Genomic DNA, 144,179 nt, shown 5'->3' with positions numbered 1-144,179 from the left:
TAAGCCCCGGGGTCACAATTTCAGCAAAAATATGACTTTTGGCAATTCACTCAAAAATGGTGCCAAAAGCTTGAAAATGCTCCCCTGAAAGCTTTGGTGATGGAAACAGAAGGCTTCTTATCACAGGACAAGAAATCAGCCCTCAAAAACTTAAGCGGCAGAAAATATTTTTTTGAAATAATCCCTAAGCCCCGGGGTCACAATTTCAGCAAAAATCTGGCTTTTGGCAATTCACTCAAAAATGGTGCCAACCGGTTGCAAATGCTCCGCTGAAACCTGTGGCGATGGAAACAGAAGGCTTTTTATCACAGGACAAGAAATCAGCCCTCAAAAACTTAAGCGGCAGAAAATATTTTTTTGAAAAAATCCCTAAGCCCCGGGGTCACAATTTCAGCAAAAATCTGACTTTTGGCAATTCACTCAAAAATGGTGCCAACCGGTTGCAAATGCTCCGCTGAAACCTGTGGCGATGGAAACAGAAGGCTTTTTATCACAGGACAAGAAATCAGCCCTCAAAAACTTAAGCGGCAGAAAATATTTTTTTGAAATAATCCCTAAGCCCCGGGGTCACAATTTCAGCAAAAATCTGACTTTTGGCAGTTCACTCAAAAATGGTGCCAACCGGTTGCCAATGCTCCCCTGAAAGCTGTGGCGATGGAAACAGAAGGCTTTTTATCACAGGACAAGAAATCAGCCCTCAAAAACTTAACCGGCAGAAAATATTTTTTTGAAAAAATCCCTAAGCCCCGGGGTCACAATTTCAGCAAAAATCTGACTTTTGGCAATTCACTCAAAAATGGTGCCAAAAGCTTGAAAATGCTCCGCTGAAAGCTTTTGCGATGGAAACAGAAGGCTTTTTATCACAGGACAAGAAATCAGCCCTCAAAAACTTAAGCGGCAGAAAATATTTTTTTGAAAAAATCCCTAAGCCCCGGGGTCACAATTTCAGCAAAAATCTGACTTTTGGCAATTCACTCAAAAATGGTGCCAAAAGCTTGAAAATACTCCGCTTAAAGCTTTTGCGATGGAAACAGAAGGCTTTTTATCACAGGACAAGAAATCAGCCCTCAAAAACTTAACCGGCAGGAAATATTTTTTTGAAAAAATCCCTAAGCCCCGGGGTCACAATTTCAGCAAAAATCTGGCTTTTGGCAATTCACTCAAAAATGGTGCCAACCGGTTGCAAATGCTCCGCTGAAACCTGTGGCGATGGAAACAGAAGGCTTTTTATCACAGGACAAGAAATCATCCCTCAAAAACTTAAGCGGCAGAAAATATTTTTTTGAAAAAATCCCTAAGCCCCGGGGTCACAATTTCAGCAAAAATCTGACTTTTGGCAATTCACTCAAAAATGGTGCCAACCGGTTGCAAATGCTCCGCTGAAACCTGTGGCGATGGAAACAGAAGGCTTTTTATCACAGGACAAGAAATCAGCCCTCAAAAACTTAACCGGCAGAAAATATTTTTTTGAAAAAATCCCTAAGCCCCGGGGTCACAATTTCAGCAAAAATCTGACTTTTGGCAGTTCACTCAAAAATGCTGCCAAAAGCTTGAAAATGCTCCGCTGAAAGCTTTTGCTATGGAACCAGAAGGCTTTTTATCACAGGAAAAGAAATCAGCCCTCAAAAACTTAACCGGCAGAAAATATTTTTTTGAAAAAATCCCTAAGCCCCGGGGTCACAATTTCAGCAAAAATCTGACTTTTGGCAATTCACTCAAAAATGGTGCCAACCGGTTGCAAATGCTCCGCTGAAACCTGTGGCGATGGAAACAGAAGGCTTTTTATCACAGGACAAGAAATCAGCCCTCAAAAACTTAACCGGCAGGAAATATTTTTTTGAAAAAATCCCTAAGCCCCGGGGTCACAATTTCAGCAAAAATCTGACTTTTGGCAGTTCACTCAAAAATGGTGCCAACCGGTTGCAAATGCTCCGCTGAAACCTGTGGCGATGGAAACAGAAGGCTTTTTATCACAGGACAAGAAATCAGCCCTCAAAAACTTAATCGGCAGAAAATATTTTTTTGAAAAAATCCCTAAGCCCCGGGGTCACAATTTCAGCAAAAATGTGACTTTTGGCAATTCACTCAAAAATGGTGCGAAAAGCTTGAAAATGCTCCCCTGAAAGGTTTGGCACTCGAAACAGAAGGCTTTTTATCACTGGACAAGAAATCAGCCCTCAAAAACTTAACCGGCAGAAAATATTTTTTTGAAAAAATCCCTAAGCCCCGGGGTCACAATTTCAGCAAAAATATGACTTTTGGCAGTTCACTCAAAAATGGTGCCAACTGGTTGCAAATGCTCCGCTGAAAGCTTTTGCGATGGAACCAGAAGGCTTTTTATCACAGGACAAGATATCATCCCTCAAAAACTTAACCGGCAGAAAATATTTTTTTGAAAAAATCCCTAAGCCCCGGGGTCACAATTTCAGCAAAAATATGACTTTTGGCAATTCACTCAAAAATGGTGCCAAAAGCTTGAAAATGCTCCCCTGAAAGCTTTGGTGATGGAAACAGAAGGCTTCTTATCACAGGACAAGAAATCAGCCCTCAAAAACTTAAGCGGCAGAAAATATTTTTTTGAAATAATCCCTAAGCCCCGGGGTCACAATTTCAGCAAAAATCTGGCTTTTGGCAATTCACTCAAAAATGGTGCCAACCGGTTGCAAATGCTCCGCTGAAACCTGTGGCGATGGAAACAGAAGGCTTTTTATCACAGGACAAGAAATCAGCCCTCAAAAACTTAAGCGGCAGAAAATATTTTTTTGAAAAAATCCCTAAGCCCCGGGGTCACAATTTCAGCAAAAATCTGACTTTTGGCAATTCACTCAAAAATGGTGCCAACCGGTTGCAAATGCTCCGCTGAAACCTGTGGCGATGGAAACAGAAGGCTTTTTATCACAGGACAAGAAATCAGCCCTCAAAAACTTAAGCGGCAGAAAATATTTTTTTGAAATAATCCCTAAGCCCCGGGGTCACAATTTCAGCAAAAATCTGACTTTTGGCAGTTCACTCAAAAATGGTGCCAACCGGTTGCCAATGCTCCCCTGAAAGCTGTGGCGATGGAAACAGAAGGCTTTTTATCACAGGACAAGAAATCAGCCCTCAAAAACTTAACCGGCAGAAAATATTTTTTTGAAAAAATCCCTAAGCACCGGGGTCACAATTTCAGCAAAAATCTGACTTTTGGCAGTTCACTCAAAAATGCTGCCAAAAGCTTGAAAATGCTCCCCTGAAAGGTTTGGCACTCGAAACAGAAGGCTTTTTATCACTGGACAAGAAATCAGCCCTCAAAAACTTAACCGGCAGAAAATATTTTTTTGAAAAAATCCCTAAGCCCCGGGGTCACAATTTCAGCAAAAATATGACTTTTGGCAGTTCACTCAAAAATGGTGCCAACTGGTTGCAAATGCTCCGCTGAAAGCTTTTGCGATGGAACCAGAAGGCTTTTTATCACAGGACAAGATATCATCCCTCAAAAACTTAACCGGCAGAAAATATTTTTTTGAAAAAATCCCTAAGCCCCGGGGTCACAATTTCAGCAAAAATATGACTTTTGGCAATTCACTCAAAAATGGTGCCAAAAGCTTGAAAATGCTCCCCTGAAAGCTTTGGTGATGGAAACAGAAGGCTTCTTATCACAGGACAAGAAATCAGCCCTCAAAAACTTAAGCGGCAGAAAATATTTTTTTGAAATAATCCCTAAGCCCCGGGGTCACAATTTCAGCAAAAATCTGGCTTTTGGCAATTCACTCAAAAATGGTGCCAACCGGTTGCAAATGCTCCGCTGAAACCTGTGGCGATGGAAACAGAAGGCTTTTTATCACAGGACAAGAAATCAGCCCTCAAAAACTTAAGCGGCAGAAAATATTTTTTTGAAAAAATCCCTAAGCCCCGGGGTCACAATTTCAGCAAAAATCTGACTTTTGGCAATTCACTCAAAAATGGTGCCAACCGGTTGCAAATGCTCCGCTGAAACCTGTGGCGATGGAAACAGAAGGCTTTTTATCACAGGACAAGAAATCAGCCCTCAAAAACTTAAGCGGCAGAAAATATTTTTTTGAAATAATCCCTAAGCCCCGGGGTCACAATTTCAGCAAAAATCTGACTTTTGGCAGTTCACTCAAAAATGGTGCCAACCGGTTGCCAATGCTCCCCTGAAAGCTGTGGCGATGGAAACAGAAGGCTTTTTATCACAGGACAAGAAATCAGCCCTCAAAAACTTAACCGGCAGAAAATATTTTTTTGAAAAAATCCCTAAGCACCGGGGTCACAATTTCAGCAAAAATCTGACTTTTGGCAGTTCACTCAAAAATGCTGCCAAAAGCTTGAAAATGCTCCGCTGAAAGCTTTTGCTATGGAACCAGAAGGCTTTTTATCACAGGACAAGAAATCAGCCCTCAAAAACTTAACCGGCAGAAAATATTTTTTTGAAAAAATCCCTAAGCCCCGGGGTCACAATTTCAGCAAAAATCTGACTTTTGGCAATTCACTCAAAAATGGTGCCAACCGGTTGCAAATGCTCCGCTGAAACCTGTGGCGATGGAAACAGAAGGCTTTTTATCACAGGACAAGAAATCAGCCCTCAAAAACTTAACTGGCAGTAAATATTTTTTTGAAAAAATCCCTAAGCCCCGGGGTCACAATTTCAGCAAAAATCTGACTTTTGGCAGTTCACTCAAAAATGGTGCCAAAAGCTTGAAAATGCTCCCCTGAAAGCTTTGGTGATGGAAACAGAAGGCTTTTTATCACAGGACAAGAAATCAGCCCTCAAAAACTTAACCGGCAGAAAATATTTTTTTGAAAAAATCCCTAAGCCCCGGGGTCACAATTTCAGCAAAAATCTGACTTTTGGCAGTTCACTCAAAAATGGTGCCAACCTGTTGCAAATGCTCCGCTGAAACCTGTGGCGATGGAAACAGAAGGCTTTTTATCACAGGACAAGAAATCAGCCCTCAAAAACTTAAGCGGCAGAAAATATTTTTTTGAAAAAATCCCTAAGCCCCGGGGTCACAATTTCAGCAAAAATGTGACTTTTGGCAATTCACTCAAAAATGGTGCGAAAAGCTTGAAAATGCTCCCCTGAAAGGTTTGGCACTCGAAACAGAAGGCTTTTTATCACTGGACAAGAAATCAGCCCTCAAAAACTTAACCGGCAGAAAATATTTTTTTGAAAAAATCCCTAAGCCCCGGGGTCACAATTTCAGCAAAAATATGACTTTTGGCAGTTCACTCAAAAATGGTGCCAACTGGTTGCAAATGCTCCGCTGAAAGCTTTTGCGATGGAACCAGAAGGCTTTTTATCACAGGACAAGATATCATCCCTCAAAAACTTAACCGGCAGAAAATATTTTTTTGAAAAAATCCCTAAGCCCCGGGGTCACAATTTCAGCAAAAATATGACTTTTGGCAATTCACTCAAAAATGGTGCCAAAAGCTTGAAAATGCTCCCCTGAAAGCTTTGGTGATGGAAACAGAAGGCTTCTTATCACAGGACAAGAAATCAGCCCTCAAAAACTTAAGCGGCAGAAAATATTTTTTTGAAATAATCCCTAAGCCCCGGGGTCACAATTTCAGCAAAAATCTGGCTTTTGGCAATTCACTCAAAAATGGTGCCAACCGGTTGCAAATGCTCCGCTGAAACCTGTGGCGATGGAAACAGAAGGCTTTTTATCACAGGACAAGAAATCAGCCCTCAAAAACTTAAGCGGCAGAAAATATTTTTTTGAAAAAATCCCTAAGCCCCGGGGTCACAATTTCAGCAAAAATCTGACTTTTGGCAATTCACTCAAAAATGGTGCCAACCGGTTGCAAATGCTCCGCTGAAACCTGTGGCGATGGAAACAGAAGGCTTTTTATCACAGGACAAGAAATCAGCCCTCAAAAACTTAAGCGGCAGAAAATATTTTTTTGAAATAATCCCTAAGCCCCGGGGTCACAATTTCAGCAAAAATCTGACTTTTGGCAGTTCACTCAAAAATGGTGCCAACCGGTTGCCAATGCTCCCCTGAAAGCTGTGGCGATGGAAACAGAAGGCTTTTTATCACAGGACAAGAAATCAGCCCTCAAAAACTTAACCGGCAGAAAATATTTTTTTGAAAAAATCCCTAAGCCCCGGGGTCACAATTTCAGCAAAAATCTGACTTTTGGCAATTCACTCAAAAATGGTGCCAAAAGCTTGAAAATGCTCCGCTGAAAGCTTTTGCGATGGAAACAGAAGGCTTTTTATCACAGGACAAGAAATCAGCCCTCAAAAACTTAAGCGGCAGAAAATATTTTTTTGAAAAAATCCCTAAGCCCCGGGGTCACAATTTCAGCAAAAATCTGACTTTTGGCAATTCACTCAAAAATGGTGCCAAAAGCTTGAAAATACTCCGCTTAAAGCTTTTGCGATGGAAACAGAAGGCTTTTTATCACAGGACAAGAAATCAGCCCTCAAAAACTTAACCGGCAGGAAATATTTTTTTGAAAAAATCCCTAAGCCCCGGGGTCACAATTTCAGCAAAAATCTGGCTTTTGGCAATTCACTCAAAAATGGTGCCAACCGGTTGCAAATGCTCCGCTGAAACCTGTGGCGATGGAAACAGAAGGCTTTTTATCACAGGACAAGAAATCAGCCCTCAACAACTTAACCGGCAGAAAATATTTTTTTGAAAAAATCCCTAAGCCCCGGGGTCACAATTTCAGCAAAAATCTGACTTTTGGCAGTTCACTCAAAAATGCTGCCAAAAGCTTGAAAATGCTCCGCTGAAAGCTTTTGCTATGGAACCAGAAGGCTTTTTATCACAGGAAAAGAAATCAGCCCTCAAAAACTTAACCGGCAGAAAATATTTTTTTGAAAAAATCCCTAAGCCCCGGGGTCACAATTTCAGCAAAAATCTGACTTTTGGCAATTCACTCAAAAATGGTGCCAACCGGTTGCAAATGCTCCGCTGAAACCTGTGGCGATGGAAACAGAAGGCTTTTTATCACAGGACAAGAAATCAGCCCTCAAAAACTTAACCGGCAGGAAATATTTTTTTGAAAAAATCCCTAAGCCCCGGGGTCACAATTTCAGCAAAAATCTGACTTTTGGCAGTTCACTCAAAAATGGTGCCAACCGGTTGCAAATGCTCCGCTGAAACCTGTGGCGATGGAAACAGAAGGCTTTTTATCACAGGACAAGAAATCAGCCCTCAAAAACTTAACCGGCAGAAAATATTTTTTTGAAAAAATCCCTAAGCCCCGGGGTCACAATTTCAGCAAAAATATGACTTTTGGCAATTCACTCAAAAATGGTGCGAAAAGCTTGAAAATGCTCCCCTGAAAGGTTTGGCACTTGAAACAGAAGGCTTTTTATCACAGGACAAGAAATCAGCCCTCAAAAACTTAACCGGCAGAAAATATTTTTTTGAAAAAATCACTAAGCCCCGGGGTCACAATTTCAGCAAAAATATGACTTTTGGCAGTTCACTCAAAAATGGTGCCAACTGGTTGCAAATGCTCCGCTGAAAGCTTTTGCGATGGAACCAGAAGGCTTTTTATCACAGGACAAGATATCATCCCTCAAAAACTTAACCGGCAGAAAATATTTTTTTGAAAAAATCCCTAAGCCCCGGGGTCACAATTTCAGCAAAAATCTGACTTTTGGCAATTCACTCAAAAATGGTGCCAACCGGTTGCAAATGCTCCGCTGAAACCTGTGACGATGGAAACAGAAGGCTTTTTATCACAGGACAAGAAATCAGCCCTCAAAAACTTAACCGGCAGAAAATATTTTTTTGAAAAAATCCCTAAGCCCCGGGGTCACAATTTCAGCAAAAATCTGACTTTTGGCAATTCACTCAAAAATGGTGCCAACCGGTTGCAAATGCTCCCCTGAAAGCTTTGGCGATGGAAACAGAAGGCCTTTTATCACAGGACTAGAAATCAGCCCTCAAAAACTTAACCGGCAGAAAATAATTTTTTCAAAAAATCACAAAGCCCCGGGGTCACAATTTCAGCAAAAATCTGACTTTTGGCAATCCACTCAAAAATGGTGCCAACCGGTTGCAAATGTTCCCCTGAAAGCTTTGGCGATAGAAACAGAAGGCTTTTTATCACAGGACAAGAAATCAGCCCTCAAAAAACTTAACCGGCAGAAAATATTTTTTTGAAAAAATCCCTAAGCCCCGGGGTCACAATTTCAGCAAAAATCTGACTTTTGGCAATTCACTCAAAAATGGTGCCAAAAGCTTGAAAATACTCCGCTTAAAGCTTTTGCGATGGAAACAGAAGGCTTTTTATCACAGGACAAGAAATCAGCCCTCAAAAACTTAACCGGCAGGAAATATTTTTTTGAAAAAATCCCTAAGCCCCGGGGTCACAATTTCAGCAAAAATCTGGCTTTTGGCAATTCACTCAAAAATGGTGCCAACCGGTTGCAAATGCTCCGCTGAAACCTGTGGCGATGGAAACAGAAGGCTTTTTATCACAGGACAAGAAATCAGCCCTCAAAAACTTAAGCGGCAGAAAATATTTTTTTGAAAAAATCCCTAAGCCCCGGGGTCACAATTTCAGCAAAAATCTGACTTTTGGCAATTCACTCAAAAATGGTGCCAAAAGCTTGAAAATACTCCGCTTAAAGCTTTTGCGATGGAAACAGAAGGCTTTTTATCACAGGACAAGAAATCAGCCCTCAAAAACTTAACCGGCAGAAAATATTTTTTTGAAAAAATCCCTAAGCCCCGGGGTCACAATTTCAGCAAAAATCTGACTTTTGGCAGTTCACTCAAAAATGCTGCCAAAAGCTTGAAAATGCTCCGCTGAAAGCTTTTGCTATGGAACCAGAAGGCTTTTTATCACAGGAAAAGAAATCAGCCCTCAAAAACTTAACCGGCAGAAAATATTTTTTTGAAAAAATCCCTAAGCCCCGGGGTCACAATTTCAGCAAAAATCTGACTTTTGGCAATTCACTCAAAAATGGTGCCAACCGGTTGCAAATGCTCCGCTGAAACCTGTGGCGATGGAAACAGAAGGCTTTTTATCACAGGACAAGAAATCAGCCCTCAAAAACTTAACCGGCAGGAAATATTTTTTTGAAAAAATCCCTAAGCCCCGGGGTCACAATTTCAGCAAAAATCTGACTTTTGGCAATTCACTCAAAAATGGTGCCAACCGGTTGCAAATGCTCCGCTGAAACCTGTGGCGATGGAAACAGAAGGCTTTTTATCACAGGACAAGAAATCAGCCCTCAAAAACTTAACCGGCAGGAAATATTTTTTTGAAAAAATCCCTAAGCCCCGGGGTCACAATTTCAGCAAAAATCTGACTTTTGGCAGTTCACTCAAAAATGCTGCCAACCGGTTGCAAATGCTCCGCTGAAACCTGTGGCGATGGAAACAGAAGGCTTTTTATCACAGGACAAGAAATCAGCCCTCAAAAACTTAACCGGCAGAAAATATTTTTTTGAAAAAATCCCTAAGCCCCGGGGTCACAATTTCAGCAAAAATATGACTTTTGGCAATTCACTCAAAAATGGTGCGAAAAGCTTGAAAATGCTCCCCTGAAAGGTTTGGCACTCGAAACAGAAGGCTTTTTATCACAGGACAAGAAATCAGCCCTCAAAAACTTAACCGGCAGAAAATATTTTTTTGAAAAAATCACTAAGCCCCGGGGTCACAATTTCAGCAAAAATATGACTTTTGGCAGTTCACTCAAAAATGGTGCCAACTGGTTGCAAATGCTCCGCTGAAAGCTTTTGCGATGGAACCAGAAGGCTTTTTATCACAGGACAAGATATCATCCCTCAAAAACTTAACCGGCAGAAAATATTTTTTTGAAAAAATCCCTAAGCCCCGGGGTCACAATTTCAGCAAAAATCTGACTTTTGGCAATTCACTCAAAAATGGTGCCAACCTGTTGCAAATGCTCCGCTGAAACCTGTGACGATGGAAACAGAAGGCTTTTTATCACAGGACAAGAAATCAGCCCTCAAAAACTTAACCGGCAGAAAATATTTTTTTGAAAAAATCCCTAAGCCCCGGGGTCACAATTTCAGCAAAAATCTGACTTTTGGCAATTCACTCAAAAATGGTGCCAAAAGCTTGAAAATGCTCCGCTGAAAGCTTTTGTGATGGAAACAGAAGGCTTTTTATCACAGGACAAGAAATCAGCCCTCAAAAACTTAACCGGCAGGAAATATTTTTTTGAAAAAATCCCTAAGCCCCGGGGTCACAATTTCAGCAAAAATCTGGCTTTTGGCAATTCACTCAAAAATGGTGCCAACCGGTTGCAAATGCTCCGCTGAAACCTGTGGCGATGGAAACAGAAGGCTTTTTATCACAGGACAAGAAATCAGCCCTCAAAAACTTAAGCGGCAGAAAATATTTTTTTGAAAAAATCCCTAAGCCCCGGGGTCACAATTTCAGCAAAAATCTGACTTTTGGCAATTCACTCAAAAATGGTGCCAACCGGTTGCAAATGCTCCGCTGAAACCTGTGGCGATGGAAACAGAAGGCTTTTTATCACAGGACAAGAAATCAGCCCTCAAAAACTTAACCGGCAGAAAATATTTTTTTGAAAAAATCCCTAAGACCCGGGGTCACAATTTCAGCAAAAATCTGACTTTTGGCAGTTCACTCAAAAATGCTGCCAAAAGCTTGAAAATGCTCCGCTGAAAGCTTTTGCTATGGAACCAGAAGGCTTTTTATCACAGGACAAGAAATCAGCCCTCAAAAACTTAACCGGCAGAAAATATTTTTTTGAAAAAATCCCTAAGCCCCGGGGTCACAATTTCAGCAAAAATCTGACTTTTGGCAATGCACTCAAAAATGGTGCCAACCGGTTGCAAATGCTCCGCTGAAACCTGTGGCGATGGAAACAGAAGGCTTTTTATCACAGGACAAGAAATCAGCCCTCAAAAACTTAACCGGCAGGAAATATTTTTTTGAAAAAATCCCTAAGCCCCGGGGTCACAATTTCAGCAAAAATCTGACTTTTGGCAGTTCACTCAAAAATGGTGCCAAAAGCTTGAAAATGCTCCCCTGAAAGCTTTGGTGATGGAAACAGAAGGCTTTTTATCACAGGACAAGAAATCAGCCCTCAAAAACTTAACCGGCAGAAAATATTTTTTTGAAAAAATCCCTAAGCCCCGGGGTCACAAAATCAGCAAAAATCTGACTTTTGGCAGTTCACTCAAAAATGGTGCCAACCTGTTGCAAATGCTCCGCTGAAACCTGTGGCGATGGAAACAGAAGGCTTTTTATCACAGGACAAGAAATCAGCCCTCAAAAACTTAAGCGGCAGAAAATATTTTTTTGAAAAAATCCCTAAGCCCCGGGGTCACAATTTCAGCAAAAATGTGACTTTTGGCAATTCACTCAAAAATGGTGCGAAAAGCTTGAAAATGCTCCCCTGAAAGTTTGGCACTCGAAACAGAAGGCTTTTTATCACTGGACAAGAAATCAGCCCTCAAAAACTTAACCGGCAGAAAATATTTTTTTGAAAAAATCCCTAAGCCCCGGGGTCACAATTTCAGCAAAAATATGACTTTTGGCAGTTCACTCAAAAATGGTGCCAACTGGTTGCAAATGCTCCGCTGAAAGCTTTTGCGATGGAACCAGAAGGCTTTTTATCACAGGACAAGATATCATCCCTCAAAAACTTAACCGGCAGAAAATATTTTTTTGAAAAAATCCCTAAGCCCCGGGGTCACAATTTCAGCAAAAATATGACTTTTGGCAATTCACTCAAAAATGGTGCCAAAAGCTTGAAAATGCTCCCCTGAAAGCTTTGGTGATGGAAACAGAAGGCTTCTTATCACAGGACAAGAAATCAGCCCTCAAAAACTTAAGCGGCAGAAAATATTTTTTTGAAATAATCCCTAAGCCCCGGGGTCACAATTTCAGCAAAAATCTGGCTTTTGGCAATTCACTCAAAAATGGTGCCAACCGGTTGCAAATGCTCCGCTGAAACCTGTGGCGATGGAAACAGAAGGCTTTTTATCACAGGACAAGAAATCAGCCCTCAAAAACTTAAGCGGCAGAAAATATTTTTTTGAAAAAATCCCTAAGCCCCGGGGTCACAATTTCAGCAAAAATCTGACTTTTGGCAATTCACTCAAAAATGGTGCCAACCGGTTGCAAATGCTCCGCTGAAACCTGTGGCGATGGAAACAGAAGGCTTTTTATCACAGGACAAGAAATCAGCCCTCAAAAACTTAAGCGGCAGAAAATATTTTTTTGAAATAATCCCTAAGCCCCGGGGTCACAATTTCAGCAAAAATCTGACTTTTGGCAGTTCACTCAAAAATGGTGCCAACCGGTTGCCAATGCTCCCCTGAAAGCTGTGGCGATGGAAACAGAAGGCTTTTTATCACAGGACAAGAAATCAGCCCTCAAAAACTTAACCGGCAGAAAATATTTTTTTGAAAAAATCCCTAAGCACCGGGGTCACAATTTCAGCAAAAATCTGACTTTTGGCAGTTCACTCAAAAATGCTGCCAAAAGCTTGAAAATGCTCCGCTGAAAGCTTTTGCTATGGAACCAGAAGGCTTTTTATCACAGGACAAGAAATCAGCCCTCAAAAACTTAACCGGCAGAAAATATTTTTTTGAAAAAATCCCTAAGCCCCGGGGTCACAATTTCAGCAAAAATCTGACTTTTGGCAATTCACTCAAAAATGGTGCCAACCGGTTGCAAATGCTCCGCTGAAACCTGTGGCGATGGAAACAGAAGGCTTTTTATCACAGGACAAGAAATCAGCCCTCAAAAACTTAACTGGCAGTAAATATTTTTTTGAAAAAATCCCTAAGCCCCGGGGTCACAATTTCAGCAAAAATCTGACTTTTGGCAGTTCACTCAAAAATGGTGCCAAAAGCTTGAAAATGCTCCCCTGAAAGCTTTGGTGATGGAAACAGAAGGCTTTTTATCACAGGACAAGAAATCAGCCCTCAAAAACTTAACCGGCAGAAAATATTTTTTTGAAAAAATCCCTAAGCCCCGGGGTCACAATTTCAGCAAAAATCTGACTTTTGGCAGTTCACTCAAAAATGGTGCCAACCTGTTGCAAATGCTCCGCTGAAACCTGTGGCGATGGAAACAGAAGGCTTTTTATCACAGGACAAGAAATCAGCCCTCAAAAACTTAAGCGGCAGAAAATATTTTTTTGAAAAAATCCCTAAGCCCCGGGGTCACAATTTCAGCAAAAATGTGACTTTTGGCAATTCACTCAAAAATGGTGCGAAAAGCTTGAAAATGCTCCCCTGAAAGGTTTGGCACTCGAAACAGAAGGCTTTTTATCACTGGACAAGAAATCAGCCCTCAAAAACTTAACCGGCAGAAAATATTTTTTTGAAAAAATCCCTAAGCCCCGGGGTCACAATTTCAGCAAAAATATGACTTTTGGCAGTTCACTCAAAAATGGTGCCAACTGGTTGCAAATGCTCCGCTGAAAGCTTTTGCGATGGAACCAGAAGGCTTTTTATCACAGGACAAGATATCATCCCTCAAAAACTTAACCGGCAGAAAATATTTTTTTGAAAAAATCCCTAAGCCCCGGGGTCACAATTTCAGCAAAAATATGACTTTTGGCAATTCACTCAAAAATGGTGCCAAAAGCTTGAAAATGCTCCCCTGAAAGCTTTGGTGATGGAAACAGAAGGCTTCTTATCACAGGACAAGAAATCAGCCCTCAAAAACTTAAGCGGCAGAAAATATTTTTTTGAAATAATCCCTAAGCCCCGGGGTCACAATTTCAGCAAAAATCTGGCTTTTGGCAATTCACTCAAAAATGGTGCCAACCGGTTGCAAATGCTCCGCTGAAACCTGTGGCGATGGAAACAGAAGGCTTTTTATCACAGGACAAGAAATCAGCCCTCAAAAACTTAAGCGGCAGAAAATATTTTTTTGAAAAAATCCCTAAGCCCCGGGGTCACAATTTCAGCAAAAATCTGACTTTTGGCAATTCACTCAAAAATGGTGCCAACCGGTTGCAAATGCTCCGCTGAAACCTGTGGCGATGGAAACAGAAGGCTTTTTATCACAGGACAAGAAATCAGCCCTCAAAAACTTAAGCGGCAGAAAATATTTTTTTCAAATAATCCCTAAGCCCCGGGGTCACAATTTCAGCAAAAATCTGACTTTTGGCAGTTCACTCAGAAATGGTGCCAACCGGTTGCCAATGCTCCCCTGAAAGCTGTGGCGATGGAAACAGAAGGCTTTTTATCACAGGACAAGAAATCAGCCCTCAAAAACTTAACCGGCAGAAAATATTTTTTTGAAAAAATCCCTAAGCACCGGGGTCACAATTTCAGCAAAAATCTGACTTTTGGCAGTTCACTCAAAAATGCTGCCAAAAGCTTGAAAATGCTCCGCTGAAAGCTTTTGCTATGGAACCAGAAGGCTTTTTATCACAGGACAAGAAATCAGCCCTCAAAAACTTAACCGGCAGAAAATATTTTTTTGAAAAAATCCCTAAGCCCCGGGGTCACAATTTCAGCAAAAATCTGACTTTTGGCAATTCACTCAAAAATGGTGCCAACCGGTTGCAAATGCTCCGCTGAAACCTGTGGCGATGGAAACAGAAGGCTTTTTATCACAGGACAAGAAATCAGCCCTCAAAAACTTAACTGGCAGTAAATATTTTTTTGAAAAAATCCCTAAGCCCCGGGGTCACAATTTCAGCAAAAATCTGACTTTTGGCAGTTCACTCAAAAATGGTGCCAACCGGTTGCAAATGCTCCCCTGAAAGCTGTGGCCATGGAAACAGAAGGCTTTTTATCACAGGACAAGAAATCAGCCCTCAAAAACTTAACCGGCAGAAAATATTTTTTTGAAAAAATCCCTAAGCCCCGGGGTCACAATTTCAGCAAATATTTGACTTTTGGCAATTCACTTAAAAATGGTGCCAACCGGTTCCAAATGCTCCCCTGAAAGTTTGGCGATGGAAACAGAAGGCTTTTTATCACAGGACAAGAAATCAGCCCTCAAAAACTTAAGCGGCAGAAAATATTTTTTTGAAAAAATCCCTAAGCCCCGGGGTCACAATTTCAGCAAAAATCTGACTTTTGGCAATTCACTCAAAAATGGTGCCAACCGGTTGCAAATGCTCCGCTGAAACCTGTGGCGATGGAAACAGAAGGCTTTTTATCACAGGACAAGAAATCAGCCCTCAAAAACTTAAGCGGCAGAAAATATTTTTTTGAAATAATCCCTAAGCCCCGGGGTCACAATTTCAGCAAAAATCTGACTTTTGGCAGTTCACTCAAAAATGGTGCCAACCGGTTGCCAATGCTCCCCTGAAAGCTGTGGCGATGGAAACAGAAGGCTTTTTATCACAGGACAAGAAATCAGCCCTCAAAAACTTAACCGGCAGAAAATATTTTTTTGAAAAAATCCCTAAGCACCGGGGTCACAATTTCAGCAAAAATCTGACTTTTGGCAGTTCACTCAAAAATGCTGCCAAAAGCTTGAAAATGCTCCGCTGAAAGCTTTTGCTATGGAACCAGAAGGCTTTTTATCACAGGACAAGAAATCAGCCCTCAAAAACTTAACCGGCAGAAAATATTTTTTTGAAAAAATCCCTAAGCCCCGGGGTCACAATTTCAGCAAAAATCTGACTTTTGGCAATTCACTCAAAAATGGTGCCAACCGGTTGCAAATGCTCCGCTGAAACCTGTGGCGATGGAAACAGAAGGCTTTTTATCACAGGACAAGAAATCAGCCCTCAAAAACTTAACTGGCAGTAAATATTTTTTTGAAAAAATCCCTAAGCCCCGGGGTCACAATTTCAGCAAAAATCTGACTTTTGGCAGTTCACTCAAAAATGGTGCCAACCGGTTGCAAATGCTCCCCTGAAAGCTGTGGCCATGGAAACAGAAGGCTTTTTATCACAGGACAAGAAATCAGCCCTCAAAAACTTAACCGGCAGAAAATATTTTTTTGAAAAAATCCCTAAGCCCCGGGGTCACAATTTCAGCAAAAATCTGACTTTTGGCAGTTCACTCAAAAATGGTGCCAACCGGTTGCAAATGCTCCGCTGAAATCTGTGGCGATGGAAACAGAAGGCTTTTTATCACAGGACAACAAATCAGCCCTCAAAAACTAAACCGGCAGAAAATATTTTTTTGAAAAAACCCATAAACCCCGGGGTCACAATTTCAGCAAAAATCTGACTTTTGGCAGTTCACTCAAAAATGGTGCCAACCGGTTGCAAATGCTCCCCTGAAAGCTTTGGTGATGGAAACAGAAGGCTTTTTATCACAGGACAAGAAATCAGCCCTCAAAAACTTAACCGGCAGAAAATATTTTTTTGAAAAAATCCCTAAGCCCCGGGGTCACAATTTCAGCAAAAATCTGACTTTTGGCAGTTCACTCAAAAATGGTGCCAACCGGTTGCAAAGGCTCCCCTGAAAGCTGTGGCGATGGAAACAGAAGGCTTTTTATCACAGGACAAGAAATCAGCCCTCAAAAACTTAACCGGCAGAAAATATTTTTTTCAAAAAATCCCTAAGCCCCGGGGTCACAATTTCAGCAAAATTCTGACTTTTGGCAGTTCACTCAAAAATGGTGCCAAAAGCTTGAAAATGCTCCCCTGAAAGGTTTGGCACTCGAAACAGAAGGCTTTTTATCACAGGACAAGAAATCAGCCCTCAAAAACTTAACCGGCAGAAAATATTTTTTTGAAAAAATCCCTAAGCCCCGGGGTCACAATTTCAGCAAAAATCTGACTTTTGGCAGTTCACTCAAAAATGGTGCCAACCGGTTGCAAATGATCCCCTGAAAGCTTTGGCAATGGAAACAGAAGGCTTTTTATCACAGGACAAGAAATCAGCCCTCAAAAACTTAACCGGCAGAAAATATTTTTTTGAAAAAATCCCTAAGCCCCGGGGTCACAATTAGAGCAAAAAACTGACTTTTGGCAAGGCACTCAAAAATGGTGCCAAAAGCTTGAAAATGCTCCGCTGAAAGCTTTGGCGATGGAAACAGAAGGCTTTTTATCACAGGACAAGAAATCAGCCCTCAAAAACTTAACCGGCAGAAAATATTTTTTTGAAAAAATCCCTAAGCCCCGGCGTCACAATTTCAGCAAAAATCTGACTTTTGGCACTTCACTCAAAAATGGTGCCAAAAGCTTGAAAATGCTCCCCTGAAAGGTTTGGCACTCGAAACAGAAGGCTTTTTATCACAGGACAAGAAATCAGCCCTCAAAAACTTAACCGGCAGAAAATATTTTTTTGAAAAAATCCCTAAGCCCCGGGGTCACAATTTCAGCAAAAATCTGACTTTTGGCAGTTCACTCAAAAATGGTGCCAAAAGCTTGAAAATGCTCCCCTGAAAGGTTTGGCGATGGAAACAGAAGGCTTTTTATCACAGGACAAGAAATCAGCCCTCAAAAACTTAACCGGCAGAAAATATTTTTTTGAAAAAATCCCTAAGCCCCAGGGTCACAATTTCAGCAAAAATCTGACTTTTGGCAGTTCACTCAAAAATGGTGCCAAAAGCTTGAAAATGCTCCCCTGAAAGGTTTGGCACTCGAAACAGAAGGCTTTTTATCACAGGACAAGAAATCAGCCCTCAAAAACTTAACCGGCAGAAAATATTTTTTTGAAAAAATCCCTAAGCCCCGGGGTCACAATTTCAGCAAAAATCTGACTTTTGGCAGTTCACTCAAAAATGGTGCCAACCGGTTGCAAATGCTCCGCTGAAACCTGTGGCGATGGAAACAGAAGGCTTTTTATCACAGGACAAGAAATCAGCCCTCAAAAACTTAACCGGCAGAAAATATTTTTTTGAAAAAATCCCTAAGCCCAGGGGTCACAATTTCAGCAAAAATCTGACTTTTGGCAGTTCACTCAAAAATGGTGCCAACCGGTTGCAAATGCTCCCCTGAAAGCTGTGCCGATGGATACAGAAGGCTTTTTATCACAGGACAAGAAATCAGCCCTCAAAAACTTAACCGGCAGAAAATATTTTTTTGAAAAAATCCCTAAGCCCCGGGGTCACAATTTCAGCAAAAATCTGACTTTTGGCAATTCACTCAAAAATGGTGCCAACCGGTTGCAAATGCTCCGCTGAAACCTGTGGCGATGGAAACAGAAGGCTTTTTATCACAGGACAAGAAATCAGCCCTCAAAAACTTAACTGGCAGAAAATATTTTTTTGAAAAAATCCCTAAGCCCCGGCCGGGGTCACAATTTCAGCAAAAATCTGACTTTTGGCAGTTCACTCAAAAATGTTGCCAAAAGCTTGAAAATGCTCCCCTGAAAGGTTTGGCACTCGAAACAGAAGGCTTTTTATCACAGGACAAGAAATCAGCCCTCAAAAACTTAACCGGCAGAAAATATTTTTTTGAAAAAATCCCTAAGCCCCGGGGTCACAATTTCAGCAAAAATCTGACTTTTGGCAGTTCACTCAAAAATGGTGCCAACCGGTTGCAAATGCTCCGCTGAAACCTGTGGCGATGGAAACAGAAGGCTTTTTATCACAGGACAAGAAATCAGCCCTCAAAAACTTAACCGGAAGAAAATATTTTTTTGAAAAAATCCCTAAGCCCCGGGGTCACAATTTCAGCAAAAATCTGACTTTTGGCAGTTCACTCAAAAATGGTGCCAAAAGCTTGAAAATGCTCCCCTGAAAGGTTTGGCGATGGAAACAGAAGGCTTTTTATCACAGGACAAGAAATCAGCCCTTAAAAACTTAACCAGCAGAAAATATTTTTTTCAAAAAATCCCTAAGCCCCGGGGTCACAATTTCAGCAAAAATCTGACTTTTGGCAGTTCACTCAAAAATGGTGCCAACCGGTTGCAAATGCTCCCCTGAAAGCTTTGGTGATGGAAACAGAAGGCTTTTTATCACAGGACAAGAAATCAGCCCTCAAAAACTTAACCGGCAGAAAATATTTTTTTGAAAAAATCCCTAAGCCCCGGGGTCACAATTTCAGCAAAAATCTGACTTTTGGCAGTTCACTCAAAAATGGTGCCAACCGGTTGCAAATGCTCCCCTGAAAGCTTTGGTGATGGAAACAGAAGGCTTTTTATCACAGGACAAGAAATCAGCCCTCAAAAACTTAACCGGCAGAAAATATTTTTTTGAAAAAATCCCTAAGCCCCGGGGTCACAATTTCAGCAAAAATCTGACTTTTGGCAGTTCACTCAAAAATGGTGCCAACCGGTTGCAAATGCTCCGCTGAAACCTGTGGCGATGGAAACAGAAGGCTTTTTATCACAGGACAAGAAATCAGCCCTCAAAAACTTAACCGGCAGAAAATATTTTTTTGAAAAAATCCCTAAGCACCGGGGTCACAATTTCAGCAAAAATCTGACTTTTGGCAGTTCACTCAAAAATGGTGCCAAAAGCTTGAAAATGCTCCCCTGAAAGGTTTGGCACTCGAAACAGAAGGCTTTTTATCACAGGACAAGAAATCAGCCCTCAAAAACTTAACCGGCAGAAAATATTTTTTTGAAAATCCCTAAGCCCCGGGGTCACAATTTCAGCAAAAATCTGACTTTTCGCAGTTCACTCAAAAATGGTGCCAACCGGTTGCAAATGCTCCGCTGAAACCTGTGGCGATGGAAACAGAAGGCTTTTTATCACAGGACAAGAAATCAGCCCTCAAAAAATTAACCGGAAGAAAATATTTTTTTGAAAAAATCCCTAAGCCCCGGGGTCACAATTTCAGCAAAAATCTGACTTTTGGCAGTTCACTCAAAAATGGTGCCAAAAGCTTGAAAATGCTCCCCCTGAAAGGTTTGGCGATGGAAACAGAAGGCTTTTTATCACAGGACAAGAAATCAGCCCTTAAAAACTTAACCAGCAGAAAATATTTTTTTCAAAAAATCCCTAAGCCCCGGGGTCACAATTTCAGCAAAAATCTGACTTTTGGCCGTTCACTCAAAAATGGTGCCAACCGGTTGCAAATGCTCCCCTGAAAACTTTGGTGATATAAACAGAAGGCTTTTTATCACAGGACAAGAAATCAGCCCTCAAAAACTTAACCGGCAGAAAATATTTTTTTGAAAAAATCCCTAAGCCCCGGGGTCACAATTTCAGCAAAAATCTGACTTTTGGCAGTTCACTCAAAAATGGTGCCAACCGGTTGCAAATGCTCCGCTGAAACCTGTGGCGATGGAAACAGAAGGCTTTTTATCACAGGACAAGAAATCAGCCCTCAAAAACTTAACCGGCAGAAAATATTTTTTTGAAAAAATCCCTAAGAACCGGGGTCACAATTTCAGCAAAAATCTGACTTTTGGCAGTTCACTCAAAAATGGTGCCAAAAGCTTGAAAATGCTCCCCTGAAAGTTTTGGCACTCGAAACAGAAGGCTTTTTATCACAGGACAAGAAATCAGCCCTTAAAAACTTAACCGGCAGAAAATATTTTTTTGAAAAAATCCCTAAGCCCCGGGGTCACAATTTCAGCAAAAATCTGACTTTTGGCAGTTCACTCAAAAATGGTGCCAACCGGTTGCAAATGCTCCGCTGAAACCTGTGGTGATGGAAACAGAAGGCTTTTTATCACAGGACAAGAAATCAGCCCTCAAAAACTTAACCGGAAGAAAATATTTTTTTGAAAAAATCCCTAAGCCCCGGGGTCACAATTTCAGCAAAAATCTGACTTTTGGCAGTTCACTCAAAAATGGTGCCAACCGGTTGCAAATGCTTCCCTGAAAGCTTTGGTGATGGAAACAGAAGGCTTTTTATCACAGGACAAGAAATCAGCCCTCAAAAACTTAACCGGCAGAAAATATTTTTTTGAAAAAATCCCTAAGCCCCGGGGTCACAATTTCAGCAAAAATCTGACTTTTGGCAGTTCACTCAAAAATGGTGCCAACCGGTTGCAAATGCTCCGCTGAAACCTGTGGCGATGGAAACAGAAGGCTTTTTATCACAGGACAAGAAATCAGCCCTCAAAAACTTAACCGGCAGAAAATATTTTTTTGAAAAAATCCCTAAGCACCGGGGTCACAATTTCAGCAAAAATCTGACTTTTGGCAGTTCACTCAAAAATGGTGCCAAAAGCTTGAAAATGCTCCCCTGAAAGGTTTGGCACTCGAAACAGAAGGCTTTTTATCACAGGACAAGAAATCACCCCTCAAAAACTTAACCGGCCGAAAATATTTTTTTGAAAAAATCCCTAAGCCCCGGGGTTACAATTTCAGCAAAAATCTGACTTTTGGCAGTTCACTCAAAAATGGTGCCAACCGGTTGCAAATGCTCCCCTGAAAGCTTTGGTGATGGAAACAGAAGGCTTTTTATCACAGGACAAGAAATCAGCCCTCAAAAACTTAACCGGCAGAAAATATTTTTTTGAAAAAATCCCTAAGCCCCGGGGTCACAATTTCAGCAAAAATCTGACTTTTGGCAGTTCACTCAAAAATGGTGCCAACCGGTTGCAAATGCTCCGCTGAAACCTGTGGCGATGGAAACAGAAGGCTTTTTATCACAGGACAAGAAATCAGCCCTCAAAAACTTAACCGGCAGAAAATATTTTTTTGAAAAAATCCCTAAGCACCGGGGTCACAATTTCAGCAAAAATCTGACTTTTGGCAGTTCACTCAAAAATGGTGCCAAAAGCTTGAAAATGCTCCCCTGAAAGGTTTGGCACTCGAAACAGAAGGCTTTTTATCACAGGACAAGAAATCAGCCCTCAAAAACTTAACCGGCAGAAAATATATTTTTGAAAATCCCTAAGCCCCGGGGTCACAATTTCAGCAAAAATCTGACTTTTCGCAGTTCACTCAAAAATGGTGCCAACCGGTTGCAAATGCTCCGCTGAAACCTGTGGCGATGGAAACAGAAGGCTTTTTATCACAGGACAAGAAATCAGCCCTCAAAAAATTAACCGGAAGAAAATATTTTTTTGAAAAAATCCCTAAGCCCCGGGGTCACAATTTCAGCAAAAATCTGACTTTTGGCAGTTCACTCAAAAATGGTGCCAAAAGCTTGAAAATGCTCCCCCTGAAAGGTTTGGCGATGGAAACAGAAGGCTTTTTATCACAGGACAAGAAATCAGCCCTTAAAAACTTAACCAGCAGAAAATATTTTTTTCAAAAAATCCCTAAGCCCCGGGGTCACAATTTCAGCAAAAATCTGACTTTTGGCCGTTCACTCAAAAATGGTGCCAACCGGTTGCAAATGCTCCCCTGAAAACTTTGGTGATATAAACAGAAGGCTTTTTATCACAGGACAAGAAATCAGCCCTCAAAAACTTAACCGGCAGAAAATATTTTTTTGAAAAAATCCCTAAGCCCCGGGGTCACAATTTCAGCAAAAATCTGACTTTTGGCAGTTCACTCAAAAATGGTGCCAACCGGTTGCAAATGCTCCGCTGAAACCTGTGGCGATGGAAACAGAAGGCTTTTTATCACAGGACAAGAAATCAGCCCTCAAAAACTTAACCGGCAGAAAATATTTTTTTGAAAAAATCCCTAAGAACCGGGGTCACAATTTCAGCAAAAATCTGACTTTTGGCAGTTCACTCAAAAATGGTGCCAAAAGCTTGAAAATGCTCCCCTGAAAGTTTTGGCACTCGAAACAGAAGGCTTTTTATCACAGGACAAGAAATCAGCCCTTAAAAACTTAACCGGCAGAAAATATTTTTTTGAAAAAATCCCTAAGCCCCGGGGTCACAATTTCAGCAAAAATCTGACTTTTGGCAGTTCACTCAAAAATGGTGCCAACCGGTTGCAAATGCTCCGCTGAAACCTGTGGTGATGGAAACAGAAGGCTTTTTATCACAGGACAAGAAATCAGCCCTCAAAAACTTAACCGGAAGAAAATATTTTTTTGAAAAAATCCCTAAGCCCCGGGGTCACAATTTCAGCAAAAATCTGACTTTTGGCAGTTCACTCAAAAATGGTGCCAACCGGTTGCAAATGCTTCCCTGAAAGCTTTGGTGATGGAAACAGAAGGCTTTTTATCACAGGACAAGAAATCAGCCCTCAAAAACTTAACCGGCAGAAAATATTTTTTTGAAAAAATCCCTAAGCCCCGGGGTCACAATTTCAGCAAAAATCTGACTTTTGGCAGTTCACTCAAAAATGGTGCCAACCGGTTGCAAATGCTCCGCTGAAACCTGTGGCGATGGAAACAGAAGGCTTTTTATCACAGGACAAGAAATCAGCCCTCAAAAACTTAACCGGCAGAAAATATTTTTTTGAAAAAATCCCTAAGCACCGGGGTCACAATTTCAGCAAAAATCTGACTTTTGGCAGTTCACTCAAAAATGGTGCCAAAAGCTTGAAAATGCTCCCCTGAAAGGTTTGGCACTCGAAACAGAAGGCTTTTTATCACAGGACAAGAAATCACCCCTCAAAAACTTAACCGGCCGAAAATATTTTTTTGAAAAAATCCCTAAGCCCCGGGGTCACAATTTCAGCAAAAATCTGACTTTTGGCAGTTCACTCAAAAATGGTGCCAACCGGTTGCAAATGCTCCCCTGAAAGCTTTGGCGATGGAAAGAGAAGGCTTTTTATCACAGGACAAGAAATCAGCCCTCAAAAACTTAACCGGCAGAAAATATTTTTTTGAAAAAATCCCTAAGCCCCGGGGTCACAATTTCAGCAAAAATCTGACTTTTGGCAGTTCACTCAAAAATGGTGCCAACCGGTTGCAAATGCTCCCCTGAAAGCTTTGGTGATGGAAACAGAAGACTTTTTATCACAGGGCAAGAAATCAGCCCTCAAAAACTTAACTGGCAGAAATTATTTTTTTGACGAAATCCCTAAGCCCCAGGGTCACAATTTCAGCAAAAATCTGACTTTTGGCAGTTCACTCAAAAATGGTGCCAACCGGTTGCAAATGCTCCCCTGAAAGCTTTGGTGACGGAAACAGAAGGCTTTTCATCACAGGACAAGAAATCAGCCCTCAAAAACTTAACCGGCAGAAAATATTTTTTTGAAAAAATCCCTAAGCCCCGGGGTCACAATTTCAGCAAAAATCTGACTTTTGGCAGTTCACTCAAAAATGGTGCCAACCGGTTGCAAATGCTCCGCTGAAACCTGTGGTGATGGAAACAGAAGGCTTTTTATCACAGGACAAGAAATCAGCCCTCAAAAACTTAACCGGAAGAAAATATTTTTTTGAAAAAATCCCTAAGCCCCGGGGTCACAATTTCAGCAAAAATCTGACTTTTGGCAGTTCACTCAAAAATGGTGCCAACCGGTTGCAAATGCTTCCCTGAAAGCTTTGGTGATGGAAACAGAAGGCTTTTTATCACAGGACAAGAAATCAGCCCTCAAAAACTTAACCGGCAGAAAATATTTTTTTGAAAAAATCCCTAAGCCCCGGGGTCACAATTTCAGCAAAAATCTGACTTTTGGCAGTTCACTCAAAAATGGTGCCAACCGGTTGCAAATGCTCCGCTGAAACCTGTGGCAATGGAAACAGAAGGCTTTTTATCACAGGACAAGAAATCAGCCCTCAAAAACTTAACCGGCAGAAAATATTTTTTTGAAAAAATCCCTAAGCACCGGGGTCACAATTTCAGCAAAAATCTGACTTTTGGCAGTTCACTCAAAAATGGTGCCAAAAGCTTGAAAATGCTCCCCTGAAAGGTTTGGCACTCGAAACAGAAGGCTTTTTATCACAGGACAAGAAATCACCCCTCAAAAACTTAACCGGCCGAAAATATTTTTTTGAAAAAATCCCTAAGCCCCGGGGTCACAATTTCAGCAAAAATCTGACTTTTGGCAGTTCACTCAAAAATGGTGCCAAAAGCTTGAAAATGCTCCCCTGAAAGCTGTGGCGATGGAAACAGAAGGCTTTTTATCACAGGTCAAGAAATCAGCCCTCAAAAACTTAACCGGCAGAAAATATTTTTTTCAAAAAATCCCTAAGCCCCGGGGTCACAATTTCAGCAAAAATCTGACTTTTGGCAGTTCACTCAAAAATGGTGCCAACCGGTTGCAAATGCTCCCCTGAAAGCTGTGCCGATGGATACAGAAGGCTTTTTATCACAGGACAAGAAATCAGCCCTCAAAAACTTAACCGGCAGAAAATATTTTTTTGAAAAAAATCCCTAAGCCCCGGGGTCACAATTTCAGCAAAAATCTGACTTTTGGCAGTTCACTCAAAAATGGTGCCAACCGGTTGCAAATGCTCCGCTGAAACCTGTGGCGATGGAAACAGAAGGCTTTTTATCACAGGACAAGAAATCAGCCCTCAAAAACTTAACCGGCGGAAAATATTTTTTTGAAAAAATCCCTAAGCCCCGGTGTCACAATTTCAGCAAAAATCTGACTTTTGGCAGTTCACTCAAAAATGGTGCCAAAAGCATGAAAATGCTCCCCTGAAAGGTTTGGCACTCGAAACAGAAGGCTTTTTATCACAGGACAAGAAATCAGCCCTCAAAAACTTAACCGGCAGAAAATATTTTTTTGGAAAAATCCCTAAGCCCCGGGGTCACAATTTCAGCAAAAATCTGACTTTTGGCAGTTGACTCAAAAATGGTGCCAACCGGTTGCAAATGCTCCCCTGAAAGGTTTGGCACTCGAAACAGAAGGCTTTTTATCACAGGACAAGAAATCAGCCCTTCAAAACTTAACCGGCAGAAAATATTTTTTTGAAAAAATCCCTAAGCCCCGGGGTCACAATTTCAGCAAAAATCTGACTTTTGGCAGTTCACTCAAAAATGGTGCCAACCGGTTGCAAATGCTCCGCTGAAACCTGTGGCGATGGAAACAGAAGGCTTTTTATCACAGGACAAGAAATCAGCCCTCAAAAACTTAACCGGCAGAAAATATTTTTTTTGATAAAATCCCTAAGAACCGGGGTCACAATTTCAGCAAAAATCTGACTTTTGGCAGTTCACTCAAAAATGGTGCCAAAAGCTTGAAAATGCTCCCCTGAAAGCTTTGGCGATGGAAACAGAAGGCTTTTTATCACAGGACAAGAAATCAGCCCTCAAAAACTTAACCGGCAGAAAATATTTTTTTGAAAAAATCCCTAAGCCCCGGGGTCACAATTTCAGCAAAAATCTGACTTTTGGCAGTTCACTCAAAAATGGTGCCAAAAGCTTGAAAATGCTCCCCTGAAAGGTTTGGCGATGGAAACAGAAGGCTTTTTATCACAGGACAAGAAATCAGCCCTTAAAAACTTAACCGGCAGAAAATATTTTTTTGAAAAAATCCCTAAGCCCCGGGGTCACAATTTCAGCAAAAATCTGACTTTTGGCAGTTCACTCAAAAATGGTGCCAAAAGCATGAAAATGCTCCCCTGAAAGGTTTGGCACTCGAAACAGAAGGCTTTTTATCACAGGACAAGAAATCAGCCCTCAAAAACTTAACCGGCAGAAAATATTTTTTTGAAAAAATCCCTAAGCCCCGGGGTCACAATTTCAGCAAAAATCTGACTTTTGGCAGTTCACTCAAAAATGGTGCCAACTGGTTGCAAAGGCTCCCCTGAAAGGTTTGGCACTCAAAACAGAAGGCTTTTTATCACAGGACAAGAAATCAGCCCTCAAAAACTTAACCGGCAGAAAATATTTTTTTGAAAAAACCCCTAAGCCCCTGGGTCACTATTTCAGCAAAAATCTGACTTTTGGCAGTTCACTCAAAAATGGTGCCAACCGGTTGCAAATGCTCCGCTGAAACCTGAGGCGATGGAAACAGAAGGCTTTTTATCACAGGACAAGAAATCAGCCCTCAAAAACTTAACCGGCAGAAAATATTTTTTTGAAAAAATCCCTAAGCCCCGGGGTCACAATTTCAGCAAAAATCTGACTTTTGGCAGTTCACTCAAAAATGGTGCCAACCGGTTGCAAATGCTCCGCTGAAACCTGAGGCGATGGAAACAGAAGGCTTTTCATCACAGGACAAGAAATCAGCCCTCAAAAACTTAACCGGCAGAAAATATTTTTTTGAAAAAATCCCTAAGCCCCGGGGTCACAATTTCAGCAAAAATCTGACTTTTGGCAGTTCACTCAAAAATGGTGCCAACCGGTTGCAAATGCTCCGCTGAAACCTGTGGCGATGGAAACAGAAGGCTTTTTATCACAGGACAAGAAATCAGCCCTCAAAAAATTAACCGGAAGAAAATATTTTTTTGAAAAAATCCCTAAGCCCCGGGGTCACAATTTCAGCAAAAATCTGACTTTTGGCAGTTCACTCAAAAATGGTGCCAAAAGCTTGAAAATGCTCCCCTGAAAGGTTTGGCGATGGAAACAGAAGGCTTTTTATCACAGGACAAGAAATCAGCCCTTAAAAACTTAACCAGCAGAAAATATTTTTTTCAAAAAATCCCTAAGCCCCGGGGTCACAATTTCAGCAAAAATCTGACTTTTGGCCGTTCACTCAAAAATGGTGCCAACCGGTTGCAAATGCTCCCCTGAAAGCTTTGGTGATATAAACAGAAGGCTTTTTATCACAGGACAAGAAATCAGCCCTCAAAAACTTAACCGGCAGAAAATATTTTTTTGAAAAAATCCCTAAGCCCCGGGGTCACAATTTCAGCAAAAATCTGACTTTTGGCAGTTCACTCAAAAATGGTGCCAACCGGTTGGAAATGCTCCGCTGAAACCTGTGGCGATGGAAACAGAAGGCTTTTTATCACAGGACAAGAAATCAGCCCTCAAAAACTTAACCGGCAGAAAATATTTTTTTGAAAAAATCCCTAAGAACCGGGGTCACAATTTCAGCAAAAATCTGACTTTTGGCAGTTCACTCAAAAATGGTGCCAAAAGCTTGAAAATGCTCCCCTGAAAGTTTTGGCACTCGAAACAGAAGGCTTTTTATCACAGGACAAGAAATCAGCCCTTAAAAACTTAACCGGCAGAAAATATTTTTTTGAAAAAATCCCTAAGCCCCGGGGTCACAATTTCAGCAAAAATCTGACTTTTGGCAGTTCACTCAAAAATGGTGCCAACCGGTTGCAAATGCTCCCCTGAAAGCTTTGTTGATGGAAACAGAAGGCTTTTTATCACAGGACAAGAAATCAGCCCTCAAAAACTTAACCGGCAGAAAATATTTTTTTGAAAAAATCCCTAAGCCCCGGGGTCACAATTTCAGCAAAAATCTGACTTTTGGCAGTTCACTCAAAAATGGTGCCAACCGGTTGCAAATGCTCCGCTGAAACCTATGGCGATGGAAACAGAAGGCTTTTTATCACAGGACAAGAAATCAGCCCTCAAAAACTTAACCGGCAGAAAATATTTTTTTGAAAAAATCCCTAAGCACCGGGGTCACAATTTCAGCAAAAATCTGACTTTTGGCAGTTCACTCAAAAATGGTGCCAAAAGCTTGAAAATGCTCCCCTGAAAGTTTTGGCACTCGAAACAGAAGGCTTTTTATCACAGGACAAGAAATCAGCCCTTAAAAACTTAACCGGCAGAAAATATTTTTTTGAAAAAATCCCTAAGCCCCAGGGTCACAATTTCAGCAAAAATCTGACTTTTGGCAGTTCACTCAAAAATGGTGCCAACCGGTTGCAAATGCTCCCCTGAAAGCTGTGGCGATGGAAACAGAAGGCTTTTTATCACAGGACAAGAAATCAGCCCTCAAAAACTTAACCGGCAGAAAATATTTTTTTGAAAAAATCCCTAAGCACCGGGGTCACAATTTCAGCAAAAATCTGACTTTTGGCAGTTCACTCAAAAATGGTGCCAAAAGCTTGAAAATGCTCCCCTGAAAGGTTTGGCACTCAAAACAGAAGGCTTTTTATCACAGGACAAGAAATCAGCCCTCAAAAACTTAACCGGCAGAAAATATTTTTTTGAAAAAATCCCGAAGCCCTGGGGTCACAATTTCAGCAAAAATCTGACTTTTGGCTGTTCACTCAAAAATGGTGCCAAAAGCATGAAAATGCTCCCCTGAAAGGTTTGGCACTCGAAACAGAAGGCTTTTTATCACAGGACAAGAAATCAGCCCTCAAAAACTTAACCGGCAGAAAATATTTTTTTGAAAAAATCCCTAAGCCCCGGGGTCACAATTTCAGCAAAAATCTGACTTTTGGCAGTTCACTCAAAAATGGTGCCAACCGGTTGCAAATGCTCCCCTGAAAGCTTTGGCGATGGAAAGAGAAGGCTTTTTATCACAGGACAAGAAATCAGCCCTCAAAAACTTAACCGGCAGAAAATATTTTTTTGAAAAAATCCCTAAGCCCCGGGGTCACAATTTCAGCAAAAATCTGACTTTTGGCAGTTCACTCAAAAATGGTGCCAACCGGTTGCAAATGCTCCGCTGAAACCTATGGCGATGGAAACAGAAGGCTTTTTATCACAGGACAAGAAATCAGCCCTCAAAAACTTAACCGGCAGAAAATATTTTTTTGAAAAAATCCCTAAGCACCGGGGTCACAATTTCAGCAAAAATCTGACTTTTGGCAGTTCACTCAAAAATGGTGCCAAAAGCTTGAAAATGCTCCCCTGAAAGTTTTGGCACTCGAAACAGAAGGCTTTTTATCACAGGACAAGAAATCAGCCCTTAAAAACTTAACCGGCAGAAAATATTTTTTTGAAAAAATCCCTAAGCCCCAGGGTCACAATTTCAGCAAAAATCTGACTTTTGGCAGTTCACTCAAAAATGGTGCCAACCGGTTGCAAATGCTCCCCTGAAAGCTGTGGCGATGGAAACAGAAGGCTTTTTATCACAGGACAAGAAATCAGCCCTCAAAAACTTAACCGGCAGAAAATATTTTTTTGAAAAAATCCCTAAGCACCGGGGTCACAATTTCAGCAAAAATCTGACTTTTGGCAGTTCACTCAAAAATGGTGCCAAAAGCTTGAAAATGCTCCCCTGAAAGGTTTGGCACTCAAAACAGAAGGCTTTTTATCACAGGACAAGAAATCAGCCCTCAAAAACTTAACCGGCAGAAAATATTTTTTTGAAAAAATCCCGAAGCCCTGGGGTCACAATTTCAGCAAAAATCTGACTTTTGGCTGTTCACTCAAAAATGGTGCCAAAAGCATGAAAATGCTCCCCTGAAAGGTTTGGCACTCGAAACAGAAGGCTTTTTATCACAGGACAAGAAATCAGCCCTCAAAAACTTAACCGGCAGAAAATATTTTTTTGAAAAAATCCCTAAGCCCCGGGGTCACAATTTCAGCAAAAATCTGACTTTTGGCAGTTCACTCAAAAATGGTGCCAACCGGTTGCAAATGCTCCCCTGAAAGCTTTGGCGATGGAAAGAGAAGGCTTTTTATCACAGGACAAGAAATCAGCCCTCAAAAACTTAACCGGCAGAAAATATTTTTTTGAAAAAACCCCTAAGCCCCGGGGTCACAATTTCAGCAAAAATCTGACTTTTGGCAGTTCACTCAAAAATGGTGCCAACCGGTTGCAAATGCTCCGCTGAAACCTGAGGCGATGGAAACAGAAGGCTTTTTATCACAGGACAAGAAATCAGCCCTCAAAAACTTAACCGGCAGAAAATATTTTTTTGAAAAAATCCCTAAGCCCCGGGGTCACAATTTCAGCAAAAATCTGACTTTTGGCAGTTCACTCAAAAATGGTGCCAACCGGTTGCAAATGCTCCCCTGAAAGCTTTGTTGATGGAAACAGAAGGCTTTTTATCACAGGACAAGAAATCAGCCCTCAAAAACTTAACCGGCAGAAAATATTTTTTTGAAAAAATCCCTAAGCCCCGGGGTCACAATTTCAGCAAAAATCTGACTTTTGGCAGTTCACTCAAAAATGGTGCCAACCGGTTGCAAATGCTCCGCTGAAACCTATGGCGATGGAAACAGAAGGCTTTTTATCACAGGACAAGAAATCAGCCCTCAAAAACTTAACCGGCAGAAAATATTTTTTTGAAAAAATCCCTAAGCACCGGGGTCACAATTTCAGCAAAAATCTGACTTTTGGCAGTTCACTCAAAAATGGTGCCAAAAGCTTGAAAATGCTCCCCTGAAAGTTTTGGCACTCGAAACAGAAGGCTTTTTATCACAGGACAAGAAATCAGCCCTTAAAAACTTAACCGGCAGAAAATATTTTTTTGAAAAAATCCCTAAGCCCCAGGGTCACAATTTCAGCAAAAATCTGACTTTTGGCAGTTCACTCAAAAATGGTGCCAACCGGTTGCAAATGCTCCGCTGAAACCTGTGGCAATGGAAACAGAAGGCTTTTTATCACAGGACAAGAAATCAGCCCTCAAAAACTTAACCGGCAGAAAATATTTTTTTGAAAAAATCCCTAAGCACTGGGGTCACAATTTCAGCAAAAATCTGACTTTTGGCAGTTCACTCAAAAATGGTGCCAAAAGCTTGAAAATGCTCCCCTGAAAGGTTTGGCACTCGAAACAGAAGGCTTTTTATCACAGGACAAGAAATCACCCCTCAAAAACTTAACCGGCAGAAAATATTTTTTTGAAAAAATCCCTAAGCCCCGGGGTCACAATTTCAGCAAAAATCTGACTTTTGGCAGTTCACTCAAAAATGGTGCCAACCGGTTGCAAATGCTCCCCTGAAAGCTGTGGCGATGGAAACAGAAGGCTTTTTATCACAGGACAAGAAATCAGCCCTCAAAAACTTAACCGGCAGAAAATATTTTTTTGAAAAAATCCCTAAGCCCCGGCCGGGGTCACAATTTCAGCAAAAATCTGACTTTTGGCAGTTCACTCAAAAATGGTGCCAAAAGCTTGAAAATGCTCCCCTGAAAGGTTTGGCACTCGAAACAGAAGGCTTTTTATCACAGGACAAGAAATCAGCCCTCAAAAACTTAACCGGCAGAAAATATTTTTTTGAAAAAATCCCTAAGCCCCGGGGTCACAATTTCAGCAAAAATCTGACTTTTGGCAGTTGACTCAAAAATGGTGCCAACCGGTTGCAAATGCTCCCCTGAAAGGTTTGGCACTCGAAACAGAAGGCTTTTTATCACAGGACAAGAAATCAGCCCTTAAAAACTTAACCGGCAGAAAATATTTTTTTGAAAAAATCCCTAAGCCCCGGGGTCACAATTTCAGCAAAAATCTGACTTTTGGCAGTTCACTCAAAAATGGTGCCAACCGGTTGCAAATGCTCCGCTGAAACCTGTGGCGATGGAAACAGAAGGCTTTTTATCACAGGACAAGAAATCAGCCCTCAAAAACTTAACCGGCAGAAAATATTTTTTTTGATAAAATCCCTAAGAACCGGGGTCACAATTTCAGCAAAAATCTGACTTTTGGCAGTTCACTCAAAAATGGTGTCAAAAGCTTGAAAATGCTCCCCTGAAAGCTTTGGCGATGGAAACAGAAGGCTTTTTATCACAGGACAAGAAATCAGCCCTCAAAAACTTAACCGGCAGAAAATATTTTTTTGAAAAAATCCCTAAGCCCCGGGGTCACAATTTCAGCAAAAATCTCACTTTTGGCAGTTCACTCAAAAATGGTGCCAACCGGTTGCAAATGGTCCCCTGAAAGTTTGGCGATGGAAACAGAAGGTTTTTTATCACAGGACAAGAAATCAGCCCTTAAAAACTTAACCGGCAGAAAATATTTTTTTGAAAAAATCCCTAAGCCCCGGGGTCACAATTTCAGCAAAAATCTGACTTTTGGCAGTTCACTCAAAAATGGTGCCAAAAGCATGAAAATGCTCCCCTGAAAGGTTTGGCACTCGAAACAGAAGGCTTTTTATCACAGGACAAGAAATCAGCCCTCAAAAACTTAACCGGCAGAAAATATTTTTTTGAAAAAATCCCTAAGCCCCGGGGTCACAATTTCAGCAAAAATCTGACTTTTGGCAGTTCACTCAAAAATGGTGCCAACTGGTTGCAAAGGCTCCCCTGAAAGGTTTGGCACTCAAAACAGAAGGCTTTTTATCACAGGACAAGAAATCAGCCCTCAAAAACTTAACCGGCAGAAAATATTTTTTTCAAAAAATCCCTAAGCCCCGGGGTCACAATTTCAGCAAAAATCTGACTTTTGGCAGTTCACTCAAAAATGGTGCCAACCGGTTGCAAATGCTCCGCTGAAACCTGAGGCGATGGAAACAGAAGGCTTTTCATCACAGGACAAGAAATCAGCCCTCAAAAACTTAACCGGCAGAAGATATTTTTTTGAAAAAATCCCTAAGCCCCGGGGTCACAATTTCAGCAAAAATCTGACTTTTGGCAGTTCACTCAAAAATGGTGCCAACCGGTTGCAAATGCTCCGCTGAAACCTGTGGCGATGGAAACAGAAGGCTTTTTATCACAGGACAAGAAATCAGCCCTCAAAAAATTAACCGGAAGAAAATATTTTTTTGAAAAAATCCCTAAGCCCCGGGGTCACAATTTCAGCAAAAATCTGACTTTTGGCAGTTCACTCAAAAATGGTGCCAAAAGCTTGAAAATGCTCCCCTGAAAGGTTTGGCGATGGAAACAGAAGGCTTTTTATCACAGGACAAGAAATCAGCCCTTAAAAACTTAACCAGCAGAAAATATTTTTTTCAAAAAATCCCTAAGCCCCGGGGTCACAATTTCAGCAAAAATCTGACTTTTGGCCGTTCACTCAAAAATGGTGCCAAAAGCTTGAAAATGCTCCCCTGAAAGCTTTGGTGATATAAACAGAAGGCTTTTTATCACAGGACAAGAAATCAGCCCTCAAAAACTTAACCGGCAGAAAATATTTTTTTGAAAAAATCCCTAAGCCCCGGGGTCACAATTTCAGCAAAAATCTGACTTTTGGCAGTTCACTCAAAAATGGTGCCAACCGGTTGCAAATGCTCCGCTGAAACCTGTGGCGATGGAAACAGAAGGCTTTTTATCACAGGACAAGAAATCAGCCCTCAAAAACTTAACCGGAAGAAAATATTTTTTTGAAAAAATCCCTAAGCCCCGGGGTCACAATTTCAGCAAAAATCTGACTTTTGGCAGTTCACTCAAAAATGGTGCCAACCGGTTGCAAATGCTCCCCTGAAAGCTTTGTTGATGGAAACAGAAGGCTTTTTATCACAGGACAAGAAATCAGCCCTCAAAAACTTAACCGGCAGAAAATATTTTTTTGAAAAAATCCCTAAGCCCCGGGGTCACAATTTCAGCAAAAATCTGACTTTTGGCAGTTCACTCAAAAATGGTGCCAACCGGTTGCAAATGCTCCGCTGAAACCTATGGCGATGGAAACAGAAGGCTTTTTATCACAGGACAAGAAATCAGCCCTCAAAAACTTAACCGGCAGAAAATATTTTTTTGAAAAAATCCCTAAGCACCGGGGTCACAATTTCAGCAAAAATCTGACTTTTGGCAGTTCACTCAAAAATGGTGCCAAAAGCTTGAAAATGCTCCCCTGAAAGTTTTGGCACTCGAAACAGAAGGCTTTTTATCACAGGACAAGAAATCAGCCCTTAAAAACTTAACCGGCAGAAAATATTTTTTTGAAAAAATCCCTAAGCCCCAGGGTCACAATTTCAGCAAAAATCTGACTTTTGGCAGTTCACTCAAAAATGGTGCCAACCGGTTGCAAATGCTCCGCTGAAACCTGTGGCAATGGAAACAGAAGGCTTTTTATCACAGGACAAGAAATCAGCCCTCAAAAACTTAACCGGCAGAAAATATTTTTTTGAAAAAATCCCTAAGCACCGGGGTCACAATTTCAGCAAAAATCTGACTTTTGGCAGTTCACTCAAAAATGGTGCCAAAAGCTTGAAAATGCTCCCCTGAAAGGTTTGGCACTCGAAACAGAAGGCTTTTTATCACAGGACAAGAAATCAGCCCTCAAAAACTTAACCGGCAGAAAATATTTTTTTGAAAAAATCCCTAAGCCCCGGGGTCACAATTTCAGCAAAAATCTGACTTTTGGCAGTTGACTCAAAAATGGTGCCAACCGGTTGCAAATGCTCCCCTGAAAGGTTTGGCACTCGAAACAGAAGGCTTTTTATCACAGGACAAGAAATCAGCCCTTAAAAACTTAACCGGCAGAAAATATTTTTTTGAAAAAATCCCTAAGCCCCGGGGTCACAATTTCAGCAAAAATCTGACTTTTGGCAGTTCACTCAAAAATGGTGCCAAAAGCATGAAAATGCTCCCCTGAAAGGTTTGGCACTCGAAACAGAAGGCTTTTTATCACAGGACAAGAAATCAGCCCTCAAAAACTTAACCGGCAGAAAATATTTTTTTGAAAAAATCCCTAAGCCCCGGGGTCACAATTTCAGCAAAAATCTGACTTTTGGCAGTTCACTCAAAAATGGTGCCAACTGGTTGCAAAGGCTCCCCTGAAAGGTTTGGCACTCAAAACAGAAGGCTTTTTATCACAGGACAAGAAATCAGCCCTCAAAAACTTAACCGGCAGAAAATATTTTTTTCAAAAAATCCCTAAGCCCCGGGGTCACAATTTCAGCAAAAATCTGACTTTTGGCAGTTCACTCAAAAATGGTGCCAACCGGTTGCAAATGCTCCCCTGAAAGCTGTGCCGATGGATACAGAAGGCTTTTTATCACAGGACAAGAAATCAGCCCTCAAAAACTTAACCGGCAGAAAATATTTTTTTGAAAAAAATCCCTAAGCCCCGGGGTCACAATTTCAGCAAAAATCTGACTTTTGGCAGTTCACTCAAAAATGGTGCCAACCGGTTGCAAATGCTCCGCTGAAACCTGTGGCGATGGAAACAGAAGGCTTTTTATCACAGGACAAGAAATCAGCCCTCAAAAACTTAACCGGCAGAAAATATTTTTTTGAAAAAATCCCTAAGCCCCGGCCGGGGTCACAATTTCAGCAAAAATCTGACTTTTGGCAGTTCACTCAAAAATGGTTCCAAAAGCTTGAAAATGCTCCCCTGAAAGGTTTGGCACTCGAAACAGAAGGCTTTTTATCACAGGACAAGAAATCAGCCCTCAAAAACTTAACCGGCAGAAAATATTTTTTTGAAAAAATCCCTAAGCCCCGGGGTCACAATTTCAGCAAAAATCTGACTTTTGGCAGTTCACTCAAAAATGGTGCCAACTGGTTGCAAAGGCTCCCCTGAAAGGTTTGGCACTCAAAAAAGAAGGCTTTTTATCACAGGACAAGAAATCAGCCCTCAAAAACTTAACCGGAAGAAAATATTTTTTTGAAAAAATCCCTAAGCCCCGGGGTCACAATTTCAGCAAAAATCTGACTTTTGGCAGTTCATTCAAAAATGGTGCCAACCGGTTGCAAATGCTCCGCTGAAACCTGTGGCGATGGAAACAGAAGGCTTTTTATCACAGGACAAGAAATCAGCCCTCAAAAACTTAACCGGAAGAAAATATTTTTTTTTGAAAAAATCCCTAAGCCCCGGGGTCACAATTTCAGCAAAAATCTGACTTTTGGCAGTTCACTCAAAAATGGTGCCAAAAGCATGAAAATGCTCCCCTGAAAGGTTTGGCACTCGAAACAGAAGGCTTTTTATCACAGGACAAGAAATCAGCCCTCAAAAACTTAACCGGCAGAAAATATTTTTTTGGAAAAATCCCTAAGCCCCGGGGTCACAATTTCAGCAAAAATCTGACTTTTGGCAGTTGACTCAAAAATGGTGCCAACCGGTTGCAAATGCTCCCCTGAAAGGTGTGGCACTCGAAACAGAAGGCTTTTTATCACAGGACAAGAAATCAGCCCTTAAAAACTTAACCGGCAGAAAATATTTTTTTGAAAAAATCCCTAAGCCCCAGGGTCACAATTTCAGCAAAAATCTGACTTTTGGCAGTTCACTCAAAAATGGTGCCAACCGGTTGCAAATGCTCCGCTGAAACCTGTGGCGATGGAAACAGAAGGCTTTTTATCACAGGACAAGAAATCAGCCCTCAAAAACTTAAGCGGCAGAAAATATTTTTTTGAAAAAATCCCTAAGCCCCGGGGTCACAATTTCAGCAAAAATCTGACTTTTGGCAATTCACTCAAAAATGGTGCCAACCGGTTGCAAATGCTCCGCTGAAACCTGTGGCGATGGAAACAGAAGGCTTTTTATCACAGGACAAGAAATCAGCCCTCAAAAACTTAACCGGCAGAAAATATTTTTTTGAAAAAATCCCTAAGCCCCGGGGTCACAATTTCAGCAAAAATCTGACTTTTGGCAGTTCACTCAAAAATGGTGCCAAAAGCTTGAAAATGCTCCCCTGAAAGGTTTGGCGATGGAAACAGAAGGCTTTTTATCACAGGACAAGAAATCAGCCCTTAAAAACTTAACCGGCAGAAAATATTTTTTTGAAAAAATCCCTAAGCCCCGGGGTCACAATTTCAGCAAAAATCTGACTTTTGGCAGTTCACTCAAAAATGGTGCCAACCGGTTGCAAATGCTCCGCTGAAACCTGTGGCGATGGAAACAGAAGGCTTTTTATCACAGGACAAGAAATCAGCCCTCAAAAACTTAACCGGCAGAAAATATTTTTTTGAAAAAATCCCTAAGAACCGGGGTCACAATTTCAGCAAAAATCTGACTTTTGGCAGTTCACTCAAAAATGGTGCCAAAAGCTTGAAAATGCTCCCCTGAAAGCTTTGGCGATGGAAACAGAAGGCTTTTTATCACAGGACAAGAAATCAGCCCTCAAAAACTTAACCGGCAGAAAATATTTTTTTGAAAAAATCCCTAAGCCCCGGGGTCACAATTTCAGCAAAAATCTGACTTTTGGCAGTTCACTCAAAAATGGTGCCAAAAGCTTGAAAATGCTCCCCTGAAAGGTTTGGCGATGGAAACAGAAGGCTTTTTATCACAGGACAAGAAATCAGCCCTTAAAAACTTAACCGGCAGAAAATATTTTTTTGAAAAAATCCCTAAGCCCCGGGGTCACAATTTCAGCAAAAATCTGACTTTTGGCAGTTCACTCAAAAATGGTGCCAACCGGTTGCAAATGCTCCGCTGAAACCTGTGGCGATGGAAACAGAAGGCTTTTTATCACAGGACAAGAAATCAGCCCTCAAAAACTTAACCGGCAGAAAATATTTTTTTGAAAAAATCCCTAAGAACCGGGGTCACAATTTCAGCAAAAATCTGACTTTTGGCAGTTCACTCAAAAATGGTGCCAAAAGCTTGAAAATGCTCCCCTGAAAGTTTTGGCACTCGAAACAGAAGGCTTTTTATCACAGGACAAGAAATCAGCCCTTAAAAACTTAACCGGCAGAAAATATTTTTTTGAAAAAATCCCTAAGCCCCGGGGTCACAATTTCAGCAAAAATCTGACTTTTGGCAATTCACTCAAAAATGGTGCCAAAAGCATGAAAATGCTCCCCTGAAAGCTTTGGTGATGGAAACAGAAGGCTTTTTATCACAGGACAAGAAATCAGCCCTCAAAAACTTAACCGGCAGAAAATATTTTTTTGAAAAAATCCCTAAGCCCCGGGGTCACAATTTCAGCAAAAATCTGACTTTTGGCAGTTCACTCAAAAATGGTGCCAACTGGTTGCAAAGGCTCCCCTGAAAGGTTTGGCACTCAAAACAGAAGGCTTTTTATCACAGGACAAGAAATCAGCCCTCAAAAACTTAACCGGCAGAAAATATTTTTTTGAAAAAACCCCTAAGCCCCGGGGTCACAATTTCAGCAAAAATCTGACTTTTGGCAGTTCACTCAAAAATGGTGCCAACCGGTTGCAAATGCTCCGCTGAAACCTGAGGCGATGGAAACAGAAGGCTTTTTATCACAGGACAAGAAATCAGCCCTCAAAAACTTAACCGGCAGAAAATATTTTTTTGAAAAAATCCCTAAGCCCCGGGGTCACAATTTCAGCAAAAATCTGACTTTTGGCAGTTCACTCAAAAATGGTGCCAACCGGTTGCAAATGCTCCGCTGAAACCTGTGGCGATGGAAACAGAAGGCTTTTTATCACAGGACAAGAAATCAGCCCTCAAAAACTTAACCGGCAGAAAATATTTTTTTGAAAAAATCCCTAAGCCCCGGGGTCACAATTTCAGCAAAAATCTGACTTTTGGCAGTTCACTCAAAAATGGTGCCAAAAGCTTGAAAATGCTCCCCTGAAAGGTTTGGCGATGGAAACAGAAGGCTTTTTATCACAGGACAAGAAATCAGCCCTTAAAAACTTAACCAGCAGAAAATATTTTTTTCAAAAAATCCCTAAGCCCCGGGGTCACAATTTCAGCAAAAATCTGACTTTTGGCCGTTCACTCAAAAATGGTGCCAACCGGTTGCAAATGCTCCCCTGAAAGCTTTGGTGATATAAACAGAAGGCTTTTTATCACAGGACAAGAAATCAGCCCTCAAAAACTTAACCGGCAGAAAATATTTTTTTGAAAAAATCCCTAAGCCCCGGGGTCACAATTTCAGCAAAAATCTGACTTTTGGCAGTTCACTCAAAAATGGTGCCAACCGGTTGCAAATGCTCCGCTGAAACCTGTGGCGATGGAAACAGAAGGCTTTTTATCACAGGACAAGAAATCAGCCCTCAAAAACTTAACCGGCAGAAAATATTTTTTTGAAAAAATCCCTAAGAACCGGGGTCACAATTTCAGCAAAAATCTGACTTTTGGCAGTTCACTCAAAAATGGTGCCAAAAGCTTGAAAATGCTCCCCTGAAAGTTTTGGCAGTCGAAACAGAAGGCTTTTTATCACAGGACAAGAAATCAGCCCTTAAAAACTTAACCGGCAGAAAATATTTTTTTGAAAAAATCCCTAAGCCCCGGGGTCACAATTTCAGCAAAAATCTGACTTTTGGCAGTTCACTCAAAAATGGTGCCAACCGGTTGCAAATGCTCCGCTGAAACCTGTGGTGATGGAAACAGAAGGCTTTTTATCACTGGACAAGAAATCAGCCCTCAAAAACTTAACCGGAAGAAAATATTTTTTTGAAAAAATCCCTAAGCCCCGGGGTCACAATTTCAGCAAAAATCTGACTTTTGGCAGTTCACTCAAAAATGGTGCCAACCGGTTGCAAATGCTCCCCTGAAAGCTTTGGTGATGGAAACAGAAGGCTTTTTATCACAGGACAAGAAATCAGCCCTCAAAAACTTAACCGGCAGAAAATATTTTTTTGAAAAAATCCCTAAGCCCCGGGGTCACAATTTCAGCAAAAATCTGACTTTTGGCAGTTCACTCAAAAATGCTGCCAAAAGCTTGAAAATGCTCCCCTGAAAGGTTTGGCGATGGAAACAGAAGGCTTTTTATCACAGGACAAGAAATCAGCCCTTAAAAACTTAACCGGCAGAAAATATTTTTTTGAAAAAATCCCTAAGCCCCGGGGTCACAATTTCAGCAAAAATCTGACTTTTGGCAGTTCACTCAAAAATGGTGCCAACCGGTTGCAAATGCTCCGCTGAAACCTGTGGCGATGGAAACAGAAGGCTTTTTATCACAGGACAAGAAATCAGCCCTCAAAAACTTAACCGGCAGAAAATATTTTTTTGAAAAAATCCCTAAGAACCGGGGTCACAATTTCAGCAAAAATCTGACTTTTGGCAGTTCACTCAAAAATGGTGCCAAAAGCTTGAAAATGCTCCCCTGAAAGCTTTGGCGATGGAAACAGAAGGCTTTTTATCACAGGACAAGAAATCAGCCCTCAAAAACTTAACCGGCAGAAAATATTTTTTTGAAAAAATCCCTAAGCCCCGGGGTCACAATTTCAGCAAAAATCTGACTTTTGGCAGTTCACTCAAAAATGGTGCCAAAAGCTTGAAAATCCTCCCCTGAAAGGTTTGGCGATGGAAACAGAAGGCTTTTTATCACAGGACAAGAAATCAGCCCTTAAAAACTTAACCGGCAGAAAATATTTTTTTGAAAAAATCCCTAAGCCCCGGGGTCACAATTTCAGCAAAAATCTGACTTTTGGCAGTTCACTCAAAAATGGTGCCAACCGGTTGCAAATGCTCCGCTGAAACCTGTGGCGATGGAAACAGAAGGCTTTTTATCACAGGACAAGAAATCAGCCCTCAAAAACTTAACCGGCAGAAAATATTTTTTTGAAAAAATCCCTAAGAACCGGGGTCACAATTTCAGCAAAAATCTGACTTTTGGCAGTTCACTCAAAAATGGTGCCAAAAGCTTGAAAATGCTCCCCTGAAAGTTTTGGCACTCGAAACAGAAGGCTTTTTATCACAGGACAAGAAATCAGCCCTTAAAAACTTAACCGGCAGAAAATATTTTTTTGAAAAAATCCCTAAGCCCCGGGGTCACAATTTCAGCAAAAATCTGACTTTTGGCAGTTCACTCAAAAATGGTGCCAACCGGTTGCAAATGCTCCGCTGAAACCTGTGGTGATGGAAACAGAAGGCTTTTTATCACTGGACAAGAAATCAGCCCTCAAAAACTTAACCGGAAGAAAATATTTTTTTGAAAAAATCCCTAAGCCCCGGGGTCACAATTTCAGCAAAAATCTGACTTTTGGCAGTTCACTCAAAAATGGTGCCAACCGGTTGCAAATGCTCCCCTGAAAGCTTTGGTGATGGAAACAGAAGGCTTTTTATCACAGGACAAGAAATCAGCCCTCAAAAACTTAACCGGCAGAAAATATTTTTTTGAAAAAATCCCTAAGCCCCGGGGTCACAATTTCAGCAAAAATCTGACTTTTGGCAGTTCACTCAAAAATGGTGCCAACCGGTTGCAAATGCTCCGCTGAAACCTATGGCGATGGAAACAGAAGGCTTTTTATCACAGGACAAGAAATCAGCCCTCAAAAACTTAACCGGCAGAAAATATTTTTTTGAAAAAATCCCTAAGCACCGGGGTCACAATTTCAGCAAAAATCTGACTTTTGGCAGTTCACTCAAAAATGGTGCCAAAAGCTTGAAAATGCTCCCCTGAAAGGTTTGGCGATGGAAACAGAAGGCTTTTTATCACAGGACAAGAAATCAGCCCTTAAAAACTTAACCGGCAGAAAATATTTTTTTGAAAAAATCCCTAAGCCCCGGGGTCACAATTTCAGCAAAAATCTGACTTTTGGCAGTTCACTCAAAAATGGTGCCAAAAGCATGAAAATGCTCCCCTGAAAGGTTTGGCACTCGAAACAGAAGGCTTTTTATCACAGGACAAGAAATCAGCCCTCAAAAACTTAACCGGCAGAAAATATTTTTTTGAAAAAATCCCTAAGCCCCGGGGTCACAATTTCAGCAAAAATCTGACTTTTGGCAGTTCACTCAAAAATGGTGCCAACTGGTTGCAAAGGCTCCCCTGAAAGGTTTGGCACTCAAAACAGAAGGCTTTTTATCACAGGACAAGAAATCAGCCCTCAAAAACTTAACCGGCAGAAAATATTTTTTTGAAAAAACCCCTAAGCCCCGGGGTCACAATTTCAGCAAAAATCTGACTTTTGGCAGTTCACTCAAAAATGGTGCCAACCGGTTGCAAATGCTCCGCTGAAACCTGAGGCGATGGAAACAGAAGGCTTTTTATCACAGGACAAGAAATCAGCCCTCAAAAACTTAACCGGCAGAAAATATTTTTTTGAAAAAATCCCTAAGCCCCGGGGTCACAATTTCAGCAAAAATCTGACTTTTGGCAGTTCACTCAAAAATGGTTCCAACCGGTTGCAAATGCTCCGCTGAAACCTGTGGCGATGGAAAAAGAAGGCTTTTTATCACAGGACAAGAAATCAGCCCTCAAAAAATTAACCGGAAGAAAATATTTTTTTGAAAAAATCCCTAAGCCCCGGGGTCACAATTTCAGCAAAAATCTGACTTTTGGCAGTTCACTCAAAAATGGTGCCAAAAGCTTGAAAATGCTCCCCTGAAAGGTTTGGCGATGGAAACAGAAGGCTTTTTATCACAGGACAAGAAATCAGCCCTTAAAAACTTAACCAGCAGAAAATATTTTTTTCAAAAAATCCCTAAGCCCCGGGGTCACAATTTCAGCAAAAATCTGACTTTTGGCCGTTCACTCAAAAATGGTGCCAACCGGTTGCAAATGCTCCCCTGAAAGCTTTGGTGATATAAACAGAAGGCTTTTTATCACAGGACAAGAAATCAGCCCTCAAAAACTTAACCGGCAGAAAATATTTTTTTGAAAAAATCCCTAAGCCCCGGGGTCACAATTTCAGCAAAAATCTGACTTTTGGCAGTTCACTCAAAAATGGTGCCAACCGGTTGCAAATGCTCCGCTGAAACCTGTGGCGATGGAAACAGAAGGCTTTTTATCACAGGACAAGAAATCAGCCCTCAAAAACTTAACCGGCAGAAAATATTTTTTTGAAAAAATCCCTAAGAACCGGGGTCACAATTTCAGCAAAAATCTGACTTTTGGCAGTTCACTCAAAAATGGTGCCAAAAGCTTGAAAATGCTCCCCTGAAAGTTTTGGCACTCGAAACAGAAGGCTTTTTATCACAGGACAAGAAATCAGCCCTTAAAAACTTAACCGGCAGAAAATATTTTTTTGAAAAAATCCCTAAGCCCCGGGGTCACAATTTCAGCAAAAATCTGACTTTTGGCAGTTCGCTCAAAAATGGTGCCAACCGGTTGCAAATGCTCCGCTGAAACCTGTGGTGATGGAAACAGAAGGCTTTTTATCACTGGACAAGAAATCAGCCCTCAAAAACTTAACCGGAAGAAAATATTTTTTTGAAAAAATCCCTAAGCCCCGGGGTCACAATTTCAGCAAAAATCTGACTTTTGGCAGTTCACTCAAAAATGGTGCCAACCGGTTGCAAATGCTCCCCTGAAAGCTTTGGTGATGGAAACAGAAGGCTTTTTATCACAGGACAAGAAATCAGCCCTCAAAAACTTAACCGGCAGAAAATATTTTTTTGAAAAAATCCCTAAGCCCCGGGGTCACAATTTCAGCAAAAATCTGACTTTTGGCAGTTCACTCAAAAATGGTGCCAACCGGTTGCAAATGCTCCGCTGAAACCTATGGCGATGGAAACAGAAGGCTTTTTATCACAGGACAAGAAATCAGCCCTCAAAAACTTAACCGGCAGAAAATATTTTTTTGAAAAAATCCCTAAGCACCGGGGTCACAATTTCAGCAAAAATCTGACTTTTGGCAGTTCACTCAAAAATGGTGCCAAAAGCTTGAAAATGCTCCCCTGAAAGTTTTGGCACTCGAAACAGCAGGCTTTTTATCACAGGACAAGAAATCAGCCCTTAAAAACTTAACCGGCAGAAAATATTTTTTTGAAAAAATCCCTAAGCCCCGGGGTCACAATTTCAGCAAAAATCTGACTTTTGGCAGTTCACTCAAAAATGGTGCCAAAAGCTTGAAAATGCTCCGCTGAAACCTGTGGCGATGGAAACAGAAGGCTTTTTATCACAGGTCAAGAAATCAGCCCTCAAAAACTTAACCGGCAGAAAATATTTTTTTCAAAAAATCCCTAAGCCCCGGGGTCACAATTTCAGCAAAAATCTGACTTTTGGCAGTTCACTCAAAAATGGTGCCAACCGGTTGCAAATGCTCCCCTGAAAGCTGTGCCGATGGATACAGAAGGCTTTTTATCACAGGACAAGAAATCAGCCCTCAAAAACTTAACCGGCAGAAAATATTTTTTTGAAAAAAATCCCTAAGCCCCGGGGTCACAATTTCAGCAAAAATCTGACTTTTGGCAGTTCACTCAAAAATGGTGCCAACCGGTTGCAAATGCTCCGCTGAAACCTGTGGCGATGGAAACAGAAGGCTTTTTATCACAGGACAAGAAATCAGCCCTCAAAAACTTAACCGGCAGAAAATATTTTTTTGAAAAAATCCCTAAGCCCCGGCCGGGGTCACAATTTCAGCAAAAATCTGACTTTTGGCAGTTCACTCAAAAATGGTGCCAAAAGCTTGAAAATGCTCCCCTGAAAGGTTTGGCACTCGAAACAGAAGGCTTTTTATCACAGGACAAGAAATCAGCCCTCAAAAACTTAACCGGCAGAAAATATTTTTTTGAAAAAATCCCTAAGCCCCGGGGTCACAATTTCAGCAAAAATCTGACTTTTGGCAGTTCACTCAAAAATGGTGCCAACTGGTTGCAAAGGCTCCCCTGAAAGGTTTGGCACTCAAAAAAGAAGGCTTTTTATCACAGGACAAGAAATCAGCCCTCAAAAACTTAACCGGAAGAAAATTTTTTTTTGAAAAAATCCCTAAGCCCCGGGGTCACAATTTCAGCAAAAATCTGACTTTTGGCAGTTCACTCAAAAATGGTGCCAACCGGTTGCAAATGCTCCCCTGAAAGCTTTGGTGATGGAAACAGAAGGCTTTTTATCACAGGACAAGAAATCAGCCCTCAAAAACTTAACCGGCAGAAAATATTTTTTTGAAAAAATCCCTAAGCCCCGGGGTCACAATTTCAGCAAAAATCTGACTTTTGGCAGTTCACTCAAAAATGGTGCCAACCGGTTGCAAATGCTCCGCTGAAACCTGTGGCGATGGAAACAGAAGGCTTTTTATCACAGGACAAGAAATCAGCCCTCAAAAACTTAACCGGAAGAAAATATTTTTTTTGAAAAAATCCTTAAGCCCCGGGGTCACAATTTCAGCAAAAATCTGACTTTTGGCAGTTCACTCAAAAATGGTGCCAAAAGCATGAAAATGCTCCCCTGAAAGGTTTGGCACTCGAAACAGAAGGATTTTTATCACAGGACAAGAAATCAGCCCTCAAAAACTTAACCGGCAGAAAATATTTTTTTGGAAAAATCCCTAAGCCCCGGGGTCACAATTTCAGCAAAAATCTGACTTTTGGCAGTTGACTCAAAAATGGTGCCAACCGGTTGCAAATGCTCCCCTGAAAGGTGTGGCACTCGAAACAGAAGGCTTTTTATCACAGGACAAGAAATCAGCCCTTAAAAACTTAACCGGCAGAAAATATTTTTTTGAAAAAATCCCTAAGCCCCGGGGTCACAATTTCAGCAAAAATCTGACTTTTGGCAGTTCACTCAAAAATGGTGCCAACCGGTTGCAAATGCTCCGCTGAAACCTGTGGCGATGGAAACAGAAGGCTTTTTATCACAGGACAAGAAATCAGCCCTCAAAAACTTAACCAGCAGAAAATATTTTTTTTGATAAAATCCCTAAGAACCGGGGTCACAATTTCAGCAAAAATCTGACTTTTGGCAGTTCACTCAAAAATGGTGCCAAAAGCTTGAAAATGCTCCCCTGAAAGCTTTGGCGATGGAAACAGAAGGCTTTTTATCACAGGACAAGAAATCAGCCCTCAAAAACTTAACCGGCAGAAAATATTTTTTTGAAAAAATCCCTAAGCCCCGGGGTCACAATTTCAGCAAAAATCTGACTTTTGGCAGTTCACTCAAAAATGGTGCCAAAAGCTTGAAAATGCTCCCCTGAAAGGTTTGGCGATGGAAACAGAAGGCTTTTTATCACAGGACAAGAAATCAGCCCTTAAAAACTTAACCGGCAGAAAATATTTTTTTGAAAAAATCCCTAAGCCCCGGGGTCACAATTTCAGGAAAAAATCTGACTTTTGGCAGTTCACTCAAAAATGGTGCCAAAAGCATGAAAATGCTCCCCTGAAAGGTTTGGCACTCGAAACAGAAGGCTTTTTATCACAGGACAAGAAATCAGCCCTCAAAAACTTAACCGGCAGAAAATATTTTTTTGGAAAAATCCCTAAGCCCCGGGGTCACAATTTCAGCAAAAATCTGACTTTTGGCAGTTGACTCAAAAATGGTGCCAACCGGTTGCAAATGCTCCCCTGAAAGGTTTGGCACTCGAAACAGAAGGCTTTTTATCACAGGACAAGAAATCAGCCCTTAAAAACTTAACCGGCAGAAAATATTTTTTTGAAAAAATCCCTAAGCCCCGGGGTCACAATTTCAGCAAAAATCTGACTTTTGGCAGTTCACTCAAAAATGGTGCCAAAAGCATGAAAATGCTCCCCTGAAAGGTTTGGCACTCGAAACAGAAGGCTTTTTATCACAGGACAAGAAATCAGCCCTCAAAAACTTAACCGGCAGAAAATATTTTTTTCAAAAAATCCCTAAGCCCCGGGGTCACAATTTCAGCAAAAATCTGACTTTTGGCAGTTCACTCAAAAATGGTGCCAACCGGTTGCAAATGCTCCCCTGAAAGCTGTGGCGATGGAAACAGAAGGCTTTTTATCACAGGACAAGAAATCAGCCCTCAAAAACTTAACCGGCAGAAAATATTTTTTTGAAAAAATCCCTAAGCCCCGGGGTCACAATTTCAGCAAAAATCTGACTTTTGGCAGTTCACTCAAAAATGGTGCCAAAAGCTTGAAAATGCTCCCCTGAAAGGTTTGGCGATGGAAACAGAAAGCTTTTTATTACAGGACAAGAAATCAGCCCTTAAAAACTTAACCGGCAGAAAATATTTTTTTGAAAAAATCCCTAAGCCCCGGGGTCACAATTTCAGCAAAAATCTGACTTTTGGCAGTTCACTCAAAAATGGTGCCAAAAGCATGAAAATGCTCCCCTGAAAGGTTTGGCACTCGAAACAGAAGGCTTTTTATCACAGGACAAGAAATCAGCCCTCAAAAACTTAACCGGCAGAAAATATTTTTTTGGAAAAATCCCGAAGCCCCGGGGTCACAATTTCAGCAAAAATCTGACTTTTGGCAGTTCACTCAAAAATGTTGCCAACCGGTTGCAAATGCTCCGCTGAAACCTGTGGCGATGGAAACAGAAGGGTTTTTATCACAGGACAAGAAATCAGCCCTCAAAAACTTAACCGGCAGAAAATATTTTTTTGAAAAAATCCCTAAGCACCGGGGTCACAATTTCAGCAAAAATCTGACTTTTGGCAGTTCACTCAAAAATGGTGCCAAAAGCTTGAAAATGCTCCCCTGAAAGGTTTGGCACTCGAAACAGAAGGCTTTTTATCACAGGACAAGAAATCAGCCCTCAAAAACTTAACCGGCAGAAAATATTTTTTTGAAAAAATCCCTAAGCCCCGGGGTCACAATTTCAGCAAAAATCTGACTTTTGGCAGTTCACTCAAAAATGGTGCCAAAAGCTTGAAAATGCTCCCCTGAAAGGTTTGGCGATGGAAACAGAAGGCTTTTTATCACAGGACAAGAAATCAGCCCTTAAAAACTTAACCGGCAGAAAATATTTTTTTGAAAAAATCCCTAAGCCCCGGGGTCACAATTTCAGCAAAAATCTGACTTTTGGCAGTTCACTCAAAAATGGTGCCAACCGGTTGCAAATGCTCCGCTGAAACCTGTGGTGATGGAAACAGAAGGCTTTTTATCACTGGACAAGAAATCAGCCCTCAAAAACTTAACCGGAAGAAAATATTTTTTTGAAAAAATCCCTAAGCCCCGGGGTCACAATTTCAGCAAAAATCTGACTTTTGGCAGTTCACTCAAAAATGGTGCCAACCGGTTGCAAATGCTCCCCTGAAAGCTTTGGTGATGGAAACAGAAGGCTTTTTATCACAGGACAAGAAATCAGCCCTCAAAAACTTAACCGGCAGAAAATATTTTTTTGAAAAAATCCCTAAGCCCCGGGGTCACAATTTCAGCAAAAATCTGACTTTTGGCAGTTCACTCAAAAATGGTGCCAACCGGTTGCAAATGCTCCGCTGAAACCTATGGCGATGGAAACAGAAGGCTTTTTATCACAGGACAAGAAATCAGCCCTCAAAAACTTAACCGGCAGAAAATATTTTTTTGAAAAAATCCCTAAGCACCGGGGTCACAATTTCAGCAAAAATCTGACTTTTGGCAGTTCACTCAAAAATGGTGCCAAAAGCTTGAAAATGCTCCCCTGAAAGTTTTGGCACTCGAAACAGAAGGCTTTTTATCACAGGACAAGAAATCAGCCCTTAAAAACTTAACCGGCAGAAAATATTTTTTTGAAAAAATCCCTAAGCCCCGGGGTCACAATTTCAGCAAAAATCTGACTTTTGGCAGTTCACTCAAAAATGGTGCCAAAAGCTTGAAAATGCTCCGCTGAAACCTGTGGCGATGGAAACAGAAGGCTTTTTATCACAGGTCAAGAAATCAGCCCTCAAAAACTTAACCGGCAGAAAATATTTTTTTCAAAAAATCCCTAAGCCCCGGGGTCACAATTTCAGCAAAAATCTGACTTTTGGCAGTTCACTCAAAAATGGTGCCAACCGGTTGCAAATGCTCCCCTGAAAGCTGTGCCGATGGATACAGAAGGCTTTTTATCACAGGACAAGAAATCAGCCCTCAAAAACTTAACCGGCAGAAAATATTTTTTTGAAAAAAATCCCTAAGCCCCGGGGTCACAATTTCAGCAAAAATCTGACTTTTGGCAGTTCACTCAAAAATGGTGCCAACCGGTTGCAAATGCTCCGCTGAAACCTGTGGCGATGGAAACAGAAGGCTTTTTATCACAGGACAAGAAATCAGCCCTCAAAAACTTAACCGGCAGAAAATATTTTTTTGAAAAAATCCCTAAGCCCCGGCCGGGGTCACAATTTCAGCAAAAATCTGACTTTTGGCAGTTCACTCAAAAATGGTGCCAAAAGCTTGAAAATGCTCCCCTGAAAGGTTTGGCACTCGAAACAGAAGGCTTTTTATCACAGGACAAGAAATCAGCCCTCAAAAACTTAACCGGCAGAAAATATTTTTTTGAAAAAATCCCTAAGCCCCGGGGTCACAATTTCAGCAAAAATCTGACTTTTGGCAGTTCACTCAAAAATGGTGCCAACTGGTTGCAAAGGCTCCCCTGAAAGGTTTGGCACTCAAAAAAGAAGGCTTTTTATCACAGGACAAGAAATCAGCCCTCAAAAACTTAACCGGAAGAAAATTTTTTTTTGAAAAAATCCCTAAGCCCCGGGGTCACAATTTCAGCAAAAATCTGACTTTTGGCAGTTCACTCAAAAATGGTGCCAACCGGTTGCAAATGCTCCCCTGAAAGCTTTGGTGATGGAAACAGAAGGCTTTTTATCACAGGACAAGAAATCAGCCCTCAAAAACTTAACCGGCAGAAAATATTTTTTTGAAAAAATCCCTAAGCCCCGGGGTCACAATTTCAGCAAAAATCTGACTTTTGGCAGTTCACTCAAAAATGGTGCCAACCGGTTGCAAATGCTCCGCTGAAACCTGTGGCGATGGAAACAGAAGGCTTTTTATCACAGGACAAGAAATCAGCCCTCAAAAACTTAACCGGAAGAAAATATTTTTTTTGAAAAAATCCTTAAGCCCCGGGGTCACAATTTCAGCAAAAATCTGACTTTTGGCAGTTCACTCAAAAATGGTGCCAAAAGCATGAAAATGCTCCCCTGAAAGGTTTGGCACTCGAAACAGAAGGATTTTTATCACAGGACAAGAAATCAGCCCTCAAAAACTTAACCGGCAGAAAATATTTTTTTGGAAAAATCCCTAAGCCCCGGGGTCACAATTTCAGCAAAAATCTGACTTTTGGCAGTTGACTCAAAAATGGTGCCAACCGGTTGCAAATGCTCCCCTGAAAGGTGTGGCACTCGAAACAGAAGGCTTTTTATCACAGGACAAGAAATCAGCCCTTAAAAACTTAACCGGCAGAAAATATTTTTTTGAAAAAATCCCTAAGCCCCGGGGTCACAATTTCAGCAAAAATCTGACTTTTGGCAGTTCACTCAAAAATGGTGCCAAAAGCTTGAAAATGCTCCCCTGAAAGTTTTGGCACTCGAAACAGAAGGCTTTTTATCACAGGACAAGAAATCAGCCCTTAAAAACTTAACCGGCAGAAAATATTTTTTTGAAAAAATCCCTAAGCCCCGGGGTCACAATTTCAGCAAAAATCTGACTTTTGGCAGTTCACTCAAAAATGGTGCCAAAAGCTTGAAAATGCTCCGCTGAAACCTGTGGCGATGGAAACAGAAGGCTTTTTATCACAGGTCAAGAAATCAGCCCTCAAAAACTTAACCGGCAGAAAATATTTTTTTCAAAAAATCCCTAAGCCCCGGGGTCACAATTTCAGCAAAAATCTGACTTTTGGCAGTTCACTCAAAAATGGTGCCAACCGGTTGCAAATGCTCCCCAGAAAGCTGTGCCGATGGATACAGAAGGCTTTTTATCACAGGACAAGAAATCAGCCCTCAAAAACTTAACCGGCAGAAAATATTTTTTTGAAAAAAATCCCTAAGCCCCGGGGTCACAATTTCAGCAAAAATCTGACTTTTGGCAGTTCACTCAAAAATGGTGCAAACCGGTTGCAAATGCTCCGCTGAAACCTGTGGCGATGGAAACAGAAGGCTTTTTATCACAGGACAAGAAATCAGCCCTCAAAAACTTAACCGGCAGAAAATATTTTTTTGAAAAAATCCCTAAGCCCCGGCCGGGGTCACAATTTCAGCAAAAATCTGACTTTTGGCAGTTCACTCAAAAATGGTGCCAAAAGCTTGAAAATGCTCCCCTGAAAGGTTTGGCACTCGAAACAGAAGGCTTTTTATCACAGGACAAGAAATCAGCCCTCAAAAACTTAACCGGCAGAAAATATTTTTTTGAAAAAATCCCTAAGCCCCGGGGTCACAATTTCAGCAAAAATCTGACTTTTGGCAGTTCACTCAAAAATGGTGCCAACTGGTTGCAAAGGCTCCCCTGAAAGGTTTGGCTCTCAAAAAAGAAGGCTTTTTATCACAGGACAAGAAATCAGCCCTCAAAAACTTAACCGGAAGAAAATTTTTTTTTGAAAAAATCCCTAAGCCCCGGGGTCACAATTTCAGCAAAAATCTGACTTTTGGCAGTTCACTCAAAAATGGTGCCAACCGGTTGCAAATGCTCCCCTGAAAGCTTTGGTGATGGAAACAGAAGGCTTTTTATCACAGGACAAGAAATCAGCCCTCAAAAACTTAACCGGCAGAAAATATTTTTTTGAAAAAATCCCTAAGCCCCGGGGTCACAATTTCAGCAAAAATCTGACTTTTGGCAGTTCACTCAAAAATGGTGCCAACCGGTTGCAAATGCTCCGCTGAAACCTGTGGCGATGGAAACAGAAGGCTTTTTATCACAGGACAAGAAATCAGCCCTCAAAAACTTAACCGGAAGAAAATATTTTTTTTGAAAAAATCCTTAAGCCCCGGGGTCACAATTTCAGCAAAAATCTGACTTTTGGCAGTTCACTCAAAAATGGTGCCAAAAGCATGAAAATGCTCCCCTGAAAGGTTTGGCACTCGAAACAGAAGGATTTTTATCACAGGACAAGAAATCAGCCCTCAAAAACTTAACCGGCAGAAAATATTTTTTTGGAAAAATCCCTAAGCCCCGGGGTCACAATTTCAGCAAAAATCTGACTTTTGGCAGTTGACTCAAAAATGGTGCCAACCGGTTGCAAATGCTCCCCTGAAAGGTGTGGCACTCGAAACAGAAGGCTTTTTATCACAGGACAAGAAATCAGCCCTTAAAAACTTAACCGGCAGAAAATATTTTTTTGAAAAAATCCCTAAGCCCCGGGGTCACAATTTCAGCAAAAATCTGACTTTTGGCAGTTCACTCAAAAATGGTGCCAACCGGTTGCAAATGCTCCGCTGAAACCTGTGGCGATGGAAACAGAAGGCTTTTTATCACAGGACAAGAAATCAGCCCTCAAAAACTTAACCAGCAGAAAATATTTTTTTTGATAAAATCCCTAAGAACCGGGGTCACAATTTCAGCAAAAATCTGACTTTTGGCAGTTCACTCAAAAATGGTGCCAAAAGCTTGAAAATGCTCCCCTGAAAGCTTTGGCGATGGAAACAGAAGGCTTTTTATCACAGGACAAGAAATCAGCCCTCAAAAACTTAACCGGCAGAAAATATTTTTTTGAAAAAATCCCTAAGCCCCGGGGTCACAATTTCAGCAAAAATCTGACTTTTGGCAGTTCACTCAAAAATGGTGCCAAAAGCTTGAAAATGCTCCCCTGAAAGGTTTGGCGATGGAAACAGAAGGCTTTTTATCACAGGACAAGAAATCAGCCCTTAAAAACTTAACCGGCAGAAAATATTTTTTTGAAAAAATCCCTAAGCCCCGGGGTCACAATTTCAGGAAAAAATCTGACTTTTGGCAGTTCACTCAAAAATGGTGCCAAAAGCATGAAAATGCTCCCCTGAAAGGTTTGGCACTCGAAACAGAAGGATTTTTATCACAGGACAAGAAATCAGCCCTCAAAAACTTAACCGGCAGAAAATATTTTTTTGGAAAAATCCCTAAGCCCCGGGGTCACAATTTCAGCAAAAATCTGACTTTTGGCAGTTGACTCAAAAATGGTGCCAACCGGTTGCAAATGCTCCCCTGAAAGGTTTGGCACTCGAAACAGAAGGCTTTTTATCACAGGACAAGAAATCAGCCCTTAAAAACTTAACCGGCAGAAAATATTTTTTTGAAAAAATCCCTAAGCCCCGGGGTCACAATTTCAGCAAAAATCTGACTTTTGGCAGTTCACTCAAAAATGGTGCCAAAAGCATGAAAATGCTCCCCTGAAAGGTTTGGCACTCGAAACAGAAGGCTTTTTATCACAGGACAAGAAATCAGCCCTCAAAAACTTAACCGGCAGAAAATATTTTTTTCAAAAAATCCCTAAGCCCCGGGGTCACAATTTCAGCAAAAATCTGACTTTTGGCAGTTCACTCAAAAATGGTGCCAACCGGTTGCAAATGCTCCCCTGAAAGCTGTGGCGATGGAAACAGAAGGCTTTTTATCACAGGACAAGAAATCAGCCCTCAAAAACTTAACCGGCAGAAAATATTTTTTTGAAAAAATCCCTAAGCCCCGGGGTCACAATTTCAGCAAAAATCTGACTTTTGGCAGTTCACTCAAAAATGGTGCCAAAAGCTTGAAAATGCTCCCCTGAAAGGTTTGGCGATGGAAACAGAAAGCTTTTTATTACAGGACAAGAAATCAGCCCTTAAAAACTTAACCGGCAGAAAATATTTTTTTGAAAAAATCCCTAAGCCCCGGGGTCACAATTTCAGCAAAAATCTGACTTTTGGCAGTTCACTCAAAAATGGTGCCAAAAGCATGAAAATGCTCCCCTGAAAGGTTTGGCACTCGAAACAGAAGGCTTTTTATCACAGGACAAGAAATCAGCCCTCAAAAACTTAACCGGCAGAAAATATTTTTTTGGAAAAATCCCGAAGCCCCGGGGTCACAATTTCAGCAAAAATCTGACTTTTGGCAGTTCACTCAAAAATGTTGCCAACCGGTTGCAAATGCTCCGCTGAAACCTGTGGCGATGGAAACAGAAGGGTTTTTATCACAGGACAAGAAATCAGCCCTCAAAAACTTAACCGGCAGAAAATATTTTTTTGAAAAAATCCCTAAGCACCGGGGTCACAATTTCAGCAAAAATCTGACTTTTGGCAGTTCACTCAAAAATGGTGCCAAAAGCTTGAAAATGCTCCCCTGAAAGGTTTGGCACTCGAAACAGAAGGCTTTTTATCACAGGACAAGAAATCAGCCCTCAAAAACTTAACCGGCAGAAAATATTTTTTTGAAAAAATCCCTAAGCCCCGGGGTCACAATTTCAGCAAAAATCTGACTTTTGGCAGTTCACTCAAAAATGGTGCCAAAAGCTTGAAAATGCTCCCCTGAAAGGTTTGGCGATGGAAACAGAAGGCTTTTTATCACAGGACAAGAAATCAGCCCTTAAAAACTTAACCGGCAGAAAATATTTTTTTGAAAAAATCCCTAAGCCCCGGGGTCACAATTTCAGCAAAAATCTGACTTTTGGCAGTTCACTCAAAAATGGTGCCAAAAGCATGAAAATGCTCCCCTGAAAGGTTTGGCACTCGAAACAGAAGGCTTTTTATCACAGGACAAGAAATCAGCCCTCAAAAACTTAACCGGCAGAAAATATTTTTTTCAAAAAATCCCTAAGCCCCGGGGTCACAATTTCAGCAAAAATCTGACTTTTGGCAGTTCACTCAAAAATGGTGCCAACCGGTTGCAAATGCTCCCCTGAAAGCTGTGGCGATGGAAACAGAAGGCTTTTTATCACAGGACAAGAAATCAGCCCTCAAAAACTTAACCGGCAGAAAATATTTTTTTGAAAAAATCCCTAAGCCCCGGAGTCACAATTTCAGCAAAAATATGACTTTTGGCAATTCACTCAAAAATGGTGCCAAAAGCATGAAAATGCTCCCCTGAAAGGTTTGGCACTCGAAACAGAAGGCTTTTTATCACAGGACAAGAAATCAGCCCTCAAAAACTTAACCGGCAGAAAATATTTTTTTGGAAAAATCCCTAAGCCCCGGGGTCACAATTTCAACAAAAATCTGACTTTTGGCAGTTCACTCAAAAATGGTGCCAACCGGTTGCAAATGCTCCCCTGAAAGCTGTGGTGATGGAAACAGAAGGCTTTTTATCACAGGACAAGAAATCATCCCTCAAAAACTTAACCGGCAGAAAATATTTTTTTGAAAAAATCCCTAAGCCCCGGGGTCACAATTTCAGCAAAAATCTGACTTTTGCCAGTTCGCTCAAAAATGGTGCCAACTGGTTGCAAATGCTCCCCTGAAAGCTTTGGCGATGGAAACAGAAGGCTTTTTATCACAGGACAAGAAATCAACCCTCAAAAACTTAACCGGAAAAAAATATTTTTTTGAAAAAATCCCTAAGCCCCGGGGTCACAATTTCAGCAAATATCTGAATTTTGGCAATCCACTCAAAAATGGTGCCAACCGGTTGAAAATGCTCCCCTGAAAGCTTTGGCGATAGAAACAGAAGGATTTTTATCACAGGACAAGAAATCAGCCCTCAAAAACTTAACCGGCAGAAAATATTTTTTTGAAAAAATCCCTAAGCCCCGGGGTCACAATTTCAGCAAAAATCTGACTTTTGGCAATTCACTCAAAAATGGTGCCAACCGGTTGCAATTGTTCCCATAAAAGCTTTGGCGATGGAAACAGAAGGCTTTTTATCACAGGACAAGAAATCAGCCCTCAAAAACTTAACCGGCAGAAAATATTTTTTTGAAAAAATCCCTAAGCCCCGGGGTCACAATTTCATCAAAAATATGACTTTTGGCAGTTCACTCAAAAATGGTGCCAACCGGTTGCAAATGCTCCGCTGAAACCTGTGGCGATGGAAACAGAAGGCTTTTTATCACAGGACAAGAAATCAGCCCTCAAAAACTTAACCGGCAGAAAATATTTTTTTTGATAAAATCCCTAAGAACCGGGGTCACAATTTCAGCAAAAATCTGACTTTTGGCAGTTCACTCAAAAATGGTGCCAAAAGCTTGAAAATGCTCCCCTGAAAGTTTTGGCACTCGAAACAGAAGGCTTTTTATCACAGGACAAGAAATCAGCCCTCAAAAACTTAACCGGCAGAAAATATTTTTTTGAAAAAATCCCTAAGCCCCGGGGTCACAATTTCAGCAAAAATCTGACTTTTGGCAGTTCACTCAAAAATGGTGCCAAAAGCTTGAAAATGCTCCCCTGAAAGGTTTGGCGATGGAAACAGAAGGCTTTTTATCACAGGACAAGAAATCAGCCCTTAAAAACTTAACCGGCAGAAAATATTTTTTTGAAAAAATCCCTAAGCCCCGGGGTCACAATTTCAGCAAAAATCTGACTTTTGGCAGTTCACTCAAAAATGGTGCCAAAAGCATGAAAATGCTCCCCTGAAAGGTTTGGCACTCGAAACAGAAGGCTTTTTATCACAGGACAAGAAATCAGCCCTCAAAAACTTAACCGGCAGAAAATATTTTTTTGGAAAAATCCCTAAGCCCCGGGGTCACAATTTCAGCAAAAATCTGACATTTGGCAGTTGACTCAAAAATGGTGCCAACCGGTTGCAAATGCTCCCCTGAAAGGTTTGGCACTCGAAACAGAAGGCTTTTTATCACAGGACAAGAAATCAGCCCTTAAAAACTTAACCGGCAGAAAATATTTTTTTGAAAAAATCCCTAAGCCCCGGGGTCACAATTTCAGCAAAAATCTGACTTTTGGCAGTTCACTCAAAAATGGTGCCAACCGGTTGCAAAGGCTCCCCTGAAAGGTTTGGCACACAACACAGAAGGATTTTTATCAATGGACAAGAAATCAGCCCTCAAAAACTTAACCGGCAGAAAATATTTTTTTGGAAAAATCCCTAAGCCCCGGGGTCACAATTTCAGCAAAAATCTGACTTTTGGCAGTTCACTCAAAAATGGTGCCAACTGGTTGTAAATGCTCCGCTGAAACCTGTGGCGATGGAAACAGAAGGCTTTTTATCACAGAACAAGAAATCAGCCCTCAAAAACTTAACCGGCAGAAAATATTTTTTTGAAAAAATCCCTAAGCCCCGGGGTCACAATTTCAGCAAAAATCTGACTTTTTGCAGTTCACTCAGAAATGCTGCCAATCGGTTGCAAATGCTCCGCTGAAACCTGTGGCGATGGAAACAGAAGGCTTTTTATCACAGGACAAGAAATCAGCCCTCAAAAACTTAAACGGGAGAAAATATTTTTTTGAAAAAATCCCTAAGCCCCGGGGTCACAATTTCAGCAAAAATCTGACTTTTGGCAGTTCACTCAAAAATGGTGCCAACCGGTAGCAAATGCTCCCCTGAAAGCTTTGGCGATAGAAACAGAAGGCTTTTTATCACAGGACAAGAAATCAGCCCTCAAAAACTTAACCGGCAGAAAATATTTTTTTGAAAAAATCCCTAAGCCCCGGGGTCACAATTTCAGCAAAAATCTGACTTTTGGCAGTTCAATCAAAAATGGTGCCAACTGGTTGCAAATGCTCCCCTGAAAGCTTTGGCGATGGAAACAGAAGGCTTTTTATCACAGGACAAGAAATCAGCCCTCAAAAACTTAACCGGCAGAAAATATTTTTTTGAAATAATCCCTAAGCCCCGGGGTCACAATTTCAGCAAAAATCTGACTTTTGGCAGTTCACTCAAAAATGGTGCCAACCGGTTGCAAATGCTCCGCTGAAACCTGTGGCGATGGAAACAGAAGGCTTTTTATCACAGGACAAGAAATCAGCCCTCAAAAACTTAAGCGGCAGAAAATATTTTTTTGAAAAAATCCCTAAGCCCCGGGGTCACAATTTCAGCAAAAATCTGACTTTTGGCAATTCACTCAAAAATGGTGCCAAAAGCTTGAAAATGCTCCCCTGAAAGGTTTGGCACTCGAAACAGAAGGCTTTTTATCACAGGACAAGAAATCAGTACTCAAAAACTTAACGGGCAGAAAATATTTTTTTGAAAAAATCCCTAAGCCCTGGGGTCACAATTTCAGCAAAAATCTGACTTTTGGCAGTTCACTCAAAAATGGTGCCAACCGGTTGCAAATGCTCCCCTGAAAGCTCTAGTGATGGAAACAGAAGGCTTTTTATCACAGGACAAGAAATCAGCCCTCAAAAACTTAACCGGCAGAAAATATTTTTTTGGAAAAATCCCTAAGCCCCGGGGTCACAATTTCAGCAAAAATCTGACTTTTGGCAGTTCACTCAAAAATGGTGCCAACCGGTTGCAAATGCTCCGCTGAAACCTGTGGCGATGGAAACAGAAGGCTTTTTATCACAGAACAAGAAATCAGCCCTCAAAAACTTAACCGGCAGAAAATATTTTTTTGAAAAAATCCCTAAGCCCCGGGGTCACAATTTCAGCAAAAATCTGACTTTTGGCAGTTCACTCAGAAATGCTGCCAATCGGTTGCAAATGCTCCGCTGAAACCTGTGGCGATGGAAACAGAAGCCTTTTTATCACAGGACAAGAAATCAGCCCTCAAAAACTTAAACGGGAGAAAATATTTTTTTGAAAAAATCCCTAAGCCCCGGGGTCACAATTTCAGCAAAAATCTGACTTTTGGCAGTTCACTCAAAAATGGTGCCAACCGGTAGCAAATGCTCCCCTGAAAGCTTTGGCGATAGAAACAGAAGGCTTTTTATCACAGGACAAGAAATCAGCCCTCAAAAACTTAACCGGCAGAAAATATTTTTTTCAAAAAATCACAAAGCCCCGGGGTCACAATTTCAGCAAAAATCTGACTTTTGGCAATCCACTCAAAAATGGTGCCAACCGGTTGCAAATGCTCCCCTGAAAGCTTTGGCGATAGAAACAGGTGGCTTTTTATCACAGGACAAGAAATCAGCCCTCAAAAAACTTAACCGGCAGAAAATATTTTTTTGAAAAAATCCCTAAGCCCCGGGGTCACAATTTCAGCAAAAATCTGACTTTTCGCAGTTCACTCAAAAATGGTGCCAACCGGTTGCAAATGCTCCGCTGAAAGCTTTGGCGATGGAAACAGAAGGCTTTTTATCACAGGACAAGAAATCATCCCTCAAAAACTTAACCGGCAGAAAATATTTTTTTGAAAAAATACCTAAGCCCCGGGGTCACAATTTCAGCAAAAATATGACTTTTGGCAGTTCACTCAAAAATGGTGCCAACTGGTTGCAAATGCTCCCCTGAAAGCTTTGGCGATGGAAACAGAAGGCTTTTTATCACAGGACAAGAAATCAGCCCTCAAAAACTTAACCGGCAGAAAATATTTTTTTGAAAAAATCCCTAAGCCCCGGGGTCACAATTTCAGCAAAAATCTGACTTTTGGCAATTGACTTAAAAATGGTGCCAACCGGTTGCAAATGCTCCCCTGAAAGCTTTGGCGATGGAAACAGAAGGCTTTTTATCAAAGGACAAGAAATCAGCCCTCAAAAACTTAACCGGCAGAAAATATTTTTTTGAAATAATCCCTAAGCCCCGGGGTCACAATTTCAGCAAAAATCTGACTTTTGGCAGTTCACTCAAAAATGGTGCCAACCGGTTGCAAATGCTCCGCTGAAACCTGTGGCGATGGAAACAGAAGGCTTTTTATCACAGGACAAGAAATCAGCCCTCAAAAACTTAAGCGGCAGAAAATATTTTTTTGAAAAAATCCCTAAGCCCCGGGGTCACAATTTCAGCAAAAATCTGACTTTTGGCAATTCACTCAAAAATGGTGCCAACCGATTGCAAATGCTCCCCTGAAAGCTGTGGCGATGGAAAGAGAAGGCTTTTTATCACATGTCAAGAAATCAGTACTCAAAAACTTAACGGGCAGAAAATATTTTTTTGAAAAAATCCCTAAGCCCCGGGGTCACAATTTCAGCAAAAAGATGACTTTTGGCAGTTTACTCAAAAATGGTGCCAACCGGTTGCAAATGCTCCGCTGAAATCTGTGGCGATGGAAACAGAAGGCTTTTTATCACAGGACAAGAAATCAGCCCTCAAAAACTTAACCGGAAGAAAATATTTTTTTGAAAAAATCCCTAAGCCCCGGGGTCACAATTTCAGAAAAAATCTGACTTTTGGCAGTTCACTCAAAAATGGTGCCAACCGGTAGCAAATGCTCCCCTGAAAGCTTTGGCGATAGAAACAGAAGACTTTTTATCACAGGAAAAGAAATCAGCCCTCAAAAACTTAACCGGCAGAAAATATTTTTTTCAAAAAATCACAAAGCCCCGGGGTCACAATTTCAGCAAAAATCTGACTTTTGGCAATCCACTCAAAAATGGTGCCAACCGGTTGCAAATGCTCCCCTGAAAGCTTTGGCGATAGAAACAGGTGGCTTTTTATCACAGGACAAGAAATCAGCCCTCAAAAAACTTAACCGGCAGAAAATATTTTTTTGAAAAAATCCCTAAGCCCCGGGGTCACAATTTCAGCAAAAAGATGACTTTTGGCAGTTCACTCAAAAATGGTGCCAACCGGTTGCAAATGCTCCGCTGAAATCTGTGGCGATGGAAACAGAAGGCTTTTTATCACAGGACAAGAAATCAGCCCTCAAAAACTTAACCGGAAGAAAATATTTTTTTGAAAAAATCCCTAAGCCCCGGGGTCACAATTTCAGAAAAAATCTGACTTTTGGCAGTTCACTCAAAAATGGTGCCAACCGGTAGCAAATGCTCCCCTGAAAGCTTTGGCGATAGAAACAGAAGACTTTTTATCACAGGAAAAGAAATCAGCCCTCAAAAACTTAACCGGCAGAAAATATTTTTTTCAAAAAATCACAAAGCCCCGGGGTCACAATTTCAGCAAAAATCTGACTTTTGGCAATCCACTCAAAAATGGTGCCAACCGGTTGCAAATGCTCCCCTGAAAGCTTTGGCGATAGAAACAGGTGGCTTTTTATCACAGGACAAGAAATCAGCCCTCAAAAAACTTAACCGGCAGAAAATATTTTTTTGAAAAAATCCCTAAGCCCCGGGGTCACAATTTCAGCAAAAATCTGACTTTTCGCAGTTCACTCAAAAATGGTGCCAACCGGTTGCAAATGCTCCGCTGAAAGCTTAGGCGATGGAAACAGAAGGCTTTTTATCACAGGACAAGAAATCATCCCTCAAAAACTTAACCGGCAGAAAATATTTTTTTGAAAAAATACCTAAGCCCCGGGGTCACAATTTCAGCAAAAATATGACTTTTGGCAGTTCACTCAAAAATGGTGCCAACTGGTTGCAAATGCTCCCCTGAAAGCTTTGGCGATGGAAACAGAAGGCTTTTTATCACAGGACAAGAAATCATCCCTCAAAAACTTAACCGGCAGAAAATATTTTCTTGAAATAATCCCTAAGCCCCGGGGTCACAATTTCAGCAAAAATCTGACTTTTGGCAATTCACTCAAAAATGGTGCCAACCGGTTGCAAATGCTCCGCTGAAACCTGTGGTGATGGAAACAGAAGGCTTTTTATCACAGGACAAGAAATCAGCACTCAAAAACTTAACCGGAAGAAAATATTTTTTTGAAAAAATCCCTAAGCCCTGGGGTCACAATTTCAGCAAAAATCTGACTTTTGGCAGTTCACTCAAAAATGGTGCCAACCGGTTGCAAATGCTCCCCTGAAAGCTTTGGTGATGGAAACAGAAGGCTTTTTATCACAGGACAAGAAATCATCCCTCAAAAACTTAACCGGCAGAAAATATTTTCTTGAAATAATCCTTAAGCCCCGGGGTCACAATTTCAGCAAAAATCTGACTTTTGGCAGTTCACTCAAAAATGGTGCCAACCGGTTGCAAATGCTCCGCTGAAACCTGTGGCGATGGAAACAGAAGGCTTTTTATCACAGGACAAGAAATCAGCCTTCAAAAACTTAAGCGGCAGAAAATATTTTTTTGAAAAAAATCCCTAAGCCCCGGGGTCACAATTTCAGCAAAAATCTGACTTTTGGCAATTCACTCAAAAATGGTGCCAACCGGTTGCAAATGCTCCCCTGAAAGCTTTGGCGATGGAAACAGAAGGCTTTTTATCACAGGACAAGAAATCAGCCCTCAAAAACTTAACCGGCAGAAAATATTTTTTTGAAAAAATCCCTAAGCCCCGGGGTCACAATTTCAGCAAAAATCTGACTTTCGGCAATTGACTTAAAAATGGTGCCAACCGGTTGCAAATGCTCCCCTGAAAGCTTTGGCGATGGAAACAGAAGGCTTTTTATCACAGGACAAGAAATCAGCCCTCAAAAACTTAACCGGCAGAAAATATTTTTTTGAAAAAATCCCTAAGCCCCGGGGTCACAATTTCAGCAAAAATCTGACTTTTGGCAGTTCACTCAAAAATGGTGCCAAAAGCTTGAAAATGCTCCCCTGAAAGCTTTGGTGATGGAAACAAAAGGCTTTTTATCACAGGACAAGAAATCAGCCCTCAAAAACTTAACCGGCAGAAAATATTTTTTTGAAATAATCCCTAAGCCCCGGGGTCACAATTTCAGCAAAAATCTGACTTTTGGCAGTTCACTCAAAAATGGTGCCAACCGGTTGCAAATGCTCCGCTGAAACCTGTGGCGATGGAAACAGAAGGCTTTTTATCACAGGACAAGAAATCAGCCCTCAAAAACTTAAGCGGCAGAAAATATTTTTTTGAAAAAATCCCTAAGCCCTGGGGTCACAATTTCAGCAAAAATCTGACTTTTGGCAATTCACTCAAAAATGGTGCCAACCGGTTGCAAATGCTCCCCTGAAAGCTGTGGCGATGGAAACAGAAGGCTTTTATCACAGGTCAAGAAATCAGCACTCAAAAACTTAACCGGCAGAAAATATTTTTTTGAAAAAATCCCTAAGCCCCGGGGTCACAATTTCAGCAAAAAGATGACTTTTGGCAGTTCACTCAAAAATGGTGCCAACCGGTTGCAAATGCTCCCCTGAAATCTGTGGCGATGGAGACAGAAGGCTTTTTATCACAGGACAACAAATCAGCCCTCAAAAACTTAACCGGCAGAAAATATTTTTTTGAAAAAATCCCTAAGCCCCGGGGTCACAATTTCAGCAAAAATATGACTTTTGGCAGTTCACTCAAAAATGGTGCCAACCGGTTGCAAATGCTCCGCTGAAATCTGTGGCGATGGAAACAGAAGGCTTTTTATCACAGGAGAACAAATCAGCCCTCAAAAACTTAACCGGCAGAAAATATTTTTTTGAAAAAACCCCTAAGCCCCGGGGTCACAATTTCAGCAAAAATCTGACTTTTGGCAGTTCACTCAAAAATGGTGCCAACCGGTTGCAAATGCTCCCCTGAAAGCTTTGGTGATGGAAACAGAAGGCTTCTTATCACAGGACAAGAAATCAGCCCTCAAAAACTTAACCGGAAGAAAATATTTTTTTGAAAAAATCCCTAAGCCCCGGGGTCACAATTTCAGCAAAAATATGACTTTTGGCAGTTCACTCAAAAATGGTGCCAACTGGTTGCAAAGGCTCCCCTGAAAGGTTTGGCACTGAAAACAGAAGGATTTTTATCACAGGACAAGAAATCAGCCCTCAAAAACTTAACCGGCAGAAAATATTTTTTCGAAATAATCCCTAAGCCCCGGGGTCACAATTTCAGCAAAAATCTGACTTTTGGCAGTTCACTCAAAAATGGTGCCAACCGGTTGCAAATGCTCCCCTGAAAGTTTGGCGATGGAAACAGAAGGCTTTTTATCACAGGACAAGAAATCAGCTCTCAAAAACTTAACCGGCAGAAAATATTTTTTTGAAAAAATCCCTCAGCCCCGGGGTCACAATTTCAGCAAAAATCTGACTTTTGGCAATACACTCAAAAATGGTGCCAACCGGTTGCAAATGCTCCGCTGAAATCTGTGGCGATGGAAACAGAAGGCTTTTTATCACAGGACAAGAAATCAGCCCTCAAAAACTTAACCGGCAGAAAATATTTTTTTGAAAAAATCCCTAAGCCCCGGGGTCACAATTTCAGCAAAAATCTGACTTTTGGCAGTTCACTCAAAAATGCTGCCAATCGGTTGCAAATGCTCCGCTGAAATCTGTGGCGATGGAAACAGAAGGCTTTTTATCACAGGACAAGAAATCAGCCCTCAAAAACTTAACCGGCAGAAAATATTTTTTTGAAAAAATCCCTAAGCCCCAGGGTCACAATTTCAGCAAAAATATGACTTTTGGCAGTTCACTCAAAAATGGTGCCAACGGGTTGCAAATGCTCCGCTGAAATCTGTGGCGATGGAAACAGAAGGCTTTTTATCACAAGAGAACAAATCAGCCCTCAAAAACTTAACCGGCAGAAAATATTTTTTTGAAAAAACCCCTAAGCCCCGGGGTCACAATTTCAGCAAAAATCTGACTTTTGGCAGTTCACTCAAAAATGGTGCCAACCGGTTGCAAATGCTCCCCTGAAAGCTTTGGTGATGGAAACAGAAGGCTTCTTATCACAGGACAAGAAATCAGCCCTCAAAAACTTAACCGGAAGAAAATATTTTTTTGAAAAAATCCCTAAGCCCCGGGGTCACAATTTCAGCAAAAATATGACTTTTGGCAGTTCACTCAAAAATGGTGCCAACTGGTTGCAAAGGCTCCCCTGAAAGGTTTGGCACTGAAAACAGAAGGATTTTTATCACAGGACAAGAAATCAGCCCTCAAAAACTTAACCGGCAGAAAATATTTTTTCGAAATAATCCCTAAGCCCCGGGGTCACAATTTCAGCAAAAATCTGACTTTTGGCAGTTCACTCAAAAATGGTGCCAACCGGTTGCAAATGCTCCCCTGAAAGTTTGGCGATGGAAACAGAAGGCTTTTTATCACAGGACAAGAAATCAGCTCTCAAAAACTTAACCGGCAGAAAATATTTTTTTGAAAAAATCCCTAAGCCCCGGGGTCACAATTTCAGCAAAAATCTGACTTTTGGCAATACACTCAAAAATGGTGCCAACCGGTTGCAAATGCTCCGCTGAAATCTGTGGCGATGGAAACAGAAGGCTTTTTATCACAGGACAAGAAATCAGCCCTCAAAAACTTAACCGGCAAAAAATATTTTTTTGAAAAAATCCCTAAGCCCCGGGGTCACAATTTCAGCAAAAATCTGACTTTTGGCAGTTCACTCAAAAATGCTGCCAATCGGTTGCAAATGCTCCGCTGAAATCTGTGGCGATGGAAACAGAAGGCTTTTTATCACAGGACAAGAAATCAGCCCTCAAAAACTTAACCGGCAGAAAATATTTTTTTGAAAAAATCCCTAAGCCCCGGGGTCACAATTTCAGCAAAAATATGACTTTTGGCAGTTCACTCAAAAATGGTGCCAACCGGTTGCAAATGCTCCCCTGAAATCTGTGGCGATGGAGACAGAAGGCTTTTTATCACAGGTCAAGAAATCAGTCCTCAAAAACTTAACCCGCAGAAAATATTTTTTTGAAAAAATCCCTAAGCCCCGGGGTCACAATTTCAGCAAAAATATGTCTTTTGGCAGTTCACTCAAAAATGGTGCCAACCGGTTGCAAATGCTCCCCTGAAATCTGTGGCGATGGAGACAGAAGGCTTTTTATCACAGGACAAGAAATCAGCCCTCAAAAACTTAACCGGCAGAAAATATTTTTTTGGAAAAATCCCTAAGCCCCGGGGTCACAATTTCAGCAAAAATCTGACTTTTGGCAGTTCACTCAAAAATGGTGCCAACCGGTTGCAAATGCTCCACTGAAATCTGTGGCGATGGAAACAGAAGGCTTTTTATCACAGGACAAGAAATCAGCCCTCAAAAACTTAACCGGCAGAAAATATTTTTTTGAAAACATCCCTAAGCCCCGGGGTCACAATTTCAGCAAAAATCTGACTTTTGGCAGTTCACTCAAAAATGGTGCCAACCGGTTGCAAATGCTCCCCTGAAAGATTTGGTGATGGAAACAGAAGGCTTTTTATCACAGGACAAGAAATCAGCCCTCAAAAACTTAACCGGCAGAAAATATTTTTTTGAAAAAATCCCTAAGCCCCGGGGTCACAATTTCAGCAAAAATCTGACTTTTGGCAGTTGACTCAAAAATGGTGCCAACCGGTTGCAAATGCTCCGCTGAAACCTGTGGCGATGGAAACAGAAGGCCTTTTATCACAGGACTAGAAATCAGCCCTCAAAAACTTAACCGGCAGAAAATATTTTTTTGAAAAAATCCCTCAAAAACTTAACCGGCAGAAAATATTTTTTTGAAAAAATATTTCAGCAAAAATTTGACTTTTGGCAATTCACTTAAAAATGGTGCCAACCGGTTGCAAATGGTCCCCTGAAAGTTTGGCGATGGAAACAGAAGTCTTTTTATCACAGTTCAAGAAATCAGCCCTCAAAAACTTAACCGGCAGAAAATATTTTTTTGAAAAAATCCCTAAGCCCCGGGGTCACAATTTCAGCAAAAATCTGACTTTTGGCAATTCACTCAAAAATGGTGCCAAAAGCTTGAAAATGCTCCGCTGAAATCTGTGGCGATGGAAACAGAAGGCTTTTTATCACAGGACAAGAAATCAGCCCTCAAAAACGTAACCGGAAGAAAATATTTTTTTGAAAAAATCCCTATGCCCCGGGGCCACAATTTCAGCAAAAATATGACTTTTGGCAGTTCACTCAAAAATGGTGCCAACCGGTTGCAAATGCTCCCCTGAAAGTTTGGTGATGGAAACAGAAGGCTTTTTATCACAGGTCAAGAAATCAGCCCTCAAAAACTTAACCGGCAGAAAATTTTTTTTTTAAAAAATCCCTAAGCCCCGGGGTCACAATTACAGCAAAAATCTGACTTTTGGCAATTCACTCAAAAATGGTGCCAAAAGCTTGAATATGCTCCGCTGAAATCTTTGGCGATGGAAACAGAAGGCTTTTTATCACAGGACAAGAAATCAGCCCTCAAAAACTTAACCGGCAGAAAATATTTTTTTGGAAAAAATCCCTAAGCCCCGGGGTCACAATTTCAGCAAAAATCTGACTTTTGGCAGTTCACTCAAAAATGGTGCCAACCGGTTGCAAATGCTCCACTGAAATCTGTGGCGATGGAAACAGAAGGCTTTTTATCACAGGACAAGAAATCAGCCCTCAAAAACTTAACCGGCAGAAAATATTTTTTTGAAAACATCCCTAAGCCCCGGGGTCACAATTTCAGCAAAAATCTGACTTTTGGCAGTTGACTCAAAAATGGTGCCAACCGGTTGCAAATGCTCCCCTGAAAGCTTTGGTGATGGAAACAGAAGGCTTTTTATCACAGGACAAGAAATCAGCCCTCAAAAACTTAACCGGCAGAAAATATTTTTTTGAAAAAATCCCTAAGCCCCGGGGTCACAATTTCAGCAAAAATCTGACTTTTGGCAGTTGACTCAAAAATGGTGCCAACCGGTTGCAAATGCTCCGCTGAAACCTGTGGCGATGGAAACAGAAGGCCTTTTATCACAGGACTAGAAATCAGCCCTCAAAAACTTAACCGGCAGAAAATATTTTTTTGAAAAAATCCCTCAAAAACTTAACCGGCAGAAAATATTTTTTTGAAAAAATATTTCAGCAAAAATTTGACTTTTGGCAATTCACTTAAAAATGGTGCCAACCGGTTGCAAATGGTCCCCTGAAAGTTTGGCGATGGAAACAGAAGTCTTTTTATCACAGTTCAAGAAATCAGCCCTCAAAAACTTAACCGGCAGAAAATATTTTTTTGAAAAAATCCCTAAGCCCCGGGGTCACAATTTCAGCAAAAATCTGACTTTTGGCAATTCACTCAAAAATGGTGCCAAAAGCTTGAAAATGCTCCGCTGAAATCTGTGGCGATGGAAACAGAAGGCTTTTTATCACAGGACAAGAAATCAGCCCTCAAAAACTTAACCGGCAGAAAATATTTTTTTGGAAAAATCCCTAAGCCCCGGGGTCACAATTTCAGCAAAAATCTGACTTTTGGCAGTTCACTCAAAAATGGTGCCAACCGGTTGCAAATGCTCCACTGAAATCTGTGGCGATGGAAACAGAAGGCTTTTTATCACAGGACAAGAAATCAGCCCTCAAAAACTTAACCGGCAGAAAATATTTTTTTGAAAACATCCCTAAGCCCCGGGGTCACAATTTCAGCAAAAATCTGACTTTTGGCAGTTCACTCAAAAATGGTGCCAACCGGTTGCAAATGCTCCCCTGAAAGCTTTGGCGATGGAAACAGAAGGCTTTTTATCACAGGACAAGAAATCAGCCCTCAAAAACTTAACCGGCAGAAAATATTTTTTTGAAAAAATCCCTAAACCCCGGGGTCAAAATTTCAGCAAAAATCTGACTTTTGGCAATTCACTCAAAAATGGTGCCAAAAGTTTGAAAATGCTCCCCTGAAAGCTTTGGTGATGGAAACAGAAGGCTTTTTATCACAGGACAAGAAATCAGCCCTCAAAAACTTAACCGGCAGAAAATATTTTTTTGAAAACATCCCTAAGCCCCGGGGTCACAATTTCAGCAAAAATCTGACTTTTGGCAGTTCACTCAAAAATGGTGCCAACCGGTTGCAAATGCTCCCCTGAAAGCTTTGGTGATGGAAACAGAAGGCTTTTTATCACAGGACAAGAAATCAGCCCTCAAAAACTTAACCGGCAGAAAATATTTTTTTGAAAAAATCCCTAAGCCCCGGGGTCACAATTTCAGCAAAAATCTGACTTTTGGCAGTTGACTCAAAAATGGTGCCAACCGGTTGCAAATGCTCCGCTGAAACCTGTGGCGATGGAAACAGAAGGCCTTTTATCACAGGACTAGAAATCAGCCCTCAAAAACTTAACCGGCAGAAAATATTTTTTTGAAAAAATCCCTCAAAAACTTAACCGGCAGAAAATATTTTTTTGAAAAAATATTTCAGCAAAAATTTGACTTTTGGCAATTCACTTAAAAATGGTGCCAACCGGTTGCAAATGGTCCCCTGAAAGTTTGGCGATGGAAACAGAAGTCTTTTTATCACAGTTCAAGAAATCAGCCCTCAAAAACTTAACCGGCAGAAAATATTTTTTTGAAAAAATCCCTAAGCCCCGGGGTCACAATTTCAGCAAAAATCTGACTTTTGGCAATTCACTCAAAAATGGTGCCAAAAGCTTGAAAATGCTCCGCTGAAATCTGTGGCGATGGAAACAGAAGGCTTTTTATCACAGGACAAGAAATCAGCCCTCAAAAACTTAACCGGCAGAAAATATTTTTTTGGAAAAATCCCTAAGCCCCGGGGTCACAATTTCAGCAAAAATCTGACTTTTGGCAGTTCACTCAAAAATGGTGCCAACCGGTTGCAAATGCTCCACTGAAATCTGTGGCGATGGAAACAGAAGGCTTTTTATCACAGGACAAGAAATCAGCCCTCAAAAACTTAACCGGCAGAAAATATTTTTTTGAAAACATCCCTAAGCCCCGGGGTCACAATTTCAGCAAAAATCTGACTTTTGGCAGTTCACTCAAAAATGGTGCCAACCGGTTGCAAATGCTCCCCTGAAAGCTTTGGCGATGGAAACAGAAGGCTTTTTATCACAGGACAAGAAATCAGCCCTCAAAAACTTAACCGGCAGAAAATATTTTTTTGAAAAAATCCCTAAACCCCGGGGTCAAAATTTCAGCAAAAATCTGACTTTTGGCAATTCACTCAAAAATGGTGCCAAAAGTTTGAAAATGCTCCCCTGAAAGCTTTGGTGATGGAAACAGAAGGCTTTTTATCACAGGACAAGAAATCAGCCCTCAAAAACTTAACCGGCAGAAAATATTTTTTTGAAAACATCCCTAAGCCCCGGGGTCACAATTTCAGCAAAAATCTGACTTTTGGCAGTTCACTCAAAAATGGTGCCAACCGGTTGCAAATGCTCCCCTGAAAGCTTTGGTGATGGAAACAGAAGGCTTTTTATCACAGGACAAGAAATCAGCCCTCAAAAACTTAACCGGCAGAAAATATTTTTTTGAAAAAATCCCTAAGCCCCGGGGTCACAATTTCAGCAAAAATCTGACTTTTGGCAGTTGACTCAAAAATGGTGCCAACCGGTTGCAAATGCTCCGCTGAAACCTGTGGCGATGGAAACAGAAGGCCTTTTATCACAGGACTAGAAATCAGCCCTCAAAAACTTAACCGGCAGAAAATATTTTTTTGAAAAAATCCCTCAAAAACTTAACCGGCAGAAAATATTTTTTTGAAAAAATATTTCAGCAAAAATTTGACTTTTGGCAATTCACTTAAAAATGGTGCCAACCGGTTGCAAATGGTCCCCTGAAAGTTTGGCGATGGAAACAGAAGTCTTTTTATCACAGTTCAAGAAATCAGCCCTCAAAAACTTAACCGGCAGAAAATATTTTTTTGAAAAAATCCCTAAGCCCCGGGGTCACAATTTCAGCAAAAATCTGACTTTTGGCAATTCACTCAAAAATGGTGCCAAAAGCTTGAAAATGCTCCGCTGAAATCTGTGGCGATGGAAACAGAAGGCTTTTTATCACAGTACAAGAAATCAGCCCTCAAAAACTTAACCGGCAGAAAATATTTTTTTGAAAAAATCCCTAAGCCCCGGGGTCACAATTTCAGCAAAAATATGACTTTTGGCAGTTCACTCAAAAATGGTGCCAACCGGTTGCAAATGCTCCCCTGAAAGTTTGGTGATGGAAACAGAAGGCTTTTTATCACAGGTCAAGAAATCAGCCCTCAAAAACTTAACCGGCAGAAAATATTTTTTTGAAAAAATCCCTAAGCCCCGGGGTCACAATTACAGCAAAAATCTGACTTTTGGCAATTCACTCAAAAATGGTGCCAAAAGCTTGAATATGCTCCGCTGAAATCTTTGGCAATGGAAACAGAAGGCTTTTTATCACAGGACAAGAAATCAGCCCTCAAAAACTTAACCGGCAGAAAATATTTTTTTGGAAAAATCCCTAAGCCCCGGGGTCACAATTTCAGCAAAAATCTGACTTTTGGCAGTTCACTCAAAAATGGTGCCAACCGGTTGCAAATGCTCCACTGAAATCTGTGGCGATGGAAACAGAAGGCCTTTTATCACAGGACTAGAAATCAGCCCTCAAAAACTTAACCGGCAGAAAATATTTTTTTGAAAAAATCCCTAAGCCCCGGGGTCACAATTTCAGCAAAAATCTGACTTTTGGCAGTTGACTCAAAAATGGTGCCAACCGGTTGCAAATGCTCCACTGAAATCTGTGGCGATGGAAACAGAAGGCCTTTTATCACAGGACTAGAAATCAGCCCTCAAAAACTTAACCGGCAGAAAATATTTTTTTGAAAAAATCCCTAAACCCCGGGGTCAAAATTTCAGCAAAAATCTGACTTTTGACAATTCACTCAAAAATGGTGCCAAAAGTTTGAAAATGCTCCCCTGAAAGCTTTGGTGATGGAAACAGAAGGCTTTTTATCACAGGACAAGAAATCAGCCCTCAAAAACTTAACCGGCAGAAAATATTTTTTTGAAAAAATATTTCAGCAAAAATTTGACTTTTGGCAATTCACTTAAAAATGGTGCCAACCGGTTGCAAATGGTCCCCTGAAAGTTTGGCGATGGAAACAGAAGTCTTTTTATCACAGTTCAAGAAATCAGCCCTCAAAAACTTAACCGGCAGAAAATATTTTTTTGAAAAAATCCCTATGCCCCGGGGTCACAATTTCAGCAAAAATCTGACTTTTGGCAATTCACTCAAAAATGGTGCCAAAAGCTTGAAAATGCTCCGCTTCAATCTGTGGCGATGGAAACAGAAGGCTTTTTATCACAGGACAAGAAATCAGCCCTCAAAAACTTATCCGGCAGAAAATATTTTTTTGGAAAAATCCCTATGCCCCGGGGTCACAATTTCAGCAAAAATCTGACTTTTGGCAATTCACTCAAAAATGGTGCCAACCGGTTGCAAATGCTCCCCTGAAAGCTCTAGTGATGGAAACAGAAGGCTTTTTATCACAGTACAAGAAATCAGCCCTCAAAAACTTAACCGGCAGAAAATATTTTTTTGAAAAAATCCCTAAGCCCCGGGGTCAAAATTTCAGGAAAAATCTGACTTTTGGCAATTCACTCAAAAATGGTGCCAAAAGCTTGAAAATGCTCCGCTGAAAGCTTTGGCGATGGAAACAGAAGGCTTTTTATCACAGGACAAGAAATCAGCTCTCAAAAACTTAACCGGCAGAAAATAATTTTTTGAAAAAATCCCTAAGCCCCGGGGTCACAATTTCAGCAAAAATATGACTTTTGGCAATTCACTCAAAAATGGTGCCAAAAGCTTGAAAATGCTCTCCTGAAAGGTTTGCCACTCGAAACAGAAGGCTTTTTATCACAGGACAAGAAATCAGCCCTCAAAAACTTAACCGGCAGAAATTTTTTTTTTGAAAAAATCCCTAAGCCCCGGGGTCACAATTTCAGCAAAAATCTGACTTTTGGCAGTTCACTCAAAAATGGTGCCAACCGGTTGCAAATGCTCCGCTGAAACCTGTGGCGATGGAAACAGATGGCTTTTTATCACAGGACAAGAAATCAGCCCTCAAAAACATAACCGGCAGAAAATATTTTTTTAAAAAAATCCCTAACCCCGGGGTCACAATTTCAGCAAAAATCTGTCTTTTGGCAATTCACTCAAAAATGGTGCCAAACGTTTGAAAATGCTCTCCTGAAAGCTATGGCCATGGAAACAGAAGGCCTTTTATCACAGGACAAGAAATCAGCCCTCAAAAACTTAACCGTAAGAAGATATTTTTTTGAAAAAATCCCTAAGCCCCGGGGTCAAAATTTCAGCAAAAAACTGACTATTGGCAATTCACTCAAAAATGGTGCCAAAAGCTTGGAAATGCTCTCCTGAAAGGTTTGGCACTCGAAACAGAAGGCTTTTTATCACAGGACAAGAAATCAACCCTCAAAAACTTAAGCGGCAAAAATATTTTTTTGAAAAAATCCCTCAAAAACTTAACCGGCAGAAAATATTTTTTTGAAAAAATATTTCAGCAAAAATTTGACTTTTGGCAATTCACTCAAAAATGGTGCCAAAAGCTTGAAAATGCTCCGCTGAAATCTGTGGCGATGGAAACAGAAGGCTTTTTATCACAGTACAAGAAATCAGCCCTCAAAAACTTAACCGGCAGAAAATATTTTTTTGAAAAAATCCCTAAACCCCGGGGTCAAAATTTCAGCAAAAATCTGACTTTTGGCAATTCACTCAAAAATGGTGCCAAAAGTTTGAAAATGCTCCCCTGAAAGCTTTGGTGATGGAAACAGAAGGCTTTTTATCACAGGACAAGAAATCAGCCCTCAAAAACTTAACCGGCAGAAAATATTTTTTTGAAAAAATCCCTAAGCCCCGGGGTCACAATTTCAGCAAAAATCTGACTTTTGGCAGTTCACTCAAAAATGGTGCCAACCGGTTGCAAATGCTCCCCTGAAACCTGTGGCGATGCAAACAGAAGGCCTTTTATCACAGGACTAGAAATCAGCCCTCAAAAACTTAACCGGCAGAAAATATTTTTTTGAAAAAATCCCTAAGCCCCGGGGTCACAATTTCAGCAAAAATCTGACTTTTGGCAGTTCACTCAAAAATGGTGCCAACCGGTTGCAAATGCTCCCCTGAAACCTGTGGCGATGGAAACAGAAGGCCTTTTATCACAGGACTAGAAATCAGCCCTCAAAAACTTAACCGGCAGAAAATATTTTTTTGAAAAAATCCCTAAGCCCCGGGGTCACAATTTCAGCAAAAATCTGACTTTTGGCAGTTGACTCAAAAATGGTGCCAACCGGTTGCAAATGCTCCCCTGAAAGCTTTGGTGATGGAAACAGAAGGCTTTTTATCACAGGACAAGAAATCAGCCCTCAAAAACTTAACCGGCAGAAAATATTTTTTTGAAAAAATCCCTAAACCCCGGGGTCAAAATTTCAGCAAAAATCTGACTTTTGACAATTCACTCAAAAATGGTGCCAAAAGTTTGAAAATGCTCCCCTGAAAGCTTTGGTGATGGAAACAGAAGGCTTTTTATCACAGGACAAGAAATCAGCCCTCAAAAACTTAACCGGCAGAAAATATTTTTTTGAAAAAATCCCTAAGCCCCGGGGTCACAATTTCAGCAAAAATCTGACTTTTGGCAGTTCACTCAAAAATGGTGCCAACCGGTTGCAAATGCTCCCCTGAAACCTGTGGCGATGGAAACAGAAGGCCTTTTATCACAGGACTAGAAATCAGCCCTCAAAAACTTAACCGGCAGAAAATATTTTTTTGAAAAAATCCCTAAGCCCCGGGGTCACAATTTCAGCAAAAATCTGACTTTTGGCAGTTGACTCAAAAATGGTGCCAACCGGTTGCAAATGCTCCCCTGAAAGCTTTGGTGATGGAAACAGAAGGCTTTTTATCACAGGACAAGAAATCAGCCCTCAAAAACTTAACCGGCAGAAAATATTTTTTTGAAAAAATCCCTAAACCCCGGGGTCAAAATTTCAGCAAAAATCTGACTTTTGACAATTCACTCAAAAATGGTGCCAAAAGTTTGAAAATGCTCCCCTGAAAGCTTTGGTGATGGAAACAGAAGGCTTTTTATCACAGGACAAGAAATCAGCCCTCAAAAACTTAACCGGCAGAAAATATTTTTTTGAAAAAATATTTCAGCAAAAATTTGACTTTTGGCAATTCACTTAAAAATGGTGCCAACCGGTTGCAAATGGTCCCCTGAAAGTTTGGCGATGGAAACAGAAGTCTTTTTATCACAGTTCAAGAAATCAGCCCTCAAAAACTTAACCGGCAGAAAATATTTTTTTGAAAAAATCCCTATGCCCCGGGGTCACAATTTCAGCAAAAATCTGACTTTTGGCAATTCACTCAAAAATGGTGCCAAAAGCTTGAAAATGCTCCGCTTCAATCTGTGGCGATGGAAACAGAAGGCTTTTTATCACAGGACAAGAAATCAGCCCTCAAAAACTTAACCGGCAGAAAATATTTTTTTGAAAAAATCCCTAACCCCGGGGTCACAATTTCAGCAAAAATCTGACTTTTGGCAATTCACTCAAAAATGGTGCCAACCGGTTGCAAATGCTCCCCTGAAAGCTTTGGCGATGGAAACAGAAGGCCTTTTATCACAGGACAAGAAATCAGCCCTCAAAAACTTAACCGGCAGAAAATATTTTTTTCAAAAAATACCTAAGCCCCGGGGTCACAATTTCAGCAAAAATCTGACTTTTGGCAGTTCACTCAAAAATGGTGCCAACCGGTTGCAAATGCTCCCCTGAAAGCTTTGGTGATGGAAACAGAAGGCTTTTTATCACAGGACAAGAAATCAGCCCTCAAAAACTTAACCGGCAGAAAATATTTTTTTGAAAAAATCCCTAAGCCCCGGGGTCACAATTTCAGCAAAAATCTGACTTTTGGCAGTTCACTCAAAAATGGTGCCAAAAGCTTGAAAATGCTCCGCTGAAAGCTTTGGCGATGGAAACAGAAGGCTTTTTATCACAGGACAAGAAATCAGCCCTCAAAAACTTAACCGGCAGAAAATATTTTTTTGAAAAAATCCCTATGCCCCGGGGTCACAATTTCAGCAAAAATCTGACTTTTTGCAATTCACTCAAAAATGGTGCCAACCGGTTGCAAATGCTCCCCTGAAAGCTCTAGTGATGGAAACAGAAGGCTTTTTATCACAGTACAAGAAATCAGCCCTCAAAAACTTAACCGGCAGAAAATATTTTTTTGAAAAAATCCCTAACCCCGGGGTCACAATTTCAGCAAAAATCTGACTTTTGGCAGTTCACTCAAAAATGGTGCCAAAAGCTTGAAAATGCTCCCCTGAAAGGTTTGGCGATGGAAACAGAAGGCTTTTTATCACAGGACAAGAAATCAGCCCTCAAAAACTTAACCGGCAGAAAATATTTTTTTGAAAAAATCCCTAAGCCCCGGGGTCACAATTTCAGCAAAAATCTGACTTTTGGCAGTTCACTCAAAAATGGTGCCAACCGGTTGCAAATGCTCCCCTGAAAGCTTTGGTGATGGAAACAGAAGGCTTTTTATCACAGGACAAGAAATCAGCCCTCAAAAACTTAACCGGCAGAAAATATTTTTTTGAAAAAATCCCTAAGCCCCGGGGTCACAATTTCAGCAAAAATCCGACTTTTGGCAATTCACTCAAAAATGGTGCCAAGCGGTTGCCAATGCTCACCTGAATGCTTTGGTGGTGGAAACAGAAGGCTTTTTATCACAGGACTAGAAATCAGCCCTCAAAAACTTAACCGGCAGAAAATAATTTTTTCAAAAAATACCTAAGCCCCGGGGTCACAATTTCAGCAAAAATCTGACTTTTGGCAGTTCACTCAAAAATGGTGCCAACCGGTTGCAAATGCTCCGCTGAAACCTGTGGCGATGGAAACAGAAGACTTTTTATCACAGGACAAGAAATCAGCCCTCAAAAACTTAACCGGCAGAAAATATTTTTTTGAAAAAATCCCTAAGCACCGGGGTCACAATTTCAGCAAAAATCTGACTTTTGGCAGTTCACTCAAAAATGGTGCCAAAAGCTTGAAAATGCTCCCCTGAAAGGTTTGGCACTCGAAACAGAAGGCTTTTTATCACAGGACAAGAAATCAGCCCTCAAAAACTTATCCGGCAGAAAATATTTTTTTGAAAAAATCCCTAAGCCCCGGGGTCACAATTTCAGCAAAAATCTGACTTTTGGCAGTTCACTCAAAAATGGTGCCAACCGGTTGCAAATGCTCCACTGAAATCTGTGGCGATGGAAACAGAAGGCTTTTTATCACAGGACAAGAAATCAGCCCTCAAAAACTTAACCGGCAGAAAATATTTTTTTGAAAAAATCCCTATGCCCCGGGGTCACAATTTCAGCAAAAATCTGACTTTTGGCAATTCACTCAAAAATGGTGCCAACCGGTTGCAAATGCTCCCCTGAAAGCTCTAGTGATGGAAACAGAAGGCTTTTTATCACAGTACAAGAAATCAGCCCTCAAAAACTTAACCGGCAGAAAATATTTTTTTGAAAAAATCCCTAACCCCGGGGTCACAATTTCAGGAAAAATCTGACTTTTGGCAATTCACTCAAAAATGGTGCCAAAAGCTTGAAAATGCTCCGCTTAAAGCTTTTGCGATGGAAACAGAAGGCTTTTTATCACAGGACAAGAAATCAGCCCTCAAAAACTTAACCGGCAGGAAATATTTTTTTGAAAATATCCCTAAGCCCCGGGGTCACAATTTCAGCAATAATCTGACTTTTGGCAATTCACTCAAAAATGGTGCCAAAAGTTTGAAAATGCTCCCCTGAAAGCTTTGGTGATGGAAACAGAAGGCTTTTTATCACAGGACAAGAAATCAGCCCTCAAAAACTTAACCGGCAGAAAATATTTTTTTGAAAAAACCCCTAAGCGCCGGGGTCACAATTTCAGGAAAAATCTGACTTTTGGCAATTCACTCAAAAATGGTGCCAAAAGCTTGAAAATGCTCCGCTGAACGCTTTGGCGATGGAAACAGAAGGCTTTTTATCACAGGACAAGAAATCATCCCTCAAAAACTTAACCGGCAGAAAATATTTTTTTGAAAAAATCCCTAACCCCGGGGTCACAATTTCAGCAAAAATCTGACTTTTGGCAATTCACTCAAAAAAGGTGCCAACCGGTTGCAAATGCTCCCCTGAACGCTTTGGCGATGGAAACAGAAGGCCTTTTATCACAGGACTAGAAATCAGCCCTCAAAAACTTAACCGGCAGAAAATAATTTTTTCAAAAAATCCCTAAGCCCCGGGGTCACAATTTCAGCAAAAATCTGACTTTTGGCAATTCACTCAAAAATGGTGCCAACCGGTTGCAAATGCTCCACTGAAATCTGTGGCGATGGAAACAGAAGGCTTTTTATCACAGGACAAGAAATCAGCCCTCAAAAACTTAACCGGCAGAAAATATTTTTTTGAAAAAATCCCTAAGCCCCGGGATCACAATTTCAGCAAAAATCTGACTTTTGGCAATTCACTCAAAAATGGTGCCAAAAGCTTGAAAATGCTCCGCTGAAAGCTTTGGCGATGGAAACAGAAGGCTTTTTATCACAGGACAAGAAATCAGCTCTCAAAAACTTATCCGGCAGAAATTTTTTTTTGAAAAAATCCCTAAGCCCCGGGGTCACAATTTCAGCAAAAATTTGACTTTTGGCAATTCACTTAAAAATAGTGCCAACCGGTTCCAAATGCTCCCCTGAAAGTTTGGCGATGGAAACAGAAGGCTTTTTATCACAGGTCAAGAAATCAGCCCTCAAAAACTTAACCGGCAGAAAATATTTTTTTGAAAAAATCCCTAACCCCGGGGTCACAATTTCAGCAAAAATCTGACTTTTGGCAATTCACTCAAAAATGGTGCCAACCGGTTGCAAATGCTCCCCTGAAAGCTTTGGCGATGGAAACAGAAGGCCTTTTATCACAGGACTAGAAATCAGCCCTCAAAAACTTAACCGGCAGAAAATAATTTTTTCAAAAAATCCCTAAGCCCCAGGGTCACAATTTCAGCAAAAATCCGACTTTTGGCAATTCACTCAAAAATGGTGCCAAGCGGTTGCCAATGCTCACCTGAATGCTTTGGTGGTGGAAACAGAAGGCTTTTTATCACAGGACAAGAAATCAGCCCTCAAAAACTTAACCGGCAGAAAATATTTTTTTGGAAAAATCCCTATGCCCCGGGGTCACAATTTCAGCAAAAATCTGACTTTTGGCAATTCACTCAAAAATGGTGCCAACCGGTTGCAAATGCTCCCCTGAAAGCTCTAGTGATGGAAACAGAAGGCTTTTTATCACAGTACAAGAAATCAGCCCTCAAAAACTTAACCGGCAGAAAATATTTTTTTGAAAAAATCCCTAACCCCGGGGTCACAATTTCAGCAAAAATCTGACTTTTGGCAATTCACTCAAAAAAGGTGCCAACCGGTTGCAAATGCTCCCCTGAAAGCTTTGGCGATGGAAACAGAAGGCCTTTTATCACAGGACTAGAAATCAGCCCTCAAAAACTTAACCGGCAGAAAATAATTTTTTCAAAAAATCCCTAAGCCCCGGGGTCACAATTTCAGCAAAAATCCGACTTTTGGCAATTCACTCAAAAATGGTGCCAAGCGGTTGTCAATGCTCACCTGAATGCTTTGGTGGTGGAAACAGAAGGCTTTTTATCACAGGACAAGAAATCAGCCCTCAAAAACTTAACCGGCAGAAAATATTTTTTTGGAAAAATCCCTATGCCCCGGGGTCACAATTTCAGCAAAAATCTGACTTTTGGCAATTCACTCAAAAATGGTGCCAACGGGTTGCAAATGCTCCACTGAAATCTGTGGCGATGGAAACAGAAGGCTTTTTATCACAGGACAAGAAATCAGCCCTCAAAAACTTAACCGGCAGAAAATATTTTTTTGAAAAAATCCCTAAGCCCCGGGATCACAATTTCAGCAAAAATCTGACTTTTGGCAATTCACTCAAAAATGGTGCCAAAAGCTTGAAAATGCTCCGCTGAAAGCTTTGGCGATGGAAACAGAAGGCTTTTTATCACAGGACAAGAAATCAGCTCTCAAAAACTTATCCGGCAGAAATTTTTTTTTGAAAAAATCCCTAAGCCCCGGGGTCACAATTTCAGCAAAAATTTGACTTTTGGCAATTCACTTAAAAATAGTGCCAACCGGTTCCAAATGCTCCCCTGAAAGTTTGGCGATGGAAACAGAAGGCTTTTTATCACAGGTCAAGAAATCAGCCCTCAAAAACTTAACCGGCAGAAAATATTTTTTTGAAAAAATCCCTAAGCCCCGGGGTCACAATTTCAGCAAAAATCTGACTTTTGGCAATTCACTCAAAAATGGTGCCAACCGGTTGCAAATGCTCCCCTGAAAGCTTAGGCGATGGAAACAGAAGGCCTTTTATCACAGGACAAGAAATCAGCCCTCAAAAACTTAACAGGCAGAAAATATTTTTTTGGAAAAATCCCTAAGCCCCGGGGTCACAATTTCAGCAAAAATCTGACTTTTGGCAATTCACTCAAAAATGGTGCCAACCGGTTGCAAATGCTCCCCTGAAAGCTCTAGTGATGGAAACAGAAGGCTTTTTATCACAGTACAAGAAATCAGCCCTCAAAAACTTAACCGGCAGAAAATATTTTTTTGAAAAAATCCCTAACCCCGGGGTCACAATTTCAGCAAAAATCTGACTTTTGGCAATTCACTCAAAAATGGTGCCAACCGGTTGCAAATGCTCCCCTGAAAGCTTTGGCGATGGAAACAGAAGGCCTTTTATCACAGGACTAGAAATCAGCCCTCAAAAACTTAACCGGCAGAAAATAATTTTTTCAAAAAATCCCTAAGCCCCAGGGTCACAATTTCAGCAAAAATCCGACTTTTGGCAATTCACTCAAAAATGGTGCCAAGCGGTTGCCAATGCTCACCTGAATGCTTTGGTGGTGGAAACAGAAGGCTTTTTATCACAGGACAAGAAATCAGCCCTCAAAAACTTAACCGGCAGAAAATATTTTTTTGGAAAAATCCCTATGCCCCGGGGTCACAATTTCAGCAAAAATCTGACTTTTGGCAATTCACTCAAAAATGGTGCCAACCGGTTGCAAATGCTCCCCTGAAAGCTCTAGTGATGGAAACAGAAGGCTTTTTATCACAGTACAAGAAATCAGCCCTCAAAAACTTAACCGGCAGAAAATATTTTTTTGAAAAAATCCCTAACCCCGGGGTCACAATTTCAGCAAAAATCTGACTTTTGGCAATTCACTCAAAAAAGGTGCCAACCGGTTGCAAATGCTCCCCTGAAAGCTTTGGCGATGGAAACAGAAGGCCTTTTATCACAGGACTAGAAATCAGCCCTCAAAAACTTAACCGGCAGAAAATAATTTTTTCAAAAAATCCCTAAGCCCCGGGGTCACAATTTCAGCAAAAATCCGACTTTTGGCAATTCACTCAAAAATGGTGCCAAGCGGTTGTCAATGCTCACCTGAATGCTTTGGTGGTGGAAACAGAAGGCTTTTTATCACAGGACAAGAAATCAGCCCTCAAAAACTTAACCGGCAGAAAATATTTTTTTGGAAAAATCCCTATGCCCCGGGGTCACAATTTCAGCAAAAATCTGACTTTTGGCAATTCACTCAAAAATGGTGCCAACGGGTTGCAAATGCTCCACTGAAATCTGTGGCGATGGAAACAGAAGGCTTTTTATCACAGGACAAGAAATCAGCCCTCAAAAACTTAACCGGCAGAAAATATTTTTTTGAAAAAATCCCTAAGCCCCGGGATCACAATTTCAGCAAAAATCTGACTTTTGGCAATTCACTCAAAAATGGTGCCAAAAGCTTGAAAATGCTCCGCTGAAAGCTTTGGCGATGGAAACAGAAGGCTTTTTATCACAGGACAAGAAATCAGCTCTCAAAAACTTATCCGGCAGAAATTTTTTTTTGAAAAAATCCCTAAGCCCCGGGGTCACAATTTCAGCAAAAATTTGACTTTTGGCAATTCACTTAAAAATAGTGCCAACCGGTTCCAAATGCTCCCCTGAAAGTTTGGCGATGGAAACAGAAGGCTTTTTATCACAGGTCAAGAAATCAGCCCTCAAAAACTTAACCGGCAGAAAATATTTTTTTCAAAAAATCCCTAAGCCCCAGGGTCACAATTTCAGCAAAAATCCGACTTTTGGCAATTCACTCAAAAATGGTGCCAAGCGGTTGCCAATGCTCACCTGAATGCTTTGGTGGTGGAAACAGAAGGCTTTTTATCACAGGACAAGAAATCAGCCCTCAAAAACTTAACCGGCAGAAAATATTTTTTTGGAAAAATCCCTATGCCCCGGGGTCACAATTTCAGCAAAAATCTGACTTTTGGCAATTCACTCAAAAATGGTGCCAACCGGTTGCAAATGCTCCCCTGAAAGCTCTAGTGATGGAAACAGAAGGCTTTTTATCACAGTACAAGAAATCAGCCCTCAAAAACTTAACCGGCAGAAAATATTTTTTTGAAAAAATCCCTAACCCCGGGGTCACAATTTCAGCAAAAATCTGACTTTTGGCAATTCACTCAAAAAAGGTGCCAACCGGTTGCAAATGCTCCCCTGAAAGCTTTGGCGATGGAAACAGAAGGCCTTTTATCACAGGACTAGAAATCAGCCCTCAAAAACTTAACCGGCAGAAAATAATTTTTTCAAAAAATCCCTAAGCCCCGGGGTCACAATTTCAGCAAAAATCCGACTTTTGGCAATTCACTCAAAAATGGTGCCAAGCGGTTGTCAATGCTCACCTGAATGCTTTGGTGGTGGAAACAGAAGGCTTTTTATCACAGGACAAGAAATCAGCCCTCAAAAACTTAACCGGCAGAAAATATTTTTTTGGAAAAATCCCTATGCCCCGGGGTCACAATTTCAGCAAAAATCTGACTTTTGGCAATTCACTCAAAAATGGTGCCAACGGGTTGCAAATGCTCCACTGAAATCTGTGGCGATGGAAACAGAAGGCTTTTTATCACAGGACAAGAAATCAGCCCTCAAAAACTTAACCGGCAGAAAATATTTTTTTGAAAAAATCCCTAAGCCCCGGGATCACAATTTCAGCAAAAATCTGACTTTTGGCAATTCACTCAAAAATGGTGCCAAAAGCTTGAAAATGCTCCGCTGAAAGCTTTGGCGATGGAAACAGAAGGCTTTTTATCACAGGACAAGAAATCAGCTCTCAAAAACTTATCCGGCAGAAATTTTTTTTTGAAAAAATCCCTAAGCCCCGGGGTCACAATTTCAGCAAAAATTTGACTTTTGGCAATTCACTTAAAAATAGTGCCAACCGGTTCCAAATGCTCCCCTGAAAGTTTGGCGATGGAAACAGAAGGCTTTTTATCACAGGTCAAGAAATCAGCCCTCAAAAACTTAACCGGCAGAAAATATTTTTTTGAAAAAATCCCTAAGCCCCGGGGTCACAATTTCAGCAAAAATCTGACTTTTGGCAATTCACTCAAAAATGGTGCCAACCGGTTGCAAATGCTCCCCTGAAAGCTCTAGTGATGGAAACAGAAGGCTTTTTATCACAGTACAAGAAATCAGCCCTCAAAAACTTAACCGGCAGAAAATATTTTTTTGAAAAAATCCCTAACCCCGGGGTCACAATTTCAGCAAAAATCTGACTTTTGGCAATTCACTCAAAAATGGTGCCAACCGGTTGCAAATGCTCCCCTGAAAGCTTTGGCTATGGAAACAGAAGGCTTTTTATCTCAGGACAAGAAATCAGCCCTCAAAAACTTAACCGGCAGAAAATATTTTTTTGAAAAAATCCCTAAGCACCGGGGTCACAATTTCAGCAAAAATCTGACTTTTGGCAGTTCACTCAAAAATGGTGCCAAAAGCTTGAAAATGCTCCCCTGAAAGGTTTGGCACTCGAAACAGAAGGCTTTTTATCACAGGACAAGAAATCAGCCCTCAAAAACTTATCCGGCAGAAAATATTTTTTTGAAAAAATCCCTAAGCCCCGGGGTCACAATTTCAGCAAAAATCTGACTTTTGGCAGTTCACTCAAAAATGGTGCCAAAAGCTTGAAAATGCTCCGCTGAAAGCTTTGGCGATGGAAACAGAAGGCTTTTTATCACAGTACAAGAAATCAGCTCTCAAAAACTTATCCGGCAGAAATTATTTTTTTGAAAAAATCCCTAAGCCCCGGGGTCACAATTTCAGCAAAAATCTGACTTTTGGCAATTCACTCAAAAATGGTGCCAACCGGTTGCAAATGCTCCGCTGAAATCTGTGGCGATGGAAACAGAAGGCTTTTTATCACAGGACAAGAAATCAGCCCTCAAAAACTTAACCGGCAGAAAATATTTTTTTGAAAAAATATTTCAGCAAAAATTTGACTTTTGGCAATTCACTTAAAAATGGTGCCAACCGGTTGCAAATGCTCCCCTGAAAGTTTGGCGATGGAAACAGAAGTCTTTTTATCACAGGTCAAGAAATCAGCCCTCAAAAACTTAACCGGCAGAAAATATTTTTTTGAAAAAATCCCTATGCCCCGGGGTCACAATTTCAGCAAAAATCTGACTTTTGGCAATTCACTCAAAAATGGTGCCAAAAGCTTGAAAATGCTCCGCTGAAATCTGTGGCGATGGAAACAGAAGGCTTTTTATCACAGGACAAGAAATCAGCCCTCAAAAACTTAACCGGCAGAAAATATTTTTTTGGAAAAATCCCTATGCCCCGGGGTCACAATTTCAGCAAAAATCTGACTTTTGGCAATTCACACAAAAATGGTGCCAACCGGTTGCAAATGCTCCCCTGAAAGCTCTAGTGATGGAAACAGAAGGCTTTTTATCACAGTACAAGAAATCAGCCCTCAAAAACTTAACCGGCAGAAAATATTTTTTTGAAAAAATCCCTAACCCCGGGGTCACAATTTCAGCAAAAATCCGACTTTTGGCAATTCACTCAAAAATGGTGCCAAGCGGTTGCCAATGCTCACCTGAATGCTTTGGTGATGGAAACAGAAGGCTTTTAACAAAGGACAAGAAATCAGCCCTCAAAAACTTAACCGGCAGAAAATATTTTTTTGAAAAAATCCCTAACCCCGGGGTCACAATTTCAGCAAAAATCTGACTTTTGGCAATTCACTCAAAAATGGTGCCAACCGGTTGCAAATGCTCCCCTGAAAGCTTTGGCGATGGAAACAGAAGGCCTTTTATCACAGGACTAGAAATCAGCCCTCAAAAACTTAACCGGCAGAAAATATTTTTTTGAAAAAATCCCTAAGCCCCGGGGTCACAATTTCAGCAAAAATCCGACTTTTGGCAATTCACTCAAAAATGGTGCCAAGCGGTTGCCAATGCTCACCTGAATGCTTTGGTGGTGGAAACAGAAGGCTTTTTATCACAGGACAAGAAATCAGCCCTCAAAAACTTAACCGGCAGAAAATATTTTTTTGGAAAAATCCCTATGCCCCGGGGTCACAATTTCAGCAAAAATCTGACTTTTGGCAATTCACTCAAAAATGGTGCCAACCGGTTGCAAATGCTCCCCTGAAAGCTCTAGTGATGGAAACAGAAGGCTTTTTATCACAGTACAAGAAATCAGCCCTCAAAAACTTAACCGGCAGAAAATATTTTTTTGAAAAAATCCCTAACCCCGGGGTCACAATTTCAGCAAAAATCTGACTTTTGGCAATTCACTCAAAAATGGTGCCAACCGGTTGCAAATGCTCCGCTGAAATCTGTGGCGATGGAAACAGAAGGCTTTTTATCACAGGACAAGAAATCAGCCCTCAAAAACTTAACCGGCAGAAAATATTTTTTTGAAAAAATATTTCAGCAAAAATTTGACTTTTGGCAATTCACTTAAAAATGGTGCCAACCGGTTGCAAATGCTCCCCTGAAAGTTTGGCGATGGAAACAGAAGTCTTTTTATCACAGGTCAAGAAATCAGCCCTCAAAAACTTAACCGGCAGAAAATATTTTTTTGAAAAAATCCCTATGCCCCGGGGTCACAATTTCAGCAAAAATCTGACTTTTGGCAATTCACTCAAAAATGGTGCCAAAGGCTTGAAAATGCTCCGCTGAAATCTGTGGCGATGGAAACAGAAGGCTTTTTATCACAGGACAAGAAATCAGCCCTCAAAAACTTAACCGGCAGAAAATAATTTTTTGAAAAAATCCCTAAGCCCCGGGGTCACAATTTCAGCAAAAATCTGACTTTTGGCTGTTCACTCAAAAATGGTGCCAACCGGTTGCAAATGCTCCGCTGAAACCTGTGGCGATGGAAACAGAAGGCTTTTTATCACAGGACAAGAAATCAGCCCTCAAAAACTTAACCGGCAGAAAATATTTTTTTGAAAAAATCCCTAAGCACCGGGGTCACAATTTCAGCAAAAATCTGACTTTTGGCAGTTCACTCAAAAATGGTGCCAAAAGCTTGAAAATGCTCCCCTGAAAGGTTTGGCACTCGAAACAGAAGGCTTTTTATCACAGGACAAGAAATCAGCCCTCAAAAACTTATCCGGCAGAAAATATTTTTTTGAAAAAATCCCTAAGCCCCGGGGTCACAATTTCAGCAAAAATCTGACTTTTGGCAGTTCACTCAAAAATGGTGCCAAAAGCTTGAAAATGCTCCGCTGAAAGCTTTGGCGATGGAAACAGAAGGCTTTTTATCACAGTACAAGAAATCAGCTCTCAAAAACTTATCCGGCAGAAAATATTTTTTTGAAAAAATCCCTAAGCCCCGGGGTCACAATTTCAGCAAAAATTTGACTTTTGGCAATTCACTTAAAAATGGTGCCAACCGGTTCCAAATGCTCCCCTGAAAGTTTGGCGATGGAAACAGAAGGCTTTTTATCACAGGTCAAGAAATCAGCCCTCAAAAACTTAACCGGCAGAAAATATTTTTTTGAAAAAATCCCTAAGCCCCGGGGTCACAATTTCAGCAAAAATCTGACTTTTGGCAATTCACTCAAAAATGGTGCCAACCGGTTGCAAATGCTCCGCTGAAATCTGTGGCGATGGAAACAGAAGGCTTTTTATCACAGGACAAGAAATCAGCCCTCAAAAACTTAACCCTTAGAAAATATTTTTTTGAAAAAATATTTCAGCAAAAATTTGACTTTTGGCAATTCACTTAAAAATGGTGCCAACCGGTTGCAAATGCTCCCCTGAAAGTTTGGCGATGGAAACAGAAGTCTTTTTATCACAGGTCAAGAAATCAGCCCTCAAAAACTTAACCGGCAGAAAATATTTTTTTGAAAAAATCCCTATGCCCCGGGGTCACAATTTCAGCAAAAATCTGACTTTTGGCAATTCACTCAAAAATGGTGCCAAAAGCTTGAAAATGCTCCGCTGAAATCTGTGGCGATGGAAACAGAAGGCTTTTTATCACAGGACAAGAAATCAGCCCTCAAAAACTTAACCGGCAGAAAATATTTTTTTGGAAAAATCCCTATGCCCCGGGGTCACAATTTCAGCAAAAATCTGACTTTTGGCAATTCACACAAAAATGGTGCCAACCGGTTGCAAATGCTCCCCTGAAAGCTCTAGTGATGGAAACAGAAGGCTTTTTATCACAGTACAAGAAATCAGCCCTCAAAAACTTAACCGGCAGAAAATATTTTTTTGAAAAAATCCCTAACCCCGGGGTCACAATTTCAGCAAAAATCCGACTTTTGGCAATTCACTCAAAAATGGTGCCAAGCGGTTGCCAATGCTCACCTGAATGCTTTGGTGGTGGAAACAGAAGGCTTTTAACAAAGGACAAGAAATCAGCCCTCAAAAACTTAACCGGCAGAAAATATTTTTTTGAAAAAATCCCTAACCCCGGGGTCACAATTTCAGCAAAAATCTGACTTTTGGCAATTCACTCAAAAATGGTGCCAACTGGTTGCAAATGCTCCCCTGAAAGCTTTGGCGATGGAAACAGAAGGCCTTTTATCACAGGACTAGAAATCAGCCCTCAAAAACTTAACCGGCAGAAAATATTTTTTTGAAAAAATCCCTAAGCCCCGGGGTCACAATTTCAGCAAAAATCCGACTTTTGGCAATTCACTCAAAAATGGTGCCAAGCGGTTGCCAATGCTCACCTGAATGCTTTGGTGGTGGAAACAGAAGGCTTTTTATCACAGGACAAGAAATCAGCCCTCAAAAACTTAACCGGCAGAAAATATTTTTTTGGAAAAATCCCTATGCAATTTCAGCAAAAATCTGACTTTTGGCAATTCACTCAAAAATGGTGCCAACCGGTTGCAAATGCTCCCCTGAAAGCTCTAGTGATGGAAACAGAAGGCTTTTTATCACAGTACAAGAAATCAGCCCTCAAAAACTTAACCGGCAGAAAATATTTTTTTGAAAAAATCCCTAACCCCGGGGTCACAATTTCAGCAAAAATCTGACTTTTGGCAATTCACTCAAAAATGGTGCCAACCGGTTGCAAATGCTCCGCTGAAATCTGTGGCGATGGAAACAGAAGGCTTTTTATCACAGGACAAGATATCAGCCCTCAAAAACTTAACCGGCAGAAAATATTTTTTTGAAAAAACATTTCAGCAAAAATTTGACTTTTGGCAATTCACTTAAAAATGGTGCCAACCGGTTGCAAATGCTCCCCTGAAAGTTTGGCGATGGAAACAGAAGTCTTTTTATCACAGGTCAAGAAATCAGCCCTCAAAAACTTAACCGGCAGAAAATATTTTTTTGAAAAAATCCCTATGCCCCGGGGTCACAATTTCAGCAAAAATCTGACTTTTGGCAATTCACTCAAAAATGGTGCCAAAGGCTTGAAAATGCTCCGCTGAAATCTGTGGCGATGGAAACAGAAGGCTTTTTATCACAGGACAAGAAATCAGCCCTCAAAAACTTAACCGGCAGAAAATAATTTTTTCAAAAAATACCTAAGCCCCGGGGTCACAATTTCAGCAAAAATCTGACTTTTGGCAGTTCACTCAAAAATGGTGCCAACCGGTTGCAAATGCTCCGCTGAAACCTGTGGCGATGGAAACAGAAGGCTTTTTATCACAGGACAAGAAATCAGCCCTCAAAAACTTAACCGGCAGAAAATATTTTTTTGAAAAAATCCCTAAGCACCGGGGTCACAATTTCAGCAAAAATCTGACTTTTGGCAGTTCACTCAAAAATGGTGCCAAAAGCTTGAAAATGCTCCCCTGAAAGGTTTGGCACTCGAAACAGAAGGCTTTTTATCACAGGACAAGAAATCAGCCCTCAAAAACTTATCCGGCAGAAAATATTTTTTTGAAAAAATCCCTAAGCCCCGGGGTCACAATTTCAGCAAAAATCTGACTTTTGGCAATTCACACAAAAATGGTGCCAACCGGTTGCAAATGCTCCCCTGAAAGCTCTAGTGATGGAAACAGAAGGCTTTTTATCACAGTACAAGAAATCAGCCCTCAAAAACTTAACCGGCAGAAAATAATTTTTTCAAAAAATCCCTAAGCCCCGGGGTCACAATTTCAGCAAAAATCCAACTTTTGGCAATTCACTCAAAAATGGTGCCAAGCGGTTGCCAATGCTCACCTGAATGCTTTGGAGGTGGAAACAGAAGGCTTTTTATCAAAGGACAAGAAATCAGCCCTCAAAAACTTAACCGGCAGAAAATATTTTTTTGAAAAAATCCCTAACCCCGGGGTCACAATTTCAGCAAAAATCTGACTTTTGGCAATTCACTCAAAAATGGTGCCAACCGGTTGCAAATGCTCCCCTGAAAGCTTTGGCGATGGAAACAGAAGGCCTTTTATCACAGGACTAGAAATCAGCCCTCAAAAACTTAACCGGCAGAAAATATTTTTTTGAAAAAATCCCTAAGCCCCGGGGTCACAATTTCAGCAAAAATCCGACTTTTGGCAATTCACTCAAAAATGGTGCCAAGCGGTTGCCAATGCTCACCTGAATGCTTTGGTGGTGGAAACAGAAGGCTTTTTATCACAGGACAAGAAATCAGCCCTCAAAAACTTAACCGGCAGAAAATATTTTTTTGGAAAAATCCCTATGCCCCGGGGTCACAATTTCAGCAAAAATCTGACTTTTGGCAATTCACTCAAAAATGGTGCCAACCGGTTGCAAATGCTCCCCTGAAAGCTCTAGTGATGGAAACAGAAGGCTTTTTATCACAGTACAAGAAATCAGCCCTCAAAAACTTAACCGGCAGAAAATATTTTTTTGAAAAAATCCCTAACCCCGGGGTCACAATTTCAGCAAAAATCTGACTTTTGGCAATTCACTCAAAAATGGTGCCAACCGGTTGCAAATGCTCCGCTGAAATCTGTGGCGATGGAAACAGAAGGCTTTTTATCACAGGACAAGAAATCAGCCCTCAAAAACTTAACCGGCAGAAAATATTTTTTTGAAAAAATATTTCAGCAAAAATTTGACTTTTGGCAATTCACTTAAAAATGGTGCCAACCGGTTGCAAATGCTCCCCTGAAAGTTTGGCGATGGAAACAGAAGTCTTTTTATCACAGGTCAAGAAATCAGCCCTCAAAAACTTAACCGGCAGAAAATATTTTTTTGAAAAAATCCCTATGCCCCGGGGTCACAATTTCAGCAAAAATCTGACTTTTGGCAGTTCACTCAAAAATGGTGCCAAAAGCTTGAAAATGCTCCCCTGAAAGGTTTGGCACTCGAAACAGAAGGCTTTTTATCACAGGTCAAGAAATCAGCCCTCAAAAACTTAACCGGCAGAAAATATTTTTTTGAAAAAATCCCTATGCCCCGGGGTCACAATTTCAGCAAAAATCTGACTTTTGGCAGTTCACTCAAAAATGGTGCCAAAAGCTTGAAAATGCTCCCCTGAAAGGTTTGGCGATGGAAACAGAAGTCTTTTTATCACAGGTCAAGAAATCAGCCCTCAAAAACTTAACCGGCAGAAAATATTTTTTTGAAAAAATCCCTATGCCCCGGGGTCACAATTTCAGCAAAAATCTGACTTTTGGCAGTTCACTCAAAAATGGTGCCAAAAGCTTGAAAATGCTCCCCTGAAAGGTTTGGCACTCGAAACAGAAGGCTTTTTATCACAGTACAAGAAATCAGCCCTCAAAAACTTAACCGGCAGAAAATATTTTTTTGAAAAAATCCCTAACCCCGGGGTCACAATTTCAGCAAAAATCTGACTTTTGGCAATTCACTCAAAAATGGTGCCAACCGGTTGCAAATGCTCCGCTGAAATCTGTGGCGATGGAAACAGAAGGCTTTTTATCACAGGACAAGAAATCAGCCCTCAAAAACTTAACCGGCAGAAAATATTTTTTTGAAAAAATATTTCAGCAAAAATCTGACTTTTGGCAATTCACTCAAAAATGGTGCCAAAGGCTTGAAAATGCTCCGCTGAAATCTGTGGCGATGGAAACAGAAGGCTTTTTATCACAGGACAAGAAATCAGCCCTCAAAAACTTAACCGGCAGAAAATAATTTTTTCAAAAAATACCTAAGCCCCGGGGTCACAATTTCAGCAAAAATCTGACTTTTGGCAGTTCACTCAAAAATGGTGCCAACCGGTTGCAAATGCTCCGCTGAAACCTGTGGCGATGGAAACAGAAGGCTTTTTATCACAGGACAAGAAATCAGCCCTCAAAAACTTAACCGGCAGAAAATATTTTTTTGAAAAAATCCCTAAGCACCGGGGTCACAATTTCAGCAAAAATCTGACTTTTGGCAGTTCACTCAAAAATGGTGCCAAAAGCTTGAAAATGCTCCCCTGAAAGGTTTGGCACTCGAAACAGAAGGCTTTTTATCACAGGACAAGAAATCAGCCCTCAAAAACTTATCCGGCAGAAAATATTTTTTTGAAAAAATCCCTAAGCCCCGGGGTCACAATTTCAGCAAAAATCTGACTTTTGGCAATTCACACAAAAATGGTGCCAACCGGTTGCAAATGCTCCCCTGAAAGCTCTAGTGATGGAAACAGAAGGCTTTTTATCACAGTACAAGAAATCAGCCCTCAAAAACTTAACCGGCAGAAAATAATTTTTTCAAAAAATCCCTAAGCCCCGGGGTCACAATTTCAGCAAAAATCCAACTTTTGGCAATTCACTCAAAAATGGTGCCAAGCGGTTGCCAATGCTCACCTGAATGCTTTGGAGGTGGAAACAGAAGGCTTTTTATCAAAGGACAAGAAATCAGCCCTCAAAAACTTAACCGGCAGAAAATATTTTTTTGAAAAAATCCCTAACCCCGGGGTCACAATTTCAGCAAAAATCTGACTTTTGGCAATTCACTCAAAAATGGTGCCAACCGGTTGCAAATGCTCCCCTGAAAGCTTTGGCGATGGAAACAGAAGGCCTTTTATCACAGGACTAGAAATCAGCCCTCAAAAACTTAACCGGCAGAAAATATTTTTTTGAAAAAATCCCTAAGCCCCGGGGTCACAATTTCAGCAAAAATCCGACTTTTGGCAATTCACTCAAAAATGGTGCCAAGCGGTTGCCAATGCTCACCTGAATGCTTTGGTGGTGGAAACAGAAGGCTTTTTATCACAGGACAAGAAATCAGCCCTCAAAAACTTAACCGGCAGAAAATATTTTTTTGGAAAAATCCCTATGCCCCGGGGTCACAATTTCAGCAAAAATCTGACTTTTGGCAATTCACTCAAAAATGGTGCCAACCGGTTGCAAATGCTCCCCTGAAAGCTCTAGTGATGGAAACAGAAGGCTTTTTATCACAGTACAAGAAATCAGCCCTCAAAAACTTAACCGGCAGAAAATATTTTTTTGAAAAAATCCCTAACCCCGGGGTCACAATTTCAGCAAAAATCTGACTTTTGGCAATTCACTCAAAAATGGTGCCAACCGGTTGCAAATGCTCCGCTGAAATCTGTGGCGATGGAAACAGAAGGCTTTTTATCACAGGACAAGAAATCAGCCCTCAAAAACTTAACCGGCAGAAAATATTTTTTTGAAAAATATTTCAGCAAAAATTTGACTTTTGGCAATTCACTTAAAAATGGTGCCAACCGGTTGCAAATGCTCCCCTGAAAGTTTGGCGATGGAAACAGAAGTCTTTTTATCACAGGTCAAGAAATCAGCCCTCAAAAACTTAACCGGCAGAAAATATTTTTTTGAAAAAATCCCTATGCCCCGGGGTCACAATTTCAGCAAAAATCTGACTTTTGGCAGTTCACTCAAAAATGGTGCCAAAAGCTTGAAAATGCTCCCCTGAAAGGTTTGGCACTCGAAACAGAAGGCTTTTTATCACAGGACAAGAAATCAGCCCTCAAAAACTTATCCGGCAGAAAATATTTTTTTGAAAAAATCCCTAAGCCCCGGGGTCACAATTTCAGCAAAAATCTGACTTTTGGCAATTCACACAAAAATGGTGCCAACCGGTTGCAAATGCTCCCCTGAAAGCTCTAGTGATGGAAACAGAAGGCTTTTTATCACAGTACAAGAAATCAGCCCTCAAAAACTTAACCGGCAGAAAATAATTTTTTCAAAAAATCCCTAAGCCCCGGGGTCACAATTTCAGCAAAAATCCAACTTTTGGCAATTCACTCAAAAATGGTGCCAAGCGGTTGCCAATGCTCACCTGAATGCTTTGGAGGTGGAAACAGAAGGCTTTTTATCAAAGGACAAGAAATCATCCCTCAAAAACTTAACCGGCAGAAAATATTTTTTTGAAAAAATCCCTAACCCCGGGGTCACAATTTCAGCAAAAATCTGACTTTTGGCAATTCACTCAAAAATGGTGCCAACCGGTTGCAAATGCTCCCCTGAAAGCTTTGGCGATGGAAACAGAAGGCCTTTTATCACAGGACTAGAAATCAGCCCTCAAAAACTTAACCGGCAGAAAATATTTTTTTGAAAAAATCCCTAAGCCCCGGGGTCACAATTTCAGCAAAAATCCGACTTTTGGCAATTCACTCAAAAATGGTGCCAAGCGGTTGCCAATGCTCACCTGAATGCTTTGGTGGTGGAAACAGAAGGCTTTTTATCACAGGACAAGAAATCAGCCCTCAAAAACTTAACCGGCAGAAAATATTTTTTTGGAAAAATCCCTATGCCCCGGGGTCACAATTTCAGCAAAAATCTGACTTTTGGCAATTCACTCAAAAATGGTGCCAACCGGTTGCAAATGCTCCCCTGAAAGCTCTAGTGATGGAAACAGAAGGCTTTTTATCACAGTACAAGAAATCAGCCCTCAAAAACTTAACCGGCAGAAAATATTTTTTTGAAAAAATCCCTAACCCCGGGGTCACAATTTCAGCAAAAATCTGACTTTTGGCAATTCACTCAAAAATGGTGCCAACCGGTTGCAAATGCTCCGCTGAAATCTGTGGCGATGGAAACAGAAGGCTTTTTATCACAGGACAAGAAATCAGCCCTCAAAAACTTAACCGGCAGAAAATATTTTTTTGAAAAAATATTTCAGCAAAAATTTGACTTTTGGCAATTCACTTAAAAATGGTGCCAACCGGTTGCAAATGCTCCCCTGAAAGTTTGGCGATGGAAACAGAAGTCTTTTTATCACAGGTCAAGAAATCAGCCCTCAAAAACTTAACCGGCAGAAAATATTTTTTTGAAAAAATCCCTATGCCCCGGGGTCACAATTTCAGCAAAAATCTGACTTTTGGCAATTCACTCAAAAATGGTGCCAAAAGCTTGAAAATGCTCCGCTGAAATCTGTGGCGATGGAAACAGAAGGCTTTTTATCACAGGACAAGAAATCAGCCTTCAAAACTTAACCGGCAGAAAATATTTTTTTGGAAAAATCCCTATGCCCCGGGGTCACAATTTCAGCAAAAATCTGACTTTTGGCAATTCACACAAAAATGGTGCCAACCGGTTGCAAATGCTCCCCTGAAAGCTCTAGTGATGGAAACAGAAGCTTTTTATCACAGTACAAGAAATCAGCCCTCAAAAACTTAACCGGCAGAAAATAATTTTTTCAAAAAATCCCTAAGCCCCGGGGTCACAATTTCAGCAAAAATCCGACTTTTGGCAATTCACTCAAAAATGGTGCCAAGCGGTTGCCAATGCTCACCTGAATGCTTTGGTGGTGGAAACAGAAGGCTTTTTATCAAAGGACAAGAAATCAGCCCTCAAAAACTTAACCGGCAGAAAATATTTTTTTGAAAAAATCCCTAACCCCGGGGTCACAATTTCAGCAAAAATCTGACTTTTGGCAATTCACTCAAAAATGGTGCCAACCGGTTGCAAATGCTCCCCTGAAAGCTTTGGCGATGGAAACAGAAGGCCTTTTATCACAGGACTAGAAATCAGCCCTCAAAAACTTAACCGGCAGAAAATATTTTTTTGAAAAAATCCCTAAGCCCCGGGGTCACAATTTCAGCAAAAATCCGACTTTTGGCAATTCACTCAAAAATGGTGCCAAGCGGTTGCCAATGCTCACCTGAATGCTTTGGTGGTGGAAACAGAAGGCTTTTTATCACAGGACAAGAAATCAGCCCTCAAAAACTTAACCGGCAGAAAATATTTTTTTGGAAAAATCCCTATGCCCCGGGGTCACAATTTCAGCAAAAATCTGACTTTTGGCAATTCACTCAAAAATGGTGCCAACCGGTTGCAAATGCTCCCCTGAAAGCTCTAGTGATGGAAACAGAAGGCTTTTTATCACAGTACAAGAAATCAGCCCTCAAAAACTTAACCGGCAGAAAATATTTTTTTGAAAAAATCCCTAACCCCGGGGTCACAATTTCAGCAAAAATCTGACTTTTGGCAATTCACTCAAAAATGGTGCCAACCGGTTGCAAATGCTCCCCTGAAAGCTTTGGTGATGGAAACAGAAGGCTTTTTATCACAGGACTAGAAATCAGCCCTCAAAAACTTAACCGGCAGAAAATAATTTTTTGAAAAAATCCCTAAGCCCCGGGGTCACAATTTCAGCAAAAATCTGACTTTTGGCAGTTCACTCAAAAATGGTGCCAACCGGTTGCAAATGCTCCCCTGAAAGCTTTGGCGATGGAAACAGAAGGCCTTTTATCACAGGACAAGAAATCAGCCCTCAAAAACTTAACCGGCAGAAAATATTTTTTTGAAAAAATCCCTAAGCCCCGGGGTCACAATTTCAGCAAAAATCTGACTTTTGGCAATTCACTCAAAAATGGTGCCAACCGGTTGCAAATGCTCCCCTGAAAGCTCTAGTGATGGAAAGAGAAGGCTTTTTATCACAGTACAAGAAATCAGCCCTCAAAAACTTAACCGGCAGAAAATATTTTTTTGAAAAAATCCCTAAGCCCCGGGGTCACAATTTCAGCAAAAATCTGACTTTTGGCAATTCACTCAAAAATGGTGCCAACCGGTTGCAAATGCTCCCCTGAAAGCTTTGGCGATGGAAACAGAAGGCCTTTTATCACAGGACTAGAAATCAGCCCTCAAAAACTTAACCGGCAGAAAATAATTTTTTCAAAAAATCCCTAAGCCCCGGGGTCACAATTTCAGCAAAAATCTGACTTTTGGCAGTTCACTCAAAAATGGTGCCAACCGGTTGCAAATGCTCCCCTGAAAGCTTTGGTGATGGAAACAGAAGGCTTTTTATCACAGGACAAGAAATCAGCCCTCAAAAACTTAACCGGCAGAAAATAATTTTTTGAAAAAATCCCTAAGCCCCGGGGTCACAATTTCAGCAAAAATCTGACTTTTGGCAGTTCACTCAAAAATGGTGCCAACCGGTTGCAAATGCTCCCCTGAAAGCTTTGGCGATGGAAACAGAAGGCCTTTTATCACAGGACAAGAAATCAGCCCTCAAAAACTTAACCGGCAGAAAATATTTTTTTGAAAAAATCCCTAAGCCCCGGGGTCACAATTTCAGCAAAAATCTGACTTTTGGCAATTCACTCAAAAATGGTGCCAACCGGTTGCAAATGCTCCCCTGAAAGCTCTAGTGATGGAAACAGAAGGCTTTTTATCACAGTACAAGAAATCAGCCCTCAAAAACTTAACCGGCAGAAAATATTTTTTTGAAAAAATCCCTAAGCCCCGGGGTCACAATTTCAGCAAAAATCTGACTTTTGGCAATTCACTCAAAAATGGTGCCAACCGGTTGCAAATGCTCCCCTGAAAGCTTTGGCGATGGAAACAGAAGGCCTTTTATCACAGGACTAGAAATCAGCCCTCAAAAACTTAACCGGCAGAAAATAATTTTTTCAAAAAATCCCTAAGCCCCGGGGTCACAATTTCAGCAAAAATCCGACTTTTGCCAATTCACTCAAAAATGGTGCCAAGCGGTTGCCAATGCTCACCTGAATGCTCTGGTGATGGAAACAGAAGGCTTTTTATCACAGTACAAGAAATCAGCCCTCAAAAACTTAACCGGCAGAAAATAATTTTTTGAAAAAATCCCTAAGCCCCGGGGTCACAATTTCAGCAAAAATCTGACTTTTGGCAGTTCACTCAAAAATGGTGCCAACCGGTTGCAAATGCTCCGCTGAAACCTGTGGCGATGGAAACAGAAGGCTTTTTATCGCAGGACAAGAAATCAGCCCTCAAAAACTTAACCGGCAGAAAATATTTTTTTGAAAAAATGCCTAACCCCGGGGTCACAATTTCAGCAAAAATCTGACTTTTGGCAATTCACTCAAAAATGGTGCCAAGCGGTTGCCAATGCTCACCTGAATGCTTTGGTGGTGGAAACAGAAGGCTTTTTATCACAGGACAAGAAATCAGCCCTCAAAAACTTAACCGGCAGAAAATATTTTTTTGGAAAAATCCCTATGCCCCGGGGTCACAATTTCAGCAAAAATCTGACTTTTGGCAATTCACTCAAAAATGGTGCCAACCCGTTGGAAATGCTCCCCTGAAAGCTTTGGCGATGGAAACAGAAGGCCTTTTATCACAGGACTAGAAATCAGCCCTCAAAAACTTAACCGGCAGAAAATAATTTTTTCAAAAAATCCCTAAGCCCCGGGGTCACAATTTCAGCAAAAATCTGACTTTTGGCAGTTCACTCAAAAATGGTGCCAACCGGTTGCAAATGCTCCCCTGAAAGCTTTGGCGATGGAAACAGAAGGCCTTTTATCACAGGACTAGAAATCAGCCCTCAAAAACTTAACCGGCAGAAAATAATTTTTTTGAAAAAATCCCTAAGCCCCGGGGTCACAATTTCAGCAAAAATCCGACTTTTGGCAATTCACTCAAAAATGGTGCCAAGCGGTTGCCAATGCTCACCTGAATGCTTTGGTGGTGGAAACAGAAGGCTTTTTATCACAGGACAAGAAATCAGCCCTCAAAAACTTAACCGGCAGAAAATAATTTTTTGAAAAAATCCCTAAGCCCCGGGGTCACAATTTCAGCAAAAATCTGACTTTTGGCAGTTCACTCAAAAATGGTGCCAACCGGTTGCAAATGCTCCCCTGAAAGCTTTGGTGATGGAAACAGAAGGCTTTTTATCACAGGACAAGAAATCAGCCCTCAAAAACTTAACCGGCAGAAAATAATTTTTTGAAAAAATCCCTAAGCCCCGGGGTCACAATTTCAGCAAAAATCTGACTTTTGGCAGTTCACTCAAAAATGGTGCCAACCGGTTGCAAATGCTCCACTGAAATCTGTGGCGATGGAAACAGAAGGCTTTTTATCACAGGACAAGAAATCAGCCCTCAAAAACTTAACCGGCAGAAAATATTTTTTTGAAAAAATCCCTAAGCACCGGGGTCACAATTTCAGCAAAAATCTGACTTTTGGCAGTTCACTCAAAAATGGTGCCAAAAGCTTGAAAATGCTCCCCTGAAAGGTTTGGCACTCGAAACAGAAGGCTTTTTATCACAGGACAAGAAATCAGCCCTCAAAAACTTATCCGGCAGAAAATATTTTTTTGAAAAAATCCCTAAGCCCCGGGGTCACAATTTCAGCAAAAATCTGACTTTTGGCAGTTCACTCAAAAATGGTGCCAACCGGTTGCAAATGCTCCACTGAAATCTGTGGCGATGGAAACAGAAGGCTTTTTATCACAGGACAAGAAATCAGCCCTCAAAAACTTAACCGGCAGAAAATAATTTTTTGAAAAAATCCCTAAGCCCCGGGGTCACAATTTCAGCAATAATCTGACTTTTGGCAATTCACTCAAAAATGGTGCCAAAAGTTTGAAAATGCTCCCCTGAAAGCTTTGGTGATGGAAACAGAAGGCTTTTTATCACAGGACAAGAAATCAGCCCTCAAAAACTTAACCGGCAGAAAATATTTTTTTGAAAAAATCCCTAAGCCCCGGGGTCACAATTTCAGGAAAAATCTGACTTTTGGCAATTCACTCAAAAATGGTGCCAAAAGCTTGAAAATGCTCCGCTGAAACCTGTGGCGATGGAAACAGAAGGCTTTTTATCACAGGACAAGAAATCAGCCCTCAAAAACTTAACCGGCAGAAAATATTTTTTTGAAAAAATCCCTAAGCACCGGGGTCACAATTTCAGCAAAAATCCGACTTTTGGCAATTCAATCAAAAATGGTGCCAAGCGGTTGCCAATGCTCACCTGAATGCTTTGGTGGTGGAAACAGAAGGCTTTTTATCACAGGACAAGAAATCAGCCCTCAAAAACTTAACCGGCAGAAAATATTTTTTTGGAAAAATCCCTATGCCCCGGGGTCACAATTTCAGCAAAAATCTGACTTTTGGCAATTCACTCAAAAATGGTGCCAACCGGTTGCAAATGCTCCCCTGAAAGCTCTAGTGATGGAAACAGAAGGCTTTTTATCACAGGAAAAGAAATCAGCCCTCAAAAACTTAACCGGCAGAAAATATTTTTTTGAAAAAATCCCTAACCCCGGGGTCACAATTTCAGCAAAAATCTGACTTTTGGCAGTTCACTCAAAAATGGTGCCAAAAGCTTGAAAATGCTCCGCTGAAACCTGTGGCGATGGAAACAGAAGGCTTTTTATCACAGGACAAGAAATCAGCCCTCAAAAACTTAACCGGCAGAAAATATTTTTTTGAAAAAATCCCTAAGCCCCGGGGTCACAATTTCAGCAAAAATCTGACTTTTGGCAGTTCACTCAAAAATGGTGCCAAAAGCTTGAAAATGCTCCCCTGAAAGGTTTGGCACTCGAAACAGAAGGCTTTTTATCACAGGACAAGAAATCAGCCCTCAAAAACTTAACCAGCAGAAAATATTTTTTTGGAAAAATCCCTATGCCCCGGGGTCACAATTTCAGCAAAAATCTGACTTTTGGCAATTCACTCAAAATTGGTGCCAACCGGTTGCAAATGCTCCCCTGAAAGCTTTGGCGATGGAAACAGAAGGCCTTTTATCACAGGACTAGAAATCAGCCCTCAAAAACTTAACCGGCAGAAAATAATTTTTTCAAAAAATCCCTAAGCCCCGGGGTCACAATTTCAGCAAAAATCCGACTTTTGGCAATTCACTCAAAAATGGTGCCAAGCGGTTGCCAATGCTCACCTGAATGCTTTGGTGGTGGAAACAGAAGGCTTTTTATCACAGTACAAGAAATCAGCCCTCAAAAACTTAACCGGCAGAAAATATTTTTTTGAAAAAATCCCTAACCCCGGGGTCACAATTTCAGCAAAAATCTGACTTTTGGCAATTCACTCAAAAATGGTGCCAACCGGTTGCAAATGCTCCGCTGAAACCTGTGACGATGGAAACAGAAGGCTTTTTATCACAGGACAAGAAATCAGCCCTCAAAAACTTAACCGGCAGAAAATATTTTTTTGAAAAAATCCCTAAGCACCGGGGTCACAATTTCAGCAAAAATCTGACTTTTGGCAGTTCACTCAAAAATGGTGCCAAAAGCTTGAAAATGCTCCCCTGAAAGGTTTGGCACTCGAAACAGAAGGCTTTTTATCACAGGACAAGAAATCAGCCCTCAAAAACTTATCCGGCAGAAAATATTTTTTTGAAAAAATCCCTAAGCCCCGGGGTCACAATTTCAGCAAAAATCTGACTTTTGGCAGTTCACTCAAAAATGGTGCCAAAAGTTTGAAAATGCTCCCCTGAAAGCTTTGGCGATGGAAACAGAAGGCCTTTTATCACAGGACTAGAAATCAGCCCTCAAAAACTTAACCGGCAGAAAATAATTTTTTGAAAAAATCCCTAAGCCCCGGGGTCACAATTTCAGCAATAATCTGACTTTTGGCAATTCACTCAAAAATGGTGCCAAAAGTTTGAAAATGCTCCCCTGAAAGCTTTGGTGATGGAAACAGAAGGCTTTTTATCACAGGACAAGAAATCAGCCCTCAAAAACTTAACCGGCAGAAAATATTTTTTTGAAAAAATCCCTAAGCCCCGGGGTCACAATTTCAGGAAAAATCTGACTTTTGGCAATTCACTCAAAAATGGTGCCAAAAGCTTGAAAATGCTCCGCTGAAACCTGTGGCGATGGAAACAGAAGGCTTTTTATCACAGGACAAGAAATCAGCTCTCAAAAACTTATCCGGCAGAAAATATTTTTTTGAAAAAATCCCTAAGCCCCGGGGTCACAATTTCAGCAAAAATCTGACTTTTGGCAATTCACTCAAAAATGGTGCCAACCGGTTGCAAATGCTCCCCTGAAAGCTTTGGCGATGGAAACAGAAGGCCTTTTATCACAGGACTAGAAATCAGCCCTCAAAAACTTAACCGGCAGAAAATAATTTTTTCAAAAAATCCCTAAGCCCCGGGGTCACAATTTCAGCAAAAATCCGACTTTTGGCAATTCAATCAAAAATGGTGCCAAGCGGTTGCCAATGCTCACCTGAATGCTTTGGTGGTGGAAACAGAAGGCTTTTTATCACAGGACAAGAAATCAGCCCTCAAAAACTTAACCGGCAGAAAATATTTTTTTGGAAAAATCCCTATGCCCCGGGGTCACAATTTCAGCAAAAATCTGACTTTTGGCAATTCACTCAAAAATGGTGCCAACCGGTTGCAAATGCTCCCCTGAAAGCTCTAGTGATGGAAACAGAAGGCTTTTTATCACAGTACAAGAAATCAGCCCTCAAAAACTTAACCGGCAGAAAATATTTTTTTGAAAAAATCCCTAACCCCGGGGTCACAATTTCAGCAAAAATCTGACTTTTGGCAGTTCACTCAAAAATGGTGCCAAAAGCTTGAAAATGCTCCGCTGAAACCTGTGGCGATGGAAACAGAAGGCTTTTTATCACAGGACAAGAAATCAGCCCTCAAAAACTTAACCGGCAGAAAATATTTTTTTGAAAAAATCCCTAAGCACCGGGGTCACAATTTCAGCAAAAATCTGACTTTTGGCAGTTCACTCAAAAATGGTGCCAAAAGCTTGAAAATGCTCCCCTGAAAGGTTTGGCACTCGAAACAGAAGGCTTTTTATCACAGGACAAGAAATCAGCCCTCAAAAACTTAACCAGCAGAAAATATTTTTTTGGAAAAATCCCTATGCCCCGGGGTCACAATTTCAGCAAAAATCTGACTTTTGGCAATTCACTCAAAATTGGTGCCAACCGGTTGCAAATGCTCCCCTGAAAGCTTTGGCGATGGAAACAGAAGGCCTTTTATCACAGGACTAGAAATCAGCCCTCAAAAACTTAACCGGCAGAAAATAATTTTTTCAAAAAATCCCTAAGCCCCGGGGTCACAATTTCAGCAAAAATCCGACTTTTGGCAATTCACTCAAAAATGGTGCCAAGCGGTTGCCAATGCTCACCTGAATGCTTTGGTGGTGGAAACAGAAGGCTTTTTATCACAGTACAAGAAATCAGCCCTCAAAAACTTAACCGGCAGAAAATATTTTTTTGAAAAAATCCCTAACCCCGGGGTCACAATTTCAGCAAAAATCTGACTTTTGGCAATTCACTCAAAAATGGTGCCAACCGGTTGCAAATGCTCCGCTGAAACCTGTGGCGATGGAAACAGAAGGCTTTTTATCACAGGACAAGAAATCAGCCCTCAAAAACTTAACCGGCAGAAAATATTCTTTTGAAAAAATCCCTAAGCACCGGGGTCACAATTTCAGCAAAAATCTGACTTTTGGCAGTTCACTCAAAAATGGTGCCAAAAGCTTGAAAATGCTCCCCTGAAAGGTTTGGCACTCGAAACAGAAGGCTTTTTATCACAGGACAAGAAATCAGCCCTCAAAAACTTATCCGGCAGAAAATATTTTTTTGAAAAAATCCCTAAGCCCCGGGGTCACAATTTCAGCAAAAATCTGACTTTTGGCAGTTCACTCAAAAATGGTGCCAACCGGTTGCAAATGCTCCACTGAAATCTGTGGCGATGGAAACAGAAGGCTTTTTATCACAGGACAAGAAATCAGCCCTCAAAAACTTAACCGGCAGAAAATAATTTTTTGAAAAAATCCCTAAGCCCCGGGGTCACAATTTCAGCAATAATCTGACTTTTGGCAATTCACTCAAAAATGGTGCCAAAAGTTTGAAAATGCTCCCCTGAAAGCTTTGGTGATGGAAACAGAAGGCTTTTTATCACAGGACAAGAAATCAGCCCTCAAAAACTTAACCGGCAGAAAATATTTTTTTGAAAAAATCCCTAAGCCCCGGGGTCACAATTTCAGGAAAAATCTGACTTTTGGCAATTCACTCAAAAATGGTGCCAAAAGCTTGAAAATGCTCCGCTGAAACCTGTGGCGATGGAAACAGAAGGCTTTTTATCACAGGACAAGAAATCAGCTCTCAAAAACTTATCCGGCAGAAAATATTTTTTTGAAAAAATCCCTAAGCCCCGGGGTCACAATTTCAGCAAAAATCTGACTTTTGGCAATTCACTCAAAAATGGTGCCAACCGGTTGCAAATGCTCCCCTGAAAGCTTTGGCGATGGAAACAGAAGGCCTTTTATCACAGGACTAGAAATCAGCCCACAAAAACTTAACCGGCAGAAAATAATTTTTTCAAAAAATCCCTAAGCCCCGGGGTCACAATTTCAGCAAAAATCCGACTTTTGGCAATTCAATCAAAAATGGTGCCAAGCGGTTGCCAATGCTCACCTGAATGCTTTGGTGGTGGAAACAGAAGGCTTTTTATCACAGGACAAGAAATCAGCCCTCAAAAACTTAACCGGCAGAAAATATTTTTTTGGAAAAATCCCTATGCCCCGGGGTCACAATTTCAGCAAAAATCTGACTTTTGGCAATTCACTCAAAAATGGTGCCAACCGGTTGCAAATGCTCCCCTGAAAGCTCTAGTGATGGAAACAGAAGGCTTTTTATCACAGTACAAGAAATCAGCCCTCAAAAACTTAACCGGCAGAAAATATTTTTTTGAAAAAATCCCTAACCCCGGGGTCACAATTTCAGCAAAAATCTGACTTTTGGCAGTTCACTCAAAAATGGTGCCAACCGGTTGCAAATGCTCCCCTGAAACCTGTGGCGATGGAAACAGAAGGCTTTTTATCACAGGACAAGAAATCAGCCCTCAAAAACTTAACCGGCAGAAAATATTTTTTTGAAAAAATCCCTAAGCACCAGGGTCACAATTTCAGCAAAAATCTGACTTTTGGCAGTTCACTCAAAAATGGTGCCAAAAGCTTGAAAATGCTCCCCTGAAAGGTTTGGCACTCGAAACAGAAGGCTTTTTATCACAGGACAAGAAATCAGCCCTCAAAAACTTAACCAGCAGAAAATATTTTTTTGGAAAAATCCCTATGCCCCGGGGTCACAATTTCAGCAAAAATCTGACTTTTGGCAATTCACTCAAAATTGGTGCCAACCGGTTGCAAATGCTCCCCTGAAAGCTTTGGCGATGGAAACAGAAGGCCTTTTATCACAGGACTAGAAATCAGCCCTCAAAAACTTAACCGGCAGAAAATAATTTTTTCAATAAATCCCTAAGCCCCGGGGTCACAATTTCAGCAAAAATCCGACTTTTGGCAATTCACTCAAAAATGGTGCCAAGCGGTTGCCAATGCTCACCTGAATGCTTTGGTGGTGGAAACAGAAGGCTTTTTATCACAGTACAAGAAATCAGCCCTCAAAAACTTAACCGGCAGAAAATATTTTTTTGAAAAAATCCCTAACCCCGGGGTCACAATTTCAGCAAAAATCTGACTTTTGGCAATTCACTCAAAAATGGTGCCAACCGGTTGCAAATGCTCCGCTGAAACCTGTGGCGATGGAAACAGAAGGCTTTTTATCACAGGACAAGAAATCAGCCCTCAAAAACTTAACCGGCAGAAAATATTTTTTTGAAAAAATCCCTAAGCACCGGGGTCACAATTTCAGCAAAAATCTGACTTTTGGCAGTTCACTCAAAAATGGTGCCAAAAGCTTGAAAATGCTCCCCTGAAAGGTTTGGCACTCGAAACAGAAGGCTTTTTATCACAGGACAAGAAATCAGCCCTCAAAAACTTATCCGGCAGAAAATATTTTTTTGAAAAAATCCCTAAGCCCCGGGGTCACAATTTCAGCAAAAATCTGACTTTTGGCAGTTCACTCAAAAATGGTGCCATCCGGTTGCAAATGCTCCGCTGAAAGCTCTAGTGATGGAAACAGAAGGCTTTTTATCACAGTACAAGAAATCAGCCCTCAAAAACTTAACCGGCAGAAAATATTTTTTTGAAAAAATCCCTAAGCCCCGGGGTCACAATTTCAGCAATAATCTGACTTTTGGCAATTCACTCAAAAATGGTGCCAACCGGTTGCAAATGCTCCCCTGAATGCTTTGGCGATGGAAACAGAAGGCCTTTTATCACAAGACTAGAAATCAGCCCTCAAAAACTTAACCGGCAGAAAATAATTTTTTCAAAAAATCGCTAAGCCCCGGGGTCACAATTTCAGCAAAAATCTGACTTTTGGCAGTTCACTCAAAAATGGTGCCAACCGGTTGCAAATGCTCCCCTGAAAGCTTTGGTGATGGAAACAGAAGGCTTTTTATCACAGGACAAGAAATCAGCCCTCAAAAACTTAACCGGCAGAAAATATTTTTTTGAAAAAATCCCTAAGCCCCGGGGTCACAATTTCAGCAATAATCTGACTTTTGGCAATTCACTCAAAAATGGTGCCAACCGGTTGCAAATGCTCCCCTGAAAGCTTTGGCGATGGAAACAGAAGGCCTTTTATCACAGGACTAGAAATCAGCCCTCAAAAACTTAACCGGCAGAAAATAATTTTTTCAAAAAATCCCTAAGCCCCGGGGTCACAATTTCAGCAAAAATCTGACTTTTGGCAGTTCACTCAAAAATGGTGCCAATCGGTTGCAAATGCTCCCCTGAAAGCTTTGGTGATGGAAACAGAAGGCTTTTTATCACAGGACAAGAAATCAGCCCTCAAAAACTTAACCGGCAGAAAATAATTTTTTGAAAAAATCCCTAAGCCCCGGGGTCACAATTTCAGCAAAAATCTGACTTTTCGCAATTCACTCAAAAATGGTGCCCAAAGCTTGAAAATGCTCCCCTGAAAGGTTTGGCACTCGAAACAGAAGGCTTTTTATCACAGGACAAGAAATCAGCCCTCAAAAACTTAACCGGCAGAAAATATTTTTTTGAAAAAATCCCTAAGCCCCGGGGTCACAATTTCAGCAAAAATCTGACTTTTGGCAGTTCACTCAAAAATGGTGCCAACCGGTTGCAAATGCTCCACTGAAATCTGTGGCGATGGAAACAGAAGGCTTTTTATCACAGGACAAGAAATCAGCCCTCAAAAACTTAACCGGCAGAAAATATTTTTTTGAAAAAATCCCTAAGCCCCGGGGTCACAATCTCAGCAAAAATCTGACTTTTGGCAGTTCACTCAAAAATGGTGCCATCCGGTTGCAAATGCTCCCCTGAAAGCTCTAGTGATGGAAACAGAAGGCTTTTTATCACAGTACAAGAAATCAGCCCTCAAAAACTTAACCGGCAGAAAATATTTTTTTGAAAAAATCCCTAAGCCCCGGGGTCACAATTTCAGCAATAATCTGACTTTTGGCAATTCACTCAAAAATGGTGCCAACCGGTTGCAAATGCTCCCCTGAAAGCTTTGGCGATGGAAACAGAAGGCCTTTTATCACAGGACTAGAAATCAGCCCTCAAAAACTTAACCGGCAGAAAATAATTTTTTGAAAAAATCCCTAAGCCCCGGGGTCACAATTTCAGCAAAAATCTGACTTTTCGCAATTCACTCAAAAATGGTGCCCAAAGCTTGAAAATGCTCCCCTGAAAGGTTTGGCACTCGAAACAGAAGGCTTTTTATCACAGGACAAGAAATCAGCCCTCAAAAACTTAACCGGCAGAAAATATTTTTTTGAAAAAATCCCTAAGCCCCGGGGTCACAATTTCAGTAAAAATCTGACTTTTGGTAGTTCACTCAAAAATGGTGCCAAAAGCTTGAAAATGCTCCCCGGAAAGGTTTGGCACTCAAAACAGAAGGATTTTTATCACAGGACAAGAAATCAGCCCTCAAAAACTTATCCGGGAGAAAATATTTTTTTGAAAAAATCCCTAAGCCTCGGGGTCAAAATTTCAGCAAAAATCTGACTTTTGGCAATTCACTCAAAAATGGTGCCAAAAGCTTGAAAATGCTCCGCTGAAATCTATGGCGATGGAAACAGAAGGCTTTTTATCACAGGACAAGAAATCAGCCCTCAAAAACTTAACCGGCAGAAAATATTTTTTTGGAAAAATCCCTATGCCCCGGGGTCACAATTTCAGCAAAAATCTGACTTTTGGCAATTCACTCAAAAATGGTGCCAATCGGTTGCAAATGCTCCCCTGAAAGCTCTAGTGATGGAAACAGAAGGCTTTTTATCACAGTACAAGAAATCAGCCCTCAAAAACTTAACCGGCAGAAAATATTTTTTTGAAAAAATCCCTAACCCCGGGGTCACAATTTCAGCAAAAATCTGACTTTTGGCAATTCACTCAAAAATGGTGCCAACCGGTTGCAAATGCTCCCCTGAAAGCTTTGGCGATGAAAACAGAAGGCCTTTTATCACAGGACTAGAAATCAGCCCTCAAAAACTTAACCGGCAGAAAATAATTTTTTGAAAAAATCCCTAAGCCCCGGGGTCACAATTTCAGCAAAAATCTGACTTTTGGCAGTTCACTCAAAAATGGTGCCAACCGGTTGCAAATGCTCCCCTGAAAGCTTTGGTGATGGAAACGGAAGGCTTTTTATCACAGGACAAGAAATCAGCCCTCAAAAACTTAACCGGCAGAAAATAATTTTTTGAAAAAATCCCTAAGCCCCGGGGTCACAATTTCAGCAAAAATCTGACTTTTGGCAGTTCATTCAAAAATGGTGCCAACCGGTTGCAAATGCTCCGCTGAAACCTGTGGCGATGGAAACAGAAGGCTTTTTATCACAGGACAAGAAATCAGCCCTCAAAAACTTAACCGGCAGAAAATATTTTTTTGAAAAAATCCCTAAGCACCGGGGTCACAATTTCAGCAAAAATCTGACTTTTGGTAGTTCACTCAAAAATGGTGCCAAAAGCTTGAAAATGCTCCCCGGAAAGGTTTGGCACTCAAAACAGAAGGATTTTTATCACAGGACAAGAAATCAGCCCTCAAAAACTTTTCCGGGAGAAAATATTTTTTTGAAAAAATCCCTAAGCCTCGGGGTCAAAATTTCAGCAAAAATCTGACTTTTGGCAATTCACTCAAAAATGGTGCCAAAAGCTTGAAAATGCTCCGCTGAAATCTATGGCGATGGAAACAGAAGGCTTTTTATCACAGGACAAGAAATCAGCCCTCAAAAACTTAACCGGCAGAAAATATTTTTTTGGAAAAATCCCTATGCCCCGGGGTCACAATTTCAGCAAAAATCTGACTTTTGGCAATTCACTCAAAAATGGTGCCAATCGGTTGCAAATGCTCCCCTGAAAGCTCTAGTGATGGAAACAGAAGGCTTTTTATCACAGTACAAGAAATCAGCCCTCAAAAACTTAACCGGCAGAAAATTTTTTTTTGAAAAAATCCCTAACCCCGGGGTCACAATTTCAGCAAAAATCTGACTTTTGGCAATTCACTCAAAAATGGTGCCAACCGGTTGCAAATGCTCCCCTGAAAGCTTTGGCGATGGAAACAGAAGGCCTTTTATCACAGGACTAGAAATCAGCCCTCAAAAACTTAACCGGCAGAAAATAATTTTTTGAAAAAATCCCTAAGCCCCGGGGTCACAATTTCAGCAAAAATCTGACTTTTGGCAGTTCACTCAAAAATGGTGCCAACCGGTTGCAAATGCTCCCCTGAAAGCTTTGGTGATGGAAACGGAAGGCTTTTTATCACAGGACAAGAAATCAGCCCTCAAAAACTTAACCGGCAGAAAATAATTTTTTGAAAAAATCCCTAAGCCCCGGGGTCACAATTTCAGCAAAAATCTGACTTTTGGCAGTTCATTCAAAAATGGTGCCAACCGGTTGCAAATGCTCCGCTGAAACCTGTGGCGATGGAAACAGAAGGCTTTTTATCACAGGACAAGAAATCAGCCCTCAAAAACTTAACCGGCAGAAAATATTTTTTTGAAAAAATCCCTAAGCACCGGGGTCACAATTTCAGCAAAAATCTGACTTTTGGCAGTTCACTCAAAAATGGTGCCAAAAGCTTGAAAATGCTCCCCTGAAAGGTTTGGCACTCGAAACAGAAGGCTTTTTATCACAGGACAAGAAATCAGCCCTCAAAAACTTATCCGGCAGAAAATATTTTTTTGAAAAAATCCCTAAGCCCCGGGGTCACAATTTCAGCAAAAATCTGACTTTTGGCAGTTCACTCAAAAATGGTGCCAACCGGTTGCAAATGCTCCACTGAAATCTGTGGCGATGGAAACAGAAGGCTTTTTATCACAGGACAAGAAATCAGCCCTCAAAAACTTAACCGGCAGAAAATATTTTTTTGGAAAAATCCCTATGCCCCGGGGTCACAATTTCAGCAAAAATCTGACTTTTGGCAATTCACTCAAAAATGGTGCCAATCGGTTGCAAATGCTCCCCTGAAAGCTCTAGTGATGGAAACAGAAGGCTTTTTATCACAGTACAAGAAATCAGCCCTCAAAAACTTAACCGGCAGAAAATATTTTTTTGAAAAAATCCCTAACCCCGGGGTCACAATTTCAGCAAAAATCTGACTTTTGGCAATTCACTCAAAAATGGTGCCAACCGGTTGCAAATGCTCCCCTGAAAGCTTTGGCGATGGAAACAGAAGGCCTTTTATCACAGGACTAGAAATCAGCCCTCAAAAACTTAACCGGCAGAAAATAATTTTTTGAAAAAATCCCTAAGCCCCGGGGTCACAATTTCAGCAAAAATCTGACTTTTGGCAGTTCACTCAAAAATGGTGCCAACCGGTTGCAAATGCTCCCCTGAAAGCTTTGGTGATGGAAACGGAAGGCTTTTTATCACAGTACAAGAAATCAGCCCTCAAAAACTTAACCGGCAGAAAATAATTTTTTGAAAAAATCCCTAAGCCCCGGGGTCACAATTTCAGCAAAAATCTGACTTTTGGCAGTTCATTCAAAAATGGTGCCAACCGGTTGCAAATGCTCCGCTGAAACCTGTGGCGATGGAAACAGAAGGCTTTTTATCACAGGACAAGAAATCAGCCCTCAAAAACTTAACCGGCAGAAAATATTTTTTTGAAAAAATCCGTAAGCACCGGGGTCACAATTTCAGCAAAAATCTGACTTTTGGCAGTTCACTCAAAAATGGTGCCAACCGGTTGCAAATGCTCCCCTGAAAGCTTTGGTGATGGAAACAGAAGGCTTTTTATCACAGGACAAGAAATCAGCCCTCAAAAACTTAACCGGCAGAAAATATTTTTTTTGAAAAAATCCCTAAGCCCCGGGGTCACAATTTCAGCAATAATCTGACTTTTGGCAATTCACTCAAAAATGGTGCCAAAAGTTTGAAAATGCTCCCCTGAAAGCTTTGGTGATGGCAACAGAAGGCTTTTTATCACAGGACAAGAAATCAGCCCTCAAAAACTTAACCGGCAGAAAATATTTTTTTGAAAAAATCCCTAAGCCCCGGGGTCACAATTTCAGGAAAAATCTGACTTTTGGCAATTCACTCAAAAATGGTGCCAACCGGTTGCAAATGCTCCCCTGAAAGCTTTGGCGATGGAAACAGAAGGCCTTTTATCACAGGACAAGAAATCAGCCCTCAAAAACTTAACCGGCAGAAAATAATTTTTTCAAAAAATCCCTAAGCCCCGGGGTCACAATTTCAGCAAAAATCCGACTTTTGGCAATTCACTCAAAAATGGTGCCAAGCGGTTGCCAATGCTCACCTGAATGCTTTGGTGGTGGAAACAGAAGGCTTTTTATCACAGGACAAGAAATCAGCCCTCAAAAACTTAACCGGCAGAAAATATTTTTTTGGAAAAATCCCTATGCCCCGGGGTCACAATTTCAGCAAAAATCTGACTTTTGGCAATTCACTCAAAAATGGTGCCAACCGGTTGCAAATGCTCCCCTGAAAGCTCTAGTGATGGAAACAGATGGCTTTTTATCACAGTACAAGAAATCAGCCCTCAAAAACTTAACCGGCAGAAAATATTTTTTTGAAAAAATCCCTAACCCCGGGGTCACAATTTCAGCAAAAATCTGACTTTTGGCAATTCACTCAAAAATGGTGCCAACCCGTTGGAAATGCTCCCCTGAAAGCTTTGGCGATGGAAACAGAAGGCCTTTTATCACAGGACTAGAAATCAGCCCTCAAAAACTTAACCGGCAGAAAATAATTTTTTCAAAAAATCCCTAAGCCCCGGGGTCACAATTTCAGCAAAAATCTGACTTTTGGCAGTTCACTCAAAAATGGTGCCAAAAGCTTGAAAATGCTCCCCTGAAAGGTTTGGCACTCGAAACAGAAGGCTTTTTATCACAGGACAAGAAATCAGCCCTCAAAAACTTATCCGGCAGAAAATATTTTTTTGAAAAAATCCCTAAGCCCCGGGGTCACAATTTCAGCAAAAATCTGACTTTTGGCAGTTCACTCAAAAATGGTGCCAACCGGTTGCAAATGCTCCACTGAAATCTGTGGCGATGGAAACAGAAGGCTTTTTATCACAGGACAAGAAATCAGCCCTCAAAAACTTAACCGGCAGAAAATAATTTTTTGAAAAAATCCCTAAGCCCCGGGGTCACAATTTCAGCAAAAATCTGACTTTTGGCAGTTCACTCAAAAATGGTGCCAACCGGTTGCAAATGCTCCCCTGAAAGCTTTGGTGATGGAAACAGAAGGCTTTTTATCACAGGACAAGAAATCAGCCCTCAAAAACTTAACCGGCAGAAAATATTTTTTTTGAAAAAATCCCTAAGCCCCGGGGTCACAATTTCAGCAATAATCTGACTTTTGGCAATTCACTCAAAAATGGTGCCAAAAGTTTGAAAATGCTCCCCTGAAAGCTTTGGTGATGGCAACAGAAGGCTTTTTATCACAGGACAAGAAATCAGCCCTCAAAAACTTAACCGGCAGAAAATATTTTTTTGAAAAAATCCCTAAGCCCCGGGGTCACAATTTCAGGAAAAATCTGACTTTTGGCAATTCACTCAAAAATGGTGCCAACCGGTTGCAAATGCTCCCCTGAAAGCTTTGGCGATGGAAACAGAAGGCCTTTTATCACAGGACAAGAAATCAGCCCTCAAAAACTTAACCGGCAGAAAATAATTTTTTCAAAAAATCCCTAAGCCCCGGGGTCACAATTTCAGCAAAAATCCGACTTTTGGCAATTCACTCAAAAATGGTGCCAAGCGGTTGCCAATGCTCACCTGAATGCTTTGGTGGTGGAAACAGAAGGCTTTTTATCACAGGACAAGAAATCAGCCCTCAAAAACTTAACCGGCAGAAAATATTTTTTTGGAAAAATCCCTATGCCCCGGGGTCACAATTTCAGCAAAAATCTGACTTTTGGCAATTCACTCAAAAATGGTGCCAACCGGTTGCAAATGCTCCCCTGAAAGCTCTAGTGATGGAAACAGAAGGCTTTTTATCAGAGTACAAGAAATCAGCCCTCAAAAACTTAACCGGCAGAAAATATTTTTTTGAAAAAATCCCTAACCCCGGGGTCACAATTTCAGCAAAAATCTGACTTTTGGCAATTCACTCAAAAATGGTGCCAACCCGTTGGAAATGCTCCCCTGAAAGCTTTGGCGATGGAAACAGAAGGCCTTTTATCACAGGACTAGAAATCAGCCCTCAAAAACTTAACCGGCAGAAAATAATTTTTTCAAAAAATCCCTAAGCCCCGGGGTCACAATTTCAGCAAAAATCTGACTTTTGGCAGTTCACTCAAAAATGGTGCCAAAAGCTTGAAAATGCTCCCCTGAAAGGTTTGGCACTCGAAACAGAAGGCTTTTTATCACAGGACAAGAAATCAGCCCTCAAAAACTTATCCGGCAGAAAATATTTTTTTGAAAATATCCCTAAGCCCCGGGGTCACAATTTCAGCAAAAATCTGACTTTTGGCAGTTCACTCAAAAATGGTGCCAACCGGTTGCAAATGCTCCACTGAAATCTGTGGCGATGGAAACAGAAGGCTTTTTATCACAGGACAAGAAATCAGCCCTCAAAAACTTAACCGGCAGAAAATAATTTTTTGAAAAAATCCCTAAGCCCCGGGGTCACAATTTCAGCAAAAATCTGACTTTTGGCAGTTCACTCAAAAATGGTGCCAACCGGTTGCAAATGCTCCCCTGAAAGCTTTGGTGATGGAAACAGAAGGCTTTTTATCACAGGACAAGAAATCAGCCCTCAAAAACTTAACCGGCAGAAAATATTTTTTTGAAAAAATCCCTAAGCCCCGGGGTCACAATTTCAGGAAAAATCTGACTTTTGGCAATTCACTCAAAAATGGTGCCAACCGGTTGCAAATGCTCCCCTGAAAGCTTTGGCGATGGAAACAGAAGGCCTTTTATCACAGGACAAGAAATCAGCCCTCAAAAACTTAACCGGCAGAAAATATTTTTTTCAAAAAATCCCTAAGCCCCGGGGTCACAATTTCAGCAAAAATCCAACTTTTGGCAATTCACTCAAAAATGGTGCCAAGCGGTTGCCAATGCTCACCTGAATGCTTTGGTGGTGGAAACAGAAGGCTTTTTATCACAGGACAAGAAATCAGCCCTCAAAAACTTAACTGGCAGAAAATATTTTTTTGGAAAAATCCCTATGCCCCGGGGTCACAATTTCAGCAAAAATCTGACTTTTGGCAATTCACTCAAAAATGGTGCCAACCGGTTGCAAATGCTCCCCTGAAAGCTCTAGTGATGGAAACAGAAGGCTTTTTATCACAGTACAAGAAATCAGCCCTCAAAAACTTAACCGGCAGAAAATATTTTTTTGAAAAAATCCCTAACCCCGGGGTCACAATTTCAGCAAAAATCTGACTTTTGGCAATTCACTCAAAAATGGTGCCAACCCGTTGGAAATGCTCCGCTGAAACCTTTGGCGATGGAAACAGAAGGCTTTTTATCACAGGACAAGAAATCAGCCCTCAAAAACTTAACCGGCAGAAAATATTTTTTTGAAAAAATCCCTAAGCACCGGGGTCACAATTTCAGCAAAAATCTGACTTTTGGCAGTTCACTCAAAAATGGTGCCAAAAGCTTGAAAATGCTCCCCTGAAAGGTTTGGCACTCGAAACAAAAGGCTTTTTATCACAGGACAAGAAATCAGCCCTCAAAAACTTATCCGGCAGAAAATATTTTTTTGAAAAAATCCCTAAGCCCCGGGGTCACAATTTCAGCAAAAATCTGACTTTTGGCAGTTCACTCAAAAATGGTGCCAACCGGTTGCAAATGCTCCACTGAAATCTGTGGCGATTGAAACAGAAGGCTTTTTATCACAGGACAAGAAATCAGCCCTCAAAAACTTAACCGGCAGAAAATATTTTTTTGAAAAAATCCCTAAGCCCCGGGGTCACAATTTCAGCAAAAATCTGACTTTTGGCAGTTCACTCAAAAATGGTGCCATCCGGTTGCAAATGCTCCCCTGAAAGCTCTAGTGATGGAAACAGAAGGCTTTTTATCACAGTACAAGAAATCAGCCCTCAAAAACTTAACCGGCAGAAAATATTTTTTTGAAAAAATCCCTAAGCCCCGGGGTCACAATTTCAGCAAAAATCTGACTTTTGGCAGTTCACTCAAAAATGGTGCCAACCGGTTGCAAATGCTCCCCTGAAAGCTTTGGTGATGGAAACAGAAGGCTTTTTATCACAGGACAAGAAATCAGCCCTCAAAAACTTAACCGGCAGAAAATAATTTTTTGAAAAAATCCCTAAGCCCCGGGGTCACAATTTCAGCAAAAATCTGACTTTTGGCAGTTCACTCAAAAATGGTGCCAACCGGTTGCAAATGCTCCGCTGAAACCTGTGGCGATGGAAACAGAAGGCCTTTTATCACAGGACAAGAAATCAGCCCTCAAAAACTTAACCGGCAGAAAATATTTTTTTGAAAAAATCCCTAACCCCGGGGTCACAATATCAGCAAAAATCTGACTTTTGGCAGTTCACTCAAAAATGGTGCCAACCGGTTGCAAATGCTCCGGTGAAACCTGTGGCGATGGAAACAGAAGGCTTTTTATCACAGGACAAGAAATCAGCCCTCAAAAACTTAACCGGCAGAAAATATTTTTTTGAAAAAATCCCTAAGCACCGGGGTCACAATTTCAGCAAAAATCTGACTTTTGGCAGTTCACTCAAAAATGGTGCCAAAAGCTTGAAAATGCTCCCCTGAAAGGTTTGGCACTCGAAACAGAAGGCTTTTTATCACAGGACAAGAAATCAGCCCTCAAAAACTTATCCGAAAGAAAATATTTTTTTGAAAAAATCCCTAAGCACCGGGGTCACAATTTCAGCAAAAATCTGACTTTTGGCAGTCCACTCAAAAATGGTGCCAACCGGTTGCAAATGCTCCCCTGAAAGTTTGGTGGTGGAAACAGAAGGCTTTTTATTACAGGACAAGAAATCAGCCCTCAAAAACTTAACCGGCAGAAAATATTTTTTTGGAAAAATCCCTAAGCCCCGGGGTCACAATTTCAGCAAAAATCTGACTTTTGGCAATTCACTCAAAAATGGTGCCAACCGGTTGCAAATGCACCGCTGAAACCTGTGGCGATGGAAACAGAAGGCTTTTTATCACATGACAAGAAATCAGCCCTCAAAAACTTAACCGGTAGAAAATATTTTTTTGAAAAAATCGCTAAGCCCCGGGGTCACAATTTCAGCAAAAATCTGACTTTTGGCAATTCACTCAAAAATGGTGCCAACCGGTTGCAAATGCTCCCCTGAAAGGTTTGGTGATGGAAACAGAAGGCTTTTTATCACAGGACAAGAAATCAGCCCTCAAAAACTTAACCGGCAGAAAATATTTTTTTGAAAAAATCCCTAAGCCCCGGGGTCACAATTTCAGCAAAAATCTGACTTTTGGCAGTTCACTCAAAAATGGTGTCATCCGGTTGCAAATGCTCCCCTGAAAGCTCTAGTGATGGAAACAGAAGGCTTTTTATCACAGTACAAGAAATCAGCCCTCAAAAACTTAACCGGCAGAAAATATTTTTTTGAAAAAATCCCTAAGCCCCGGGGTCACAATTTCAGCAATAATCTGACTTTTGGCAATTCACTCAAAAATGGTGCCAACCGGTTGCAAATGCTCCCCTGAAAGCTTTGGCGATGGAAACAGAAGGCCTTTTATCACAGGACTAGAAATCAGCCCTCAAAAACTTAACCGGCAGAAAATAATTTTTTCAAAAAATCCCTAAGCCCCGGGGTCACAATTTCAGCAAAAATCTGACTTTTGGCAGTTCACTCAAAAATGGTGCCAACCGGTTGCAAATGCTCCCCTGAAAGCTTTGGTGATGGAAACAGAAGGCTTTTTATCACAGGACAAGAAATCAGCCCTCAAAAACTTAACCGGCAGAAAATAATTTTTTGAAAAAATCCCTAAGCCCCGGGGTCACAATTTCAGCAAAAATCTGACTTTTGGCAGTTCACTCAAAAATGGTGCCAACCGGTTGCAAATGCTCCGCTGAAACCTGTGGCGATGGAAACAGAAGGCTTTTTATCACAGGACAAGAAATCAGCCCTCAAAAACTTAACCGGCAGAAAATATTTTTTTGAAAAAATCCCTAAGCACCGGGGTCACAATTTCAGCAAAAATCTGACTTTTGGCAGTTCACTCAAAAATGGTGCCAAAAGCTTGAAAATGCTCCCCTGAAAGGTTTGGCACTCGAAACAGAAGGCTTTTTATCACAGGACAAGAAATCAGCCCTCAAAAACTTATCCGGCAGAAAATATTTTTTTGAAAAAATCCCTAAGCCCCGGGGTCACAATTTCAGCAAAAATCTGACTTTTGGCAGTTCACTCAAAAATGGTGCCAACCGGTTGCAAATGCTCCACTGAAATCTGTGGCGATGGAAACAGAAGGCTTTTTATCACAGGACAAGAAATCAGCCCTCAAAAACTTAACCGGCAGAAAATATTTTTTTGAAAAAATCCCTAAGCCCCGGGGTCACAATTTCAGCAAAAATCTGACTTTTGGCAGTTCACACAAAAATGGTGCCAACCGGTTGCAAATACTCCCCTGAAAGCTTTGGTGATGGAAACAGAAGGCTTTTTATCACAGGACAAGAAATCAGCCCTCAAAAACCTAACCGGCAGAAAATATTTTTTTGAAAAAATCCCTAAGCCCCGGGGTCACAATTTCAGGAAAAATCTGACTTTTGGCAATTCACTCAAAAATGGTGCCAAAAGCTTGAAAATGCTCCGCTGAAAGCTTTGGCGATGGAAACAGAAGGCTTTTTATCACAGGACAAGAAATCAGCTCTCAAAAACTTATCCGGCAGAAAATATTTTTTTGAAAAAATCCCTAAGCCCCGGGGTCACAATTTCAGCAAAAATCTGACTTTTGGCAGTTCACTCAAAAATGGTGCCAACCGGTTGCAAATGCTCCACTGAAATCTGTGGCGATGGAAACAGAAGGCTTTTTATCACAGGACAAGAAATCAGCCCTCAAAAACTTAACCGGCAGAAAATAATTTTTTGAAAAAATCCCTAAGCCCCGGGGTCACAATTTCAGCAAAAATCTGACTTTTGGCAGTTCACTCAAAAATGGTGCCAACCGGTTGCAAATGCTCCCCTGAAAGCTTTGGTGATGGAAACAGAAGGCTTTTTATCACAGGACAAGAAATCAGCCCTCAAAAACTTAACCGGCAGAAAATATTTTTTTTGAAAAAATCCCTAAGCCCCGGGGTCACAATTTCAGCAATAATCTAACTTTTGGCAATTCACTCAAAAATGGTGCCAAAATTTTGAAAATGTTCCCCTGAAAGCTTTGGTGATGGCAACAGAAGGCTTTTTATCACAGGACAAGAAATCAGCCCTCAAAAACTTAACCGGCAGAAAATATTTTTTTGAAAAAATCCCTAAGCCCCGGGGTCACAATTTCAGGAAAAATCTGACTTTTGGCAATTCACTCAAAAATGGTGCCAACCGGTTGCAAATGCTCCCCTGAAAGCTTTGGCGATGGAAACAGAAGGCCTTTTATCACAGGACAAGAAATCAGCCCTCAAAAACTTAACCGGCAGAAAATAATTTTTTCAAAAAATCCCTAAGCCCCGGGGTCACAATTTCAGCAAAAATCCGACTTTTGGCAATTCACTCAAAAATGGTGCCAAGCGGTTGCCAATGCTCACCTGAATGCTTTGGTGGTGGAAACAGAAGGCTTTTTATCACAGGACAAGAAATCAGCCCTCAAAAACTTAACCGGCAGAAAATATTTTTTTGAAAAAATCCCTAACCCCGGGGTCACAATTTCAGCAAAAATCTGACTTTTGGCAATTCACTCAAAAATGGTGCCAACCCGTTGGAAATGCTCCCCTGAAAGCTTTGGCGATGGAAACAGAAGGCCTTTTATCACAGGACTAGAAATCAGCCCTCAAAAACTTAACCGGCAGAAAATAATTTTTTCAAAAAATCCCTAAGCCCCGGGGTCACAATTTCAGCAAAAATCTGACTTTTGGCAGTTCACTCAAAAATGGTGCCAACCGGTTGCAAATGCTCCACTGAAATCTGTGGCGATGGAAACAGAAGGCTTTTTATCACAGGACAAGAAATCAGCCCTCAAAAACTTAACCGGCAGAAAATATTTTTTTGAAAAAATCCCTATGCCCCGGGGTCACAATTTCAGCAAAAATCTGACTTTTGGCAATTCACTCAAAAATGGTGCCAACCGGTTGCAAATGCTCCCCTGAAAGCTCTAGTGATGGAAACAGAAGGCTTTTTATCACAGTACAAGAAATCAGCCCTCAAAAACTTAACCGGCAGAAAATATTTTTTTGAAAAAATCCCTAACCCCGGGGTCACAATTTCAGGAAAAATCTGACTTTTGGCAGTTCACTCAAAAATGGTGCCAACCGGTTGCAAATGCTCCCCTGAAAGCTTTGGTGATGGAAACAGAAGGCTTTTTATCACAGGACAAGAAATCAGCCCTCAAAAACTTAACCGGCAGAAAATATTTTTTTTGAAAAAATCCCTAAGCCCCGGGGTCACAATTTCAGCAATAATCTGACTTTTGGCAATTCACTCAAAAATGGTGCCAAAATTTTGAAAATGTTCCCCTGAAAGCTTTGGTGATGGCAACAGAAGGCTTTTTATCACAGGACAAGAAATCAGCCCTCAAAAACTTAACCGGCAGAAAATATTTTTTTGAAAAAATCCCTAAGCCCCGGGGTCACAATTTCAGGAAAAATCTGACTTTTGGCAATTCACTCAAAAATGGTGCCAACCGGTTGCAAATGCTCCCCTGAAAGCTTTGGCGATGGAAACAGAAGGCCTTTTATCACAGGACAAGAAATCAGCCCTCAAAAACTTAACCGGCAGAAAATAATTTTTTCAAAAAATCCCTAAGCCCCGGGGTCACAATTTCAGCAAAAATCCGACTTTTGGCAATTCACTCAAAAATGGTGCCAAGCGGTTGCCAATGCTCACCTGAATGCTTTGGTGGTGGAAACAGAAGGCTTTTTATCACAGGACAAGAAATCAGCCCTCAAAAACTTAACCGGCAGAAAATATTTTTTTGGAAAAATCCCTATGCCCCGGGGTCACAATTTCAGCAAAAATCTGACTTTTGGCAATTCACTCAAAAATGGTGCCAACCGGTTGCAAATGCTCCCCTGAAAGCTCTAGTGATGGAAACAGAAGGCTTTTTATCACAGTACAAGAAATCAGCCCTCAAAAACTTAACCGGCAGAAAATATTTTTTTGAAAAAATCCCTAACCCCGGGGTCACAATTTCAGCAAAAATCTGACTTTTGGCAATTCACTCAAAAATGGTGCCAACCCGTTGGAAATGCTCCCCTGAAAGCTTTGGCGATGGAAACAGAAGGCCTTTTATCACAGGACTAGAAATCAGCCCTCAAAAACTTAACCGGCAGAAAATAATTTTTTCAAAAAATCCCTAAGCCCCGGGGTCACAATTTCAGCAAAAATCTGACTTTTGGCAGTTCACTCAAAAATGGTGCCAACCGGTTGCAAATGCTCCGCTGAAACCTTTGGCGATGGAAACAGAAGGCTTTTTATCACAGGACAAGAAATCAGCCCTCAAAAACTTAACCGGCAGAAAATATTTTTTTGAAAAAATCCCTAAGCACCGGGGTCACAATTTCAGCAAAAATCTGACTTTTGGCAGTTCACTCAAAAATGGTGCCAAAAGCTTGAAAATGCTCCCCTGAAAGGTTTGGCACTCGAAACAAAAGGCTTTTTATCACAGGACAAGAAATCAGCCCTCAAAAACTTATCCGGCAGAAAATATTTTTTTGAAAAAATCCCTAAGCCCCGGGGTCACAATTTCAGCAAAAATCTGACTTTTGGCAGTTCACTCAAAAATGGTGCCAACCGGTTGCAAATGCTCCACTGAAATCTGTGGCGATGGAAACAGAAGGCTTTTTATCACAGGAAAAGAAATCAGCCCTCAAAAACTTAACCGGCAGAAAATATTTTTTTGAAAAAATCCCTAAGCCCCGGGGTCACAATTTCAGCAAAAATCTGACTTTTGGCAGTTCACTCAAAAATGGTGCCATCCGGTTGCAAATGCTCCCCTGAAAGCTCTAGTGATGGAAACAGAAGGCTTTTTATCACAGTACAAGAAATCAGCCCTCAAAAACTTAACCGGCAGAAAATATTTTTTTGAAAAAATCCCTAAGCCCCGGGGTCACAATTTCAGCAATAATCTGACTTTTGGCAATTCACTCAAAAATGGTGCCAACCGGTTGCAAATGCTCCCCTGAAAGCTTTGGCGATGGAAAAAGAAGGCCTTTTATCACAGGACTAGAAATCAGCCCTCAAAAACTTAACCGGCAGAAAATAATTTTTTCAAAAAATCCCTAAGCCCCGGGGTCACAATTTCAGCAAAAATCTGACTTTTGGCAGTTCACTCAAAAATGGTGCCAACCGGTTGCAAATGCTCCCCTGAAAGCTTTGGTGATGGAAACAGAAGGCTTTTTATCACAGGACAAGAAATCAGCCCTCAAAAACTTAACCGGCAGAAAATAATTTTTTGAAAAAATCCCTAAGCCCCGGGGTCACAATTTCAGCAAAAATCTGACTTTTGGCAGTTCACTCAAAAATGGTGCCAACCGGTTGCAAATGCTCCGCTGAAACCTGTGGCGATGGAAACAGAAGGCCTTTTATCACAGGACAAGAAATCAGCCCTCAAAAACTTAACCGGCAGAAAATATTTTTTTGAAAAAATCCCTAACCCCGGGGTCACAATTTCAGCAAAAATCTGACTTTTGGCAATTCACTCAAAAATGGTGCCAACCGGTTGCAAATGCTCCCCTGAAAGCTTTGGCGATGGAAACAGAAGGCCTTTTATCACAGGACTAGAAATCAGCCCTCAAAAACTTAACCGGCAGAAAATATTTTTTTGAAAAAATCCCTAAGCACCGGGGTCACAATTTCAGCAAAAATCTGACTTTTGGCAGTTCACTCAAAAATGGTGCCAAAAGCTTGAAAATGCTCCCCTGAAAGGTTTGGCACTCGAAACAGAAGGCTTTTTATCACAGGACAAGAAATCAGCCCTCAAAAACTTATCCGGCAGAAAATATTTTTTTGAAAAAATCCCTAAGCCCCGGGGTCACAATTTCAGCAAAAATCTGACTTTTGGCAGTTCACTCAAAAATGGTGCCAACCGGTTGCAAATGCTCCCCTGAAAGTTTGGTGGTGGAAACAGAAGGCTTTTTATTACAGGACAAGAAATCAGCCCTCAAAAACTTAACCGGCAGAAAATATTTTTTTGGAAAAATCCCTAAGCCCCGGGGTCACAATTTCAGCAAAAATCTGACTTTTGGCAATTCACTCAAAAATGGTGCCAACCGGTTGCAAATGCACCGCTGAAACCTGTGGCGATGGAAACAGAAGGCTTTTTATCACATGACAAGAAATCAGCCCTCAAAAACTTAACCGGTAGAAAATATTTTTTTGAAAAAATCGCTAAGCCCCGGGGTCACAATTTCAGCAAAAATCTGACTTTTGGCAATTCACTCAAAAATGGTGCCAACCGGTTGCAAATGCTCCCCTGAAAGGTTTGGTGATGGAAACAGAAGGCTTTTTATCACAGGACAAGAAATCAGCCATCAAAAACTTAACCGGCAGAAAATATTTTTTTGAAAAAATCCCTAAGCCCCGGGGTCACAATTTCAGCAAAAATCTGACTTTTGGCAGTTCACTCAAAAATGGTGCCATCCGGTTGCAAATGCTCCCCTGAAAGCTCTAGTGATGGAAACAGAAGGCTTTTTATCACAGTACAAGAAATCAGCCCTCAAAAACTTAACCGGCAGAAAATATTTTTTTGAAAAAATCCCTAAACCCCGGGGTCACAATTTCAGCAATAATCTGACTTTTGGCAATTCACTCAAAAATGGTGCCAACCGGTTGCAAATGCTCCCCTGAAAGCTTTGGCGATGGAAACAGAAGGCCTTTTATCACAGGACTAGAAATCAGCCCTCAAAAACTTAACCGGCAGAAAATAATTTTTTCAAAAAATCCCTAAGCCCCGGGGTCACAATTTCAGCAAAAATCTGACTTTTGGCAGTTCACTCAAAAATGGTGCCAACCGGTTGCAAATGCTCCCCTGAAAGCTCTAGTGATGGAAACAGAAGGCTTTTTATCACAGTACAAGAAATCAGCCCTCAAAAACTTAACCGGCAGAAAATATTTTTTTGAAAAAATCCCTAACCCCGGGGTCACAATTTCAGCAAAAATCTGACTTTTGGCAATTCACTCAAAAATGGTGCCAACCCGTTGGAAATGCTCCCCTGAAAGCTTTGGCGATGGAAACAGAAGGCCTTTTATCACAGGACTAGAAATCAGCCCTCAAAAACTTAACCGGCAGAAAATAATTTTTTCAAAAAATCCCTAAGCCCCGGGGTCACAATTTCAGCAAAAATCTGACTTTTGGCAGTTCACTCAAAAATGGTGCCAACCGGTTGCAAATGCTCCGCTGAAACCTTTGGCGATGGAAACAGAAGGCTTTTTATCACAGGACAAGAAATCAGCCCTCAAAAACTTAACCGGCAGAAAATATTTTTTTGAAAAAATCCCTAAGCACCGGGGTCACAATTTCAGCAAAAATCTGACTTTTGGCAGTTCACTCAAAAATGGTGCCAAAAGCTTGAAAATGCTCCCCTGAAAGGTTTGGCACTCGAAACAAAAGGCTTTTTATCACAGGACAAGAAATCAGCCCTCAAAAACTTATCCGGCAGAAAATATTTTTTTGAAAAAATCCCTAAGCCCCGGGGTCACAATTTCAGCAAAAATCTGACTTTTGGCAGTTCACTCAAAAATGGTGCCAACCGGTTGCAAATGCTCCACTGAAATCTGTGGCGATGGAAACAGAAGGCTTTTTATCACAGGAAAAGAAATCAGCCCTCAAAAACTTAACCGGCAGAAAATATTTTTTTGAAAAAATCCCTAAGCCCCGGGGTCACAATTTCAGCAAAAATCTGACTTTTGGCAGTTCACTCAAAAATGGTGCCATCCGGTTGCAAATGCTCCCCTGAAAGCTCTAGTGATGGAAACAGAAGGCTTTTTATCACAGTACAAGAAATCAGCCCTCAAAAACTTAACCGGCAGAAAATATTTTTTTGAAAAAATCCCTAAGCCCCGGGGTCACAATTTCAGCAATAATCTGACTTTTGGCAATTCACTCAAAAATGGTGCCAACCGGTTGCAAATGCTCCCCTGAAAGCTTTGGCGATGGAAAAAGAAGGCCTTTTATCACAGGACTAGAAATCAGCCCTCAAAAACTTAACCGGCAGAAAATAATTTTTTCAAAAAATCCCTAAGCCCCGGGGTCACAATTTCAGCAAAAATCTGACTTTTGGCAGTTCACTCAAAAATGGTGCCAACCGGTTGCAAATGCTCCCCTGAAAGCTTTGGTGATGGAAACAGAAGGCTTTTTATCACAGGACAAGAAATCAGCCCTCAAAAACTTAACCGGCAGAAAATAATTTTTTGAAAAAATCCCTAAGCCCCGGGGTCACAATTTCAGCAAAAATCTGACTTTTGGCAGTTCACTCAAAAATGGTGCCAACCGGTTGCAAATGCTCCGCTGAAACCTGTGGCGATGGAAACAGAAGGCCTTTTATCACAGGACAAGAAATCAGCCCTCAAAAACTTAACCGGCAGAAAATATTTTTTTGAAAAAATCCCTAACCCCGGGGTCACAATTTCAGCAAAAATCTGACTTTTGGCAATTCACTCAAAAATGGTGCCAACCGGTTGCAAATGCTCCCCTGAAAGCTTTGGCGATGGAAACAGAAGGCCTTTTATCACAGGACTAGAAATCAGCCCTCAAAAACTTAACCGGCAGAAAATATTTTTTTGAAAAAATCCCTAAGCACCGGGGTCACAATTTCAGCAAAAATCTGACTTTTGGCAGTTCACTCAAAAATGGTGCCAAAAGCTTGAAAATGCTCCCCTGAAAGGTTTGGCACTCGAAACAGAAGGCTTTTTATCACAGGACAAGAAATCAGCCCTCAAAAACTTATCCGGCAGAAAATATTTTTTTGAAAAAATCCCTAAGCCCCGGGGTCACAATTTCAGCAAAAATCTGACTTTTGGCAGTTCACTCAAAAATGGTGCCAACCGGTTGCAAATGCTCCCCTGAAAGTTTGGTGGTGGAAACAGAAGGCTTTTTATTACAGGACAAGAAATCAGCCCTCAAAAACTTAACCGGCAGAAAATATTTTTTTGGAAAAATCCCTAAGCCCCGGGGTCACAATTTCAGCAAAAATCTGACTTTTGGCAATTCACTCAAAAATGGTGCCAACCGGTTGCAAATGCACCGCTGAAACCTGTGGCGATGGAAACAGAAGGCTTTTTATCACATGACAAGAAATCAGCCCTCAAAAACTTAACCGGTAGAAAATATTTTTTTGAAAAAATCGCTAAGCCCCGGGGTCACAATTTCAGCAAAAATCTGACTTTTGGCAATTCACTCAAAAATGGTGCCAACCGGTTGCAAATGCTCCCCTGAAAGGTTTGGTGATGGAAACAGAAGGCTTTTTATCACAGGACAAGAAATCAGCCATCAAAAACTTAACCGGCAGAAAATATTTTTTTGAAAAAATCCCTAAGCCCCGGGGTCACAATTTCAGCAAAAATCTGACTTTTGGCAGTTCACTCAAAAATGGTGCCATCCGGTTGCAAATGCTCCCCTGAAAGCTCTAGTGATGGAAACAGAAGGCTTTTTATCACAGTACAAGAAATCAGCCCTCAAAAACTTAACCGGCAGAAAATATTTTTTTGAAAAAATCCCTAAACCCCGGGGTCACAATTTCAGCAATAATCTGACTTTTGGCAATTCACTCAAAAATGGTGCCAACCGGTTGCAAATGCTCCCCTGAAAGCTTTGGCGATGGAAACAGAAGGCCTTTTATCACAGGACTAGAAATCAGCCCTCAAAAACTTAACCGGCAGAAAATAATTTTTTCAAAAAATCCCTAAGCCCCGGGGTCACAATTTCAGCAAAAATCTGACTTTTGGCAGTTCACTCAAAAATGGTGCCAACCGGTTGCAAATGCTCCCCTGAAAGCTTTGGTGATGGAAACAGAAGGCTTTTTATCACAGGACAAGAAATCAGCCCTCAAAAACTTAACCGGCAGAAAATAATTTTTTGAAAAAATCCCTAAGCCCCGGGGTCACAATTTCAGCAAAAATCTGACTTTTGGCAGTTCACTCAAAAATGGTGCCAACCGGTTGCAAATGCTCCGCTGAAACCTGTGGCGATGGAAACAGAAGGCTTTTTATCACAGGACAAGAAATCAGCCCTCAAAAACTTAACCGGCAGAAAATATTTTTTTGAAAAAATCCCTAAGCACCGGGGTCACAATTTCAGCAAAAATCTGACTTTTGGCAGTTCACTCAAAAATGGTGCCAAAAGCTTGAAAATGCTCCCCTGAAAGGTTTGGCACTCGAAACAGAAGGCTTTTTATCACAGGACAAGAAATCAGCCCTCAAAAACTTATCCGGCAGAAAATATTTTTTATGAAAAAATCCCTAAGCCCCGGGGTCACAATTTCAGCAAAAATCTGACTTTTGGCAGTTCACTCAAAAATGGTGCCAACCGGTTGCAAATGCTCCACTGAAATCTGTGGCGATGGAAACAGAAGGCTTTTTATCACAGGACAAGAAATCAGCCCTCAAAAACTTAACCGGCAGAAAATATTTTTTTGAAAAAATCCCTAAGCCCCGGGGTCACAATTTCAGCAAAAATCTGACTTTTGGCAGTTCACTCAAAAATGGTGCCAACCGGTTGCAAATGCTCCCCTGAAAGCTTTGGTGATGGAAACAGAAGGCTTTTTATCACAGGACAAGAAATCAGCCCTCAAAAACCTAACCGGCAGAAAATATTTTTTTGAAAAAATCCCTAAGCCCCGGGGTCACAATTTCAGGAAAAATCTGACTTTTGGCAATTCACTCAAAAATGGTGCCAAAAGCTTGAAAATGCTCCGCTGAAAGCTTTGGCGATGGAAACAGAAGGCTTTTTATCACAGGACAAGAAATCAGCTCTCAAAAACTTATCCGGCAGAAAATATTTTTTTGAAAAAATCCCTAAGCCCCGGGGTCACAATTTCAGCAAATATTTGACTTTTGGCAATTCACTTAAAAATGGTGCCAACCGGTTCCAAATGCTCCCCTGAAAGTTTGGCGATGGAAACAGAAGGCTTTTTATCACAGGTCAAGAAATCAGCCCTCAAAAACTTAACCGGCAGAAAATATTTTTTTGAAAAAATCCCTAAGCCCCGGGGTCACAATTTCAGCAAAAATCTGACTTTTGGCAGTTCACTCAAAAATGGTGCCAACCGGTTGCAAATGCTCCCCTGAAAGCTTTTGCGATGGAAACAGAAGGCCTTTTATCACAGGACAAGAAATCAGCCCTCAAAAACTTAACCGGCAGAAAATATTTTTTTGAAAAAATCCCTAAGCCCCGGGGTCACAATTTCAGCAAAAATCTGACTTTTGGCAGTTCACTCAAAAATGGTGCCAACCGGTTGCAAATACTCCGCTGAAACCTGTGGCGATGGAAACAGAAGGCTTTTTATCACAGGACAAGAAATCAGCCCTCAAAAACTTAAACGGCAGAAAATATTTTTTTGAAAAAATCCCTAAGCCCCGGGGTCACAATTTCAGCAAAAATCTGACTTTTGGCAGTTCACTCAAAAATGGTGCCAAAAGCTTGAAAATGCTCCCCTGAAAGGTTTGGCACTCGAAACAGAAGGCTTTTTATCACAGGACAAGAAATCAGCCCTCAAAAACTTATCCGGCAGAAAATATTTTTTTGAAAAAATCGCTAAGCCCCGGGGTCACAATTTCAGCAAAAATCTGACTTTTGGCAATTCACTCAAAAATGGTGCCAACCGGTTGCAAATGCACCGCTGAAACCTGTGGCGATGGAAACAGAAGGCTTTTTATCACATGACAAGAAATCAGCCCTCAAAAACTTAACCGGCAGAAAATATTTTTTTGAAAAAATCGCTAAGCCCCGGGGTCACAATTTCAGCAAAAATCTGACTTTTGGCAATTCACTCAAAAATGGTGCCAACCGGTTGCAAATGCTCCCCTGAAAGGTTTGGTGATGGAAACAGAAGGCTTTTTATCACAGGACAAGAAATCAGCCCTCAAAAACTTAACCGGCAGAAAATATTTTTTTGGAAAAATCCCTATGCCCCGGGGTCACAATTTCAGCAAAAATCTGACTTTTGGCAATTCACTCAAAAATGGTGCCAACCGGTTGCAAATGCTCCCCTGAAAGCTCTAGTGATGGAAACAGAAGGCTTTTTATCACAGTACAAGATATCAGCCCTCAAAAACTTAACCGGCAGAAAATAATTTTTTGAAAAAATCCCTAAGCCCCGGGGTCACAATTTCAGCAAAAATCTGACTTTTGGCAGTTCACTCAAAAATGGTGCCAACCGGTTGCAAATGCTCCGCTGAAACCTGTGGCGATGGAAACAGAAGGCTTTTTATCACAGGACAAGAAATCAGCCCTCAAAAACTTAACCGGCAGAAAATATTTTTTTGAAAAAATCCCTAAGCACCGGGGTCACAATTTCAGCAAAAATCTGAATTTTGGCAGTTCACTCAAAAATGGTGCCAAAAGCTTGAAAATGCTCCCCTGAAAGGTTTGGCACTCGAAACAGAAGGCTTTTTATCACAGGACAAGAAATCAGCCCTCAAAAACTTATCCGGCAGAAAATATTTTTTTGAAAAAATCCCTAAGCCCCGGGGTCACAATTTCAGCAAAAATATGACTTTTGGCAATTCACTCAATAATGGTGCCAACCGGTTGCAAAGGCTCCCCTGAAAGGTTTGGCACTCGAAACAGAAGGATTTTTATCACAGGACAAGAAATCAGCCCTCAAAAACTTATCCGGCAGAAAATATTTTTTTGAAAAAATCCCTAAGCCCCGGGGTCACAATTTCAGCAAAAATCTGACTTTTGGCAGTTCACTCAAAAATGGTGCCAACCGGTTGCAAATGCTCCCCTGAAAGTTTGGTGGTGGAAACAGAAGGCTTTTTATCACAGGACAAGAAATCAGCCCTCAAAAACTTAACCGGCAGAAAATATTTTTTTGGAAAAATCCCTAAGCCCCGGGGTCACAATTTCAGCAAAAATCTGACTTTTGGCAATTCACTCAAAAATGGTGCCAACCGGTTGCAAATGCTCCCCTGAAAGCTCTAGTGATGGAAACAGAAGGCTTTTTATCACAGTACAAGAAATCAGCCCTCAAAAACTTAACCGGCAGAAAATATTTTTTTGAAAAAATCCCTAAGCCCCGGGGTCACAATTTCAGCAAAAATCTGACTTTTGGCAGTTCACTCAAAAATGGTGCCAACCGGTTGCAAATGCTCCGCTGAAACCTGTGGCGATGGAAACAGAAGGCTTTTTATCACAGGACAAGAAATCAGCCCTCAAAAACTTCACCGGCAGAAAATATTTTTTTGAAAAAATCCCTAAGCCCCGGGGTCACAATTTCAGCAAAAATCTGACTTTTGGCAGTTCACTCAAAAATGGTGCCATCCGGTTGCAAATGCTCCCCTGAAAGCTCTAGTGATGGAAACAGAAGGCTTTTTATCACAGTACAAGAAATCAGCCCTCAAAAACTTAACCGGCAGAAAATATTTTTTTGAAAAAATCCCTAAGCCCCGGGGTCACAATTTCAGCAAAAATCTGACTTTTGGCAATTCACTCAAAAATGGTGCCAACCGGTTGCAAATGCTCCCCTGAAAGCTTTGGGGATGGAAACAGAAGGCTTTTTATCACAGGACAAGAAATCAGCCCTCAAAAACTTAACCGGAAGAAAATATTTTTTTGAAAAAATCCCTAAGCCCCAGGGTCACAATTTCAGCAAATATTTGACTTTTGGCAATTCACTTAAAAATGGTGCCAACCGGTTCCAAATGCTCCCCTGAAAGCTTTGGGGATGGAAACAGAAGGCTTTTTATCACAGGACAAGAAATCAGCCCTCAAAAACCTAACCGGCAGAAAATATTTTTTTGAAAAAATCCCTAAGCCCCGGGGTCACAATTTCAGCAAATATTTGACTTTTGGCAATTCACTTAAAAATGGTGCCAACCGGTTCCAAATGCTCCCCTGAAAGTTTGGCGATGGAAACAGAAGGCTTTTTATCACAGGTCAAGAAATCAGCCCTCAAAAACTTAACCGGCAGAAAATATTTTTTTGAAAAAATCCCTAAGCCCCGGGGTCACAATTTCAGCAAAAATCTGACTTTTGGCAGTTCACTCAAAAATGGTGCCAACCGGTTGCAAATGCTCCCCTGAAAGCTTTGGTGATGGAAACAGAAGGCCTTTTATCACAGGACAAGAAATCAGCCCTCAAAAACTTAACCGGCAGAAAATATTTTTTTGAAAAAATCCCTAAGCCCCGGGGTCACAATTTCAGCAAAAATCTGACTTTTGGCAGTTCACTCAAAAATGGTGCCAACCGGTTGCAAATGCTCCGCTGAAACCTGTGGCGATGGAAACAGAAGGCTTTTTATCACAGGACAAGAAATCAGCCCTCAAAAACTTAAACGGCAGAAAATATTTTTTTGAAAAAATCCCTAAGCCCCGGGGTCACAATTTCAGCAAAAATCTGACTTTTGGCAGTTCACTCAAAAATGGTGCCAAAAGCTTGAAAATGCTCCCCTGAAAGGTTTGGCACTCGAAACAGAAGGCTTTTTATCACAGGACAAGAAATCAGCCCTCAAAAACTTATCCGGCAGAAAATATTTTTTTGAAAAAATCGCTAAGCCCCGGGGTCACAATTTCAGCAAAAATCTGACTTTTGGCAATTCACTCAAAAATGGTGCCAACCGGTTGCAAATGCACCGCTGAAACCTGTGGCGATGGAAACAGAAGGCTTTTTATCACATGACAAGAAATCAGCCCTCAAAAACTTAACCGGCAGAAAATATTTTTTTGAAAAAATCGCTAAGCCCCGGGGTCACAATTTCAGCAAAAATCTGACTTTTGGCAATTCACTCAAAAATGGTGCCAACCGGTTGCAAATGCTCCCCTGAAAGGTTTGGTGATGGAAACAGAAGGCTTTTTATCACAGGACAAGAAATCAGCCCTCAAAAACTTAACCGGAAGAAAATATTTTTTTGGAAAAATCCTTATGCCCCGGGGTCACAATTTCAGCAAAAATCTGACTTTTGGCAATTCACTCAAAAATGGTGCCAACCGGTTGCAAATGCTCCCCTGAAAGCTCTAGTGATGGAAACAGAAGGCTTTTTATCACAGTACAAGATATCAGCCCTCAAAAACTTAACCGGCAGAAAATAATTTTTTGAAAAAATCCCTAAGCCCCGGGGTCACAATTTCAGCAAAAATCTGACTTTTGGCAGTTCACTCAAAAATGGTGCCAACCGGTTGCAAATGCTCTGCTGAAACCTGTGGCGATGGAAACAGAAGGCTTTTTATCACAGGACAAGAAATCAGCCCTCAAAAACTTAACCGGCAGAAAATAATTTTTTGAAAAAATCCCTAAGCCCCGGGGTCACAATTTCAGCAAAAATCTGACTTTTGGCAGTTCACTCAAAAATGGTGCCAACCGGTTGCAAATGCTCCGCTGAAACCTGTGGCGATGGAAACAGAAGGCTTTTTATCACAGGACTAGAAATCAGCCCTCAAAAACTTAACCGGCAGAAAATATTTTTTTGAAAAAATCCCTAAGCACCGGGGTCACAATTTCAGCAAAAATCTGAATTTTGGCAGTTCACTCAAAAATGGTGCCAAAAGCTTGAAAATGCTCCCCTGAAAGGTTTGGCACTCGAAACAGAAGGCTTTTTATCACAGGACAAGAAATCAGCCCTCAAAAACTTATCCGGCAGAAAATATTTTTTTGAAAAAATCCCTAAGCCCCGGGGTCACAATTTCAGCAAAAATATGACTTTTGGCAATTCACTCAATAATGGTGCCAACCGGTTGCAAAGGCTCCCCTGAAAGGTTTGGCACTCGAAACAGAAGGATTTTTATCACAGGACAAGAAATCAGCCCTCAAAAACTTATCCGGCAGAAAATATTTTTTTGAAAAAATCCCTAAGCCCCGGGGTCACAATTTCAGCAAAAATCTGACTTTTGGCAGTTCACTCAAAAATGGTGCCATCCGGTTGCAAATGCTCCCCTGAAAGCTCTAGTGATGGAAACAGAAGGCTTTTTATCACAGTACAAGAAATCAGCCCTCAAAAACTTAACCGGCAGAAAATATTTTTTTGAAAAAATCCCTAAGCCCCGGGGTCACAATTTCAGCAATAATCTGACTTTTGGCAATTCACTCAAAAATGGTGCCAACCGGTTGCAAATGCTCCCCTGAAAGCTTTGGCGATGGAAACAGAAGGCCTTTTATCACAGGACTAGAAATCAGCCCTCAAAAACTTAACCGGCAGAAAATAATTTTTTGAAAAAATCCCTAAGCCCCGGGGTCACAATTTCAGCAAAAATCCGACTTTTGGCAATTCACTCAAAAATGGTGCCAAGCGGTTGCCAATGCTCACCTGAATGCTTTGGTGGTGGAAACAGAAGGCTTTTTATCACAGGACAAGAAATCAGCCCTCAAAAACTTAACCGGCAGAAAATGTTTTTTTGGAAAAATCCCTATGCCCCGGGGTCACAATTTCAGCAAAAATCTGACTTTTGGCAATTCACTCAAAAATGGTGCCAACCGGTTGCAAATGCTCCCCTGAAAGCTCTAGTGATGGAAACAGAAGGCTTTTTATCACAGTACAAGAAATCAGCCCTCAAAAACTTAACCGGCAGTTATTATTTTTTTGAAAAAATCCCTAACCCCGGGGTCACAATTTCAGCAAAAATCTGACTTTTGGCAATTCACTCAAAAATGGTGCCAACCGGTTGCAAATGCTCCCCTGAAAGCTTTGGCGATGGAAACAGAAGGCCTTTTATCACAGGATTAGAAATCAGCCCTCAAAAACTTAACCGGCAGAAAATATTTTTTTGAAAAAATCCCTAAGCCCCGGGGTCACAATTTCAGCAAAAATCTGACTTTTGGCAGTTCACTCAAAAATGGTGCCAACCGGGTGCCAATGCTCCACTGAAATCTGTGGCGATGGAAACAGAAGGTTTTTTATCACAGGACAAGAAATCAGCCCTCAAAAACTTAACCGGCAGAAAATATTTTTTTGAAAAAATCCCTAACCCCGGGGTCACAATTTCAGCAAAAATCTGACTTTTGGCAATTCACTCAAAAATGGTGCCAACCGGTTGCAAATGCTCCCCTGAAAGCTTTGGCGATGGAAACAGAAGGCCTTTTATCACAGGACTAGAAATCAGCCCTCAAAAACTTAACCGGCAGAAAATAATTTTTTGAAAAAATCCCTAAGCCCCGGGGTCACAATTTCAGCAAAAATCTGACTTTTGGCAGTTCACTCAAAAGTGGTGCCAACCGGTTGCAAATCCTCCGCTGAAACCTGTGGCGATGGAAACAGAAGGCTTTTTATCACAGGACAAGAAATCAGCCCTCAAAAACTTAACCGGCAGAAAATAATTTTTTGAAAAAATCCCTAAGCCCCGGGGTCACAATTTCAGCAAAAATCTGACTTTTGGCAGTTCACTCAAAAATGGTGCCAACCGGTTGCAAATGCTCCACTGAAATCTGTGGCGATGGAAACAGAAGGCTTTTTATCACAGGACAAGAAATCAGTCCTCAAAAACTTAACCGGCAAAAAATTTTTTTTTGAAAAAATCCCTAAGCCCCGGGGTCACAATTTCAGCAAAAATCTGACTTTTGGCAGTTCACTCAAAAATGGTGCCAAAAGCTTGAATATGCTCCGCTGAAATCTGTGGCGATGGAAACAGAAGGCTTTTTATCACAGGACAAGAAATCAGCCGTCAAAAACTTAACTGGCAGAAAATATTTTTTTGAAAAAATCCCTAAGCCCCGGGGTCACAATTTCAGCAAAAATATGACTTTTGGCAATTCACTCAATAATGGTGCCAACCGGTTGCAAAGGCTCCCCTGAAAGGTTTGGCACTCGAAACAGAAGGATTTTTATCACAGGACAAGAAATCAGCCCTCAAAAACTTATCCGGCAGAAAATATTTTTTTGGAAAAATCCCTAAGCCCCGGGGTCACAATTTCAGCAAAAATCTGACTTTTGGCAGTTCACTCAAAAATGGTGCCATCCGGTTGCAAATGCTCCCCTGAAAGCTCTAGTGATGGAAACAGAAGGCTTTTTATCACAGTACAAGAAATCAGCCCTCAAAAACTTAACCGGCAGAAAATATTTTTTTGAAAAAATCCCTAAGCCCCGGGGTCACAATTTCAGCAATAATCTGACTTTTGGCAATTCACTCAAAAATGGTGCCAACCGGTTGCAAATGCTCCCCTGAAAGCTTTGGCGATGGAAACAGAAGGCCTTTTATCACAGGACTAGAAATCAGCCCTCAAAAACTTAACCGGCAGAAAATAATTTTTTGAAAAAATCCCTAAGCCCCGGGGTCACAATTTCAGCAAAAATCCGACTTTTGGCAATTCACTCAAAAATGGTGCCAAGCGGTTGCCAATGCTCACCTGAATGCTTTGGTGGTGGAAACAGAAGGCTTTTTATCACAGGACAAGAAATCAGCCCTCAAAAACTTAACCGGCAGAAAATGTTTTTTTGGAAAAATCCCTATGCCCCGGGGTCACAATTTCAGCAAAAATCTGACTTTTGGCAATTCACTCAAAAATGGTGCCAACCGGTTGCAAATGCTCCCCTGAAAGCTCTAGTGATGGAAACAGAAGGCTTTTTATCACAGTACAAGAAATCAGCCCTCAAAAACTTAACCGGCAGTTATTATTTTTTTGAAAAAATCCCTAACCCCGGGGTCACAATTTCAGCAAAAATCTGACTTTTGGCAATTCACTCAAAAATGGTGCCAACCGGTTGCAAATGCTCCCCTGAAAGCTTTGGCGATGGAAACAGAAGGCCTTTTATCACAGGATTAGAAATCAGCCCTCAAAAACTTAACCGGCAGAAAATATTTTTTTGAAAAAATCCCTAAGCCCCGGGGTCACAATTTCAGCAAAAATCTGACTTTTGGCAGTTCACTCAAAAATGGTGCCAACCGGTTGCCAATGCTCCACTGAAATCTGTGGCGATGGAAACAGAAGGTTTTTTATCACAGGACAAGAAATCAGCCCTCAAAAACTTAACCGGCAGAAAATATTTTTTTGAAAAAATCCCTAACCCCGGGGTCACAATTTCAGCAAAAATCTGACTTTTGGCAATTCACTCAAAAATGGTGCCAACCGGTTGCAAATGCTCCCCTGAAAGCTTTGGCGATGGAAACAGAAGGCCTTTTATCACAGGACTAGAAATCAGCCCTCAAAAACTTAACCGGCAGAAAATAATTTTTTGAAAAAATCCCTAAGCCCCGGGGTCACAATTTCAGCAAAAATCTGACTTTTGGCAGTTCACTCAAAAATGGTGCCAACCGGTTGCAAATCCTCCGCTGAAACCTGTGGCGATGGAAACAGAAGGCTTTTTATCACAGGACAAGAAATCAGCCCTCAAAAACTTAACCGGCAGAAAATAATTTTTTGAAAAAATCCCTAAGCCCCGGGGTCACAATTTCAGCAAAAATCTGACTTTTGGCAGTTCACTCAAAAATGGTGCCAACCGGTTGCAAATGCTCCACTGAAATCTGTGGCGATGGAAACAGAAGGCTTTTTATCACAGGACAAGAAATCAGTCCTCAAAAACTTAACCGGCAGAAAAATTTTTTTTGAAAAAATCCCTAAGCCCCGGGGTCACAATTTCAGCAAAAATCTGACTTTTGGCAGTTCACTCAAAAATGGTGCCAAAAGCTTGAATATGCTCCGCTGAAATCTGTGGCGATGGAAACAGAAGGCTTTTTATCACAGGACAAGAAATCAGCCGTCAAAAACTTAACTGGCAGAAAATATTTTTTTGAAAAAATCCCTAAGCCCCGGGGTCACAATTTCAGGAAAAATCTGACTTTTGGCAATTCACTCAAAAATGGTGCCAAAAGCTTGAAAATGCTCCGCTGAAAGCTCTAGTGATGGAAACAGAAGGCTTTTTATCACAGTACAAGAAATCAGCCCTCAAAAACTTAACCGGCAGAAAATATTTTTTTGAAAAAATCCCTAACCCCGGGGTCACAATTTCAGCAAAAATCTGACTTTTGGCAATTCACTCAAAAATGGTGCCAACCGGTTGCAAATGCTCCCCTGAAAGCTTTGGCGATGGAAACAGAAGGCCTTTTATCACAGGACTAGAAATCAGCCCTCAAAAACTTAACCGGCAGAAAATAATTTTTTGAAAAAATCCCTAAGCCCCGGGGTCACAATTTCAGCAAAAATCCGACTTTTGGCAATTCACTCAAAAATGGTGCCAAGCGGTTGCCAATGCTCACCTGAATGCTTTGGTGGTGGAAACAGAAGGCTTTTTATCACAGGACAAGAAATCAGCCCTCAAAAACTTAACCGGCAGAAAATGTTTTTTTGGAAAAATCCCTATGCCCCGGGGTCACAATTTCAGCAAAAATCTGACTTTTGGCAATTCACTCAAAAATGGTGCCAACCGGTTGCAAATGCTCCCCTGAAAGCTCTAGTGATGGAAACAGAAGGCTTTTTATCACAGTACAAGAAATCAGCCCTCAAAAACTTAACCGGCAGTTATTATTTTTTTGAAAAAATCCCTAACCCCGGGGTCACAATTTCAGCAAAAATCTGACTTTTGGCAATTCACTCAAAAATTGTCCCACCCGGTTGCAAATGCTCCCCTGAAAGCTTTGGCGATGGAAACAGAAGGCCTTTTATCACAGGATTAGAAATCAGCCCTCAAAAACTTAACCGGCAGAAAATAATTTTTTCAAAAAATCCCTAAGCCCCGGGGTCACAATTTCAGCAAAAATCTGACTTTTGGCAGTTCACTCAAAAATGGTGCCAACCGGTTGCAAATGCTCCCCTGAAAGCTTTGGTGATGGAAACAGAAGGCTTTTTATCACAGGACAAGAAATCAACCCTCAAAAACTTAACCGGCAGAAAATAATTTTTTGAAAAAATCCCTAAGCCCCGGGGTCACAATTTCAGCAAAAATCTGACTTTTGGCAGTTCACTCAAAAATGGTGCCAAAAGCTTGAAAATGCTCCCCTGAAAGGTTTGGCACTCGAAACAGAAGGCTTTTTATCACAGGACAAGAAATCAGCCCTCAAAAACTTATCCGGTAGAAAATATTTTTTTGAAAAAATCCCTAAGCCCCGGGGTCACAATTTCAGCAAAAATTTGACTTTTGGCAATTCACTTAAAAATGGTGCCAACCGGTTCCAAATGCTCCCCTGAAATCTGTGGCGATGGAAACAGAAGGCTTTTTATCACAGTACAAGAAATCAGCCCTCAAAAACTTAACCGGCAGAAAATAATTTTTGAAAAAATCCCTAAGCCCCGGGGTCACAATTTCAGCAAAAATCTGACTTTTGGCAATTCACTCAAAAATGGTGCCAACCAGTTGCAAATGCTCCCCTGAAAGCTTTGGCGATGGAAACAGAAGGCTTTTTATCACAGGTCAAGAAATCAGCCCTCAAAAACTTAACCGGCAGAAAATATTTTTTTGAAAAAATCCCTAACCCCGGGGTCACAATTTCAGCAAAAATCTGACTTTTGGCAATTCACTCAAAAATGGTGCCAACCGGTTGCAAATGCTCCCCTGAAAGCTTTGGCGATGGAAACAGAAGGCCTTTAATCACAGGACTAGAAATCAGCCCTCAAAAACTTAACCGGCAGAAAATAATTTTTTCAAAAAATCCCTAAGCCCCGGGGTCACAATTTCAGCAAAAATCCGACTTTTGGCAATTCACTCAAAAATGGTGCCAAGCGGTTGCCAATGCTAACCTGAATTCTTTGGTGGTGGAAACAGAAGGCTTTTTATCACAGGACAAGAAATCAGCCCTCAAAAACTTAACCGGCAGAAAATATTTTTTTGGAAAAATCCCTATGCCCCGGGGTCACAATTTCAGCAAAAATCTGACTTTTGGCAATTCACTCAAAAATGGTGCCAACCGGTTGCAAATGCTCCCCTGAAAGCTCTAGTGATGGAAACAGAAGGCTTTTTATCACAGTACAAGAAATCAGCCCTCAAAAACTTAACCGGCAGAAAATATTTTTTTGAAAAAATCCCTAACCCCGGGGTCACAATTTCAGCAAAAATCTGACTTTTGGCAATTCACTCAAAAATGGTGCCAACCGGTTGCAAATGCTCCCCTGAAAGCTTTGGCGATGGAAACAGAAGGCCTTTTATCACAGGACTAGAAATCAGCCCTCAAAAACTTAACCGGCACAAAATAATTTTTTGAAAAAATCCCTAAGCCCCGGGGTCACAATTTCAGCAAAAATCTGACTTTTGGCAATTCACTCAAAAATGGTGCCAACCGGTTGCAAATGCTCCCCTGAAAGCTCTAGTGATGGAAACAGAAGGCTTTTTATCACAGGACAAGAAATCAGCCCTCAAAAACTTAACCGGCAGAAAATATTTTTTTGAAAAAATCCCTAAGCACCGGGGTCACAATTTCAGCAAAAATCTGACTTTTGGCAGTTCACTCAAAAATGGTGCCAAAAGCTTGAAAATGCTCCCCTGAAAGGTTTGGCACTCGAAACAGAAGGCTTTTTATCACAGGACAAGAAATCAGCCCTCAAAAACTTATCCGGTAGAAAATATTTTTTTGAAAAAATCCCTACGCCCCGGGGTCACAATTTCAGCAAAAATTTGACTTTTGGCAATTCACTTAAAAATGGTGCCAACCGGTTCCAAATGCTCCCCTGAAATCTGTGGCGATGGAAACAGAAGGCTTTTTATCACAGTACAAGAAATCAGCCCTCAAAAACTTAACCGGCAGAAAATATTTTTTTGAAAAAATCCCTAAGCACCGGGGTCACAATTTCAGCAAAAATTTGACTTTTGGCAATTCACTTAAAAATGGTGCCAACCGGTTCCAAATGCTCCCCTGAAAGTTTGGCGATGGAAACAGAAGGCTTTTTATCACAGGTCAAGAAATCAGCCCTCAAAAACTTAACCGGCAGAAAATATTTTTTTGAAAAAATCCCTAAGCCCCGGGGTCACAATTTCAGCAAAAATCTGACTTTTGGCAATTCACTCAAAAATGGTGCCAAAAGCTTGAATATGCTCCGCTGAAATCTGTGGCGATGGAAACAGAAGGCTTTTTATCACAGGACAAGAAATCAGCCCTCAAAAACTTAACCGGCAGAAAATATTTTTTTGAAAAAATCCCTAAGCCCCGGGGTCACAATTTCAGCAAAAATCTGACTTTTGGCTGTTCACTCAAAAATGGTGCCAACCGGTTGCAAATGCTCCGCTGAAAGCGTTGGCGATGGAAACAGAAGGCTTTTTATCACAGGACAAGAAATCAGCTCTCAAAAACTTATCCGGCAGAAAATATTTTTTTGAAAAAATCCCTAAGCACCGGGGTCACAATTTCAGCAAAAATCTGACTTTTGGCAGTTCACTCAAAAATGGTGCCAAAAGCTTGAAAATGCTCCCCTGAAAGCTTTGGTGATGGAAACAGAAGGCTTTTTATCACAGGACAAGAAATCAGCCCTCAAAAACTTAACCGGCAGAAAATAATTTTTTGAAAAAATCCCAAAGCCCCGGGGTCACAATTTCAGCAAAAATTTGACTTTTGGCAATTCACTTAAAAATGGTGCCAACCGGTTCCAAATGCTCCCCTGAAAGTTTGGCGATGGAAACAGAAGGCTTTTTATCACAGGTCAAGAAATCAGCCCTCAAAAACTTAACCGGCAGAAAATATTTTTTTGAAAAAATCCCTAAGCCCCGGGGTCACAATTTCAGCAAAAATCTGACTTTTGGCAATTCACTCAAAAATGGTGCCAAAAGCTTGAATATGCTCCGCTGAAATCTGTGGCGATGGAAACAGAAGGCTTTTTATCACAGGACAAGAAATCAGCCCTCAAAAACTTAACCGGCAGAAAATATTTTTTTGAAAAAATCCCTAAGCCCCGGGGTCACAATTTCAGGAAAAATCTGACTTTTGGCAATTCACTCAAAAATGGTGCCAAAAGCTTGAAAATGCTCCGCTGAAAGCTTTGGCGATGGAAACAGAAGGCTTTTTTTCACAGGACAAGAAATCAGCTCTCAAAAACTTATCCGGCAGAAAATATTTTTTTGAAAAAATATTTCAGCAAAAATTTGACTTTTGGCAATTCACTTAAAAATGGTGCCAACCGGTTGCAAATGCTCCCCTGAAAGTTTGGCGATGGAAACAGAAGTCTTTTTATCACAGGTCAAGAAATCAGCCCTCAAAAACTTAACCGGCAGAAAATATTTTTTTGAAAAAATCCCTATGCCCCGGGGTCACAATTTCAGCAAAAATCTGACTTTTGGCAATTCACTCAAAAATGGTGCCAAAAGCTTGAATATGCTCCGCTGAAATCTGTGGCGATGGAAACAGAAGGCTTTTTATCACAGGACAAGAAATCAGCCCTCAAAAACTTAACCGGCAGAAAATATTTTTTTGGAAAAATCCCTATACCCCGGGGTCACAATTTCAGCTAAAATCTGACTTTTGGCAATTCACTCAAAAATGGTGCCAACCGGTTGCAAATGCTCCCCTGAAAGCTTTGGTGATGGAAACAGAAGGCTTTTTATCACAGGACAAGAAATCAGCCCTCAAAAACTTAACCGGCAGAAAATATTTTTTTGAAAAAATCCCTAAGCACCGGGGTCACAATTTCAGCAAAAATCTGACTTTTGGCAGTTCACTCAAAAATGGTGCCAAAAGCTTGAAAATGCTCCCCTGAAAGGTTTGGCACTCGAAACAGAAGGCTTTTTATCACAGGACAAGAAATCAGCCCTCAAAAACTTATCCGGTAGAAAATATTTTTTTGAAAAAATCCCTAAGCCCCGGGGTCACAATTTCAGCAAAAATTTGACTTTTGGCAATTCACTTAAAAATGGTGCCAACCGGTTCCAAATGCTCCCCTGAAATCTGTGGCGATGGAAACAGAAGGCTTTTTATCACAGTACAAGAAATCAGCCCTCAAAAACTTAACCGGCAGAAAATATTTTTTTGAAAAAATCCCTAAGCCCCGGGGTCACAATTTCAGCAAAAATCTGACTTTTGGCAATTCACTCAAAAATGGTGCCAAAAGTTTGTAAATGCTCCCCTGAAAGCTTTGGCGATGGAAACAGAAGGCTTTTTATCACAGGTCAAGAAATCAGCCCTCAAAAACTTAACCGGCAGAAAATATTTTTTTGAAAAAATCCCTAACCCCGGGGTCACAATTTCAGCAAAAATCTGACTTTTGGCAATTCACTCAAAAATGGTGCCAACCGTTTGCAAATGCTCCCCTGAAAGCTTTGGCGATGGAAACAGAAGGCCTTTAATCACAGGACTAGAAATCAGCCCTCAAAAACTTAACCGGCAGAAAATAATTTTTTCAAAAAATCCCTAAGCCCCGGGGTCACAATTTCAGCAAAAATCCGACTTTTTGCAATTCACTCAAAAATGGTGCCAAGCGGTTGCCAATGCTCACCTGAATGCTTTGGTGGTGGAAACAGAAGGCTTTTTATCACAGGACAAGAAATCAGCCCTCAAAAACTTAACCGGCAGAAAATAATTTTTTGAAAAAATCCCTAAGCCCCGGGGTCACAATTTCAGCAAAAATCTGACTTTTGGCAGTTCACTCAAAAATGGTGCCAACCGGTAGCAAATGCTCCCCTGAAAGCTTTGGTGATGGAAACAGAAGGCTTTTTATCACAGGACAAGAAATCAGCCCTCAAAAACTTAACCGGCAGAAAATAATTTTTTGAAAAAATCCCTAAGCCCCGGGGTCACAATTTCAGCAAAAATTTGACTTTTGGCAATTCACTTAAAAATGGTGCCAACCGGTTCCAAATGCTCCCCTGAAAGTTTGGCGATGGAAACAGAAGGCTTTTTATCACAGGTCAAGAAATCAGCCCTCAAAAACTTAACCGGCAGAAAATATTTTTTTTGAAAAAATCCCTAAGCCCCGGGGTCACAATTTCAGGAAAAATCTGACTTTTGGCAATTCACTCAAAAATGGTGCCAAAAGCTTGAATATGCTCCGCTGAAATCTGTGGCGATGGAAACAGAAGGCTTTTTATCACAGGACAAGAAATCAGCCCTCAAAAACTTAACCGGCAGAAAATATTTTTTTGAAAAAATCCCTAAGCCCCGGGGTCACAATTTCAGGAAAAATCTGACTTTTGGCAATTCACTCAAAAATGGTGCCAAAGCTTGAAAATGCTCCGCTGAAAGCTTTGGCGATGGAAACAGAAGGCTTTTTTTCACAGGACAAGAAATCAGCTCTCAAAAACTTATCCGGCAGAAAATATTTTTTTGAAAAAATATTTCAGCAAAAATTTGACTTTTGGCAATTCACTTAAAAATGGTGCCAACCGGTTGCAAATGCTCCCCTGAAAGTTTGGCGATGGAAACAGAAGTCTTTTTATCACAGGTCAAGAAATCAGCCCTCAAAAACTTAACCGGCAGAAAATATTTTTTTGAAAAAATCCCTATGCCCCGGGGTCACAATTTCAGCAAAAATCTGACTTTTGGCAATTCACTCAAAAATGGTGCCAAAAGCTTGAATATGCTCCGCTGAAATCTGTGGCGATGGAAACAGAAGGCTTTTTATCACAGGACAAGAAATCAGCCCTCAAAAACTTAACCGGCAGAAAATATTTTTTTGGAAAAATCCCTATGCCCAGGGGTCACAATTTCAGCAAAAATCTGACTTTTGGCAATTCACTCAAAAATGGTGCCAACCGGTTGCAAATGCTCCCCTGAAAGCTCTAGTGATGGAAACAGAAGGCTTTTTATCACAGGACAAGAAATCAGCCCTCAAAAACTTAACCGGCAGAAAATATTTTTTTGAAAAAATCCCTAAGCCCCGGGGTCACAATTTCAGGAACAATCTGACTTTTGGCAATTCACTCAAAAATGGTGCCAAAAGCTTGAAAATGCTCCGCTGAAAGCTTTGGCGATGGAAACAGAAGGCTTTTTATCACAGGACAAGAAATCAGCTCTCAAAAACTTATCCGGCAGAAAATATTTTTTTGAAAAAATATTTCAGCAAAAATTTGACTTTTGGCAATTCACTTAAAAATGGTGCCAACCCGTTGCAAATACTCCCCTGAAAGCTTTGGCGACGGAAACAGAAGGCCTTTTATCACAGGACTAGAAATCAGCCCTCAAAAACTTAACCGGCAGAAAATATTTTTTTGAAAAAATCCCTATGCCCCGGGGTCACAATTTCAGCAAAAATCTGACTTTGGGCAATTCTCTCAAAAATGGTGCCAAAAGCTTGAAAATGCTCCGCTGAAATCTGTGGCGATGGAAACAGAAGGCTTTTTATCACAGGACAAGAAATCAGCCCTCAAAAACCTAACCGGCAGAAAATATTTTTTTGGAAAAATCCCTATGCCCCGGGGTCACAATTTCAGCAAAAATCTGACTTTTGGCAATTCACTCAAAAATGGTGCCAACCGGTTGTAAATGCTCCCCTGAAAGCTCTAGTGATGGAAACAGAAGGCTTTTTATCACAGTACAAGAAATCAGCCCTCAAAAACTTAACCGGCAGAAAATATTTTTTTGAAAAAATCCCTAACCCCGGTGTCACAATTTCAGCAAAAATCTGACTTTTGGCAATTCACTCAAAAATGGTGCCAACCGGTTGCAAATGCTCCCCTGAAAGCTTTGGCGATGGAAACAGAAGGCCTTTTATCACAGGACAACAAATCAGCCCTCAAAAACTTAACCGGCAGAAAATAATTTTTTCAAAAAATCCCTAAGCCCCGGGGTCACAATTTCAGCAAAAATCCGACTTTTGGCAATTCACTCAAAAATGGTGCCAAGCGGTTGCCAATGCTCACCTGAATGCTTTGGTGGTGGAAACAGAAGGCTTTTTATCACAGGACAAGAAATCAGCCCTCAAAAACTTAACCGGCAGAAAATAATTTTTTGAAAAAATCCCTAAGCCCCGGGGTCACAATTTCAGCAAAAATCTGACTTTTGGCAGTTCACTCAAAAATGGTGTCAACCGGTAGCAAATGCTCCCCTGAAAGCTTTGGTGATGGAAACAGAAGGCTTTTTATCACAGGACAAGAAATCAGCCCTCAATAACTTAACCGGCAGAAAATAATTTTTTGAAAAAATCCCTAAGCCCCGGGGTCACAATTTCAGCAAAAATTTGACTTTTGGCAATTCACTTAAAAATGGTGCCAACCGGTTCCAAATGCTCCCCTGAAAGTTTGGCGATGGAAACAGAAGGCTTTTTATCACAGGTCAAGAAATCAGCCCTCAAAACTTAACCGGCAGAAAATATTTTTTTGAAAAAATCCCTAAGCCCCGGGGTCACAATTTCAGCAAAAATCTGACTTTTGGCAATTCACTCAAAAATGGTGCCAAAAGCTTGAATATGCTCCGCTGAAATCTGTGGCGATGGAAACAGAAGGCTTTTTATCACAGGACAAGAAATCAGCCCTCAAAAACTTAACCGGCAGAAAATATTTTTTTGAAAAAATCCCTAAGCCCCGGGGTCACAATTTCAGGAAAAATCTGACTTTTGGCAATTCACTCAAAAATGGTGCCAAAAGCTTGAAAATGCTCCGCTGAAAGCTTTGGCGATGGAAACAGAAGGCTTTTTTTCACAGGACAAGAAATCAGCTCTCAAAAACTTATCCGGCAGAAAATATTTTTTTGAAAAAATATTTCAGCAAAAATTTGACTTTTGGCAATTCACTTAAAAATGGTGCCAACCGGTTGCAAATGCTCCCCTGAAAGTTTGGCGATGGAAACAGAAGTCTTTTTATCACAGGTCAAGAAATCAGCCCTAAAAAACTTAACCGGCAGAAAATATTTTTTTGAAAAAATCCCTAAGCCCCGGGGTCACAATTTCAGGAACAATCTGACTTTTGGCAATTCACTCAAAAATGGTGCCAAAAGCTTGAAAATGCTCCGCTGAAAGCTTTGGCGATGGAAACAGAAGGCTTTTTATCACAGGACAAGAAATCAGCTCTCAAAAACTTATCCGGCAGAAAATATTTTTTTGAAAAAATATTTCAGCAAAAATTTGACTTTTGGCAATTCACTTAAAAATGGTGCCAACCGGTTGCAAATGCTCCCCTGAAAGCTTTGGCGATGGAAACAGAAGGCCTTTTATCACAGGACTA

Source organism: Podarcis vaucheri, assembly GCF_965113315.1.
Source record: "Podarcis vaucheri genome assembly, chromosome: 12".
In the NCBI taxonomy this organism is placed as follows: Eukaryota; Metazoa; Chordata; class Lepidosauria; order Squamata; family Lacertidae; genus Podarcis; species Podarcis vaucheri.
This window is presented reverse-complemented; position numbering follows the sequence as displayed.